Source organism: Lasioglossum baleicum, chromosome 8 (assembly GCF_051020765.1).
Source record: "Lasioglossum baleicum chromosome 8, iyLasBale1, whole genome shotgun sequence".
Taxonomy (NCBI): Eukaryota; Metazoa; Arthropoda; class Insecta; order Hymenoptera; family Halictidae; genus Lasioglossum; species Lasioglossum baleicum.
In genome coordinates this window covers 11,370,975-11,504,596 of record NC_134936.1, presented here as the reverse complement: position 1 = coordinate 11,504,596, position 133,622 = coordinate 11,370,975, and the positions used below count along the sequence as shown (strand labels likewise).

General features: G+C 44.0%; 6 protein-coding genes, 1 long non-coding RNA gene and 1 other non-coding gene across 10 annotated transcripts; 3 read left to right on the top strand and 5 right to left on the bottom strand.

Moving 5' to 3' along the window:
* Positions 1-20,624: 20,624 nt before the first annotated feature.
* Positions 20,625-34,873, bottom strand: LOC143211334 (uncharacterized). The gene is made up of 2 exons (XR_013009436.1): positions 32,270-34,873; positions 20,625-20,817 (listed from the first exon to the last, which is right to left on the bottom strand). It is a non-coding gene; the product is annotated as an uncharacterized LOC143211334 (long non-coding RNA).
* Positions 34,874-42,300: 7,427 nt separating this feature from the next.
* Positions 42,301-44,147, top strand: Cych (cyclin H). 2 transcript variants are annotated; one of them, XM_076428865.1, is made up of 7 exons: positions 42,301-42,429; positions 42,520-42,648; positions 42,951-43,175; positions 43,242-43,415; positions 43,479-43,704; positions 43,781-43,892; positions 44,000-44,147. In XM_076428865.1, the coding sequence occupies exons 2-7, from the start codon at positions 42,526-42,528 to the stop codon at positions 44,139-44,141; spliced, it is 1,002 nt and encodes a 333-aa protein (XP_076284980.1). In that variant the 5' UTR covers positions 42,301-42,429; positions 42,520-42,525; the 3' UTR covers positions 44,142-44,147. The 2 variants fall into 2 exon arrangements, with proteins under 2 accessions (XP_076284980.1, XP_076284979.1); XM_076428864.1 differs by having other exon boundaries at positions 42,415-42,433.
* A 29-nt stretch (positions 44,148-44,176) lies between these two features.
* Positions 44,177-52,757, bottom strand: LOC143211330 (uncharacterized). Its single transcript, XM_076428866.1, has 5 exons — positions 52,098-52,757; positions 51,898-52,023; positions 47,380-47,606; positions 45,005-45,141; positions 44,177-44,933 (listed from the first exon to the last, which is right to left on the bottom strand). The coding sequence occupies exons 1-5, from the start codon at positions 52,300-52,302 to the stop codon at positions 44,720-44,722; spliced, it is 909 nt and encodes a 302-aa protein (XP_076284981.1). The 5' UTR covers positions 52,303-52,757; the 3' UTR covers positions 44,177-44,719.
* On the bottom strand, positions 45,725-45,797 carry Trnam-cau (transfer RNA methionine (anticodon CAU)). Its single transcript has one exon. It is a non-coding gene; the product is annotated as a tRNA-Met (tRNA).
* Positions 52,758-54,380: 1,623 nt separating the features above from the next.
* On the bottom strand, positions 54,381-57,285 carry LOC143211327 (UBX domain-containing protein 4). Its single transcript, XM_076428861.1, has 7 exons — positions 57,019-57,285; positions 56,709-56,843; positions 56,180-56,631; positions 55,874-56,107; positions 55,478-55,786; positions 55,170-55,399; positions 54,381-55,091 (listed from the first exon to the last, which is right to left on the bottom strand). The coding sequence occupies exons 1-7, from the start codon at positions 57,098-57,100 to the stop codon at positions 54,956-54,958; spliced, it is 1,578 nt and encodes a 525-aa protein (XP_076284976.1). The 5' UTR covers positions 57,101-57,285; the 3' UTR covers positions 54,381-54,955.
* Positions 57,286-57,514: 229 nt separating this feature from the next.
* LOC143211331 (large ribosomal subunit protein uL10m-like) lies at positions 57,515-63,122 on the top strand. Its single transcript, XM_076428867.1, has 3 exons — positions 57,515-57,674; positions 61,990-62,496; positions 62,844-63,122. The coding sequence occupies exons 1-3, from the start codon at positions 57,653-57,655 to the stop codon at positions 63,068-63,070; spliced, it is 756 nt and encodes a 251-aa protein (XP_076284982.1). The 5' UTR covers positions 57,515-57,652; the 3' UTR covers positions 63,071-63,122.
* LOC143211325 (partitioning defective 3 homolog) lies at positions 57,763-61,747 on the top strand. Its single transcript, XM_076428858.1, has 2 exons — positions 57,763-58,363; positions 58,423-61,747. Exon 2 carries the CDS (start codon positions 58,464-58,466, stop codon positions 61,371-61,373), a length of 2,910 nt encoding a protein of 969 aa, XP_076284973.1. The 5' UTR covers positions 57,763-58,363; positions 58,423-58,463; the 3' UTR covers positions 61,374-61,747.
* Positions 63,123-63,196: 74 nt separating the features above from the next.
* Positions 63,197-69,486, bottom strand: LOC143211324 (uncharacterized). Of its 2 annotated transcripts, none has more exons than XM_076428856.1 (9): positions 65,875-69,486; positions 65,492-65,733; positions 65,224-65,401; positions 64,974-65,116; positions 64,730-64,923; positions 64,539-64,650; positions 64,098-64,280; positions 63,758-64,000; positions 63,197-63,613 (listed from the first exon to the last, which is right to left on the bottom strand). In XM_076428856.1, the coding sequence occupies exons 1-9, from the start codon at positions 68,924-68,926 to the stop codon at positions 63,533-63,535; spliced, it is 4,428 nt and encodes a 1,475-aa protein (XP_076284971.1). In that variant the 5' UTR covers positions 68,927-69,486; the 3' UTR covers positions 63,197-63,532. The 2 variants fall into 2 exon arrangements, with proteins under 2 accessions (XP_076284971.1, XP_076284972.1); XM_076428857.1 differs by having other exon boundaries at positions 64,730-64,908; positions 65,875-69,477.
* Positions 69,487-133,622: the final 64,136 nt, after the last annotated feature.

The following is a 133,622-nucleotide window of genomic DNA, read 5'->3' as shown; positions in this document are numbered from 1 at the left end:
GCATTAAGCACTTCGCAACGACAATTTGCGATACATTTGCAACTGCGCGACTTCATATTCCATCCTCCGCTCCGCCCCGCCCGCGCCCGCGGAAAATCGCGCGGCGAAAGCCACCTGACTGCTCCCGGAACACCGTGAGAGTGTTATAGCCAGCCCCGACCATAAGTCCGACAACGGCTCACGATGTTTCCGATCGAACGATCCCGCACGCTTTTTGCTGCCTTCTGCGGATCCGACGCGTCATGGCTCTTTAATCGACCGACACACAGTGCGGTATTGGACCTGAAAAGCTGGCCAAAAATCAATATTGTAAATATTTATTTACATAGAATGTTGTAATTATGCCCCAATATAGATAAATAAACATGCCATTACGTGGTGCACTCCTTTTTTTTGTTTATCCGAACAGTCACCCGTGTCTCCAATTAAAACATAGCACTTGTTCGATACACACGCCTTTGATCGTAGCATTCCATTCATACGCATCTCTTTCTTGTTATAATTTTTATGTTGAAAGTGATTTTTGTGACGAAATTTGGAATAGATGTTGTTACAAGAAGGTATGTACATTATATTAAGCATATCTGTGTCAATGTTAAAATTTTTTTATACGTATTTTTACCGATTTCCAATCCCGGTTAAGAGCTCTTAGATTTTCATGACGGTTCTTTGCGTAAATTAGTGTTTTTAAACTTATGCAACTCATCGCAACGGCATAAAAGTTATGTGGTGTTAAACTACAGGATATCTAGAATTATTAGTTACCGCAAAAAAGTTTTCACATTAAAAAAAAAATTAAGCTCCAAATATAGCCCCTTTTTATTACCATGGTTTTAGTAACTCGCTTTCTTGTGTCTGTTCGGTACAAATTTTGCTATATTTTGTTATATACATAAAATGTATTTATGATTTTCAGATTTTAGAAAATCTTTCTTTCTTTTTATTTGAAGCTCTCTTCAGACCTTGAAGTAGGTCCATTTCGCTTCTTTTAGAAAATCTGATTCCAAATTAGGAACAATTATTAAATTAATAATAATAATAATTACTATTATTATTATTATTATTATTATTATTATTATTATTATTATTATTTAACAATTATTTTATTTTCTTAATAAATTTTCTTAAGCGAGTTACTAAAACCATGAACTACTAAAACAGACTGTTGACTTAACGGGGCTTTACAATATGCATAACTGGTTCAGAGAGTCCATTTCTTTTTTGCGTGAGTCGGGAGTACTGTATTCTGTAAATATGTGCCCAAAATTTTAAGAAATTGTTGGCCTGAACACGTCGATATATTATTTTCAATTTATTGAGATCGTTAAAGGAATTTTAATCTGTCTCACAATGTAATGGTGTCTCATACTAAAAAATGCTTCTGTTTCGAGGCGAACGTTCCCAGAAGTTCGACGAGGCGTGAAAAGTGTTGGCTCCTAGACAACCAGCGAAACAATTAATTTCTAATAAAGCGATTTTAAGTCGGTGTTATTAAGAAACTTTATCAGCGGTTGGATTACAGAACTCGTTTCCACAACGCCTAGCCGCGAGCCCACGAAAGCGGTAATTTAAGCAACGAAATGCGTCTGCGGATGGTTAATTAGGATCGTAACTTTCCAAGTAATCTGGAGTCGCATTTCACGGTGTACCGATGTGCCGCGCACGAAGTCGATTTATCAGCGGGGCCAACGGTTGTCATGGGGATGCGACCCGCCCCCTTAAACCAGCTCGCAACCCCCATGCAAACCGCGCGCATGGAGTCACGGGACTGGCTCGGCAGAAGTTAACAAAACGAGTATTGCCGAAAAAAGAAGCAGGATAACATAATTTCCCGCCAATTAGGCCGCTTCGAAACCGACCGAGGGGAAAAATGATTTTCTGCCTGTTCACGTTCACGTCGGTACGATGAATACACCGAGTCATTCTATTAAAAATCTCGAGAGAGCACTATGGAAACTCTTTCCGAAAGAACGACTTCTCACGAAAGTCAACAATTATCTGCCGTTGTGATCTGTGTTCGCACGAGGATTTCCCGAGATAAGGATCTGGGGCGGATCTATCGGTCTGAAAGTCCGAGCGAAGAGAAAAATAATCGACTTTCCCTCTTCTTGCTCAAGATTTTCATCTTATTAACTAACCCACACCTTCTGTGACCAATGCACTACGGATTCTATTTAAAGATTTAATTTAAAATCGTAAATTCGCAATTTAAAGTCGCATTATTTTCTTAACTTTCGTATCTTGCAATTGACCCTCAAAATTGTTAGTTCGCATAAGGATCCACAGTCCAGTAATCAATTTAGAGATATTCCTCAGTCGGAATGGGACGCCGTGGCTGAAGGGTTAAATTCCACAAACGCTATCACGCTCAAGGAACGTGTACGTGGAAGTGGTTGAGTAAAAGTCGATTAAAAAACGATTAAACGTGGAACTTCCGTTGAATTCGGAGCGAGGGGTTAATTCGTGGAGTGGCCGGTAAAGGATCAAGTTGATCAAGGGCTGCGGGGGTGGCGGCGGATGATTCGGATTTAATAACTCTTTCGCGAGAGCGATTCATCGAACTCCTCGAGGAACGTTCCCGTTCGGCTAACTGTCCATAATTGCGGCACAATGGCAGCCACGGGCCGAGACTAATTGCCGGCTCGGTCGGATATTCCCGCCATTTTTGGCACGTAGGATCCGTCGCCCACGCGAGGAAGTCCCATACGTCTCTCTGCACGGGTCCCCTTCTTTCCCCCCATGGCACACACCAGCAGCTCTCTCCCACGACTCCGTGAAAGGTATCCGCGCGCGGCACTCCTACTTAATTGTTGTTTATATCAAGCAATTTTTTTCAAGCCTCGGCGGCCCCGGGAGAGCAGGGTGCATACGTGTGTGTGCACTGCACATTAAAGGAGGAGTCCCTCGGAGTTGCATTTTTCTGGATGCTTTTGTCGTGGTACGCCGCATTTTTAACCTCTGAACCGGCCGCTGACGGTCGCCGCCTCTCTTTGCGTCTCTGCGTTTGCAAACGGCACTTCTGTAATTTCACAGAAGCGAATGGAGTGTGTTTTCCTTTCCCCGCGACGCGACGCGACGATCCTCTCGCCCTTTGTACGCCTTTCTCTTTCTGCCTTTCTCGTTGTGTTCCGCGGCTCTTACGCATTCGGCTCCTCGAACGAACGTTTATTATGTCCCTTTTAAACCGTGCTCACGGACACGATCTGGTGGGGGATAAAGAGCGCGACGGATCGGGGAAATTTGTTCTTCATAATGCGAGCAGATCCAGTTTCTTGGATTCCGCATCGCCACCGTAAAATTACGCGGCCAGGCCGGACGAGGCTTTTTCTGACTCCGCTCGCTGTGGATTTTGGAATTTTTGCTGCACCGGTGGAACTGGGCAAAGTGAATTTCTCTTCATTAGCACGGCATTACGACTGTTCAAAATGTTTTCGCATTCTTTCACACTTTCGAAGCGTCACAATGTGCTTAATAGTGAAACGTCAAACACAATTTGATAATCGTGTGATCGATGTATGCAGTTCTAATTGGACACAGAATTTTATAATTCTCCAGTTTCAGTGAATACATATCTCGACGATCGAAGAATTATTTGCGGTGGCTGTGCACCGTGACCAGCAATTTGTCGTTCGAAAATGAAAAGCAAATAAGGTAATTGAAAATTAACGTCTTTATTGATCTTCGACAACTAATGATACGAAGGCAATAATAATTTTCTACAAGTAAATCTAGTAATTTCCCCCCGAGATTTTGTCATATTTAATAACTGCCCGCGGAACAGATAATTGCGGGAGATAAAGAATAAAAACAAGTAATCCTGCAACCGGTCTTTCGCGTTTCAACATTAAAGTCCGAGAAATCTCACGAGTCTTTCGAATATTTATTAATACAATAAATCTCCTGCCATAACATTTTCGTCTCCGATCAATTTAAATCTACTGTTTCACCCTTCAGCTATTCATTTTTGCCATGACTATTTTAGTTGCAGTTTCAGATTTTGTGTGCACTACTGTTAATCCACTAAAATGATTAAAGAGAGGAAGTAACTCCTGTATCTCGCAGATGCAGAAAATTTTTATCTCGTATGCAGATCTGCAGTCCATTGATGATAGTCCCTACAAAAATGTGATTCAACGCTTCAAGCGCATCTCCGACTAATAAATACGTCAGATATCAAGTTTCAGGACTCGAAATCACACAAACAGAAGCGTGTTTCTCTTGAGAAGCTGGTGCCACCGAACACAGGTGAGAAGAACCCCCTGCTGTGTGTTGTCGGCTACCCGACTACCTACCATTCCTCTGGTGAGGTCCGCCTAAGGCCTCGCATTCATCATCGAGGACCACCTCCGGTGACACTCGTCGCCTCGACATTAACACTAGATTCAACGTTTCAGATCCATCCTCCTGAATACCAAAGAGCCATAAAAGAACAATGACCGACGGTGCTCTCGATACCCGTACACAATACACTCCTGTAAAAACTTTCCTTCTAATTAGCGCGACGAATAGCGTTTAATAACTTGCTCGGACCCTGATAATTGATCCACAGACGCGACATTAATCCAAGATCAGCATCTTTTCATTTTCTTGTCAATTAAACCAATAATCCGTATCTTTATTCAAACCTGAAATATAAGTTGACAGGTTCCACATTAAACAACTTCGCTCACTTAAAAATTTTTACATGATCGACAGCATTTACTAAAATTAAAATTGACTGTTTAATAACCGTAGAGTGTATATTAAACCGTTCTAACATGCATAAAAAAATATGAATCATCAAGCACACTTATCAATATCCTGAGCGCGTGAGCATAATATTCTAAAGGATTAAAATGAATTCGTCTTTAATAAGCGAGACTAATCGTACAATGACCCTGTCAATCGCTAGAAAAAGTCTGCCGGAGGTGTCGGATCGAATCCGTGTCGTCGTCATCTCTTTCACGCTAAATCGCAATTAACGATCGATTATCGACCAGTTTGGGCATTCAGGCGGAATACGGGACCCCAGTCGAGGAACGTTTCTTTAATCAGCGTGTCGAATGGCGTTCAATAACACCGTCGCGTCGATTCGGCTAAAAAAACCGGTCGGCGACATCGCGCGTTGCCGCAGAGGCAGAGATTGATGCCGGACAACGTTGTTAATTCTTTGTTTTGCCCGCGGTGTCGTGTACCGTCCCGTGTACGAACATATACGCGTAATTTCTAATATGCATAAATAAGATTGATGGGCACCACGTGCACGCCGGAATTTCGATGGGACTTCCGCACATGGGAATCGACCAGCGCGCGCCTCCTTTGCTCAGTGTGCCCCAACAGGAGCTCCTACAGCGACGCCGGGAGGTGGAAATTAATCCTTCTTCCAGGATTTTTCATTGTCGACACCGACCGTCTCGCTCGCGAACCTAATAATTACGATCTACCGATCGCCTCGACCTCGCCTGGCGAAACGACAGCCGATCTCGACTATTTCTTCGTTTTCACCGACGGTTCGTGTCCCGCAAGGATACTCGCGCAGCATAATGGCGCAGGATGCTGTAATTTTTGACGACTTTCCCTCCGGTGGACGTCCGTTTTCTTCAGGCTAATTAAATACGCTGTAAATCGTCGAGACCGGCGGTCCTTCGTGATGGATTATTTCTCTGAGGTCTCAATTATTCGCCGCGGCCGCTCGCCTTTATCGGATTTTAAAAGATGTTCGTAAAACCACGAATCAACAATTCAAAAATTCTTGATAAATATTGTTCAAAAGCTACGGCAATTTCTCATTTAATAATATCTACTGAAATTATTCTTTAAAATTCTCTGCAGTCCCCTGCAAATGCCCATTCGATTCCCTATAATCATCTAAAAAGAACAACAATTTAGCCACAAAAGGAGGACGTCCTAAGTACAATCGAGGTAACAAGAACGCTGGAATGGTTTCGGCGGCGCAGGAATTCGACAGTGGCCACATTAATCGTGTCCGGCAACAACGCAGCGCGAATTTATTAGCCACTTTGATCTTCCAGTGGCATGGCGGGAGCAGCCATTTCCTGTAGCTCGGGGCGCAATTCCGATCGCAAAACGCGCAGATTGAAAACAGGCCGTGCCGGTAATAAGCGCAATTACAAATTTAACGCGTCCAGCCGACGGCCGTGGAATCGGGGGGTCCCTTTCCGTGCGGAATCCCCCGAGAGAGAGAGATCTATACGCAAATCAACTGGGACGAATCGCGGAAGAATCGAGCCTCCCGTCGCGGTATCGCTCGTGGAAAAAATGCTTAGAAAAGATAAAAACGTAGGGACGAAGAGAGAGAGAGAGAGAACACAGTGGACGAGGGAACGGATGAAGATGAGAGAGAGAGAATGAGAGAGAACAGAAGGTAGACACCCGTAGGTAGCCCAGGTTGCTCGAGGAACAAAAGGACCACGGCTTAGTTCCGCATGGACCTTTCACGAGTGCACGGTGACGCTCGTTCTTCATCTCGTTCTTCGTCTCGTCTCTCTTTTCCTGTTCGTGATTCTCTCTCTCCTTCTTTGCTTCGAACTCTCCTCGACTTCCGCCGCGAGCCATACGCTCTCTGCCCGCAAAGAGATACGCCGATGACGATGATTAATCGACGCGCCTTTGTCTCGCGATAATGAGATTTTCGTTTGCGCAATGCGTCCACCTGTGAGACCCTTTCAGCGGGAATCATCTCCGCATCATCTCTTTCCTCTGAATCCGCGGGTCCGCCATTTGCCACCGCGCCGCCACGCATTCCGCTCGAGAAAGACTACGCAGGATGCACGCTGATGAATCGGCTGCGATCTGATGCATTAGACTAATACGTTCTACTGTCACGTTGCACGCCACTGTTTGCGGATTCAGCTATGTTTAGTGGGCTGCTCGATTCGTCGCGCCGCGGTATCAAACCTCTGCCACTTTGTTGTCGGTGAGTGATGGAGCTGTTCTTTTTTATTTGAGGAGGAACCCTCGCGCGAGCTTCAGCAATTCTTACCGCAAATTATCCTGGTGTGATATTTTAACCATCTGTTTAGTTCGACATATTTTTTGCATGTTTCAAATGGCCACAGCTACATCGAATACACTATGGAGGGTTAGTACATCAAGAAAATGAGTCGATAAACATTGGATCGTCACCGTCGCAATATACTATTCTCTAAAAATATACAGATCGACGTCAAAAGGCCGCGAACAAGAAAGACGTCGCGGTCGAAAAAAAGCTAATCGGGAATCAGCGACGAGGTGGTCCGAGATCGGGAAGATTATTGCAAAATAGTCCTCGCGGGAAAGATTCTAATTTCCAATGGGACCGTGTCGGACGTTGGTTGGCCGAGGGCCGGTTCTCTTCTTCTATTTGCATTTAAACGGCTCGACACGGTTGACAAATGAGGCCGATATTATCGGACAATCGATCGGCCGGCTTAAGGAATCGCTTTGCTCGCGCCGGCGAATCTCTTAACTTCGCGAGCCCCGTTTCAGGAAAGGGCCGGGAAAGAAGAGAACAATCGGGCCTGCGACATGCCTCTACAAGCGGACTCCGTGTTCTTCGTGTCCTCCCTGTTCCCTCCCGTGTTTTTCGATCTCTTTCTTCGTTCCCTTCGCTCTCTTTCCTCTTTTTTCTCCTTTTCTTCTTCTTCTTCTGCTGCTCCTCCGACTACTACTCGATGCTCTCTCCCCGGTTTCGTGCGATTCGACCCGTGTCTATGGGAACGAATGAAACGCACGCTTTTGTGAGAAACCGGGAGAAGTGTGTCTCGTGGAATTATTCCTCAAGCTTTTATTATAGCAATCGGCGGTGACTGCTGCTCCTAGTGACACCCCTGATCAGGTTGTAAGAAAATTTCTCATCTGAAGAATTTATCCTCGACGTAAGATGTGAAATACATGCAAAATAAAATGAAGAAGAAAGATTGAGAAAGGGAGGAATTAATTGAGCAAATATCGAGGAGGCGAACAATTAAATGGAGGGATGATGAGGTCAATAAGGGGAAGGGCACGAATGTCATTATCGGTCAAGGGCAGGAGGTTTCTGAACCCCTTGGGAATCGGATCGAGTAATGTTTGGGTGGCGTATGTCGCAGAGGAAACTCCGCACGGGCAATTACAATATTTCCTACGTTGTGAAAGAGGATGGGCTTGGCTTGGCTGACACTCTGACAGCCCGTAGTCAAATGTTCCACGCTCCCTTGCGTTCTCATCTATGTCGCCATTGTATCTGTATACGCGCGTTTGCTGGCCCAACAGTGTCTTCTCCTTTTCGAGGTACACGTGTCACGGTTTAGGATCCTTTCACTTGATCCGTGGGCTCGGAGCTCCCCGTTCTTTCATTCCATTTTTAACGAACGTTAATCCTATGATTAATCGACGCTCAGGAAATGTTTAAGTGAAATCCAATCGACTACGGATTCTCGTTTAATTCCAATTTATTTGAATACTCGTTAAACAACCATAAAGCAAACTGGATCTTCTTCTTTTTTGGGGAATGTTCCGTTTTCAGATGAAATGTTTTTTTCTTGAACGAATGCAATTAGGTTCGTCGAAACCTTTGTGCCCTCAATCATCCACATTAAATGACCAGGAAATATTGGACGCAGGAAGAGACGCAGCCATTGATGAATATAGCTCCCTATAAAAATAATAAATTATCGCCTCCAGAGGGGGTCCATTCTTCAAAGCGATGCCGACATTGTGCTCCTCGTGCACACGGCTACTGTTAATTACGTTGTGCCGGTACTGTGAGTACCGCTGCGTGGAATATCATGATTATTATACTACGGTTCGAACATTCAACTCAATTATTCTTCCAGCTACAGATCACGTAATTCGCTCTGGCGAATATATTAACACCTAGCCAGCCCATTTGGACGCTATCTCTGTGAAATTTCATTTTGCTCATTTCTAAATCTCAAACACCGTAAAATTAACTCTAATTCTAAGAAATTACAGCCAGACCTCGCGAGTTCCATTAGACAAACGACGCAAGTAAAGGCACTCCTTGCTCACTCCAATTTTTCCACGGAAAAATTCCAATCTTAAGAAATCGCTTCTCATAAATATTCGCAATAAATTGTTTTCGGTCGATGTCGGCCTTTTGCACATGACATTTGATTTCCATAAGAACAACGAATGAGTAACTAACTTGATCACAACAAAATAGAATTCATTAATTATTTTTGTACGTACACTAAGGAACATAACTGATTCCACACACTTTAAATCAGAACAACTTTTTAATGAATGGACCAAACGACTTCAATTTCTCTGTAAGGCTAGAAGAATTAGTTTACTAAATGATGTGTAAAAAATATGTTGAAAAAATGCATTTGGACGGAATTGTGAAAAACAATAGTAAAAATTGATTTTCACAACTTTTTTAGCTGGGTCAGTAACGAACATTCAAAAGATGTGTCTGGTCAACTGGTATAAATTATATACACTCTGTACATTTCATTGATATTAGTTAATTGGTTTGCGAATTATTAACAATCAAAGTGGATAAAAATTGAAATTTTTCCAGATTTTCGGCCAGTTTTGATCGTTTATAGTTCGTAAACCAATTAACCAATTTCAATGAAATTTTCAGAGCGTATATAATTTATACCAGTTGACAAAACATATTTTTTAAATTTTCGTTATTGCGCCAGCTAAAAAAGTTGTAAAAATCAATTTTTAGAATTGTTTTTCACAATTCCGACCAAATGCATTTTTTCAACTCATTTATTATAGACGTTACTTACTAAACTAATCCTTCTAGCCTTACAAAGAAATTGAAGTCGTTTGGTCCATTCATATAAAAGTTATTCTGATTTAAAGTGTGTGGAATCAGTTATGCTCCTTACTGTATCATTTTGAATAGCTAAGATGGGCGAACATTGCCTTCAGTAAATCAGTCCAGTAACTCTCCGGACTCTAACCTGAAAGAACTTCCAGTAATCGCAGTACGAAGCCAGAGACTAGTGTTCCCAGTAAAACTGTGAATTTTTCCAGAAACAGTGGTTCAGCACAAAGCCGGTCATAAACAGTATCTCCAGCGATCTGGACTATTCTAGACGTTAGCTAATCCCGATTTTCGAAAGAAGCAGGAGCGGTTCGCGGGGAAGAAGGTGACCTCGAGGCAACCGGTCGTGTCAGCCGAGAAAACGTAACGATAATCCGATTCCAGAAATAGGAAAAGTCGAAAGCGTGACACCAGATCCTGTCGCCCGTCGTTTGTCTCCGCCACTTGCCTCCCCGAGCCATTGTCTTCCTCTATGCAAAACTTCGAGAACCATGGAGGGTCGATGGCTATGCAGATTTTGACCTGCGAGCGTTGCGAATCTCTGTTTCCATGGTACAGACCTGTCGCACCCTCATTGTCGCTGTTCTCATTCCTGAAACCGTAAAAAAACAAATCTCGCAGTAGGCTGGTTGTTTACGAAAAAGCTTTTTTCACCGAAAAACAGGCCGATCCTCGCGCCCATAGGATCTCCTCAAGGCCGCAGTTTTTTTCTCACCGGTTTACGCCACGCACCAGAAGAAATCAAGAAACCTTGCGTAACTGTCTTCATACGTGGCACGCACGCGGTTCTCTTTTACGCGCGCGCGCGAGCGAGCTGCAAAACAACGCCACGGGTTCCGCGCTAAAAACTCGAAAGACAGGGTTCGAGGATGGGCTATGCCTTTCGGGGGATCGGATGGTACGAGTTCTGGTTAAACGGCACCGTGTCCTTCCCATAATGAAATTATTCAACCGGCGATACGTGCAGAATATATTGCCAGTGAGGTCTGCATTAGTGCCGGCTGGCTAGAAGACGATTTCTCCCAGCGATCCTGGATTAAGGTAAATTGTTGTATTATTTCCATCTGATTAAAATGATTTAAAAAAATAATAATTGGCCTCCTGTATCTTGGACTGAGCAGAGACAATTTTTATTCTGCATAAAAATCTGCAGTCTAATGATCAGCTTCATAAAACAGATATATTCTACTCGTATAACATAAAAAATCGATTTGATTGAGCCATCGATGTGCGGAGGCATCGGACACGTTAACAACAAGATGCTGAAAAGTTATGGTAATGCGGTGTACATCGATTACTTCGAAATCTTGCTAACACTCCATTTGTTCGGGGAATCAGGGTCTGAACGAGGCCTCGACCGTGAATAAATAAATAATTTTCGGAGAACGACTGTGGAGAAGCTATAGGTTTTGCGTGTGTCGGGTGTAGTGTACACAACGGTGGTGTAGTATAGTCGGTGGAAAAGATGAAGTTGACGGGAAGAAGGGGATAGGGAGAAGGAATAGGAACTGGCAACGGCGGCGGCTCGATTGATTGCGGTGCAAGAAGTCAGGCCTTGCCTTCCCACCGATGGTACGGGTGGACAGATGGACGCTTGGTTACGTGCTACAGGTGCTGGGTACAGCTCGTCCTCTTCCCTGATCCCGCAGGAACGCGAGCTCCGCGATATCCTCGTGCTGCTCCTATCGGTACCGCCAAAGCAGGGGAAAGGGACGTCACCGCTTTTTCTACGTCCCACATTCCGGCCACGTCGGGCATCGCCGAGGATTTTGCTTTCCGTCACTCTTTCGTGGTTTGATCGACATGTCGATACGCGCTCGTATCGCTTCTTCGCGTCCAAAACACATCTCCATCGAGATACATCGGCCGCATCGATTCCGATTTCCGAAAGAAATCTTTCGTTTCCATTCTGGTGGTGTCTCTATAAGGTTCTTGCGGCGGTGGACACTTTATTTTCGGATGCCTCGGGATGCATTGTCCTTCGTCTGATATAATTGTCACAGGACTGTGTTTTAGGATGGCTCTGGGAAATACTGCTCCGCATCTGTTTTAATTGTTCGATGACTTTATTTTCAGATGCCTGAGAAATGTTGCCCTTTAGTTTAATTTCTAGGGGACGTTATTTTAGGATGCTTTCTTCATCTGTTTTAATTCATTGCAGGGCGCCTTGAGAAATATTGTACTTCAAATCACACCTGACCGTGGAAAGGACGCGAAGCCTAAAACTCAACCACGCCAAAACCTTATTCTCCATCCCGAGTCCCTCAGCTAGCGCTTCCCAGAAGGGTCCGCCGATCAAGGGTTAAATACCGAATCCTCCGCAACACAGAGAGGACCTGGACCATGATGAGTTTCGTCAGGGGGTGAAGTTCAGGACATCCGCGAGCCATCCGAGATGAATTGCGGAACGGCGCATCGCGATCGTGTTGCAGCTACAAAGTAGGAGAGGACCCGAAAGAGGACGAGGCTGCGCGGCGGGACAACGGGAAAGAAAGAAGAAGGCGAGCAGCAGAGCGAGATATAAAGGTATTCAGGGTGGCGAAGGTAGCGGCGGCGGCGGCGGCCACATCAAAGCGTCCACCGACTGCCGGGCTTTGGCTTCGACTTTCCGCGCGTGTTCCCGCGTGCGTGTGCGTGCACTCATGCACGCGCTCGGCGTCTCTCCTTTTCTCTCTTCCTCTCCTCCCTTCTCGTTCTATTTCGCGAGAGATCCAAGGGCTTCGACGGAGCTTCGATTCCGGTCGAACCGGTGCGCTCGGTAGCCGCGTGCGTGCGATTCCACGCATCTGTGTCTGTGCGTATGTCCCCAACAGGCCGTGCATCCTCCCGTGTGTGTCCCCGTTGCCCGCTACATGGAAAGGATAATGTCGCAGCATCCTTCCGAACACCGTGGAACGACCGTGTCGCCGCGTCTCCACGCCACCGTACCCGGGGAACGTCCCCTTTTTTCCCTCGGTGCTCGTAGACCAGAAAGAAGAAGACCGGGGAGAGCATGAACCGACTTAGGCCGTGGTCACACCAGCAAGGAGGATGCAGTTTTCGATGGACGACAGGCTACCTGGAACAATTTGTTCGTCGCCGGAAACTATGAAGAAGTGACACATTTGATAGAAAAGTCTTCAGGGACGAATTCCGTTTGCCGAGTTCGGGAAAGCCATTTTCTTTTGGTTCAACCCTTTCCGGTCCCATGTACAGCCAGACATTAACTGTTGTGTCAACAGTTACTTATTTTACTGATTTACATCACGTTCAATGGTACATATGGTAATGCAAATGAGTTATACAAGGTTTATAGCTATGAAATTTCAGTGGGGACGTAGCTTTGCTCTCACAAAAATTTCTATCAATTTGAAAGAGATGAAAACAATAATTACATTGGATGCTCGATGTTCGAGCGTTCTGACGCAACGCAAATTCATCCGACGGTCAAAAGCGAATTAAAGGGAGACAACATACGGTTAGAGAACGTGCTGTTTTTACAGACTCTTGACGAAGCTTCTCGGTAGACCTTGTGGCAACGGGGACAGTCTCAACGCTCGTGTGACCACGGCCTTATCCCCGGCCGGATGTCCAGGAAGGAAGGTTTCCAGGTGAAACAGGATAAATCCGGTGAAAATATTCCTGGTATTTCGGCCGACCGTTCCGCGGTCCCCTTATCATCGAAAAATCGTTGAAATTACGCGCAATCGCGGCTATTCCCGTCGGCCGAATATCGAGCATCGACAGGTCGAAAAATCACCGCTCGTTTCGGACTCGAAAATATTTTTCCGGGCCGATTGCTCGGTCGTCTACGCTGATCAGGAACTACGCCGACTATGGCTGAGCGTCGAACCACGTCTAATTTGAATTTCACCAGAATTGAAAGGCTCGCCGTTCTGGCGTCCCGCGCTACGTGTCAAAAAGATTACGGTAAAGCGGGCTGGGAAGTCGTAACAATAGTAATTCACCGTAATAACTCATCCGCGTATAGAAACACTTCGAATAATGCTAACCGTGGCCGCGCCGGTTGCCGGGAATCCTAGAATTTCCGTGGCACTTAGAACGGCCGCGGTGTTAGGCGGCCATTCCACGCAGTAGTGACGATTAATGACGGGGTAAGTGCACGAGATTGCCTTCGCTCCTTCATTTGCAAGACAAATCTTAACCGTTCCGCTACCATTTCGCGAAAATAGTCGGTGGAAATAGAAATTTAACTGATCGGGGCCCGAGGTCGGCTGTTAACCCCAACTCGCTAACTGGATGATATCACACCGACTCATCCTGTCGAACCTCGAACTGATTGCTGAGATTTAACGCCGATTCGATAGGAAACAGCGGGCATCATTTTCTGGGAATTTTTTTCGTTACGACATCTGATGACTTCATTAACTAGTAAGTGGACTTGATCAAACATTTTACAACTTCTTCAAACAAGAAATAAGGTGATCGTCGCTTGGGGGGCCGTATGAGGGTCCAAATAAATATAATCTGAGCATCAACAGTTTCATGTTTCAAGTGTGCAACTTATAGAAAATCCCCATAACTCTGTCGACGCATCTGAAACCGCATGGACACATACATTCGCACGAAGATAGGCTGTCTTGCCTCCCGCAGCAGCAGCAGAAGAAGGCGAGTTTATAAATTCAGTCAGGCAACAACACACTGGGTCGCGCGCCTATCGTTAATTTACCGAAACGAGGAGAAAGGATGGCGAAGGATGGAAGAGGAAAAAAGGATTCGGGGGGTGCGGGGAGAGGTAAGCGGATAGAGATTGACGAAGAGGACGAGGAGGACGCGATCCTGACCACCACGCTGGTTGGGTTACTCCCGATCGTAAAGTAACCGAGGCGCAGAAACCCGACGAAACGTGCAATTGAAGCGTCGAGCGAGCGTGATTACCGTCATCAGCGAAGTTCAAATACCGGTGTAAACGCTTCGCACTTTCGACTCGCTTGGATATGCGATTGTGCGAGATCGTGAGCGGCTCTACACTTTGATCGGGGGGGGACCCGTATTACGAGGAATCGTTCGCGGCCCCGTGTCAGGGGGGTTAAAAGAAGAGAAATTGAAATCGCTCCGAGTTGTAAAATCATTTGCCGCGCTCGCTCGCGGACCGATAACACCCGGGGAACATCGATTGGACAGACACGTACCCCGTGCGCATAACGCGCTCGAAAACCCGACGGAACATCCCCGTAACACACATACCGAAACGAATGCAATAGTCCGACTTGTTCCCTCCTCTCAGCTTCAGAATTTTATACAAAGTTCAGAATTTTAATCAACTATGCTCAGGTGGCTCTAACCTACTTAGAACAGTTAAGACATGGCAGGAATTCATGAAAATGTTGATGACTATCGATATACTAAAGAACTGCAGCAATAAGGATCGAAAAGGGTCAGTGTATTGCACTTAGAATTTCACGTATACTAAATTATCTTTATTATAAAACGATTTGACATGAAAAAGGTTTGCGAAGGTCAGTGTTATCAGTGCTACAACATTGCAAGTTACAGTCTCAAGTTGTAGTACAAAGAGTGGCAGGTACTGCACGTCTTTCCATGGGACCCTAATCGATGGGAACTGGTATCGTTGTCCTCGCTATGAAAATTCGAAAATCCGCGATCGCATGCCGCACCCCGAACACGCGTTCTCGGTCTGTAACGTGTTACTTTAACAAGGATAACGTAATGGATCCGTTAAGAGCGTGGCGATCAACTTAAATGCCGCGCGAAATTACTCGAGTTAATTTTTCAGTTACTCGGCCAGTAATAGCGGCACGATAAGTAATAACGGTAGACGCGCGAAAGAACCGTTCATTTGCTAAATAGACGGCATTATTGTTTTTACCGCATTTTTCGCTTTCATCCCTTTTAATCAATATCCGTCGGCTAGCAATTTAATGTGTATACATATTTATTCACCGCTACGGCGGTCGTTCCAGCGGTTCGTTCACGCTCGAAGCGCTCGCGTTGGTCTGATTCTTTTTTGTTAATTATGACTCGAACATTTTATTGTTAAATTGGTGGCGATTAAGTTTTTCAGCGAGGGATCAGGAAGGAAATACCTGCTTGAGACACTACGTCTGCCATCTCGCGGTCCGGCGACTAACTTCGCGTGTGGACGTGGCATGTGGCGCACTCTGGGGGCTAGCATCCGAAACACTTTGTGCAGGACGATGGGGAAAATATTGACCAGGAAGGATCCTCGTTCTTTGGACTTTGGAACCCTTCGTTATATTTCTGTACGTTGAAATAGTATAAATTTCGACAGTCCACAAGTACATCTATACTGTATGCTTATGGTAAGGAATTTTTTAGTTGATAAATTGAAGTTGTTCCTCATCCTGGTTTTTATAATAAATTGCATAAACATCCGCAATAACATGACTCTACAACAAGTGCCTTACAGAATTGATAAAACAATTTTCAATTTTATAGTTGTGTAGAAGGTTCCCTAAAACGATGTTTACGATTGGTTTGAACTAATGTTCAGAGTGTCCCATCGGATTTTAACACCGACAGACCAGTTGTTGATCGCAAATTCGTAGCTCCGAGCGATCGTCTCAAATATCCACGTACGACTATCCGCTCCGATCTCGCCGAAGCGATTCACACGGGGCACGCAATTAACGTCCACGAGCTACTTAATAATATAACGGTCAATTTGTCACGATTAGCTACCGTAATGATAGCTCCCACGGATAATTTATTGTTAATTATTCCCCGTACCGCTGTCGGTGTATATTCCCGGGCACGTCCATCAGGCGCCGACAACTAAATTGACAATTAATGGAAATATTGCACGCGCCCGTAATCATTGGAAAAATGATCTCGGCGTCGCGGCACCGCTAAAGCCTCGGCTGTACTTAAACTCCCCCTTCTTCACCGGCACATCGTAACAACAACTCTGCCTGATATTATGTAGTAATTAGGTTATCTCCGCCGATCGTCGGTAGTAATTTGCTGGCGGGCGTTAATTGTAGTCAAATTCAGTAACTTTCGAATGGGAGAAAAAAGAAGAGTAGTGAACAAGAACCACACGGCTGTTAATCGGCGCAGCGGATTCCATCAACTTCCAAGCGACACCGGACAGTTTGTCGACTAGCGAAAACAGTTTAGCAACAAGATTAGCAACGATCGATCTAATCTCTTAACCAGCGCAGCGGCGTTAATCATTCAATCACCGAGCGTTACCGTTTCTGTCGCTCTGGCGTTCGTCGTAAATTATACAACCGGAGCGGTGTATAATGTGTTGAAATTGTAACACGGCGTTAAATGGATAAATACGTAATTTAAAAAAAAAACTGATAAAATATGCCAGCCAGTCCGCGAGAGAGTTGATTCTATTACGCCGATCTCCATCGTGGCGATGCAGTCTCCAGCACGGATTCTTTCTTTCCTGAGGAGGATTTTCAACGCGGCATGGCGGTTCACCTTGAGGGGCATCGTTCATGCGAATCTCTCGCGGTGCAGCATCCCCCGCTCGCTATGCCGCGCGTCACGACGTCCGAAAAAAGGGCCCAGGAACTGGCATTACACGAGGTGCGCATAAAGTTCCATGAATTATCGCGTGGCTCGCCGTGCCCCGGGAACGGCGCGCGGGACTTACGTGTTCGGGGAAGCAATGCTCCTGGTATGGCCGCAAGATGGGCTAGAGTTGCCGATCTAACCTATACTTACCGTCACTGAGATAATCTAGCGCTGGTCTAACCCACTGTAATCCGAGCGCCGGCACAGTCGTGTCGGGGACTCCGGTATCCTCTCTTCCTAGTCCTCGCTAACTGTGCTTCTAGCACGTTGCTAGTCGCAAAAATTTTCGTGACTCTCCGGCTGGCACGCCGGTTACCAAACCCTCCGCTTCGGCTTCCCGGTGCAAATCTTTCTTTAGAGATCTCCGGGACCAAGCTCGATCCGCTCGCTATAGCAGCACTTTGCTGGTTCGGACGCGGTTAGAGGACTTGGCTATTTGGATGGCTGAGTTTGGATAACGGAGATGTTACTCCTCTAGCTAACCTCGTCAAGGTTTCGATCTTCCTCTACAGTCTTATAAATTGTTATAATTAGACTGCAGATATAGTACGTATTTGTGAAAAAATTCACGAAATTTAAAACAGCGAAGAGATTACTTTCACAATCAGTTGATATTTATTTTGCATAAAAATCCGCAGTCTAGTTACAGTTATTAAAACATGGATTTGAGATCCTCAGGTGTAAACTCTATTATTCCGTGAACATTGTTCCAACATTTCCTAAGCTTTTACGCCGAACAGTGATAACCAGCCTTGATAAAGCTAGCAGCAACGCGTGCGAGTCGTCAGAGTAATTATACTAAAATGGCGTAGCTTATAGAATCATTTTTTACGGAATTACACAGCCCGCATTAGCGAGCTACGACAACAATGTCTGAATTGATAGTATATGTAGATGTCCAATTTCAACATCTGTTGGAATTGAGCAAAACCGACACGAACGAAGGTTGAATTCTGGCGAGATGGTAATGGGATTGGCGTGTGCACTTTTCGGACACCCTGTAGAGGTCTGACAGTGACCTGAACGGGGTCCGTGATCCGTGGGTGGTGTGGTATCTTATGGGTGAGGAGGGCTCAGCCAATGGGAACGGGACGTGGGTGGTTGTAGTGGCCTGAGTTTTCACAACCGGCTTACCTTTGCGTGGGTGTAGGTTGCACGGCTTGCAGGATGCACCATCTTTCAAAATGGTGGCCGTGCCCCCCCGAGTCTCCTTGTTTCTTTCCATTCGATATGGCCGTCGTTTCTCAAATCCTCAACGGTACAAAATACAAACGCAACATTCTTCTCCGCCGCGTAATGTATTATACCAACGAGAGTGTAACGTTCTGGGAACGGGAATCGCTTCCGAGAAGCAATATCGTATCAAGGTGCTTGTCTCGCGTTGGCCAACGAGGCCTGTCCGCGAACGATAAAAATAAAAAACGGAATCCGTCCGTAAACGCAGCCGAACACAGGCAAACCGATATCGTTTCAAGGAAACAGCGTTATTACACCGGCATCGATTATTGATTTTTCTACCGGGGAAGTGAAAATTACAACTGCGACGCGAGCCCGTCGCGTATGGTAATGGGATTGGCATGTAACAACAGTTACGAGCCGCGTAGAGTGCACACGATCGATCATATTGTTCCCATCTGCGCCTCGGAAAACGTGTGCGCGCTTCAACGACGAGGGGAAAACACTGATCTTGTCTCTATAAAAACAAACCGACCGTATCTACGAGGCAATACCGCCAGGCTCAAGTTGATCAAAAAATTACATTACCGCCGCGACAATTTACATACTCATTCCCGTCTACAACTATTTTTTCCTGCTGCTGTATACTACAATATGTAATACTGTAGCCGTTCGATGCTTCTTATCTCCGTTTAATTTGCGTCCCGATGCTAACGAGCGCAAATAAATTAAACCCGCTACACCCGGTTTCGTACGAGATCTATTATAAATATTAGGCGTGCCAGGCCGTCGCAAATTTGTTGTTTATGTAAGGACAATTGGAGCAGCGCGAGGCAATGTTATCTACCTCGTTAAAACAAGCTGTCTTTTTAGCTTGACGTGATGCCCCGTGTTTATAGACGACTTTTATTCAATGTAAAAATTTCCTGCATTAATTACAAGGTACAGGAGCTACGTAGCCATTCACTGATTTCTGTATTTTACCGAATTGCAAATGATACAGTTTTTCATTCGCAATCTACTCATTTTCTATATTAGTTATTAAATGGAATATGCAACTACTTTTATTTTTTTTTAAATGGAATCTTGCGTGCTACGAATTATTTATCGCATTATGTCACTACGCATTTATTTTTATTATTTTTGATATTTTTGAGGAGACCTGTAGCAAATACCGCGTTCATTAAATGTCACAATGCGTACACTTATTTCGATGGGTTTTGGTATGGAATAATTGTAATTGGATAGCGATACATCGTGGGTGCGTTTTCTGTAACAGGGCACCCCAATCGATTATCCTGAACGCCTGGAAAAACGGATAAATCATCGAGCAGGGGGATGGCGATTCAAGTGAATAACTAGACCGCGGTAATTAAATGAGATCATCGTGGACGAGCGTCGTTGCGTGGCCACCCCGCAGCAAAATACTCCGCTACGGTTCGGAACTGGTTTCCAGGAATTTTTTTCGGTTATTAATTGTACCTTATACGTATCACAGGTAGGCAAAGAAATGGGGCTCGGAATAGATAGATAGATTCGCTATCTAGTGCGATCATGATGTAATAGGTACGCGGTGCAGTGTGTAATGGGCGTGCCAAGATTAAAACCGGATCGCCGCCATGCTAGCTTTTGCGGCCTAAATTTTTTGCCGTGTGTGTTCATCGCGTTTTCCGTAACTGCACCGTTATAATACTACCCGGAAGGATACCGAGAAAAATATCGCAATCCGGTAGAAATAATACTTCGAGCCATGTTTGTAATCGGCTTAAGAAAACAATCAACGTAATCGAGCCGAAACAGGACAAAACATAATCTGATTAATACAAGATTCGTGACCGGTAAATTGTAATCGATGCTGGATAGAACCATTTGCATTCGAACCAATTTTCTTGTCAGGTTCGATACCCGATGTAATTGAAACTATCAAGAGACAAATGAGCGTGCCTCAATCGTGTTTATAATAACATGATAGAAAGGTTTGTTGATTTTTAGACTACTTAGCATTTTTGTGGAAGAGATAATATAAATTATGTATTCCATAGGTTCCATTAATTTGTGCAGCTTCTAAAGTAATTCGAAGTCGGTATAATGTATGTAGTGGAGTTGGATTTAGGACACTTCGGCAATGATTGGCACTGGTCTTCGATCGATGAAGACGCAGAATGGGGGATAGAAACAATTTATTGTCACAATATAAAACAGTGCTATTAATGTAACACGTGAATCATAAAAATTTTCGATCATCGAACCACCTTGCTTGAACGCACTGTGCCGCATTCCGGGCTGCAGAGATTAGGCCAAGGCGTTGTTGATCGTGTATTCCCAGGGCCGCGAACGAACGAGGAGTTGATGGCTCGTAGCCCCTAAAACAGAACGAGCAGCGTCAATAAATTTCTAACGGTGTAATTCCGGCGGGCATAACCACAGAGGCCGAGCATGATCTCGGCGTGCGCTGAATGGCCACAGGAGAGTGGCAGCGCGTGCACGCGATTTTCACGCGTACACACGGACGAAAAATGGAGCCGCTTCTAATTTTCAATTCCATATTTTACCGTTGGATTATCAGGCCTCTGCACGAGGAATTATAATTTATCTAATCTCGATCTCGAGCGGGACACGCTTGCAGCACGGCTTTTGCACCGTCGAGAGAACACGTTCCCGCGCCATTTCTATGTTAGGCGAGTTGGAAACCAAACTCGCGGGGCTCCTCCGCGATTAGGATCGCTCGAGGTGGTCGTGACTGACGGCACTATCGATGGAACGTCCTGTAGAAGGCTGCCGACACTTCGGCTGTTCCCAGGCAAGGTCCTCGCCATGTCGGTTCCTTGGAAACAATTACGCCTGCTGGCTTATAATAACGAGCCGTTCTTCTGGAATCGTAGGTACATTCGTATACGTGTTTATACACCAATACACCGAACGGCTTTCCTCGCGAGCATGTGCACCGGACCAAGCGCGCTACGAAGATGGATAGGCTCGTAAATCTATTGGCAGAGCGCATTCCCTCGTTTTCGCATCCTACTTTTTCCTTTTTGCCCTCTCCGGCCGACCCTTCGGGCCCTACCCCCCACCCTATCGTTTCGAGATTTATCGCCTAACGCCAAAATGCCGGGGGCACGTCTAACATGGCCCCGAATGAAGTTGGTTTACCTCCTTCGATGACTCCCGGGACATTCCGATCGCTATCCTCCATGATTCGATCGGGAGAAATCGATCAGCATCCGTGCGATCTATCTTCCTAGATTAGAAATATCCATTCGGCTATTTACGGCTTCTTGCTGATTAACCCCACTGAAAAATGGTATCGCTTGACGCTCAACCCATATCGTAACCTTGTCCCTTGAGGAACGAACCTGTTCAATTTTTTACAAATATTCCTCGCTTTTCTACTTCGCGAATGGAGACATTTGGAAGATAAATAATGTCAGTGCAGAAGTAGTATTTTGTGCTTTTACGTACATATGGAAAGACTTTTGTCTGGAATAACTCGAATAACCAATACGATATCGAAGACCAGGTCCTGGACTGGCGCGACGGCACAAGGCAAACAACTATAGCGTACATACAATTACGGTAATGGTGGATGTGCATTCCAGTTGTTTAAGAACGAAAGAATTATTAGATTCGAGCCGTTTCAATGGCGAGTCCCTCTGCCGTCGTACGCGGACTGTCACTCAAGCGCCAATTTACGTATCCCAACCGTTTTTCGTAAAATATTGGCTGTCACTCTTCCTGGGAGAGACCCTGTCTATGGTTGTTTTGAAAACGTTTACGCGATCAATACTATCAAATTCGCCGTGTGCGAAGAAGGCGATTTTCAACGTTTCTGGCGATATTCTGTACGTTAGATGGAGGTTCAAGACTTTATTGCTCTTATCAGAAAGACATAATGGTCTTAAATTAGGAGAGTTTAAGGATTAGAATCAATGTAGACGATCAATCTAAATAACCTTTAATTTTTATACAACGATCTACATACGTACAATCTGCACTGAGAAAAAAATCCTGTCGAAACAAAAAAGATATACGTTGATTCAATAAGATGTACTATTGAATAGTGCCAATATCATATGAACTTATTTTAATATTTAATACTATTGAATTTCAATAGCAAAACTCATTTCCGTCAATCATATAAGCGAATAGCTTGACCATCAATGTTTTCAAAAAAATAAGATATGGCCTCAAACCAATTCCAGTATAAATCAATACATTTCTCAAATTTTTTAACAATATATCTGATTGAAGGAAAAAAATAAATATTACGAATAATAATGTACGGTATTGAATCGAATAATATTTTCAATCATTTCATGATAGACAATTCAAATACATCACGATTTGCTTCTAAATTTCATACTATTGAAAAGAATACATTGATATTCATCGAAGTAAAAAAATGACAATAACACGCGTGTTATTGAAGTAACTACTTTTTTTCACAGTGTGCATATACGTACCAGTCACATTTTAGCTTCTAATTAATTAATTTAATTCCTTTTTTCTTAAGAGATTAAAAATAAATCCTAATGCAAGGGACCGAGGCATGTTGCCCACCCTGTATGTTAAGAGCCGTTCGGCTAGAACACCTAAAAAGACGTCGAAGAGGATGGCGCGACGCCATGTTGGTCAGAGATATCGTCCGCTGCGAAAGAAATCCATACAGCACGCGGCTCGAAATTTTCTTACGCAGGATCCGTAATAACCCAATAAATCAGGGTAGCCAGGCGGTGCAATTACGTCCCGCGGTTGAAGCTCGCAGGAACCCAACCCTTCTCGTAAATATTGCCCTGCGCGACGGCGCAGCATCTTTTCTGGTCTGCTGTTTCTTTTCTGCCCGCCTTTTTTCTCGCTGGTCTCACGACCCCGAGAGCGCAACCAAAGAGGATCGTCTCTCCTTGTAGCTCGTGTACCCCGTGTGCCCCCATGGTGCATCGGGGTTGTCGATGATGTCTGTCTGCAACGTCTCCTCTCCCCCACAAGCCCCTCCAGCCTCGATTTCCGAATCGGTGCCCCGAATCTTTCTTTCGTTTCTTATTTTTCGCTGTTCGCCAGCCGTTGTCGAGGGAGGGGGGGGGGCGCATAGTGCAACCATGGGAACCATCGGGCGAGAGTTAGACTTTGGGGGGTTTAATTGCCACCGAGCGATCTGTTAATTCCTAAGTGTCAGCTCGAGGAAGCGGCCGAGCTGAAAAAAACGCACGAAGGTATGCAACAAAAGGGAACGTCTCTCCGGCGAGAAGTTGTTTCTTCTGCGTGTTCGAGCACGTCGCGAGAGAACGTTGCCCGATGAATCGCGAAAATTTACGATCCGGTGCCTAGATAGAGCTCCATCGTCTCCTTTCCCGCGCGGAAAATGCAATAAATATCGCGGTGTTATCTGCCGCAACCTGTTACCGCGCAAGTAAATGAAGATCGACAACGTAGCATGTGCACTCGCGCGCGCGAACGTCTCTACGGCCGACGCTATAGCGTCCGCTAAGTGACCAAAATTACAGAGTCATTACATTGCATTGTGACATTTATTGCCTACGGATAATACCGTGTCATTTAACTGCCAATACCGCCGTGTGTCTTCTTTAGCATCTTAATACGTTGGCTAATGATTTATCGCAAGCAAACGGACGCCGACCAGCGGAAACGGTGGTCACCGGAGACGACATTGTCGAACAGCACAGTAGCAAACCCCCTTTGACTGTGACAGACAAACGTCTGTACAAACACACCCTTAGAGGGTTGTTAATATACACGATAAACATGTACGTACACTGTATACGTTCAAAAAATTTGGATTAGCACCCACATTAATTCTTTTATCAAATTACAGTGACTGAGCTCTAGGTAAATCATTTATAATGTGATTCTTACTTTCACTGTGACAATAATTTAATTGTAAATTATTTTAGCACTACGATTGCATAGCTGCTTCCAGCTAAAATGAATACAGTATGGCTTCAAGGGGTTAAGTATCCGCTTCGAGGAAGAAGAATCAGCAATCGATGTGTATGAAAAATTTACAGTTAAATCCTCCAATCGTCCCCGTTCCATCCATCATCGACGAGAGATTGGTTCGCCTGATCATTTTTCAAGTTTTTGCGTTTTCTCGACCGAGGCCCGTTTCCTTCCGATGTTTACTCGGGTAAAGTCCTCGCGACTTGTCGTTCAATCAAACGCGATCGCTAAAAGCACGTACCACGGCCGATCAAGCTAGCCTGGAACCGCGGTCTGCGTACGGCTGTTGCCGTTGCACGCAGCAAATAAAACGAGCGGCAGTCGACATCGAAATTATACGTATAGATGGCATTGATGTATGGCCGAGCGGGTTTTGATAGACCGGACGGCCCTCGCAGCCGAGTATAATCGCGCCGCAGCGCATCGTTTTCTCGCCGTCCGCGTCCCTCCATTTTGAGTCTGGGCCTTGGTAACCTCGCCGTCACGGCCGCAAAGGTAGCTGATTATTGCCGCTCCACTATATTCTATCAGGCCCGTGCAGAAATTCCAGCCCTTCTTCGATGGCGTTGCTTTCATCCCTCGGAATTCCTACCAGCCCCTATATTGGACCATCCACTCAAACAAGATAAAAGGTCCACTTCGAATCCAAGAACATGAAGATTCTAACAATGTAGGATTCTAGGAAAGAGAGATTCTTAGCTGATCAACTCCTGACATTAGCCACTTTTTGAAATATTTTTAAGTATTCATGAAAATATCAAATCGTGATAGTTTTCGCATACAGGATACATCAGCCCAAAAGGGTCAACCCGAAGAGTTCCGATCACAGTGTAAAGTGAAATCTCAGCAGTGAAAAATTGCGAAAATGCGTGGATCTGTTCAGCAGGGAATTTTCAGTTTTCCGAGATTGAAGACCGTAGATTAAGGGTTTTTGCTGTAGCAAACTCGAAATCAGCAACAAGGTAGGCACACGTTCATGTGGCGTGCCTATCGCAGGTAACGCTGCAACGGGCAAGTCTGTGGACGGAACCTCGGCCCCGGGATATAAATCTTCCGCCGACAGATGCGCCGCCCTCAACGTTCGCCATCGACCAACCAACCGACCAGAATTTCCGAGGGTAACGCCCTGAAAAACCAGACTCGCCTTGGATGCCAGCTGCATTTGCATGTCATTTCGTAAGCGATTACACCCACCCCAAATACCGCGGCGCATTCGAGAAACGCGAGAATCCCATTCACTTGCGTAGATCTTGCGACGCCTATCTCTTGATACCCCAGAGGACTAGGAACGCCGAAACTTCAATCGAGAACCTGTTGTACTAGGACTATCAAAAAATTGAAATGACCCATTCAAGATCTCTTCTGTACCTAATTCGGCACTGTAACTAACTAGGTGAATTTCAATAAAATCTTGATTTCTCAGAGCTTCCAATATCAAAATGAATCACCCGAATGGAGGCCTTTGGTATAGATTCGAGAACTCGAGGTAGAATTTTCCCAACTGCGGTAACAAGTCCGAGAGTTGGCATTTCGGTATCTTGATCTCGGGGAATGATCGCGGATTCCATAGCGTTCTGCGGCTCGATGGTGGATAGAGGCTCGTGGAAGTCATGGAACTCCTCAAGCCGCGGAATCGCGTGTGAGCGACGCATTCATAAGTCCACAGGGAAGGAAAAGTTCGCCGTGTATACATACAGAACATACATATGTATAATAGAATGGCGTGCGTATTGCACGGGGGGTACTCTCGCGCATAACGCGGGCAGACATCTCTCCCGATAATATTTTTTTCTGCCGGTGGAATACACACACGCGTTCCCGGAGCTGTCACGAATGCGAATGCAGCGAAGGCTGAGCCCAACCTTAGGGGATTCGCGAATCACGCAACGCGACTTCTCGTTCCGACGTTAATCTCCTCTCGCGCCTGAGATAATTTCATTAGTCTCATTACGAGGGACATACACGCGGTATAAATTTCATTCGGACTCGCGAAAGGAAACGAGAGAGATTCCCCCTTGCACAGTTGCAACGGGATCCTCTTCCTTTCGATCCTCTTCTTCCGCTCTCTTTCCCTCTCTCTCTCTCTCTCTCTCTCTCCTCGCAGATCTGATTATCATCCAGTTGTATTGTATATCTGCGCATCGAATATCCTCCCACGTGACCGACGAGTCGTGTCAATATCAGCGATCATTTTATTCGATAATGGCAGACCTGTTTTCTCGGCCAGATGCCTTCAATCCTGCCATTGTGCGACGGCGCGACCCTCCATGAATATTCAAGAGGCGAACGAGTCCGATCGCTGTTTCTCGGGAACGCTTTATAACTTATGTTCACTGTCGGATTTTTCATTATACCCGGCTGACCGAGATAAAACGCGGGCGTGCGGCTTCCTCGCATCTTCGAAGTCATAACTCTCCTCTCTCCCGGACCGGTGACGGTTACTTTGATGCTGATTTATTCGCGCTGCTACATTTTTATCATCACGAAACTCGGTTTTTTTTCATTTGTTATTCGTGCTGCTTGTCACCTGTTCGGTTAGCCTCCGATCAGGAGCGTCGGGTCTGCTCTGACTCGGAGATCAAGCGTTGGTGGTCGCTCGACAATGTCTAAAACGGTGCATAGAGAATTTGCTTATAAATTATATGAAATTGAAGGATTAATCATCGTGACAGTGTTCTATGAGATCGACAGTATCGACCGCAAGGATCTGTCTTTTGGAAACTGTCTTTCAGCAATATTATAGAACTTTGCAACGTTAGAAACATTGTTAGAAATAATTATTCTGAAGATTCGACGCTGTAGAATTTGATAACACTAGAAATTTTAAGTGGGATAGTTGCAAGAATGACAAATAATGCATCCGTACAGACCCCTCTTCGATTTTTGCAGTCTTGAATATTAGGGTTGCTCTGATGACAGGATCTGCAATTCCTTTGCAATTCCGAGGCTCTGGTAGTATAAACGGTGAATGCTGCGTAGCCGAATTTTTGCAAAGGCGATTTACGTTTTCCATGGCCGCGGCACGAGGTGCGTAGGGTGTCGGATCGCATTCGGTTGCGGAATTTTCGTGCGGCGCGCGATCGTTCGGCGGGAGCTTGAGGTCCAGCGTCGGGCTTGGAGGTCGTGCATCACAAGAGTCTGGCAGGATAATAGCTCCCTCCTTCGAGGAGTCTTATTGCCGGACCATGCGCCAAGTGATTGATAGGCACCGAACTATAGAGCGGGGCAACGTGATATTTCGAAAGCCTACACACGCGGCTTGGGAAGCAAAGCTGGGACCTCGCAACGCATAGAGTCGCTGCAACTGCATGCGGACATTCACATGAGAAATCAACCAGGTTTCAGCTCGAGAGCAATTTTCTTAGGGTCTTTTAGTTACTTAAACCTTAATGGAAAAACGTGTCACGAAAACCTTTTGTCTCCAGAGAAACAAACGGGCTCGAGTCCATAAGAAAACTACTCTCTCCGGTTCTTCAAACTGACCAGTTTCGCGACTTCCTCGTGAAGTAACGAGGTCCGTCGTACGTGAAAAATGAAAAGTTAATGGCAATGTATGTAGGATCGAAAGAATGCGTACGGGGAGGGCTCGTTACCGTGAAATCGAAGAGTACGAGTCCGAACACGCATAATATCGTAAGGTGAACGTCGATTGGACAGCTGCCGGCTTATTTCGTTCGGCGCGCCAGGTGGAGCCACGGAACAGACTGCGTGTGCACGGTGTCCACCGCGCATATCATTATGAAAATTGTATTCAAGAGGTGTAACCCGCGAAAGCAATGACGAATTACGTATGTGCGAATCGAACACGCGACGGCCTCACGCGTGATTCAATGACGAAGAGTCAGTGTTTGAGACTGCCTCCACCTGAGACCACAGCGGAGGACTGCCATTCTTCCACGCTATTGAAAGCAGGCAGAGAAACGAAACCAGTTGCAAATTATATTCTAGTGTTACATTTTTTCCAAGTGTCCTAATCTTGCCCATTTTGAAGGGATGAAGCGTCCCATTCGCGACGGACGAAGCCGAATGTTGATGTTCGGGAGGTTCCGAAGCGTGTCTGTGTCGGCTAGACATCGCTGTTGGTCTGGCACGCGTATCGACCAGGTAGGTGTAGGCTCTAAGGCTAGAAGCTGCCGCCGGAAACCATTCTTCCAGCAACCGCCCTCTCGGTATCCTTTCCGGTGCGGAGACTGTAAATCTTTTCCAGCACGCCAACCGACACACGAGGTCCGCCCGAGTCCTCGAAACTGCCCTATTTTCATCGCGCTATCGTTCCTTTCGCCCTTCCTTCCCCGGGCCGTTTCTAGATCGCACTCGACGATCAGTGAAAGGTTAGCATATACGGCGAAGAACTACGCCCTTCGAAGGAAAGCGGGGGTGTATTCGTCGGTGCACGGTAAACTATACCGTGGTTAGATTGTTTCAGCCGGCCGGTTATGAATATATTATTCGGTTTCGCTTTCGCTTCGATGGATCAGCTAATATTAGGTATCGCGTACCACGAAGGGTGTTTTCTAATTGCACATGACACCCGGCCGCAACGTTTCCTTTAAGTCGATCACGGAAGAACGCCGCTCTGATTAGCTAGCTCACACGTAACGCCTGGGAACTCGGGGTATGGCCTAATTATTTCTTTCATGGTGACAAAACGCATTGTATGCATTATCAATTTGAACAGGATCCATAGAATGTGCTTGGTCCATTGATATATGCTGAGCTGAGAACCTCATACGTTCTAACAGGTAGAATAATATAGAGGCGGAATAACATTGATAGAATTTTGCCACTTTTACTGTCAGCAACGCGTAGATGAAGATTTATTTGATCAATATACTATAAAACCAGTCCGCGAAATTATACATCATACACATGTCGTGCGTGGGATGCGACGATAACCGAACTGGTTCTAATCTCAGGCAATACACGACCGACAAATACGACATCGTCGCATTGCACGCGTTGCCAATTTAGATATACAACCATTTGCATGTTCCGAAACATTTCTAACAAATACTATTCTGTAGAAATATTTTATCTACACATGTTCTATGCATGTGACAATCGAGGGTTACAGACTAGTAAGTGCAGCAAGTAGACAGCGGAATCTTTATGTAAAATAAATAAAAATTGTTTGCATCGTGTATGAGACAAAGGAACGACATAGCTGCGGAAATTGCTTTGTTCTTGTCGTGTTTATCTAGGTCAGTGTGGTACATCTAATCAAAGCACAGTCCAAGCCGCAACACGATTTAACCGTGACACGTTCTTGTTCGCGATGTGGGCTAAGGCTGTGTACAGTTCGCTCGCGAAAATTCGTCCCTAACGGTTTTCCCTTGGATCTTGTTGCGGGTCGACCTGTTTCGAGCGTGATTGCATCAGGTCCGATCTGCGGTCACGGGAATAGCATCAACCCTTCACGGTGTATTAGTCGCATGCCTTGCGGTCGTACGGGTCCCGCGAGAAAGCACACAGGCGGAGAAAACCCGAAACGTGCTCTCGGATCGATCCGTTTCTGACGCCAGACGCCACATAATAGAGCCCTGTCTCTCTCGCCTATGCGGAAAGATACACGTTCCTCTCGGAGAGAAGAGGAGAGAGTTGCCCGACGCCCTTTGTCTCCCGTTTCTTTCGGGTTTTACGTGGACGTTTCGGTCGCGGTGCCTCGCGGTGGCTCTCGCGCGTCTCTGGCCCGGAGGGCCCCCGAAAACCTAACCTCAAAACGCACGCGGATAATTGGGGATAATGTCGGGGTTGCCGGGGCCCCGTAATTGCACGAGGCCAGGCCCTTTCGAGGCTTCCCTTCCTTCTCCCCCTTGAAAGCCCCATCGTCCCCCTTTCGCCCGTTCTTCTCCCTTCGCCGCCGCAGCCGCGCAGTTCCTCGTTCTTCTTCGGCACGCTGTTTGGGCCCTCGCGCTAGCTGTCTGTCCGTCCATCCGTCCAGCTCTCTACGTCCGTCTGTCGACCGCTTTCGCAGAACCCGATAGTACCTAATTCGTCGGTTTGTTTCGTGCTGCCGTGTTATTACGCGGTCCTGGCCCCGTGTAGCCGGCTTATGCGATCCGATGCCTCCTCGGCCACGTTCCACCGCGAAACACAGCCGGCTGTGACCTCGAAACTGGACCTCTGAGACACGTTTCGGTGATCCAACCTCCAGAACCTATATCCTTGCTACTACCCAATACTCTATCTTCACTGTAACCGAGCTACATGTCCGATCAACTCATCTAATGGAGTCTTGTTCTATAAAGACCTACGCAAGAACTACGTATCTTTGATATTCCCAAGAATCCTATCTTAATTGTAACATGCTGGGCTATGGCGATCATGATTCAGAGGCTACATATCCAATGAACTAGTCGAAAGGATTGTTCTTCTACATATAAGGTTCCTCGATGAGGACTATGTATCTCTGCCCTACCCAAGAACTCTATCTTTGTTGTAACACCCTGAGGTATAATAGAAATCATCTAATATCGCTGTTGGAAGACCTCTGTAATCTTAGAAAGCTAGAATTCACATAAAGACAATGATAAACCGATATCTTTGCTACTACTAATTGTAAGCACCCATTGCACATTGTAATACAGTGTCTAATGAATCACTCAGAGCCAATAAGAGGTCTTACTTCGTAAAAATGCACATTGTCTATAAATTTTTCAATCAGATAAACTTGTGTAGCAACGAGAACAAAGTTAATTCAGATTGTAAGATTGATAGTTACCAGTCTACCTGACCCGAATAACACAGTCGTTACATTGAAATGTTACACGACTGCGAGGTGCAGATCTATCCGCAGTTTTGTCGCGATTAGAGCACCGTGGCAAGATTACACTCAACAACCTCGAATTACGTTGTCCCCATCATGATCAAGTTTAATACAATTATCCAATCCACGGACAAGACCAGGGTAAACATTAACCCTCTGTGCTCTCACGCGGACCTATTACCTACACGTCCATAACGCGCTCTGATAGCCAGTGAAAAGTTCTACTGTTTGCACCGCTTATTATACTGACCGAGAAAAGAGTTTGGAAAAGCAAACGTCGGAAGCACGGAAGTGTCACGTAAAGAAAAAAGGACGAATCGAATGGTGAAAGCTAACGTCCGTGAAAATGCGAGATTCGCGGCAGTTCCAAAGACGAGACAGAAGGAATGTGGTGTGAAGAGTCGTTGAAAAAAGAATTAGAAAAAGGAAACATGGGAGATGTGAGAGTAAAAAATCAGGAGAAAAGGTAAAATGAAATTGCGAAGTTAAACGACCGTGGAAAAGCGAGATCTGTAGCAGTTTCGAGTTCGGAGGAAAGAGATCCCCGTGCCAGTAGCCGTCGCTCCGGCGATCCTCGACGTTTCCTAAGCAGGCAATGTTACAAATTAGCAGATAATCAATTAGTCCGAAACTTCTGGCGTGCTTGAGCAAACAAATGACAGAACTGGACGCGCGGCTCGTAAAATATTTGGTAATTAAAGGCCGCTGCGAACGCGAGGGCGGGGTCAGGACCTGCTCTAGCGTCGGATCGTCCCGTGAACAGAGACAGTTGTAAGTACCGCCGGTAAAAAGCCCGTGAAGATTCGTTTCAACGAGACAAACAAAGCGTGCCGCAAATCTGCATATAGATAGAATCCTCGGTGTAATAGAGATGTTGGAACGAATTTTGTTAGAATCTCTAGAATGCTGTAGGCGCACCCGGCAAGACGGAGCCACATGGTTATTCACCGGTTCAATCGTTTCGGATATTGAGCAATAGGCATTGTGATCGATGAGATCGGGATCGTTGTTGAAGCGGGACACATCGGCACATTCGGGCTATCATTATCCGCATCTGCCGCGGCTGTCTCGCAAGATACAGAAGAAGCTGTAATTACCGTCTGAAACGGTGTGTATTCCTCCATTCTTGCGACCCGGTCTTTGTTTCCGCGGCTCGGGGGTCATCGTATTGTCGTTAGTGGCTCTTGCCGGCCGGTCTAACTCGAAGGTAGCCATTTAGATGTCTGGAGGCGACTTTTGTCCGTAGGAACTCGTGTGTTTCCTCCAAAATTATTTAGCGTTCCGTCTGATTTCGAGGAAGCGCATCAACGGTCTCTCTAGCGGAGCCCTTTCCCCGTCAGTGTTCGACATCGACATCCAGAATACACAAAAACAACCAGCCCCAACTTGGTGTCCTTCTTCTACGCGTCGTAAAAATCGAGATGCACGGCGATCGGATGGAAGATGCCTACCGTCGGACAGCGGACGTTTCGCAATGGCGGAGTTTCGAGGCACTTCGAAGAAAAGCCGACGCGGGTCAGGCAATTTTATAAAAGAAGCGTCCTTGTGGATGGCCAAGGCCACATTTCAAAGGCACAATGAAATCAAAAGGTGGAAGGAACGGCTCTCGCCTGCGGGAACATCGAAACCCGTGGACGGGTTCTGGTACATCGATCGTGAACGGGAGTCCGTTCGATAACTAGGAGGATCTTATCTCCGGGGCTCCCAGTTTCGACGGTCCTCGTACCTCGAACTCTTAAAAGGTGTACCCTCGAGGGACGATCGTGCTTTGAGGGCGCCGCATCGCGCCAACCACGCCTCCTCCACCGTTATTTACCTCCGTCCTTTTCGCCCTTGCGGTTTTATTGCCTCCGTCTCCCCCTTTTTCAGCGTTGGTCCAGCAAGCCCGGGAGCGATAGATATCCCCGGCATCAATAAGGATCCGACGGCTCCGACAATTCCGTTCCCTAAGCGAGAAACCGCGGAAACCTAACTTATTCCTCCAGTTTCTCGACTCGCGAAACCTCGGTGTTGCGGTTTTGGTTCCATCAGTTCTCGAACCGGTCGCATTCCCTGTGTCCTCAAAAGCAAACAGAGTTCTTCTTTTGGCGAAGACGAGACTTTTGTCCGGCGGGAAATAAAGAAACAAGTATTTTCAAGCACCGAAGTGAACAGCGTGCTACGCCCGCGCAAGCATGTTGTTTCCAAGAGGTATAAATCTCCCGTGACAGTGATGTCCGTGCCCGAGGCACCGCGGAGGTGCAGAAGAATTTGTCTGCGGCATAAAACGGCCCGGGGAAGAAGGTAGTGGCGTAGTAATTAGATGGTAGGAAATAGATAAATGGAGCAGCACCACCGGATTTTACGAAAGCTCGCGATTCGACTGACACCAGGCTACAGGTAGCATCATAGTTACCGGATGGACCATCACCGCAGTCTCACAACGTAGGACAAGAAAGACGAGAAGGCAATGATTCACATTGAGGAATTGCTTCACTCCGAACATCACGGTACGCGGTCACCAAAATGGCGGCTGTTGTGCACGCGTTTCTTCAAGGACGATCACATACAGCCGGACAACTGACAATAACTACGAAGACACTCAGTCGAAGACACATCGGGAGGGAACACACGGACGGCCGCACAGGTGCACACCGATCGTTATGTCACTTGTCTTTCGAGAGAAGGGTGAGAGATCCAAGATATCTATAGACTTCGGGGAAACCGTGGGCCCAAGGTCGGCAAAATGGCGACCAGATAAATGCGCGCGGGTTGATCGATCCGGTGACGAACCGGCACGCGTCTCTCTCACCTTCGAATTCGACGGGGTAACACTTTGAGCATGGCGGGCGAGGTGACAAAACGGAACGAACCACTCAATGCCGATTTCAAAGTCAACCGGAGGAGCGGAGAGCACACGAGAGACAGGCAGGTGTAACGCGCAGCGGCAGTAGACACCAACTGATCTCACATAACAACGGCCGATAAAATTGTTGCGTTTCCACCAAAAATTATCCTCTTTTTTTCCCTCGCGGTATAAAAAGTACAAAATTGTGGTAATTTAGCCCCCACCGCGCTGCCGCATGGCTGCGGCGGCGATGCTCTCCGCTCGCTGCCCACGGGGAGGAGAGAGGCAAAACGAGCGCACAAGAACAAAAGAGAGAGAGAGAGAGAAAGGCGAGGAGAGACGAGAGAGACCGGGGGCCGGACGAGGATAGAAAATGTTAGAGGGGCGGAAAGAGGAGAGGAAAGCGAAACGGGGGCCTTTTGCCCGTGAATACGCCGCACTAACAACACGGGACAATTACGGTTCAATATAGCTGACGTTAATAGCGATAGCAGGGGCGGCTTCACACGCTCGGCCGTGTTCATCTTTTCCCCTTATTCGCAGAAGAAGTGTATACTCTCTGCTGGAATTATTCTGGCCGAGTTTGTACCGTGAACCGTGGCCAGGATACACCGCATATGCCGGACGAAAACGTGTTACGTGCGAGCGTTTTGACGTGCGCGAACCGGTAGCATCCATTCGGCCGGAGAGTAATTGGCCGTGCGGCACGTATGTGTAATTGCAACGAACGGCGAACGATGACACTGTTATCGCGTGCACGTCGTGGCCCGATGCCCGAAGAAACTATTCAGCCAGCCTGAATGGACACCGGCTACTTCTTGACAGTATCGCCTGTTCCACAGACGACGGACGGTAACTTCGAAAGAGACACGGAATCGCGAATTTCGCCGGCGTTCGAGAGGCATCGAACAGGGCCGCGTTCGATTTCGCAAGTACGGATACTCGAGAGTCGGGCAGCGTGCTGCTGGCCGACTCGTGTGAACTCGCCCAGTGCATAAAGCCACTGAGAAGGGGCATACTATGAAATTAGTATAATCACGATCAAAATTACTCGCACCGGGCTATACTGGAACCACCAACCGCCGCTCAAATCGCCCGCCCCGCCATCGCCAATCAGCGATCAGCGGGTCCGCGGCCATCTTGCGCGATGCAGCCTGCGCGTCGGAAGCCACGAATTACCACAAAAGTGGATAATCCCTGTTCGCGAGGTGTACACCAGACTGGCGAGCACTTTTCCCCGAACTCAGCGCCCTTCGCTCCAAGCGACGGGGATGAAGATGTCTCGCTGGTACCATTTCCTGACAAGGGGGTCAAGATCAGTTATTCACAATAGAAATAATCTCCGTATATGTTGTTTTAATCTGAGGAGTCCTGATCCCACGTAAATGATAATCCGTTGCATTCAGTTCCCTTTGTGTCGCTCGTACTTACGTGTTCACCGGAAGGGACACAGATGAAGATGTCCCACTGGAACGACTTCCTGACAACGATACGCGTCCCAGCGCGGTTCTCTAACGCCGTGAATCGAAAGACAAGCTTGCTCGGGTCAAGATCAGATTTACCATTCACAATAGGAGCGATTTCTTTCCTTGTAAATGATAATCATCCCTTTGTGCCCTCGTACTTAGCATTAGGGAACGCCGCGTTGTTCTGTCGCGTTCAGGGAACGCTTTCCTTTCCGTGTTCAGCGTACGGGAAAAAAAAAGAAACGGCACGCAAGGGGAGACCGCGAAACGTAATCGCGCTTCGAAGTCTCTCACGCAGGCTGGTACAAGGTTGTCGTCTTCCATTTACGGTACAGCCGTGCACTGTGTAATTATAAGAACAAAATATTTAGACTGTTCTAACTCGCCGTTCCAAGGCTGCGTGCACGGCCCCGCGGTAATGACAATGTTCGCATGGATCCGTCCCGGAGCGCTAAACAAACCTCGTTGGCCATCTCCCCTGCCGCCGATTCTTCTCCCTCAAATTAGTTAATGACTCTAATGACTCTAATGCGCCTGTAATTTACCGGGAGCCGTTAGCAGAACCGCGGAAGGGGGGGGCTGATAATCAGATAGTTTAAATAGTGTCTCGCATTTTCCCTGATTGCCTCATCATAAACTAATTAGCAGCATCTGATAAGCTGCAGCATTTTTCTCGCTGTCGTTGGCGTTCGCGCACACGGACACCCGACAATGTAGGCATTCGCGCTCGTCTCCCGGTGCACACGCCTCAACCACTTGGGGTTTCCGTAGCGCCGCTGTTACGTTTCGTTAAGTTGCGTCACGTGGACTGGTCCCCTGATCATAGTCGTTAATTATATCGGGGCTTGGAGAGGTGACGGCTGCGCCTCTCGCATTAAAACCGTGGAGATAGAGGCATAACGGGCCGCACTCGTCGCATCATATACCGTCGGAGAAATATCACTCTACACGGTCGTTGCCGCCGACACGAAATAGGAAGCTATCTCGGATCCTGGAAACGGATATTGCCCACCGGATATCAACAAATCATCGGCATCGAGAGCAGTTTTAAATTTCTAATCGACCGCGATACGATGCGAAAACGATCCCGCCGAGAGTCCCGTCGGAATCACAGAACACGCGAATTACCGTTGACCGATCGAGATTTGCATTGCTAAAACGAGATAAGAAGAAAGCGGCGGATAGGGAGGAGGGCGTAGCATAGGAGATCCCTGCCAGTCCTTCCGCCGTTTTCGAGGCATATACTATCTGTTACACCCGGGGCACGAATACGAATTAGGACCGAGTCGCAACAGGATCGAGTCCGACCGATTTCGAGTATGCTGGCGCCTTGGGCAACGATAAGTTGCTGTAGCGGGTCTAGCCACTGCTCTGCCCTCTGTAATTATACCGTATACAACCGAGAGCGCTGGCTCCGCTGGCTTGCTCTTTCTTTCTGCGTTACTTTCTCCTTCGTTTTCCACCGTTCCTCTTCTTCAACGATGCTTCTTATTGTTCAACGTGTGTTTCGCCGACCATGGTCCCGCCGGGGGCGAAGGTTGCGCTCAGGCAGCCGTCTTACAAACTCCCTCTTCAGCCTCCTGCCTGTTCCGTTTGCTTTATCCAACTCGCCGCATTCCTTCATTATTTAACGCTTCTTCTTCAAGTTCGTCATGGTTTCAATGAAAACAGCAACATAATACTCCGGGCATACAACACAGTCCGTAATTGCGGCCACATCGACATAAACCCTAAATGGCTTGATGAAACTTCTTGAAACCCTTACATAGTTGATGTACATTAAAATGTGAAAAGAATGTTGTTACTTTATGATCTTCTCCTGCGGTATTATTGCTATCTCAATGGTCTTCCCCATTGATATTTGATCCGTGTTGATCGACACTTGCACAATGTGGACACATTTTGCTACCCTTCTTTCACAATCCGGAACTGTTTGGCAACACAGGCTGCGTATAACCAGTCCGCATAATTGATGACTTCTGGCGCGTACCATCGACACGCGTATTGTCGATCGGGCACTGTCACTGCACCCGTCGCAAGACAACCGTGTTATTTGCATCTCGGACGCCCAGGGCCAGAGATATCCCGTTGTGGATATTCGAAACGAGGATAATTGGTTCCAGATCGGCGCGACGCTTCGGTTCGCGCGATCGCCTCGATGCGTATCTGCCGATACGCATCTGGAACGGCGTTCCGTAATTTCGCGTCGCGGTTTAATATTCAGGAAAAAACCAGGCTGCCGGTGCGGCGGTCACTCGCCGACGGAGGAGCGGTTTCTGCGACAAGTTTCCATCCGCATATTTATCTTATGAATTACGACCAGTGCCTCCTTCTTCTGTCGCTAGAAGAGTCGTCGGGTTCAATCCTCGACCACAAAAGCAAATATCGAAGGTGGTAAACAACTTCTGCTGCTTTCACCGAATAAAACACTGTTCGCCCGATTCCTTTTGCCGCAGCCTCGATAAATTGTAGTGGTCGTAGTTACGCGTCGTGACTCATGCCGACGGGACATCACCCAGGGAAACACGAGCCACGGACACGTTTGTTACGGACAATGTTTACGCGCGTAGCTCGACGAGCACGAGCTCATTTATACATATGAATACAGGATGCACAGGATACATGCCTCGCATCCACACGTGCACACGAGCCCATCCAATCGCAACGAACCCGTACACCTCTATTTTCCGGCTACGCACGCTCGCTGACTGCGAGATTTATGATTTGTTACGTAACGACGTCTCTGGCAAAAGCTGCACCATACGCGATCCGTATAATCATTTCGCAGACCAGTGAACGCACGCTGCCCCAAAACATCCGATACTGGATAATGGAGGTCGCTGAAAACAGTGATGTAGTGCTCGGACGCACGAATCTAGAAATACGCTCGATAATAATTAATTAGGGTGAAATTTATTTACACTGTGGAGTAGTGTAATTGTTACTGCTGTTTCTTGGACGTAGACAAGTTCGCATAAAAATCCGCAGTCTACTAATGACCATGTCGTCGTTAAGAGAGGAAGGTATCGATAAAAGGGTCACGAATTAATTCATGTACAATATAATCATCTTCACGAGTCATGTTCACGAAATTCAGCGGTGTTCCATGAAAAATGTGCATGCGCGTGTAGCGAATCGCCATTGTCGGCTAATAACGTGTCATATTCCTCTGCGTTTATGTGTTTCTTAAGCGGATGCGTCCAGCTGCTTTTAGGAGATTCGCATTGCGATTTGTACAATGCGGCATTGTCGGGCCCGCTTTCAGCGGAAGAAGGAAAGGTTGTGACCACCAACTCCATATAATATGCAAACAGTACGTCCATCATGAGGAACAACACACGAGAATGCTTCGATCGCCGAAGGCTTGCGTGTCGGACAGCCGGCCGATCAGACCTGGAGTGTTAGGAGCAGGCGTGATACCGCTTTTTGCGGGTTAACCGACGACGATACCACGGCATGTTAACGGTCATGCGATACAGTAGGTCACGCATGCAAAAAAACAATGTACGCGTGCGTGTGTGCGCGCTGTATTTTTGCATTCGGGCGTGCCAGAATAGAGAAAATACCAAACGAAATGACTTAAAAATTCTGACTGCGACGAACGTCCTTCTGAGCTAACAACTCACACGACTTACAATGTCAGCTTTTAGAAACGAGTAAACTCTCTCTACGCGTCTGTGCACCATCCTTAATATTTGGGACCAAAGGCCCATCTCCCCATCCGAATCAATTCGCGATTCGTTGGAAAGTTCAGGTTGATTGCGGTGAACCATCGTCGAGGCGGAAGGGTGCTAAAGTAATCCACTTTGGCCGTCACACCTCTTGCTAGACATTGATTTCGCATTATCCTGAGCAGCAACGACGACCGATTGGTTCTCTCGGTGTCCATGTTCGAGACCCTTCCCCGTAAACGTGCTTCTGTAGACGCGCGTGTCCACAAAACCGACGTGTCGGCGTTTGTGTTTGTACGAGGGGGGCCAAGCAGCACGCAAAGTCGAGGGCGGCGGCAACCGCAATATTAGATTAATGGCGGATGTACTTCACTTTCAGGTGCAATATCGCCTTTCGACCCGGACTTCGCCGTAAATCCTACTTTTCCGTGCGGCGCCGACCACTTTGTCGCGCAAATATCTCTTCGACCAGTATCACGTAACAATAATTAGCCGAAGCGTGGTACATAATTTGCAACCGTTTAGGAATTCGATTCAAGGAAAACTTTTGAAAGTGGTCTCTCTCTTTATCTGCGATCGAAGATCCTGATACGCGCAGATGCTCCGCGAAATTTTAAGAGATCCAATGTGTAGCGAGCTGCGACGCGACGTATCGTCGCGTACCATAAAGAATCATAAATCAGCGTGCAAAAAGTAGAAAGTTATAGCCACCGAGACGTCGAGGCAACGTCTTTGCTTGAACAAGCGGCAGCACCGGGATGGCCTCGAGGGCTGAACGAGGTAGAGGAGCAGAATGGGAGATCCCGAGCCTTGATCGTGATAAGATGCAGCGGCGTCGTCGGTTGACAAAGGGTCGTAGGAACGCCCCTTCAGATCCGACGTGCAACCGCTTGCGGGGGCGTACATATTAAAATTGGACCCCCACCTCTGACCCTCTATCAACCATTCGCCGAACTTGTTTATTACTGGCACGTACAATCACGTTACCAGAAAATATGGTCCCTTTTACTGAAATCCTCGTCTGTTTACACTCGTGTCTTGCATTCTTGTGCACCTATACTATATCCCTGAAACACACCACACTCGTAAGATAATTGGCAGCGGGCTCTAGAGCCTGCTAAGTATAATTAAATTTGATCTTATGTTTGGGAACCTTTCCTGCTTCTTGTATTTTACTGTATGCTGAATCTTTATTTACTATACTTCACGAGACACTATTTTACTACATACATATACCTAGTATTCCTGAATCACCATCTATTTACTATATATTTTATGTCTTTGAATAGCAACCTATTTATATATTTTGGATCCTTGTACAAATTGAATTCTTACCATGATTTGCATCCTTGTACAAAATGCTCATTTACTATACTTTGTATCCTTGAGCAGCAACCTACCTAGTACATTTTGCATCCTTGAACAAAATACTTTCACTTACTTCACTATGAATCCTTGAACAAAAGCATACATATACTTACCGTTTTGCATTCTTACACAGTAATTATTGATTACTGTGCAAAGAAGTTGAATAGTTAACTTCTTGGAACCTCTTCTGTTTCCACTATGTTATGTTCTTCTATTGCAACACTCATTAACACACGAGATACACACGCACTCACTTAAAATAAACAATTGACTCTGTTTTCTCAGTAAATATTCTGAATAGCTTCATTCATAATTGCATACTCTCATGCATTAACAATGCATTGAATGCTAAGACTGCACAACTGCAGTTAATTTGTACAAATTGTACCATAATTTCTTCTACTTGTTTACCGACATTACAATAGTTATTCATACTTGCAAAATAGTTGTCTATGTTCCGAACTAAAATATTTCTCATAGTGTTATGTAAACAAATATTAAGGAATATTATTTGCAACAATGGGCATTATAATCTCCACAATTTGCGTAATTACACCCTGCGCAATTATATTATGTTAACACGTTATATAATTAAGTGCAGACTAATTTATGTTGTATTAATACATGACAATTATTTTCTCTACACGAGCGTCTCTTCAGAGCACTCTATACTTCAAGAAAATAAGAATAGCTGCCGGAAGACTTTCCTCAAGCCCAGCCCAATGATACGTCAGTATTTCATCCATTAAGTAGAAGAAAAGATAAAAAATCTTCTCGAGAATCATTAACAAACACGGACACCACAAAACATGACAATTACCCATAGACATATAGAGATAGACTGCGCCGTCTTATGGGCGAGTTGAAGCCCACAATGGCGGCGCGCGGTACAAAGAGTGAGAGAGAGAGCATTAGCCGGGGTCCATAGCGCTCTCTTTCTATATGATGTGTCGACACATCAATTAGAAAGAGAGCGCTATGGACCCCGGCTAATGCTCTCTTTCTCTCGCACGCCGCCATTGTGGACTTCAGCGCTTCGTTCAGGCCGCGCAGTCTATCTCTATATGTCTATGCAATTACCAGTCATTTCAATTGTTCTTTACGTATCCTATAATTATGATACGAGCTATCGCGTGTTCTAGCAATCGTTACATTGTTGAATTACATAGTCACTAATAAATGAAGAAAAATACAACGTATAAAATGATTTTCATACTAAATAGTAAAACCGTGCATTCATGTTTCATTTAGGCCTCTTGGAAACGAAGAAGGGTCCATATTCTTTGGGGATTTCTTCTTCTGCAGGATCAAAACTTTCCCTGTTCAGCAGTCCTTCTTCATGGCGGCAGTTCGCAACTATACCGACTTCAAATTGCATCGAAACTGCATCTGCTGCTGCCCTCTGCATCCTCTTCTCCCAAACACTGCAATCGAACTGTCCAGTTCCCAAGTTCCCACGCACTTAGCATTTCTTTATCGTCCCACCCGACGGAAGATTACAAAAATACACAATTACAAAATACAAAACAAAGCCCGAATATATTTATGTACTCTTTCTGATACACATTTGACAGTGCTCTACTTTCGACCACTTTACAAATGCATAGCAAGAAGAGCCTAATTGCAAGCCTACCCGTCCGAATTTCTAATCTTCTATTACTATAGTATAGAAGCGGCAGTCTTATCAGGGTGCAGTGCGGCAATTAATTTATCGCAACACTTTGAAGGATTCTTACTCTGTTCCAAAAAAAATTTTTTGAAAATCTTTATCTTGAAAAATTGACTTTTGGCCACGAAAAACGGGTTTCCAGACCATAGTGAGGCCGCCACAATTCCCCACAAACTTCGGACATAGATACGGTCCTGACGAAACTCGTGCATGCGCGAAAAAAGCGCCTTACCTACCATCACTGTCATTGTCTCCCGTAAGTAAGTCTGGCAGTCATCTCTAACAGTATATTTGATCGATGGTGATTTCAAATCAAATTTGAATAATTTTGATCATACTTCTCAAGAATCCGATGGAAATGTTCCCGCAAAGCTCCCAGAAAAGGTACTGGATGTTCTGCGACGAAAATGACATAACAACACTACGTGAGAGGACAAACGCTGAGTTTATTGAAAGGCATGGGGCGAACATGACGGTAAGTTGATCCCTCATTTTTGTCAAGCTGCAATGTTTATTTTGCACATGTCATTCCAGTATTGTTTACTGTTTTCTATTATATATCCGACATTTGGCTGCTATCTCGTTTCGTTACTGTACAATATTATAGGTTATATGCTTTTCTTGTTCCGATACAGTGCAACTATCAATACACTCGTATACAGCCATAATATTGCTTTATGTTTATTTAATCAATGAGTCTCCAGCGATTTATTATGATTAGTTCTCTGCTAATGCTAATTGGTTCTTTCATTATAACATAAACAATGTATTTACAAGGCAGAGGAAAGGGAAGAACATTTTCTATCATCCACAGAGGAACGTACTCTGCTGCGCTTTTATGAGTTGCAATTAAGGGATTTCTGTCGCCGGTTCAGTCCACCTATGCCAAGGGCTACTATATCAACCGCACTACACTATTTCAAAAGATTCTACCTCAGAAATAGTGTCATGGACTATCATCCGAAAGAAATATTGGTCACATGCGTCTACTTGGCTTGTAAAGTAATTATCAATTAATTTCTACCAACGCATGCGTATGAACTCGTGTATTTAAAGGGTATATTTTAGGTAGAGGAATTCAATGTTTCCATATATCAGTTTGTCGCTAATATTAAGGGTGACCGGGAAAAGGCATCTGATATCATACTTAATAATGAACTGCTTCTAATGCAACAGTTGAATTATAACTTAACAGTACACAATCCGTTCAGACCTGTAGAGGGGTTGATGATCGATATCAAGGTACATAGTTGAAGATGTTCAAACTCATCTGGCTATTGAGTGATTCAACTTGCACACTTTTAGACAAGGTACACATCCTTGGAGAATCCAGAAAGGCTCAGGCCATATATAGATGAATTTCTGGAAAGGGTATTTTTGACCGATAGCGTGTTGCTCTATGCTCCAAGCCAAGTTGCATTGGCAGCCACGCTGCATGCAGCATCCAGGGCATCTGCAAACCTGGATAATTATGTGACCGACATATTATTCTCCAAGGAGCACTTGGGTTGTATAATTGAAGCAGTAAGAAGTAAATATACACATAGATATTATAAGTACCTAGAAATAGTACTAGATTAAATTGCAACATGACATGAATATTCTAGAAATAAGGTCTATGGCTAAATGCGTAGAACCTCCTTCAAGGGATATAGTAAGGGCTTTGGAAAAAAAATTGGAAAAATGTCGAAATCAGGAAAATAATCCCGACAGTGATATGTAAGTACAGATCTAGAGTAATTTGTGCTTTAATACAGTATCCTAAAGGAGGTAAGAGATTTTTAGAGGTAAATAAAATAATTTGGCTATATATGGTACAATTATAGCTATAAACAAAGAATGCAAGAAATGCTGGATGAGGAGGATCTACAGGACAATGAAAAGTATGCTAAAATAATGCAGGATCAAGCTGCCCACGATGAAAAGATCTTAGGAGTTAGCAAAGTCTTGTCTCCTCCAGCTCAGTAATAAATACGCACCCTATTTCATACAAGAAAATATCGTAACAAACTTTATTATTATCATTTCTCTACCCAATTTCGATGTACATATTTAATAAATAATTTATTAGTTTGTTTTCTATAGTAGTATACAAGAAAGAGGGGGGGATATGATATTATTTATTAATATTATTTGGAGATAAAGATGCGTTTGTTCAGTTTTTCCTGTACAAACGGAGAGACTGCGATAGAAAGAATGAATTATATACTGTGTATATTGTGCCTCCTTACAATAAATGCGAGTACAAAATAATTTCCTAAATAACTAACATTACCGACGCAAATTCGATCCCTACGAGTTTCGTTTTTCGAGCGTGATATGTACGAACGGCGCCACAACTGGCGCGATTTTCGAATCGTTTCAATCCCATCGCTTGTCCACATAGCAGAAAGTATTAAAAATTTTCAATTTTTGAAAACGCTACCATAAATTACAATACATTGCGCTACAATCTAAAGTGTTTAGCAGTAACTATCACACGCGATTCCAGTTTTTAGTGACTCAGTCGCACACTATAATCGAGAATGGCCACAAACACTTTTGATTTACGTGTCCGGATGCCGAAAGTCTAATCTCTGACTCAAATGATACGGTGGATTATTTGTGGGGATGGTTTGAAAAATTGAAGACTGCTGTCCCATTGACAAATTGCTTGGTAGTGGTTGAACTATTGGTAATGCGGGTGGCAGAGGGACTGTCGCCAAATGTTGAGGAAAAATTGGTGTGCCCGGTTGTGGCTGTCCCGGATAGTTGAAAAACCTGTCGAAAATTTCAAGTGATAAGTAGAAGTGGTAGAAGCACGTGGAAAAGAGGATGAATGTTATAGTTACCATAAACGGTCCCCGACAAAAATTGGTCGAGGCGCTGGAATCCCTAAACTGGAGTAATACTGTTGAGCGAGCAACTCCACGTCGTTTGTGTACTTCCTTTTCCACTTTGTGCGTCTGTTTTGGAACCATATCTTAATCTGCGAATGAAACAAATTGCTTGATGAGCGTGAGAGAAAGCCATTGTTGTTGCAAAACTGTCCTATGAGGATATAATCAATAATCTATGTGAAATGGTAGAAAAAGGAGCTGTCCAGAAACTGTTGTATTAATTGCATTAATTATATGTTCTAGGACGTACACAGAGAATATTTTAGCTTGGAGGTTGTATGGATATACATATAACTAATTTTGCATGAAAGTTTCAAGAGAAAAGTCTAGCGTGCGCTTCCACAACTTCATATCTAAATTGTACAATGCATAGATGAATAATTGAGTTCTACAACAGTTACAATTGGATCAAAACGACCTGCATTTAACATGCAATGGTTAGTTGTAGTGGACATTAATTGGGGAAAGCGAACGAGAATGATAGAGCATGTCAGATAGGAATGAGATAGTATAAATGTTCCAGATAAACACGATATCAAAAAAAAAAAATACAACGATTAACATCGTATGTACAGAATTCGTTGAATATTAAGTAGCAAAAGATAAGGATCAGATAAGGTAGGTCGCGTATAACATTGATTTCGAATCTGACATTTAGACATCAAAAATATTTGCCCCGGGTGAGGATCGAACTCACGACCTTAAGATTATGAGACTTACGCGCTGCCTACTGCGCTACCGAGGCACTTGCAAAGCTCTGTGCTAAAGTTTCTGAACCCTCTTGCGAAATCAGTGCTTTCATGTTATAAAAGCCTTGCAACACCGAAATTACTCCGAAATTTTTCATCTGACACTAGATACTCCAAAAAATCTGCCGAGTGATTTAGATTGGAGTGTTTCGTGTGACAGTGTACCGAGTCAAAAAAAAAAGTGAACACATGATGGGGCGCGGGAAAAAATGATCTTCGAATTTTCGGAGGACAGACCGGATCCGTGGTAATATATCCTAATTAAAAAATCGACGCCTCTTCGGTCCGACGCCTCGCCGCATCCGTCGTCCGGGACGTTTGGTTCTTGTGGCATGCTGGAAGATCGGAGAAACACCAAGAAGAAGGGGACTCCCGGAGCTGGCTCGTTAACTACGAGAAATATTGTGACAGTTATGTCTGCGGGACGACACGTCTCCTTCTTCCCTCTGATCCGTCGTCTGATCGTCCTCCCTTTCGCCGTGATCGCGAAGATAATTATCTGCCTCGTTCGCGGTGCCGCACGATATTTCTACGGTTCTGGCAATTATTGCGACTCGCAACACTGCTAGCCGGCCGATCGCAACCATGCTCAACGGGAAAATATCCAGTCCGTTATCGTAAATTAATTAGTTTAGAGCCCGGACTACCCCCCTAGCCAGTGCTCTACAAAGTGAACGGGGAAACTTATGTAACTGGCTCAATCTACCTGACAACTTTGTGTAGTTAACACGAGATTACTTAAACCTACCCACTGAACCTGCCATGTCCTCGACTTGGTGTAATATTAGAAACCGCCGAGAGCCGCTCAAAACTGGGAAAACCTGAACTGGGCTCATGTATCTGTCTATTATACTTTGCTAATCGCGAACGGGACCTTTAAAAATTTTTGTGACCGTAGCTTGCAAAAAGACTTAATTGTAACCTATATCGCGACGTGAAAATTTTCGGAGTAAATCCACTTGTATGGAAATAGTCCGCGGAGCGCCGGCAAAAACGCGTTTCCAAGCAGAACGCGATCCTCGCGAGCGAAGATTAATTAAACATTTCTACGAAAGGAAGACGCGAGCGTTTTGCTCTCTTATCTCGGGGCACTGCGCGAGAAGAAAGGGCGTAGAAGTGCTAATTGGTCCTAAAGGGCGATCTTCCCCCATGGCGCCATGACCCGGCGCCTGCACATATGGTGGCCTTCGTTCTCATAACTAACTCAGGGGTCGGTTGATTCGACGGAACTTGGTCTAGGGACAGGGGACTTAAACTATTTCAGGTGGCGAGGCCTGCGGAAGTCTCAGCGAGCGGACGTTATCGCGATTTATTGTACACAGTGCGGCTCGTTCGACTTCCGCGGGGAACGTGTTTCCTTTTAATCATCGTAAGATCTCGCCTAGTCTATGTTCCCTCTATTAAGACGCGCACAGGATGTCGAGTGAATCATGACACGTTTGATTAACTTGTATCGCACACGACACCCGTTCGCGACAACAGCTATTTTTCTCTCCGGACTGACAGCGTAGTACTCGTCAGCTTTCAACGGCGTGTTCCTACGATGAATAACGATCGCGCGAATTATGCAATGTATACCTGAGTTTCGGTGAGCTTCAAGCTCTTGCTGAGCTGCAATCTCTTCGCCACGCTCAGGTATTTGTTCCTCTCGAATTCCGCCTCCAACGACTTAATCTGCGCGGCCGTGAACGCCGTGCGGGGCCTCTTCTTTCTTTCGTCATCGCTAATCACGCTGCCACTTTTTTCCTGACCATCTCTATCCGCACCTGTCGTGGAGTTGGCACCGCTGCTGCTGGTACATGCTTCTGCAATGCGCGAAAGATGAGTCCTCAGACGCGTCGAACTATTAACCAACGCCTCTTCATCGTGTGAACCAATTAACCCTCTCAAGGTGGACTCTTTTGACAATTTCATTGAACAAAATATACTTGATGATTTAAACTGAGAAAATAAAAATGTCGTAACTCTTAACCATGTTGTAGGAGGATGGATTGTGTACGAGATGAGTGGAAACATTTCCCCGATCCTTCAAAAGGCTAAATTGACGGAGGGCATTTAAAGCGGGGCAAGATGCGCGGCTTTACGACGCGGATGGCATCGCTGTGTCGCAAGTATCTTCCCTTTTTTTGGTCACCGAAGTAGCAGACATATATCCAGCGGCGTGGTGCCACGGTTTTTCGTCGGATGACGAATGGGCAGATAATTAGAAGATGATCCCCGCTGCTTAGAGCGCGGTCCTGTTACCAGTCGACTAAAAGAGACCCCGAAGACATTCCTCATGGGCGAGGCGCGACGTCTTGTACGACCGGCTTGTACACCCCGGGATAAATATAAATATAAACAACTTCGACGGGCAAAAAGTCCCGAGATTGATGAGGAGGAAAATTTCGTGGGGGTAATTGGGCCTCGCGCGGCTCTAAAGGAGTCGCTGTTGTCGCCGGCACCCCGCTCGATCTCGTTTAAAAGCAATTAAAACGAAAACAGCCCCCCCCCCAGTCAAGGTGTATGAAACACCGCTCGCAATTAATGGTGGCTTTTCGTCAGCGCCTTGGTACAGCTCCATTTATTTCCGATCGAAGCTATGTTCCTGTTATCCGGGTTATCGGGACTCATTGTCTTCGTTATCAACAACTAGAAGATGGAACAACTGTACAGAATGAAATCGAACCTGTCTGTTCGGATAATTTCAATCAAACCCGAAGGCAATCGGTTATTTTAGCACCGATCGTTCGTCGCCTAAAGCTTCCTTGTTCCCGGGTAGAATGGATCTCGGCGAGCGACCCTCACAGTTGGAAGGGCAATAAATATCCCGATAAAAGTATTTGCGGCGCGGTTACAGGGGCCGCGGAGTGTCGTTTACCGGCTACTAATTGTCAGATGGCGACGTAATTGTCGCGTTTCTCGCGCGTTTTTCGTGACTTCCCTTCGGCCCGTACAACCGAGTCGTCGGCTAAAACCGTACCGCCTCTAATTCACTCGGCGTGCACGCTTGTGTACGTGGAAAGTCAGGAAAGATTCCAACTCGGAAGCCTAAATATCAGTACACACACGCGGATAATAATATCAAATTGTTCTACAAATTGCCACTGTCCACGTCCCGTCGGCAGTAAAGCGATCAGGGAGCATATAAATTATAGGAGCGAATTATGGATGAAAAATCCATTCCCATTGATCCCAACGAAAAACTCCGTGGAATTTCGAATAGACATCCATCTAAGAAGTGTTTTGGTTTTGGAGAATTTTAAAAAAGTTTTAAATTTCGAAGGAACTCGAATGGATAGTCCATTTCAGGACTACAAGACTGCGTGAACCAGAAGGGAAAAGTAATGTTGGAGGATCCACGACGCATTCTTTACCGGAAGCGGCCGGAAGAGGAAAATATTTTCAGAGGGCGACCGTTCTTCTCTCGCGGCTCATTTGTCGTCGACTTTCTGACTCGGTTGCATTGACGAACGAGCTCCGCGAAGAAGGAAGAAAGGGTTAGGCGAAACGCAGAGCAAAAAGAGGATTCGACAGCGCGACGGGGCGCGGACGGGACGGGGCACCGTGGAGCAAAGCCGAAATAGAACACCACGCCCTCTAGTTTACCTAATTGCCGCGAGCCACGGTGAACTTGTCTCCTAATTATTCGGTGATGAATGGCGTGAGCACGAGTAGAAATGCGCGATAAAGCGTGGCTAATTTTCAGTCGTTCGCCGGTGCACGGGCTCTCACGCTGGCCAGCCAACCGGCGGTATAATTAATTCGTGCGCGAGCCGCCTCGATTGGTCAAACGGTGCCCGAGCTGAGATAAATGGCCGGGCCTTTTGTTATCATCTAGGGTACTGGTTCCCCGGAATCGACAATCGAGAGGAGACTTCAACGGAACAGTCCCGTGAAGCGGTTTTTGATCTTGACGCATTAGCTGAGATTATTTTTTTGATTTCAAGCCTACATCTGGTATGGTTGATGGCTTCAGCAGAAACTTCAATCATAAACCAACACCCTCAATAACGTAATCCAATCATTTCGTTTGGGATTATTGTGTAAAAGAAGATCTTTTGAAAAGCCGAAGAATGAAGGGTACCGGTTCCCCGAAATCGACGATTCGGTGGAGACTTCAACGAAACAGGAGAAGCTGATTTCGATCTGAATAGGATTTTAAAGAAGCGACGCGGATGGATGTGCGAATTTGTATTAGACGCGATCAACGCGATCATGCAGGCAACATACGGCCCATTAGATATAAGAAAGACGAACCTGTTCGAAAGGGGAGCAACTTTCGGACGATTTTACTCGTCCGCGAGGCTGCTCTCACGAAGATTTACGCATCGCGTTGACGGCTTTGTAGTTGGACGCGACGTCCCACATATCTCAGACTCAGCCCGGGCACGCAGCGCAAACGAAAATTGTCCTTTCCTTAGATCTCGGATTTATCGCGGCGACCATTATGCTGTGTAAATCACGCGTGCCGTGGGTCCTTGGTAGAAATTAGTCGTCGAGAAACTTAAATCCTTCTGGCGAAACGGGATTAAGTTGCCCCCGCGGTCTTCGATACTAACTCATAAGTCGCGCAATGCACTCGCGTTTACAAATCAGGGACTTTGGGGCACTTTGTTGCTAATTTAATCACTGGACAAGCGTACTTTATCGTCCGTCTAACTTACAACACGGAAAGTAAAAGACTGTTTATCTAAATAAAGCTTTTCGTGTAACAGAATTCTCAAATTCTTCGAATGTCTCCACAGTTTGTTTCATTTTCACCATCAATTTCACCAATCCGCAGTCTGAACATTCCGCAGTTAACTAAGAATTGTTTCGAATTATAGTATAGCAATTTTTATTGGCGTCTCAGTTAATAATACAAGAAAAGACAGTTTATCATAGCAATGATTTTGGAAACATTTTCACAGCTCGTAGACTAATCTTTGGTTCACTTAATAGGGTGTAGTAAAAATTGATTTTCAAGTTTGGCAACAAAATTGTGTCGGTCTTACAACGACCAACATGGACCTCAAAGTGTTAAATCAAATGTACAATGTACAAAATTTAGTAGACGTTGCTGACTGACTCGATATTGTAGTGTAAGAGAAGAAAGGATTGTTCGCCAGTAAAGATCAGCGATCGAAGACCAAGATCGACTGCGTCGAAGTGCAAGATGTCACCGAATGGGCATGGTCGAGGTTGTCTTTTTTCATTCTGTTCTAGGTACCGAGGGAAGGCACATTTTGCTGCATTTCCATGGCAGAATTAGCAGGAGACAGATAAATAGTGGACGAGAAGCAGGAACACTGAGTGGGCGTGGACCCTGCAGGAAGTAATGGATCAAACTCACGGGCAACGGTCCTCCGCGCAAACTTACGAATTCGTTACCACACGAGGGAGCCGGTTGGATTCTGTAACAATTACTCCCTTTCACGCTAGTAACAATATCCGAATTAAGTGGGAACAATTACTCTTTATTACACACTATGTAATAATCACGGGTTTCGCGGACTCAAAGCGATCTCGAGCTCCCTGTTGGCGCATTTGTCTCGAGATAAGCATCGTTTCCGGTTCTGCGATGCGTTATAATCATGCTTTTAAATAGTAATAAATTCTCGTGATTGTGTGTTGGTCTTGATTGTTCATTCGTTTAAAACGCGATGAAAGAATCTGTGAAGGCTTTAAAAGGCCGAGCAGACGTTTCGACGGTGCTGGATTGAGATACTTTCATTAATTAAATGATTTTGCGAAATGTAAATATAAAAGAGATACGCTACAATTCGACGCTTAATGGCTGTGTTTGTTTCTTTATAAATAACTTCAATATTTGGTTTAATGGAGCCGAAAAGTGTGCCCTTGTCTTTATCCTCGAGTTTCAGCCTATGCACCTTTGTTAGCGAAATAATTTGATAAAACAAACACAGGTGTCGAACACTTGTATAATTCAAGTCCTGTCTTCTGTATCATAATTAACGCAAAATTGAACACTCTCGCTCCGATATGTTGAAACTTTCACGGAGTTACCTTCTGCGCCGGTAGCAAAAGCTTTTCGCACGCACCGAACAAAATCTCTTTAATGAATATCTATACCATTTCTGAATGGATTTGCTGGAAAATCTCATTTCCACTTACCGTAGCACATTTCGGGCTCGGGAGACGTGGAGCAGACCAAATCGGAATCATCGAATTCGATATCCTCGACCATAATCATGGACGAATCCGGCGCCACCAGCTTCCGACCATCCGAATCGTTCGTTACTTGAAACAATCAACGCAACTTTCAACTAATTTATACTTGGCAATTAAAAACATACTCTCTCTAATCTACTTACACTCATGACCATGCAAATACAATTCGGTTTGCATGGGTACACGCTTTTCATCTTCCGTGATCTTCTTGGTTGGCGCTAAAAGGCTTTCGATACTGAACGAGCACACTTTCGGGTTTTCCGTTAACTCTGTCGAGTCCCTGACGGATTCTGGAGCTTTTACACGTTCCTCCGACATCCTAGATGATCCTTTTCTATCGTGTATCATCCACCAATCTTCTAATTACTGTACTTGAAAAGTTCTTCGTGATAGAAGCGCGCAATCATTAGGAACGTCGCATCGACGTTCTAATGATAGTTCCCTCGGTTCTTTACACACTACACAGTTCGTACACTATGATCATCACCATGGGAGCCACAAGCACACGAACAGTTTCTTCTACAAAAAATCGGTGACACGTCCGAGTGCCGTCATTGGGAACCTAATGATCTCCGATTGAACCGATACAAGGCATTCATAGACACCCTGCGGACCGTTCGCGGGATTAGAGTTGAAACCAGCGACTGTTTGTCGGGGTTGCTCGCGATGTCCAACAATATTTTTTTTTGGCAGCCAAGTCAAATTCTTCGTTCTTCGAGGCGGTGTCGAAAAGCCACGTGCTCCCAACGTCATCCGCTGCTCGGCCAATCGGCGACCGTGCGGGGCGGTTCTTGGCAAGCACGTGCGTTTCTGGAAGGAGCCCCTAATGATCTCGTACAGCGCGACGGTAGCAGTCACTAAACGGTGGTAATGAGGTATCCATAAATTTCTGTCACCGCCATGAAACGCTATTTAATAATTGTCTTGACAGAAGGCGGGCGCGGATTCGAAATCAATTTTCAATCTGTTGCACGTGAGTCGTATAAAACTCGTCGACTTCCGGGGCGTCCTGTTACCCGAATCATGGCGTACGATCAACCGAACGTGTAACATTCTCGATAATCGTCTGAATTCGTTACCCGTATGTAGATGTTTGAACGAATACGTGCAAGATTATGTTGCAAAGGATTCACGGATATCGGCGGATATTTCGGACATTCGTCTAGAACAAGACGAGCAAGATGAAAAACTGAATAGCCCGGATGTATTATTAGATCTTAGCCAACGGTTCGCGTCGTTTGGATTCCTATGGATTCATATAAAACGGTGAAGCGCGACAAGTTTGTCAGGCCGAACGCGGCCGGGCCCGGCAATCAGCCGTAAGTTTAATGAGATTATTAGGCGCACAATCGCCTGTATTAACGCGACGATGATGGGGATGACAGAGTGATACAAGAACTGTTGACAGATGTGGAACTTGGCTACGATTATGCGAACCAGCGGGAATACACTGCAGAAATTTGTATCAAACAAACGGCGGCCAAGTCGCGATTCTTCCGTATAAATCAGACCCGGGTAACGTTCGCCCGGTGACAATTCCTCGCCGGACAGAATCTAATTAAAATTGATTTACGCGCGTCTCGGTTGATTCATAGGAATCCCTCCGTTTTTAACCGAATCGTAAATATGAGCTGTCGAAGGAATCGTTGTGAAACGACGTTCGATCCTGCACTCTTCGGTGCAACGTGCAACGAACAGAGTTGTCGAAAGGACTCGAAGTAGGTGTGTCCCTGGGATCACGTTACCCAGACGACACTCCTATCGCAGGTTCTGCGATATGTTATATTGCCAGAAAGCCGAGACCCTTGGTGGTACAAGTCGGCCAAAATGTTTGTCAATTTCACGCTTAATTGGTGCAGCGATCGACAGATCTCTCTTCCCTTGTAAATTATCGGTTCCTCTGGACGTGTCAACCGCAAAACAAGCCGATGCAGACGCATTTCCCCTTGGCGGTGGTTCCCCCTCGCCTTGAACATATTTTTGGAGTCGCGTTTCGTCAGACGAAAAATCTCGAACCGCGATTCGGTGTTTGCGCCGTTGTAATAATTCGTCCCGTGTCATCTTACTTCGGTAGCGTGACTTCGGCCGGAAGATCTAATTTAACATGTACTTACCAATTCGAGCTTCATGTTGAAAGTCTATATAGATGCTCAAAAGTAACAGGGTTTCAATAAGTATTTTTATACTTATTATTATACTGTGCTTTTCAGTAGCTTGATGTTAAACAAAGTTGAACATTGTGCAAATCATGCGATTAAAAAAAAAGGAGTTAATATTTCAAAATGAGCACACTTGTAAAAATAAATTTAGTAGGGTTTGAGTTTATTTAAAAGCGTTGTTCTTTTTCTTCAAAGTACTCGTTACTTGTAGTGCGCTCGCTTCCATTTCTGCAGGGTGACGAAAGAGAAACGACAGATTATACAGAGTTTGTCTTTTGTATGTCTTTATTTATATATTAACAGAATAAAGGCCCTCTAATTAGTGCATCTTGCCTTTGATCATACAATAAAACGTAATATAGTTGCTATGTTTAACGCGTATTCGTGTTACCATCCGAAAATGCGTAGTTGCGTTATTTGTTAGAAGAGAACAATGAAAGAATTTTCTCGAAGAAAATCTTCAAACGTTAATCAAAAAGTCCTGAAATATTGTGACACTCATATTATCTTTATAAGGATATATGCGTAGCAATTGCAACGCAGCTGGACAGCTCCGTCTGGTCTGTCTATCGTTTGCGATTAAGAATAAATAATCTAAATAGAACTGCATTATTGGGGGTGGAGCACCAAATGTCAAGAGAATACTTCACGTGTAAATAAAACATTATTTTTTTCGGCTTTACCGTGATCATATCGTGGTAATATTCGATTTATGGTGCAAAGAATCGGGGGAGAAAGTGTAAAAGATTAACAAAATAAATTTTTTTAATTAAACCTGTTGGGCATTCTAGTTAATGAGCCAACTGAACCCACTGGGATCTTGGAAAGCTCGATGATAGAAGCTACATTTGTTGCGTCGAATTACCGTTCCATGTGTTATTCTCATCATTATCATCCCCACCTGAATGAAGTCTATGTATATTCCCCTCCGTTTTGATGGTTGTCCCCCCTTGATCACCCAAATATCTTCTGACCAAACTAAATACCACAAATAACATTGAAATGAGTCGTGCGTTCGACTGTTAAAGAAACTCCTTCGTAAATGTGAAGACCTACCCGGACGAGTTGGCAACGTTTTGAAGGTTCGGTATTATGGTTCCATCGGAACTATTCGCCGTGTCATTGTTGTCGGGGTTGCGTGGTCTCGGTGTATTTCGACGATTACCTCCCGAGAAATAACCCATCACATAATTATAAACACCCAGAATAGGTGCGAAAAAGGTCCACATAATCCGTGACAAAAATCCAACATCCTGGGACGATGACACGGTCGCTGTGACGTCGGACTGAAACCATAAAACCAAATGAATAAATGTTCAAAGGAGAGTCAAAATCAAAATATTTCTTCGAATTGTTACAATTACATTTTTCATCGGCAGGATCAAAATAACAGCTGTGGGGACCAATTCCAGTTCTAACAGTGTTTTATCGTCTTCCTCAGCGGTTAGGTCTCTTCTGGGGAATGAGATCGACATCGAGAACTGATGGAAAGGCAAATCAATGTTCTGGACAATATAGTTACGTAAATCACGCAAAGAATTCGACGATTCGAATTGGCCCATATGAGGATTACCCGATGGCAGTCTGAACTGAATTCGAGTCACGGTTGCATTGCTTACAACCGACGCGACTGGTTTCGACGGTTCTTGGTCCGGTTGTTTCTGCATCTGTTGCTGCATTTAATAAACATATATCTTGTCCAAAGACGGAAATGCGAATTTAGTATTTCGGAAGAAAGTGAAAATAAGGGGTGCACCAACCTGCATGTCTCGTGCTTTTTGTTTTCTTTCTAATTTGTCCTGGGCGATTTGTTGTCTAACTTTCTCCCTGGCCGCCGCATCCACTGCTTTCTCTCTTAACCTTTCCTCACGAGCCTGTTTCATTTCTAGGTCCTTGCGACGCTCTAATTCCCGCAGTTTTTCCTTTCTTTCTTCATCTTTAAGTAGGTTTTTGTGTTGAAGTTCCATCACCCGTTGTACTTTCTTCGTAGTATCCTAAAAATACGATATATTTTAATGATTTTTTCACAACATTGCATGACCTTGAAAATAAAGAGGACTCTATACCTCTCCTGTTAACTTTTGGGGACATGTTTCCTGTGGCTCGCTGCTCGCTGACGGAACATTGTTTGGTTTGTCAACAGGAGACGGTTCTACCTTTATATTTTCTACCGGTACACTATTACTCTCATTTTCTACTGTTGTAGTTGTCTCTACAGCGGGTTCTGCTTCTACTGTTGTTTGCTTCAAGGACACATCCGCATTTGAATTTATTGTGCTATCACTTTCAATAGGTTTAGAACTTGTACTAAGATTACTAATAACGCTGCCACTGGCAGTAGCTTTTTTCTCTGCATCTATCAAGCTAGACGACAAAGAAGTTTTATTTTTCCCTGATTTTGTTAAAACTGAATCAATCTTTGTTAGTAAATCATTGGCTGTTGTTGTGCCAGCAACAATCTCCAATGGTGCCCCATTTGTGCCAATAAAGAATATAGATGGTACAGGTACCAATTGATCTTACAAAAATTATTCAGGAAAATCATTCAGCGATAAATTTCAGTAATTATATGAAACAATTATAAACAAAGGATACAAATCTGAGCAAAAAGCCTGTAGGTTTCGGACCCACTCTCCAAACGAATCGCTACAAAGTCGTCCTGTTCCAATCTAGTAGAAACTTCTGCGGCATTGATTGCTGCAGCAACTTCCACTGATGTGTCATCCTTGCCTAAAACACAAGTACGTTGCAATATGTCTTGCGAAAGGAACAAATGTCGAGATTTGATGCAATATGAAACGGGATTGCATAAAGATCATCTTGGTCGACGCCAAAAGTTGGTTTTTATTAGAAACATACATTGCCAGGCTGAATAATAGCCTAACCTAACATTATAAATACACACCTTCCACAAAAACGACGAAAATCGCTTTCCTGGATTTCGATGTTGCCACAGCCTCGTTGATGCTTCCTTCGAACCACTTCATTTTTTCCTCGAAAAACTTACGAATATTTATATTCTCTTCTAATATCAATTGTGTGTGATAATGACGTAATGAAAAAGCAGTTTAATCACTAGAAATTTTCTGTGGAACTTGACGTTTCAAAATCTGCTCAAGGTTCGGATAGGTAACATTTGGACTGTATCGGTGAGACGGGTCAAGGAACTGAACAGTATTTACAGTTTATTTTCATTTTGTTCGTTCAGCGTACAAAAAAAAGTGTGTGCAGTAGACGTTATCGTTTACGGTTCTACCTAAAAACGTGAGTTTAATTAATACAAAAGCCAGATCAGAATTATGCGTATATATCATATATTTATTTTAAACCAATAGCGTTATACTTCGTTGTTAAATCGATGATGCTCGGGCGCATTGTAAGTCTGCCTTTACGTTCTAAGGCCAAACAAGGATCAACGGAAATGAACCATTTTAGCGAGGTTAGTGTGTAAATAAGTACTGCGAGTGAGGAGTGGAAGTTGGTTAAAATACGGCTTGAAATAATTATTGCCCGTTGCTGAATAATAGCGTGGCTAAACAATGGCACAGTTAGTACAAAAAGGTAAGCGTTCTTTATACAATTCATCATTTATTATAGTGAAATAGCATTCGTAAGACGAGGTCGGTGCATCAAGCCGTTCCGTTGGCCACACTGTTTGTATCGCCATGTTCATCGTTTTCCCTTGGACTGACCAACAGAAACGAACCATTTTAGTGAGGTTAGAGTGCGATGTACGAATTCAAATTATACAGTGTGAATCGATTGTTGCTTATCGCCAAAAAGTAGTGTTGACAAACGATGGCACAGTTAGTACAGAAAGGTAAGCATCGTTTATGTAATATATTGGATATTAAAATTCAATTCCAATCGAGAGAACTGTATTCTGTTGGTCAGCCTGTCTGTGTTCCTCGTTCCCGCTGTCCTGACATAAGGAACAGTGGAACGAAATGTGGTAATGGCGAGTGCGTCTGTTCCGCATATTTGATGTTGTGATAAAGTTGGGCGTACGCGTCCGTCTTATCAGTTGTGACAAAGTATATTGCTTTGATTATGTTCACTCGATTCTCTCTGGCGCGCTTAGTTTCTAAGCGAGGATAGTCGACGCTAACGAGATTACAGTGTCCAGTGCACCATGTCGGTGATTCATTATCGGAATATGGAAGAACGGGACTGATAATAGAAGATAATCGTATTATACGAGAAAAATTCCAGTGCTCGTACGCTTTGCAGTACCTGCGTTCTATTCCGCAGTAAGTTGCCACCAGCTACTTCGAAAACATTTCCGTAACCTGTTATTAATCAATACTAGTAGGTAAACGAGTGACGCGATAATATGAAATCGGAGCGAGCATGAAGGTAACTGTGTGCTTCGACAACGTTAGAGTGGTGGTTCCATGCGGGGATGGATCCCTACTGGTCAGAGACTTGATGCATGAGGCTATCCTGAGGTATAAAAAGGCCACGGGGAAAAATGATAATGGACTAACAATCAACAGCCTGTCCTCCCTAACAGGAGGTGGCCTGCTCGATCCAGACGATAGGTTATGTGATGTAGCCGATGACAGAGAGCAGATCGTTGCACACTTTGTGAGTACAGACACAACGCATGCTGGCGGTGATGGGGCAAGTTCTGTCGGGACCAACAGCCCAGATTTCTTCCATTCGGATGGCAAAGAGTTAGCATATGCAATAGACACACATTCCTCTATACCTAGCAGTAGTATTAAAAGAGAGAGCACTAAAAGATTGTCGATGCACGCACTGTCGACTAGAGAACCTTGTTTAGCCACGTATTCTGCTCAATCCCTTCCCAGAGAGTCTCGCCGCAGAGAACCACTGGGACAAGATGCCAAAGCGTTGTTCGACTATGCGAATGCCAACATAGATTTTGTTGATCAAAGCGAGATCCGAGAGATCGTGATAAAAAATGAGGCAGGTCCACTGGGACTTCACGTGGTGCCATGTTACGACCTTTTGGGCAACGATCAGGGGCTCCGGGTGGAAGGTATCGAGCCCAATGGCAGAATTGCTAGAGATGGACAGATCGACTTGCACGACAAAATCATTAAAATAAATGGCCACAATTTATTGCACATACCGTTCTCGAAAGTGCAAGAAATTTTCCGGACTTGCATGACCGAGCCTTGTCTTAAAATATCTGTGGTGAAGCACAAACAGCCACGCAACCATGATAAACCGCTGCACAAGAGTCATGGCAATACGAGTGGCGGCTCGGAAAAAACGGAAACGGACGAGAACGTGAAGAAAATTCAATGCAGCAACTATAATCTGTTACAGACCGCGAATACGCGAAAGATCGGGCGCATGATCGAGATCGAATTAACGAAAGGCAGCAACGGGCTGGGGTTCAGCGTGACGACGCGCGATAATCCTGCAGGGGGCCATTGTCCTATATACATTAAAAATATCCTACCAAAAGGTGCTGCGGTGGAAGATGGTAGGTTGCGGCCCGGCGACAGGTTGCTGGAAGTAAATAAGAAAGAAATGACGGGGAAAAGCCAGGCGGAAGTGGTCTCGGTCCTTAGAAGCATTTCGCCAGGTGGTAAGGTGAGAATGGTGGTCTCTCGTCAGGAAGAAATTTCCTCCAACGCTCCTGAAACTCATTCGACCGCGACGTCAACCAGCCAAACGACCGAGACCACCACGGACAATGCGAAATATTGGAGCAGCTTGAACATATCGCCAATAAAAAAGAACACGGAGGTGCACGAGAGCAAAGTCAGCAGCCGCAGCTACGACAAGTGTTCGTTCAAGCCCGTGAAATCCTCTGAGGACGTCGTACTATCACCTCGCAAGAATCGCATGATTCTGACCTTGGACATCCCGGTGCACGATTCGGAGAAAGCAGGTCTGGGCGTGAGCGTGAAAGGGAAAACGACCAACACGGACGAGAACACGAACATGGATCTAGGAATCTTTATAAAAAGCGTGCTTCATGGGGGCGCAGCCTCTCGAGACGGTCGATTAAGAACCAACGACCAGTTGCTCAATGTGAATGGTGTGTCCTTGCTGGGCTTATCGAATTCCGACGCGATGGAGACCCTCCGAAGGGCAATGCTCAATACAAATAGTTCTGTAACAGGTGTAATTACTCTGACCATAGCGAGGAGGATATCCTCCTACGACGCAAACGAGAAAAATCTTCCGGAAAACCTGTCTTACCATTGTAAAATAGAATCCGCGAACAGCGTATATATATCGGACAACACGAAGGCGAACGAGGGTAGGGTGAAGGAGAAGAACAATCTGAACACGCAGTCAGACATTTTGGACAATGGGGGGCTGTTGTCCTGTGTGACCGCGTCCCCGTGGAACCCGGTCATAGACAGACTAACGGAACAATATAATAAGAACAGTCTGAGAAACGAGAGCTACTGCATTGCGACGAATAAAACGTGGATAGAGCCCATCAGCAACGTGAAGAAGATCACCGTGGGAGGACGCGAGGACCGTGCGGAACCAGTATTGTTGGAGGACTCCAACGACGCCCAGTGCAATGATCCGAAGAGGAACGCCGACGATAAGGACAGCCAGTACTCTGGGGACCCAACTTACGATAGTCAGCTGTCGTTGGAGGAGTGCAGCTCGTCCTCTAACAAATTCTCCAGGGATGCTCTTGGCAGGCAGAGCATGTCCGAGAAACGGCATGCTGCTTTAGACGCCAAGAACACGGATACTTACAAAAGAAATAAGAAATTGCGCGAGGGCCGCGAGAATATGAATCCAGATCAGGCGAATCAAAAGTCATCGAACCAATCGGCCGAGTCCGAGGACGAGGCGAGGCGCTCCAGCAAGGACAGCTTCGAGAGAAACAAAAGCAAAGGCATCAGCGAAGGAAGCACCAGTGACAGCAATCTGAAACGATACGAAAAGTCCGTGGACCCGGCCAAATCCGTGGACCCGGCCCAGTCCGAGTACGTTTACACCATCCCCGGGTGTAACAATAAGTTCACTTCCCCGAGGAAACATTGGTTGGTCGACGACGTTCAGGGCGAGATCACCAGTAGCAATAACTATAAGGACGATCGCGAGGGTTTCCCTAATAGTCGGGGGGACGTGAAACAGGCTTCACTCAATTCAGCTTTAGATGATCGATACAAGCGCTCTAGAAAAAAAGGTGGCATCCGGTCGATGCTCCGGTTAGGGAAGAATAGGAAATCGCTCAATTTCGGTGACAGTATAGACGCTCGGCACGAATCCAGTAACTATTGCAGCGGAACAATCAATTATATCGCATAATAATTAAGGACACGGTGAGAAAGAGAAGAGAAAGAAAAAAAGAGAGAAGGGTATTTATAACGTAGACGCGGAACACCGACGGTTATACATAAAAAAAAACGTACTTGTACATCTAGAAACACGTATCATACACGAACCACACACACTGACACACAAACAAAAAACACACACAAACATGTTTTAAATACACATCGCACGCTGCGTACTTATAGTATATACACGTATGATTTGTTCCAAAGTGCCTTATATTGTTGAAGAAAGCAAAAGTAATCGATTCTGTATATAATATACATATACAATTTTTGTACTCGTCCTCAATTCGTACCGATCATGTATCTATTTCGAAAATAAATCGAGAACGTGCACTCAATGAACTCCAGTGTGTTAAATGAATCCGGAAATGGGGGATATTTCGCTCGATTTTCGAAACAAGGTATTTATGCCGCCCTTGATCAGCTTCCACGTTCATAATTCGATACTGCGATTAAAATGAGCGACATCCGATGCAAACAGTGTGGAAATCGGCCCGAAAATATATCACAGTAGGTATCTTTGTTAGGTGAACGAGGCGTGAATGTTGCGAGGCGATAAATCTAATCAGTCTTCGCTGTTTCAGCATTTCAGTTAACACCAAATCAGCTGCTGTACCAGCAGAAACGTTTCAGAGGCAAAATCAATTTGAAGAAACCGAAAATATTTTATAAGAAGAGGATCATGAATGAGCTTCTCACGCCGTTTTTCCAAAATCCCAGGCCAAATAAGACCATTGAGAGCTTGTGCGCCAAAGCGATTGCTCCGCAGACCTTCGCGCTTGGACCGTACGAGAAAATTTTAGCCAGGGAGGCCCGCAATTGGTTCGACAAATCGAGAATGGTCGCCTGCGTGCATGCGAACAGCATCAGCATGCTTGATCTGTTCGAGGTACAGGTTCCTCTAAGGAGAGCTAACATGTATTACAAAGGTTACTCGCCTAAACTCATTCGCGCTGCGCTGGAGGGCACGAGTTACGAAGACAAGCTCGCTCCACTAATCTGCCTCCAAACTAAGTACATATTCTGCCCTGAAATAAACGTGGTTGCTTTGGAGAAAATACTAAAAAGATGCCCGCAAATCTGCACGATCGGTAAGTGGCTCCGAAAAATGGTTAAGGTATAATACGCTATAAAAGTCAATTTTGTTTATTTGATTGAAATTGTATAGGATTTCTGCAAAAATTATAGACATTCGAAAATTTAAAAAGGCAGGTAATTTCTATCTTCTAAGATGAATGTTAGAGATGATAGAGAATAGACAAGATTAATGTCCTATCTCTCACATTCAGAAATTGAAAAATAGTAATAATAACGAATTGTATAAAATTTATGTATATACTTGTAAACGATCAGGCTGCGAATGATTAGGAATCCTGTATATTATTTTGCGGGACTTGATAGTTGAAAGAATGAGTTGGAACCTGATTGCTTATTTCAGGGGGAATATTAGAGGGCGAGGTTCTGAGTTATCACGACTTCCTGAAGTACGGGAAAATGGACATAGCAACCGCACAGTTGGGTTTGGTTCAAGTATTACAGAACGCGGGCGGCGTTCACCTGAATCAGCAGCTCACACATCATCAGACAACACTGGTATCACGACTGAAACAGATCGGTACAAACGGGTCAGCTACGAACGAGGACGAACAATCGGTGCCTGTATAATTGCAGAACTATCTGTATCAATAATTTATTATACATTTGTCATTCACACGAAGCTTTAAGTAAAATACAATTTATTTACCCGAGTCCTTAAGCTAGGAACGGTCGAGTAATTGAATTCGTTATAAATTCGAGGTATCCACATCGGTTTATTTTTTATTCAATTTTGTAACTTTTTCGAATTACTTCATCGATTCCAGGAAGGACGGTTCCGCGATAAGGTTGAGCAAAGCGGCGTGTAACGCATACGTGTAACTTATCGGTATCAAGTTCTTTTTTTATCGGTTATCGAACTCGTCATTAAACAGCCGTCAAAGGCTTCCGCGGCGCTTTGATCGACGATTTCATTCGAATACGTGAGCACTTCGTTAGGGGAGTATACAAAAATTTTCGTCGACGTTTCTTCGGATCGTGTACATTGTTATTGTGCGTCGCCGCGGTAACTGTATCTTTTGATGGTGCCCCTCAGTGACAGTAATTGCAACGAGGATGACACTTGACTCCATTTTCTCCGCATCTACAGCCTCCGGATGTGTCCCCTTTTCCCTGCGAATGCGAGAAAAGCGATCAATAAAGAAATGAGACAATCAACTACATGCCAGTGCACTTTCTTCGTTTTTAAGGGACCTTGCAAATGAATGGTTTGTTTTCACATTTCTGTATATCGTTTTAACGAATTAATAGACTTACTCCTGGTCCCCAACGAGGACCTCTCGTTACCCAGCATATCTCAGTTTTGCACATTGAGCAACGTAGCCAGTCGCATCCCCATTTTTTCATTAACACAACCGCACATGTCGGACAAGCGAGTGCTTCGCCCCTGTCCACCATTTCCTCGAGCATCGCAGCGGTTCTTCTTGATTCCTGATCGGTTTCTTTGGACAGTCTTAACTCCAGCTGGTACTGCTTGCAATTCTTACCAGCGTGTATTACCTACGAGGTGAGAATTAATTAACGATTGTCATCTCAGAGCGCAGATAAGAATCACGGTATCGCGAACGAAACGGGTATTCGTGCTCTCCTTTCTGACCTGACAGGTGAGACAATTGTTTGCGCCACACACAGGACAAAGGAAGTTATTCACGTCGTCGTCGTAGATGCACCAACCAGGACAATCAGGCGTTTTACAGTGGAACGCGTTGTTCCCAGCATTGTTCTCCGCTTGGGCAATCGACTTCGCCAGATGCTGTTGGTAAACCTCTTGTTCAACAAGCTAAACAGACGTATGAATTGTGAATCAGGGGCTGTTCCCATTCTTTGCTTAGTCATCGCCAATTTTCTCCACTAATTGCAAAAGCCTCGAGTCAAATCTAAATTTGTATCATCCCTTAGCATATGTAGGATTGAAAGTACTTTAAAGACATGCTATTGGAGCCATAAATTCTATAGATTTAATAATCGTAACTGTGAACGATTGACTTCTAGTTCTGGTGTTAATAATATTAAATAGTAGTTTTAATAATAAACTCACAGCTTTGATTTCACGTTCCTGAAGAGTTGACTCGCAAGTGTATTCCGAATCTCTGTAAGGACATTTCACTTCTGCTTCTTCGCAGTATCTAATCGTATTGACAATACATGACCTAGGCAAAAATACACAAGGTTCAAACTCCGTTCTACTAGTTTTTACTTTCTCAAACAATTTCTTTAATACTTGAATACCTGCAAAACATGTGTAAGCAGTCTCTCAATATCACGCCCTCGCGTGGACCGTATGTAACGAAGCATACGGGACATTCGATTGGCTCTGAATTCGGTATAACGTCGCAGTTCTCTAATGAGATCAATTCTTCGTATCGTTCCATCTTCACCTCCTCTGGCGTATTCCTTTCCTCTGTCACCTGCACACAATTAGTCTGTTACAATAAATGCTTCGTACAAAGAGATTATTTAACAATATTGGTACCTGAGGTTCTTCGACTACTTCGTGATCTTCTTCCACAGCCTCCAGCACTTCTGTAGACGACGTTTCTTCTTCGTTTGTTACATTTGTCACCCTCTCTGCGTCGTCAGGTTTCTCTACGGGCGTCAGCTTCTCGGGTTTCAGCTCTGCAACACCATGAAAAATAGCAGACACCATTACGACCCAATAATTCTGTGAAGTACCATTTACGGCAAGCACAATTTAAGAGGATATAACGAGCGAGGATGTTTACCTGGCGCTACGAGGTACAAAAATACAGGGGACCCATCAACAGCCTGCAGCTCATTAAGCGTGGCAGCATCACGGTCGGCCAGGTTCTTGCCGATGATCCATCGCTGTACGTTCGTCGGTATCTCGAATTCGGCGTGCACCTTTGCCTTCAGCTCGGCCACCGTCATCCGGCTGGGCAACTGTTATCATTTCTCGGTTTAGCAAAGCATCTAATATCGTCTTATGGATGGCAAGCGGGCGCCTTGATTTGAGTAGCTATCGCTATTTACCTGAAGGGGTATGGGTCCCTGGTGAGCGAGTTTGTCCTCAATGTACATATTGACTTTAATCAACTGATCTTTGAGACGGGCTGATCGTTGCCGAATCACGGAACAGTGAATCTTGAGCCTGGCCAATTCCTTCGCCAGGCCAGCCGCCTGCTGATGGTGTCCGGACGCGATCGCCGCCTCCAACTTCCTGAGTAATCGGTTTATAGCGAGCGTGTTCATGTTTTTCTCCGCTGAATTGTCCTCTGTAACAAACGGCCGAGCGTGAGCATGGTTAATAGGGAAAAACGAGGGACAAAGAGAGAGAGACTCGCAAGACATAAATTTAGTCAGATGATTCAGCCACGGTACAGTCACACCATCCCCTAATCACAATCTCGAGTTACCTTCCTCGCCAACCGCGAGCTTGTCCTCGTTCGCGTTTAATTTTCTTCCAGCCAGCGGAGACGCGATTGCCGTTCCGTGAACATTATCGGCCTTTCTCACTTCATTGATCCTCGGGGAGCTGGTGCGCTGCCTCGGGGACACCGGGACATGAGCATTCGCGTAAATCGACTGCTCTATCACGTTCGCGTAAGTGTTCTCGTTGCTCGCGGTCCTAGTAGTCTTGGTGGCCTCGATCTCAGCGAAATCGCGCGGCCGTATCAACTGGAAGGTGTTCTTTGTCAGCCCGGAACCGCCCAGGTTTCGACCGGATGTTTTATAAACGACGTTCTCCTGCTTCCAGCCGGAGGTAGACGGCTGATCCGTAGATGTAGACCGTTGCTCCGCAGACATAGACGGCTGGTTCAACCGGCGCACGTTGCCGCTGGTCTGCACCGAGCACGAGACCTTTTGTTTCTCCATCTCGTAATCGTTCTGCAGCGCGATGTTTTCGACCTTCGTAACCGCGGATACAAAGTAGGTGGTCTTGTCTGGTGCTGCAGGTGTTTCTCTCTCTTTCAGCCTCTCGAGTCCGTCATTCTTTCGCGCTACCATTCTCGTCGGCTTCGGCCGTTTCGGTAACGAGTGTTTCATTTCCTTCAACATCTCCTTCAGGTCTACCGTAATTGGATTCTCTATGGTGTTCAGTATCGGGGACCTGGTCTTCCCCGATTTCGGGGAAATCTTCAGATCTGTCGATCGGGCGACGTCGTTCTCCAACGGAATCGATTTTTCTTGCACTGCTGTCTTCGTCTTGGCATCTTTTTCCGCCTCCACCAGAATGTCGAGCACTTTGGACACCTTGCTAGATATCCCAGCTTCTTCCACATGATCTTTGTTCCTCTGGTTAACGGCAGACGCGTTCTCGCGAGCCAGTCGACGGTCCATGAACTTCAACTCCTTCATACGCAGCTGCTTGTCGATCTCGTCGAAAATGTCCGAGAACTCTTTCTGTACCCCATCGAACTGACGCCTGTCCATCCTGCGCGGTTCCTCGAAAATGCTCGTCGGGTTCGCCTTTCCCCGGTCGCGGGAAAACAACCCTCCACCCACGTCTTCTACCGTTGGCTTTGTCTCCTTCGTTTCGCCGGCGACTTCCTGCCTTGATCGAATTTTTCCCTCCATTACTGCCGCTGCGCTATCCTTCTGTGGAACCGCCGGTTCGTTTATTCGATTTGCGGCGAGTTGGCTTTGCAGAAACGATATTCTGTTGGAGGTCTCCGTGGCCAGTCGATCGTTCTGGTCCTTGGCCGAGGAGTATCCTTTGCTACCCGGAATCCTCGCGGCTGCGTCCTCAAATTTACTCTTACCGGCTTTCTGCTGTTGGGGGAAGTACCTGGAAATATCTTTCTCGAACTGGCTACCTTGTACTTGTGGCGTGAACCTGGGGTGCTCCCTCCAATCCGTCGCTTCGTCAACGCGTCTCGCGTTTCTCACCACCTCCCTCTCGATCTTAGCACCCTGATCTTTGGCACCCTTTGCAAAGAAGTTTGCATTCACAGTCACCTTGGTGATGTTGCTGATAGCATTGAACTTCGAAATGAGCGCCCTGGTGCCTCTTCTAGGCGACGAATTCTCCATAGCAGACGTCACGATGTCTTGAACAATCTCTTCGTTCACATCCCTCTTTTCGAACGCGTCTGCGAACCTCGACGACTTCAGCAGCATCGAAGCCCTAGCTCTAGCTTGCTCCTCCTGCACTATTGCAGCAGCTTCTTTGTCCAGCTCGCTGATGTTCGTCAGGATCGACAGACCGGACTTCCGTTTAGCGTCTCTCTTCCTGTCGTCCGACTGTCCTCGATGGAAGAAGCTCAGTCTTGACAAAGAAGCATCCATGGAGTAACTCGCAGAGGATCCCATGCTCGACGATGCAGAGTCCTCTTTTATTTCGATCGCGGAGGCCGCCGGCCCCCGAAGAACGTCTCCTCTGCGGGACGGCCCGGAATCCCGGGAATGCTCGAAGACGCTGCGTTTGTACCAAGGTCGTGGCATGGCTGCGTTCAGAGTGCCGAAGGCAGGGACAACGACCGGGGTGTCCTGAAGAATGCCAGTCTCTTGCGTGCCCGCGTCTTTCTTCTCTTTCGGGCTGTGCCCGACGTCTCTCTTCGACAACAGCACGCCTCCCTGAAGAACCAGCGTGTCGTTGCTGATGGCTTGCCCGTCCTCGGCGTCCCCTCGCGCCTCTATGTCCATTCCTCCATCAGTAACCTGGGTCTCTCTCTTCCCTCCAACTAGATCACTATCCAAAATCCTTTCTGGCGGTTTCGGCGCTCGTCTCTTCCTTCTGTTGCTACTCCTAGGTGCATCCACCTCTGCAACCTTGACCGCTGGAGGGTTCGGCGCTCTTCTCTTGCCCTTCACATGCACCCTTCTTCTCGTAGAACTAGCACTAGAACTGGCCCTCCTGTCATCCAACCTTCTCAACGAACCGAGTAGCTTTTTTTCAGGATAAGGAAGATTCCCACAAGAAGTGAAGGTGGCGGAGGGTTGCAGAGAGTACCTGGCAGTGATGTCTCTCCTATGGGAGTGCGCGTTCGTTGGCAAAGTGCACGCAACGTCCGCTACGTCGTTCTCTTTGTTTCCAACGGTGACCTTGGAAGCTCCAGCTGCGAACGGGCCAACTTCTGCAGCCTGACCCAAGATGTCTAGCGATAAACCATCGCACCTGCCCAATGTGCCCGTGTGGAAGGCGAAGCTGCGCACTGTGGTGGTGCTGTAGAAGGTGTCTACGCTCTCCACGCTCGACGAGACGCTGTGTTGTTGCCCGTTGTCATTGTCTCGGCACTTGTCGGTCGTCTTGCGCCGTTTCTCGACGGTGTTATCCCGGTTGCTGGATCGCTTGAACCACTTGAACAGGGAGAACCTCGCGGTGCCACGGTCTTCCACCGGGCGCAATACGTGGTTTATGGTCGCTTCCGGCGCGACGACGTCCGCGACTCTTCCGTCCCGGTCGCTGATCCGTACGCCATTGGGGAATGTGTTCGCCTCGATGCTGCATGCGGCTCGCTGTACCATTCTTACTCACCGCATATCCCCTTCGCGGCTCCGCCCCACCTCTCATCCGTGGCTCTGCATAGTTCTTTATTTAGATTCGGTCGAACGCGGCTTTTAACTTCCTTCCAGCTACTCTCTCTCGCGGCTATAGGTGAACTCGAACTCGTGGAACCTTCGAGGAATCTTGTAGCATTCACGCGGTGCGAGCATCCGGTTCGCTTGCACCTAGTTTCACTACGGTTTCCTTCGTTCCTGTCTTCACCCTCCAACGCCTCCGCAATTGTTCTCTCTGTCTCGTTTAGGCTTCAGATGTCTCGCTATGTTCCCTTGCTCTGTCCACCTGTCCACGGTTCTAGTTTCACGTTTAGCCGCCTCCGCTGCCACCGTCTTCTTCGTGTCAGTCGATTCAATTCATGATGACTGCCAGACACCCAGCTAAACTTCTCCGTCGCTACCTCCCTTCCGATTCGATGGTGTAGCTGGTATCCGCCGCAACGGCGACGATGCCGTTGTTCCCCGCGCTCGCGGAGAATGTATCGCGGAACCGTAAATCGACTGACGAATTTCGCTGCGAAACCGACCGCGGGGACGCTCCGACGAAACCCACGACAAAGATACTCTCCGGCGCACTATTATTAGACGGGCCTTCTCCTGCCGTCGGTTATTTTCAAGTCCACTCTCGCTGTCTGCGCCGCGCTGTCCGAAATCAAAACAGAGGAGCACGGGATACGCGCGCGACTTTCGATCGAGGGACACTCGGCCTCGAGAATATTAACCCATCGCACTCTTACGTCTAGCATTTAAACTGTGTATTTTGTCTATCTCGTAAATTCAATAACCCGGTCGTATTGGAAAGGACATTGATATTTATTAATGGGATTGCGTAATGAAATGGCATCGTATTAGCATAATTTCTTGAATTATTAAATTTAATTTATTGTTATTCACGAATCGAAAGCACAATATTGTCGATTTATATTTTAGTGAACATGAATACTATATTATTACTAGACTGCGGATCTTCATGCAAAATAAAAATGTTTATTAAAGAATTAAAGGCAACATTACAATGCATAAAGATCCACATTCTAATTGTTACCGACATATTTTTATAACAATATAATTAACAAAAATAATGCTCTTTGTGTGTACTCATTTATTATAGATTTTCTTACAAACGTGTTTTTCGTTTGGCCATTGCGTCTGCCTTGGAGTAACATCATCTCTGTCTGAAATATCTTGAATCAGATTCCCTATTATGGAAAGAATTTTCATCTTGCTTGAAGATACTGCTTCTAGGTCGACTCGTTCATAACGATTCGTTGTGTCCCCCTTTCATAAAAGTAAGTAACTTGAAAATGTCTAACTAGTAATTAGAATAATATTAAAGGAAAAAGATAACGAACAGTTTATTGTTCTACAAGATGTGCTTGTTCAGATACAGTAAAAAGAGATCTCTGATAACAATAGTTTGGGAAACATTTCGAGAGAACTTATCAAGAATTCTACTTCTACTAGATGCAAATGCTAGTGCACGAAAGAAAGCGATCTTACTAACTAGCTCTCCCATCTTCGAGATATTTACGACGCCCCTTTCACGCCACCTCTTCCCTACACCGAATCCGCGATACCGTACCGCAAGTAATGTCTAACGCGAATATTTAATAGACTGGCCCGCGGATTTACGGGTCCGAATAGCTTAAACCGTCCGATTTACATCGTTGCGGAGATTTGTACTACAGTATGTGCAAACGTTGCCCGCCCACGGTATTATTTTGGGATTTGACTAATCCCGTGAGAGGGCATGGACCAGCGAAGTGATGACCAGAGTCTCGTTTCGGGGGCTAGGCGACGCGCCACTGCACTGTCGACACTTATTTACGAGCGGCTCGATCTCGTTTCGAAAAATATCGTGATCGGCTGTCACTCGGTATTCGGACGCCATACTGCCAGGGTATACCACCGCACAGTGCTCTCTCGCTCCCCTAAGCGAACCGATTTCACTCTCAATTCGTCGGGGCTAGGCGTGTCGACATTTTCTGAAAATAACGCGCACTCTGCACCATCCAGCGATATTTTCCATCACAATCACTAAAAATAAACGAAACATCGGATGCGACGCTCGCGGCTCCGAGCGGTTCCGTCGCTTTAAATAAAACATTCGACACGTTCGCCCGACCTTTGCACTTCAACTGACCCCCCGGAACTGCACCTGCAATTGCACCCGGACCGCCGTAATCCGCCGTTTCCTTTTTTACCGACGATTCGCCATCCCGTAGACCCCATTAAAGAGGTATTTTGTACACCTATGAAAATCTTGTTATTTTGCATTCTTTTAAAAAATACTCTTTCAAAAATATATGACATAAATGAAATTAACCTTTCACACCTCCAGTTCGTGTCTACAAATTTGTTAGATTAAGAATAATACGAGAAATACCTTCATAAATATATATTTGAAAAGATAGTTAAAAAATATATATAAAAAAAACTTTTTAAAAACCACGCTTATATTAAAATGCACTAAAAAGGAGAAAATAATGAAAATAATAACTCCGAGAGACGACGTCTCTTGATGGAGTCCGAAATCGTACAAATGGAACTGATTGAACGGAACACCACACTGACAATGAGCTCCTTCGGTGCGAAGTGGATCAGTGGAGTGGGGAGAGCTGACGCGCGGAGTGGGGATCGCTGAACGCGATAACGTACTACCTTTTTTAAAATTAAAAGTTTTTTTTTATATTTATTTTTTAATATTGCATTGTCATCCAGTTCTGAGCTGTGTTTAAAGTTTCAGGTCTCTAGCTCATCGGGAAGTGATTTAAAATTCGATTACGAAGATTTGACGCATACAACAACGACAGCGACAACATCGACAGTTCGGCACGCTAATATAAGTGTGGTAAAAGGGAGTAGTCCTAAGCATCGTCAATCGTATGATTGTGGAAAATGTCGGTCGTCCGAGAGTTACAGTTAGAGCTTGTTACAAACAGTTACGGATTAATCGGATCACAACCCGAAGGCCAATAGATAGTATGTAATATTTCTGTGGACGTCCATACATATAACAGATGGGCACCATGTGTTATTTCGCAGTAACGTAATTCGAAGTAATGGTCAGCCATTACCATCAGTAGCGAAGCACTCTCGTTCTAACAACTTCGGAAACCTCCGAGCTCTATCAAATATTCAAATTCGGCCGTAAAGCTTTGGGAATACGGTTTTCAAGACACAAGGGTCTCCCGTGAAACTAGCAGAGCTCGTAACCCTTAGCAATCCCTCCTCTCGCCTCGAACCTCCCCTGTCGTGTACTCGCCATTAACAGAAATTTTTTGGTGATAACGCAAGGGTTTTAGGCGTGGTCCGCGGCTGTGTGGAAATTAACCGAGCGAGTATTTTTAATTACATTTAGCCGGCGGAAGAAAGCCGGCGAGAGGGAGCCAACTCCTGCAGACTTTCAACTACACCACTAAGTACGAGGCCTCGGTCCAAGAGTGCCTACGAAAGCTGAAGCGCGGCTTCTGTGAACGCAACAAGGAACACGCGCGTTTACGAGCCCCGATCATCCACAATGCCGTCTAAATCACTCCTAAAGGGATCTCTCTGCGCGAGGCGGCGGGAGTTTGAAGAGAAGAAGCACAGAGTTCCGTGTGTCTCCGTGTTTCATTTAATTAAGGGGTATCATTCAGCGCTGCAACGGTGTGCTGCACCCGCTCGTCGAGTCTTCAGACCCCGATGTTCTGCGCGCGTTTTTTTCATCGCGCTACGAATTGCACCCGCGCGACCCTGCATTATACCCGCGTGCACCCGTCGACCGTCCTCGCGACCCTTCATAACGCTTTTTCGCCCTTTTATACGGCTTTATTTTGGAGGGCTGAATAATACACGAGGAAGAGCATGATATTGAATCCTCCGACGTTCCTCGTGTCAATTTGACACGTTTTTAATTGATTCTGAGTACGTTGTAGTTTTTATTGGCTGTGAACACTGTGTGTATACTCTTGTTTCATGGACTACATTTTTAATGGTTTGTATAATCTACAAAAATAAAATGATTTTATATAGTTCGTTCTGAGATTGAACTGTTGGAAAATGTTGTGGGAACATAGAAAATTTACTGTACGATTGAGCATAGTATTTGTCGATTTTGTATCGAGCCGATAATGCGTTCAAATGTTGTATTTACAAATCGTATTTACAATTCATTATCTCTTAATAAATTAAATCAAATTATACTGAATCAATGGTTCCATGTATTTATTCCGCGTATTTATTGAATATGCCAATGACTTTAGTAATTAATTTTCACAGATACACTAAATAGATGGCTATTCGAATAATAAGAAAGAATTTTAGGTTTGCAGTTTCATTCATTGGGAATAGTATATACAAAGCATTCACAGCACAAATCAATAAAGAAAGAAAATGCAATGATCCTTTGCACCCAGCCATGCAGAAACTCGAACTCTTTACTGAAAAATATTGGAATCGTTGTAACAAATGTTTCTTGAAATTCCGTAACACAAGGAGCCCCGTCGATGTGGAAACCAGTTCTATTCTCGCGCATAGTTGTTCACATCTCCGCGGCGCTTTCGAATTAGATCGCGAATGATCTTCCACGTTCTACATAGTTTTCCTATCGTCATTGTAATTATCCACAAATTCAAATGATATCAGTGATGACATAGGCGAATGGAAGTGCATACAGTAAAAGAAAAAATAATTATCAGAATCATAAATTAAATTTGTGGACTCGTAAGATCTCTTGGTGACAAGAAGACGAAAGTAAATATTCTAAAATGGAGCTTACCACATATTATATAATTATAATTAATTCTCTCTCAAGTAACATGATTCCCTTAACGCCAACAGGGCCATAAAAATGATCATCCGTTCTCGATTTCGTTCGATTATACCGAGCAACGAGACGGCCAGGAGGTATCTCCGTCGCCAAATAAACTCTGTATAAGTGCATCTTCGAGTGTTAGTCTACAGAGCGGTGCCGAGGGTGTACGTTCATGTCCGAACGACGCCGCGAAGCTGGGTCTGCGTGGTCTTAGCTCACTTTTATTGTCGGAAGCCGAACTGGAGCGCAAGAGTCTACGGCGTGGCCTGTTCTCTGACCGTCTCTTTCTCTTCGGTTGGCCATCCCCTCGCTCTGGAGTTTATTTCGCGAATCCACCCACCGCCCTGCCTTGGCTCGAGCGCCATATCGCGTCCTGAATACAAATCGGGATGTTTCCTTTCGCGAGTTTCCGAAGACTTTTAGGACGCGATCATTACCATTAATGAAGAAGTCAACGTTGCGGCCGTCGCTTTCCCCCAGGCTTCTTCTCCCTATCTCCTTTCACCGCATGGTTTTCATCGCGTACTTCGGTTGATGGTCTCCCCTGCCCGTTTCCAATAGCACGAATTCCGAGGGCTCTTTACGCGCCGCAGAATCTCTTCTTTCGCGTGTAACTCAGTCGGGAGGGAAGTTTCGAGGCCGATCGTAATGCACGATTATTCCCTCCGGTGCCGGGCCACCGGCACATCCGCGATTTACAATTTTTATGCCGGACTCCCAACGGAGCGCTACAAGTCGCAGCAACCCCGTTGCACAGCCAACGGGTCCGAGTGTCGTTGAACTTTCGCGGAAAGGTCGTGGGGGTTGCTGCTGCTACTGCTATTGCTGGTACTGGTTCTGCCGGTACTGGTGCGGCGCCGTGCCATTGCTTAAAATTTAGTTACTCCGTTGGATCCGGCCCGATGTTTTATTCAGCTACCTGCAGGCCCGCCGCGCCGCCCACGGACAGAGATATAAATTAATCGGGATTCGGGACAATTTTTGCCCAGGCCGCGGCAAAAAGTTTTCCGGTATGTAAAGCGAGATGTCGATCGCGACGGGACGACGACGTCGCTTCATTTAAACCCGTCTCGACCCCCTCGCGACCGTCTTAAATTAAAATTGAAGCCGCGAGCCGACGGATCACCGACCCCCCAGGCTACTAGGGCTGTTTGTAAATGTGTTTGCGTTAATGGTTATTAGATGGGTTTAATTGCTTCGCTTCGACTTTGTTTACTTGCTTCGCTTTGACTCAACTGATTTCCGGTTAATATTTGGGACAACCCTTTCGAGGTACCCCAATATCCCTGGTTATACAAACATCGTATATTTATGTTAAATATACTAATTATGTATATAATAATTTATGTTAAAATTACAGGAATTTGAGAATGTGAACAAAGAATTTCATATATTCGGATGTTTTACCATCGATGACCAATATTTTTATTTTTTTCTCGAAAAATTTGTTGAGAAACGTAAATCAGAAATGGAATTAGATTACTTTCCCGCAAAGAGAGGACTTTGCTTAAAAGAATGGATAAGTTGTACGAAGATGACGCGATCCATTCGTGGGCCATTGAAAATGGCCGAAGCCAGGGCGAGGCTCGCCGGATTCGCGAAATAATCGGTGATACGCGCGTGCCAAATTACATTCGCCGGTAAATTCGTTTCGCAGCGACGAAATAAATTATGAAGCGGGGCCCTCTCGTTCGTTTGTTCGACGGGGAATTCGATTTCTGCCGTCGTTCGCCGTTGTCACATCCGGTCGCGCGGCGGTCATCGCGAAACCGAAGCGGATTTAACCGGACCGGTTGCTACCGGTCCCGGTTGACGCACGGCAAACTCTTGCCGAAGTCTGTTTAATATTATTGAGAAAATTTAATGGACCTCGTTGAAACCAACCTCATTTATTCAGCAGATTTATTTTAACGTTAGAAACGGTGTAATATCTGGATTCGCGCGGAGATCCGGCTCTCGTGAAACTTTCATCGGAGAGCGTCTTTTGCAAGTTTCTAGTAGCCTTTAATAAATTACCGACTCTATTGCGTTTAGAATTACCCGAGCGCAACTCCGAGGGCTGGTTCTTAATTTGAAATGAAAAAAATTCGTTTAAATAATATAATACTAAGTCACTGAATATAAAAATGGTTTTTAATGTGATCCAATGATACCTATAAAATATGGAAAAGTGGAATCGGGTCGTCAGCTTAAAATTTAATTTCGAATATTTTTGTTCTGCAATATTATAAATGCAGGAACAAGGGCAGTTTTTGAAAAATTAATGTAAATTGGTTGCATGTCAGCATCGGGGAGATTAATAATAAAATACAACCCATTAAATTCCATGAAATATTCGGTTTCACTGAACTGTAATCTTTTATGTATTTAAAATGATAAATGAATATTTCATGGAATTTTTATATTAAAATATAATGTCTTTATTTAATATCCGGCCGAGGGAATTTGTTCTTGGTATTGAAACTGGCTACTGAATTAACATCTGCAGTCTATTCGTTGCAAATTGCTGTGTGCGTTTCATCCATCAGACACAGTCCTCTTGAACTTCTCGAAGATACCGATACCAGAGAGCAATAGGTAGCATAACTCACACGTGTTGCTTTTACAGCAAACTAACACTCGAGCACACCTACGGAAACTCTGATTCTTGGAGTTAATATCTTTAAACGTGCTGCAGTGATAAAGTTTAAGCGTCCGTCTGCTTCATGTAATTGAGTGTTCGAACTGAACTACGAATAGTAAATTGTTCTATTTGATAATCCATCTTATTATTAAACTAAAATTCATTCAACGTTGTTCTGCTTTCTAGTTTTCTTAAAAAGAGAGGACAGTACATCTGGAAGAGTCAGTTTCTCTGACAATGTTTAAAATACGGAGGTATTTTAAAGAGAACGAAGGGATGTTATTTTTCTGATGATAGTAAATGGTAAGGTACTTTGAAGGGACCGAAGGGATGTTATTTTCCTGACGATATTAAATGGTAAGGTACATTGAAGGCAGCGGAATTAATTTTTTGGTAAGTAAATAGTAAGCTCCTTTGCGGAGAGACCACGTGTACTTAGTTAGCAGCGGATATTGCAGAAGCGGGCTCGCAGGTTGCCGTACGTATGGACACGGGTACTAAGCCGGCGAATAATCTCGCGTGCAACGGATAACTTCGGGGAAGACAATCTAACTATCTTGCTCACGTACGGAACAACGGTGTAACTAAGGAGATAGCCAAAGGGTTCGAGGCCCAGCAAGCGAGCTAGTCCGTCTGCGGTGTACTTTCCCTCACGTATCGCGGCCGCTCCTTCTGCTCCACCACAGAGATGAACAGATCGTACTGGTTACACGGCTTCCCTTTCCGCTGCTTTTCAACTATACTCCCAAGGGAAACCCTACTGTTAGGCGTAATGCTGGTTAGAGGCGTCGATTGAATCTTAACGTTTTACCTAGTCGAGCTTATTTAACCGGACCTCAAAGGTCCAGGCTGATTTTTGCCCGAGCTTGTTTTCCGCTTCTCGGTTTCGCTCGAGCGTGAATGGAATCGCGATGCTTCGGGGCTCCACTTTGTAATTGCACCTTTACGAAAATATACTGTTCATATTATTTATTTTATACTCTCGTAAAGATTTTGATAAGCTACTTTATGGTCCGCATGCACCGTGGATTAGTGTGGTTTTTCCAAATTGAATGGAGTATCTTTATGTGCACTAAGTTTCTTTGAGAATGTTTTTAATCTTTTCTGGCAGAGAGGGAACAGATTTGTCGTTTCTCTTTGAAAAATATATGCTGTATCAAAGGAGGTGGACAGCTTTCGGCGCACTACAAGAGAGCCTACAACTAACAAGGAGACTTAGGAGGGTTTAACCGTAAACCATGCGCAGTACACCGAGCCAAAAGCTTATTCGGGTCAGCTTCAATTTCGCTTTTAGGAGAATCAGTAGAATTATGGTCGAAAGCCTTGACTAGTCGAGTTTCATAAGCACACGTGCACGCTTAATGAAGTCCGTGAGTGTTCGAGTGAAAAGTCAAGGCCACTCTAACTCTATTCCCGCAGTAACGGAGAACTTACAGCTAGGATATTCATTCTCGATGACGAATTAGAACAGAGAATCCTATTTCACAAGCGTCGCAAGTTCTTCAGGAAGGCAGAAAAAGTACTTATTATAACCACAATCATTAGGCTGTCTCAAAAGTTTGTTTCGTTTTCGATTAATGATACACACGATGCAAATTCAACCAAGTTTTTAAAGAAAACAGATCGCGCGGCAACGTAAAAGGTATAAAACGTTAACGACCGGATGATCGCGTTATTTAGCAACATTAAACATACACATCGCGCAAGAAACTGCTGGAACAAAAAAGTATTTGCACACGGTTTTCCTGTTTGTCGGCGGACAGCAGGGGGAGTGAAACAAATTCGCCGGCGATACGAATAATTCACAGTAATTCGAGAAATTTCGCAAGTCCAGACGGGGAGCGCAGTAAATTTCGGGCTCGCGAGGCATCGAATCAGTTTCCTGCTAATTCGGTGCCCGTTTCGGATCCCTTCCCCATCGAATCGGACGGTCCGATCGGGCATGAAATTGATATCCAGTAAATCTTCCTCTTCAATTTCAAAACACGCTTTAATGCGCTTTGCGTTCCGCACCGGGGATCGGCTGGGGGTCCGATCTTCAGGACGCATTAACTGAAACGTGGCGCGGCCGGCCCGACAGAAGGGTGGATGGTCATTTATCAGGAACAATAGCAAAACGATTCTGATAATCGCCGGGAGATACCGCGAGGAGGATGGTGCGCGCGGCGGGTTTAACACCGAGAACGGAGGCCGGGCTGAGGGCAAACGTAATCGCGCTTATCGTTGCTGTTTGTTCTATTTATTGACGAAACCGTCCGTCTATTATTCCATCGTTCTCTCCACGGCCCGATAACGATACTCGACACGTCACGGATAATAATCGGAACCGAAAAGCGCGCCACACCCTATTTACGCCGGCACGCCCGGCATTCCGCGTCTGTTCGATTCGCGAATATTCGTCTGTCCTCGAATTAATTGTTGCCCCGGATGCTTGTTAAAATCCAGCCCCTTCCTCCCCTCTCCTGCCGTCTCCTCGCCACCGCGCCAGCCTCGTGAATCTGTAATGAAACGAATTTAGTATCGAGCCCAGTCGTTTTTCGCGATCGCTCGAATACCGACCGTACGAGGTCGGCTGAGCGTTTATTAATAAAACGCGGGATTCATTTATCATCCATTAATTAGCGTAAATGTTAAATGAACGCGCACTCCGACGCGCCGTTTTGCTCGAATGTTAACAATTCGAACAATTCTTGATCATTTTCGAGCCGCCCCTCCGCGCCGACCCCATGCCGAACCGCCCCCACGTTCATTTTCGGTTTTATCTTCGGACGTGCTTTCAATCGGACGATAATAAATTCGATGACAAGAGAGCTGCATATAGGATGCGCAAACAATCGGAATTTTAGCAGGTCGTGGTTGCCATGCGTGCTAGCACTTCCTACTGTGTGCCCTGTGAGCTTGACAGAAGAGGTGTGGCAGAACAGGCCGAAAATGTGATAAACGGCATTCATATATTTTTTATTATTTCTCACCTTTTTGAAATAAAATTCATTTTTCTGGATTACTGAAGGGACTACGTAAACGGGACTTAAAAAAGAACATACATAGTGGACATAGGTTATGAAGTCCTAAAGACAATTCCGATCCTCAAACATTATTCTTGTAGATTCTAAAATATTCTGGTATATTCATGATCGATCTCCAGCTTCAGACTAGATCTCTCTCTAAACCTCGCATAATTAATTAACTCTCCAAGACATTTGGCGAAGGGATTTACAAAGCAGTCGCTCCGACAATTCTTCGTATTTATTCAAAGATTCCATTGTCCTGGCGCACGATAAATTATTCGACTAACGGGCCAATAAAATGTCCACGATCCGGTTTGTTCGTTCCGAGCGGAAGAGCTGGTAGAAAATTATGAAATTTATTATCCACGGATATACGGCCGTCACGTTTCAGCTGCGCCGAAGCATTCCCGACGAAAGAAAGGCCGGCAATCGCATTAGACGCGCGCAAGCCACGAGCCTGGGGACACTAATACGCATAGTTAAACGCGAGCAAACGCACATGAGACCGGTGTTAAATAATACGCCCGCGCCGTGGGGAAAACCCCGCCGCGTCGCTGGAAAACCGGGAGAGAAACCCGGAAAAGAGCGTGAATGCGGACGGCGCGCGGGTCCGCGGGCGCGAATTTTTATACGTCGGATTTTATGTTTCGTTGAACGTTTGTTTGCACGGTCCCTCCGGCTCGCCGAGAAACATTTTATGGTCCGTGTATCCGCAATCCGGGTATTACGCAAGTATGGCGCCCGCTTAGTCGATCCCCGGCTGCGCTTTTCTTCGTTTCCCGGTTCTTCAGACCTCTGGGCTAACGGCGTACTGCGGTCCACGTTCTTACGCCCCATCGTATATATTATCGGTCTACCGCGGACGCACCTGATTTTAGTCGAACACTATGGGAAATTAATTGTCACGGCGTACACTGATCCTAGTGCCAGCGAATTTCCCGTTCGCTTTGTCCTGGTCACGTAGTGAGATAGTACAATTTCATCTACCTCCACAAACAGTTATATATACATTATGAATACATTAAATAATTATTAGCGTAAATTTGTGGGTCCAATTAAACTTCACACTGCATTGATTATTTCACTTTGTCCTGTCTTTCAACCCTTGGAAACTTTGTACACTGTGAAAATGATTAGTATACCATACAAATGTTTCCTTTATTTTTAATTTCACAAAAAAAATATTTCTGGCATAATTAAAAATTTTTTTAAATCACACTTATATCAAAATGCACTAAAAAGGAGAAAATAATTTTTTTCCTAGTTCTCCATAAAATATCGAATGCAGTTAAATGATTAATAATATTTTTCCCCAAAATTTTAAGAAATCAGTTCAAAAATTCTTCTGTTATAAAATTAGTGTCGGAGAATAGATAGAAAAATTTAAATAAAATCATGACATTAGTGACTATAAATAAAAGCGTGGAGCGCCCACGAAGATTACGTCAATATAGTTTAACCCCACGCTTTTATTTTTATAGTCACTAATGTCATGATTTTATTTAACTTAATTTATATTAAATTTTTCTATCTATTCCGACACTAATTTTATAACAGAAGAAATTTTGTACAAATTACTTAAAATTTTGGGGAAAAATATTATTAATCATTAACTAGATTCGGTATTTTATGGAGAACCAGGAAAAAGATTATTTTCTCCATTTTAGTACATTTTAGTATAAGCGTGGATTTTAAAAAGTTCTTTTATATATTTTATTTTCTACTTTTATTGTCATTGGAAGCAAGTGTGCATACAAAATGTCAGCAACATTGGACTATGGGAATGGGTTTAAAATTCGATTACAAGATTTGACGCATGCAACAACAACACGTCAAGTTAATATAAGCGTGGATAAACAAAGTTGGATGTATTCAACGGTCTGAGTATTTTTATCTACGGTAGTAGAACCGTGCAGCTGTTGATACACGTGTAAGCTCCAATTCCGAGGGTGTTTGTATGTCTGCCTATAGACCCGGACGTAACCAACACCTAACCCAAAGCTACCTAAGACTTAACCAGTATCTAACCGATACCTAACCCAAGTCCAACAAAGATCTGACCAAAACCAGAACAAGCCTAACCAATGGTTTAATCTCTCATGGGATTGTTGGTTTCCGATCGACCTCTAGACACTCAGCGTTTTCTGTTTCCGCGAGAAGCGAATCAGCTTCTATCGTGTTATGGTTTCGGATTGCTTAGTATCTCTACCTGCAGCCCCAACGTGTACTTTCTATCCTGTAATGCATGATATTCGGAATTTCTGAGCTTGACACAAAGGAAAAGACGATGGTAAGACAGTAATTTTGATAAAGAGTAAGCAAATTATGTGCATGATCATTTTCTTGTATCACTTCAAATTTGAGAAGTTCGTAAAAGCAAATTCTGATAGAGACACTCAAACAATTTATACCCTTGCTGCTCAAAGCTCACTGAAGCTACGAACTGCAAAGCACTACTTTCTAAAACTATCCCAAACGAGAGGAACATTTAATAATTTTTCTGGTGGTATGAAACACTTTTTTAAAAATACTTTAGAAAAAGAAAATAATACATTCCAAATATTTTAGTCGATTTGCGGAGTCACCCTATTCCCTAATCTCCGTTATCTGCCATAACGCAAGCTTATCTGAAAGTGTCAAGGGTACGAGTCCCGGAATTAGGGTGTCCGTATCCCAGAAACCCAACATTTACCCCAAAATCCTCGAGGGCAACTCTGCAAAATCAGATCCGGAATGCTCCGAAGATGTGGAAAATTCCAACAAAACCCACCGTTGATCTGTCACGTCGCATATACAGATTAATGTTCGCAATATCGCTAAAATATTGACGGAAGCCTGGAAAGTGTCAAGCGACTCGAGCAGTGGCTCACACGAAGCGACACCTAAGAATGAAGGGATCTGTCGTAAGCGATACCCAGAAATTTTTCCCCGTTTCTGATGGGTCCCCATAGCGGCGACCTTGAGCCTCGAGCTAAGTCCTCCTCCCCTCTTCGTAGCGTCGCGGTGCGGTATCGCAAGAGAGCCGGCGAAGTACGTCATACTTCTCCGGCGGATCGGTTATATAGCGTCGTTGTCTTTACGCAGACAGTAAGTTATCGTAGAAGCTTATGGCAACGGTGTATCGGTCGCGGAGGAACGGTTCCGAGAAAAATTCGCGTTGTTACGCGCCGCGGCGCCTCGAGGTGGCTGGAACGACGCGAGGCGTCCTGACGGATATCTCGGCTGGCATTAAAGTATCCCGGGTGAAATACGAACGGCGTGTCTCCCTTCTGTCCCGTCGCAAACGACACGGTATAACGACGGGAATAAATTGCCGTTCCCGTAATCGAAGTATCCTCCAATATTAATAGGAACAAAATCCGAAAGCCGCCGATAAATTATTGCGAACGGATCGCCCGCCCGCGAGATACGATAAACTCGTTCGACTATTATATTAACCCATCAGTTATTTATCAGCTGTACATATTTGGGGGGTTTTCCGATTAAGAACTTCGCAAAAATCGACTTTTGTTTCGCTAATTTTTAGACTTTTCGCGGGAATGTAATGAGTAGGATGAGGAGAACAAATTTTTTACCTTTATTGTTATTTTCCTTTTTTAATATAAGGTGAAGTGGGGTAAGTGCAGACTGGTTTTTGTAAAGTTGGATTTTAAACTCATGTATTTTCAGTTTAGTATGTAAATACTTAACATTCTTGGTATCAAACGCTTTGCACAGTTATTACTGGAGAATTAATATTACGTAGGATTATAATTTTTCTTGAAAATTTTAATTTTGATAGGATATTGTACGAAATGTCAACTGCTCTGCACTTTTCCTCGAAAATGGGGCAAGAGCGTAAGTTAAAATGCTTTCAAACCTTGTTTCATGTGCAAGAGGCAAGAGCAGAATGATTAACAAGCCTGCTATAAAATGCTTTTTATTGCATTAAATTATATTGTTTATTTTCACAGTTATCCATTTTTAAACAAACAAGTACTTTTTGCTGAAATATTATTTGATTGTTTAACACCGGTTGATTTAAGCGAGGAAAACACCTTTATTCTTGGGCGACATCTATGTCGAACAGTTCATATTAACTTATAGTACATTAATAAATACAAGCTAGAGAAATTTCGCTCATATTATAACAAAAATAACCAGCATATGCACTTGCCCCGTTTACGAACTTATCCCACCTTACCTTATGTGTAATAGGTTGAAAATTATACAAGAGTATTTTTAAATTCATCTAATGTTTTTACTGTTTCAAATTACACCTACTCATTTTCTAGTAACGAGAGAAATGAAGAATCTGTTTACAGGTCTTTACCACATAGACTTTGAAGTGTATAAAATATTTTTTCCGTAATAACCTCATTTGAAAGATGTGAAACATGTTTCCCAATTTAGAATTGTACAAATAGTACAAATTCACGATGAAAGGAAATCCTGCAGTTCGGGTATTATACAAGTAGGGCAATGTCGTCTCGTGAAAGACGTGCTTTTAAAATTTACGAATGATTGATTGCGACGAATTGATTTCTATATTTAATACAATCGATGGTCCACAGACGACGGTCACGGTTGTCTGTTAGAGGGGATCTCGGGATCCATATCATTACCGCGATAGTATATTTCGTGGATATCTAAATTTGCCGGGATACATCGATTAAACTCTTGACCGGAAAGCTTAACGTTGTCGGGGAATGGCGAGCCAGGGAGCTTGTAAATTACGCGGTCTCGCGGCGATGGTTAAAACGTTGCCGAAATAACGGCGCCCCGTCATTAACCGGAATATAGTAAAATGTGGTACATCCACGTTGTCGGCCGAGGTATTAGAGTAATCGATGCGATCTGCGGGGGATCAGGAAAAATAAAAAATGGAAAATTCGAATGTACCAGAACAACAGCCAATTTTGGACCTAGCTGACGTCATTAAAATCCAATAAATCTGAAACACTTATTTCAGTCGAATTAATAGATACCTAGTCAATCACTATTGTCCAATTCCAAATAATCCATTAATAAAATAATCACTCAACCAGCGTCTCTTCGACATTATTGTTAATTCCTCGACAAACGTTTCAAGTACTATAGTGAGTAAATTGAAGATGAAAAACGTGTTCGAGCATCGCCGCGTGATTGAAGTATAAATAATGTAACGATAAATCAATATTCGCTCTTTGAACAGTATTTAAATAATTATTTTCCTTTCTTTTAATTTGACCGTCAACGAACCCGTGCGTGTACATGCGTGCGTGCACACACGGCCGTTAAAAAATATTTGATTACTTGTTTCACCGGCGTTTGCCTTTTTTCCGCGAAAAATGGGGAACGGTTATTTGAGTTTTCATATTGGTAGAATTAATAAATCTGATCGATGCGGAATAGTAGAGGCAACTTTGTCGAGCCAATGGCAAACCCCGCGAGTGATTACATTATTATTGAATGGGATTGAGCACCGTGCATCGTTTACTCTTCCAACTTTTTGCAAATTCGAACAGCCGTACGATCAATTGTTAAACACAATTCTCTCCGCAACTTTGTTCGAACGATAATGTTTCTTGTTTCAGATTATCCTGCTGTCGTCTGGTGGGACACAGTGTAGAGTAAAAGAAGCCCGGCGTCGTTGTAGAAGGAGTTAGTCGGATGCAAGGAAACGCAACGAAGGTTTACGAGGATGCAGAAAGCGGACAAGTCGCAATTACCGATCGCAAAAACCAATAAAGAGATAAATATACAGATACCGGGGAAACGAGCAATTGTAATGGAACCGCAGAAAAAGAGTTGAACTTCTCTTTCTCCCCTCCTCTCTCTCTCTCTCTCTCTCTCTCTCTCTCTCTTCCTCTCTCTTCCTCTCTAGGGAGAAGAACAAACGACGCAAGGGCTTAATTGAATCCGCCACGTCCACTCAGTTGATTAATTCAGTTCGATCACCGGAACTCGATACAATTATTTCATGTCGAGGCGCTGGAAGGGACAGCGTGCACGTATGGGATGACCGCTTCTAATAATCATTCGCGATCCGACGTGGCATCTCGCATGCAAAACGATCGGTTTCGCGTGCAGGATGCCCGCGGATACACGCGGATTTACGCCGGCCTTGTCAACTTGCGTGTGGTCGCGCTCGCTACCCGATCTAGATGCAGTTCATATTATCCTTGTGCCTCAGCTATTATTCCCATAGTGCTCGCCAGTTTCCATTACCGCCATTCTTTTCGCCTCGGAGCAGGCCCTGAACTATTACAGGATTCTATTCGTGTACCAGTCTCTTTGAACAATTTTATTTGAGTAATTATTTAGACAAGGATCCTTATCACCGATTTTGGTCACCTCGAAATATCTTGTCAAGGACGGACAGCGAATACCGCCATTTTAAACGAGAGAATGTTAGTTAAGAAGGGTCTCCATCCCTCCCCCGCCCAAAACACGTCTTCCGTCATTTTAAAAGGGCAAAATTCGCTGTAGTGTGTGTCTGTAGTTTTTTTGTGAATATCTCGAAAACGAAGACTTGTAATTAATTGTATAAATTCGTGATTTAGGTAGATTATCTGAAGGTATATAGAGTAGATCGCTCGAGCGATCGCTTCGCCCGAAAAATCAGCGTCGAGCAGCCGTTGTGGAAGCTCGCGGTTCTCCAGAAAGACAAATAGAAAGCGTTCGTTCCTCTTCATCATCTCGAAACTGATCCGCCGCGTATCGACCGGCTGGTGAGACCGTCTCGGGACGGATCCTTGCATAATCCGATCCGTGAAGCGTTCCCATTTGTTTATTCCCTCTCTGGATGGCATGGCGGATCGAACGAGATAGATGGACTTACGAGTGTTTGGCTTCGAGATTGAGGTCGGCCGAGGCAGCCGCTGAAAAAAGCTCCGGGAACGAAAGACAGAAATACAGAAAGGGAAAGGATTGCTGCCAGGAGCAGAAAATGGTCCGAGGGGGATAGGGGGTAGGACGAGAAGGAGAATCTGGAAAGAGAAGAAGATGCGGGGGTGGGCTAGAAACGCGCCTTTTTGTCCACCTAGAGCGGCGGCCGTTCGGCCACCTTCCAATAACGCAATCGGCGGGGATCGATTTTCAATCCAATCATCAGAGAATGCAACGTGTAAACCGTGGTGGAAAGTGCAATATACTTTCATGAGTGCCCACCTATGATCAGCCGGGAGGGGGAAGCAATGCGGATAGTATGTTGGTTATGCGGGAGGGTTGGAACGCTTGAAAATCGAATACTCGAACAAACCCTTGTACCGGCTGCGGGAACCCAGCATAAACTCATAATCCCACATTTTTTCCCCTCCCTCCTCTCGTCTATCCCGTTGTCCCCTTTTGTTTGTTCCGGTTCCTCCTCCCTGTCTTTCTTTACTTTCCAGTTTCATAAGCTCGGTCTAAATATCTGAGCGTTCTTCATGAGCCGCTTACTGTCTTATTTAACTCGGCTCCGGCGAATTCTTTCCGCCGTTTCGTTGCATATGTCGCCTGAATTATTCTGTACTGTTTGCTTGGTCGTCGAGGGTGCCTGGATCTGCTGGAGTCTGACGCTGGTCTGCGTATTCAATGGCGCAGTCTTCCAGTTCTGGCGAATTTATTTTTCATCGCGACGGTGCCTAATTTTTCGGAGAAACTCCTCGATGATCCTGGAATTAAGGAAGAATATTACAGTTGTGTTTTTCTTCTTCTCAAATTAGGGGTTGTAGACTCAAGCGAACAGACCGATGTTCTTTATAAGACCGTGCAAATAGAAATTAAAATTTTTCTAAGGTTCAGATTTTGGAATACTGCAATTGAACGTAATTTCTTTCGTAGAATAAAATCAATAAATAAGAGTGCTTCTCGTTCCCTCCGTGAAATCGTTTCCATTTTCGAGAGTGATGCGCGGAAGCTTGCCGAGATCGAGGGATCGATACGATTTGACGCGCGCCGGTAATAGAACGACTTTGGGGGTCATATTCCCCTCGCGTGAACGTTCTTCGTGGATGTGGGAATTGTGGAAGTTTGTGCGTGCGACGCGGAGATCTCGGTTACGCGTTTCCCGTCGCGTCTCGTCCTCAGAATCGTGGGTAAAAGTTGCCTGCACGCTGGTAACGCGATACCGAAACGATCCTCCATCCCGGAGATTTTCCTTCTTTCCAGGATCGCGGGAATCATTCCCTCGGAATCGGTGAATCGACGGGGAACCGCCCGGGGCTCGAACGGGTCGAGGCAGATTTATTTCATGAAATCTTTCTCGCTGCGGCGCGCGGGTTCAAAAGGATCTCGTTCGGTTCAAAAGGTGGAAATCGCTCGTACCAGTCATTCGGTCTCTCCCTGCTGGATCCCGAAATTACGCCGCGATGTCTGGCCCTGTACGCACAGCACGGCGAGCCTGTCTGCGTGTTAGACTGCATTAGGTTTCGCCTCTCTCAGCGCGCCTCGTTCCACGGTTTATTTTTTTTTCGCTTTTGTTGCTGTCGCTCGCCGGAAGTGTTTGACAATTAGGGTTTATCGCGGGAGTTCCAGCCCCGCGTTGAATGATTGATGATGAAGAAATGCTTTCGCCGGAATTGAACTCTGCACGGCTAATTCGGGCTTTCGTTTATCGAACTGCTCCGCCTGGAAAATGTTCACTACCCGAAAATACCCGATTCTCGAAAATTGCCTCATTGGAACTGTGATAATTTCGTAAACAATGATCGTACGAGTATCAACTTACACCTGTTCTAAAATTAGAAACCTCTAGTTTTATAATCCACTGTTCATTTTATTTCATGATTTTTTACCGAAGACGCAGTCTTTCTCGAAAATGGTTTAGGGTAAAGTGCCCAAATATGGTATAGTTGTCTATTATGGCACTAGTGAGAAATATTATGGCAATAGTGAGAAATCCTCAAACAATAGTTTACCATGTTTACTCAACAGTGTGTAGTGCAATCGCATCATATCTATAGATTTTAGTATCGATCTTCCGCCAGTTCTGTCTCCACGTGTTGAATATTTTTGTGGTTAAATTTTCGATTGTATCTTTTTCGAGGAAGCTAAGTGATTTTGAAATGTTTGAACATATCTGTGGTTTCAGTTTATTTATATTAATGTTTGCCAACTGTTGGTTTGGGCTGAAATTAATTGTCTCTTTGTTAGTAGCTAGTATTATCAGTCCACGCGAAGTTCCTAATATGGCACTACCAAGGGTTCCTTAATATGGGTATAATTATTGACATTACTGGTGTGGGTGCCGAATATGGCACTAGGTGTCATATTAGGCATTCAAGGTGTACCATATTAAGACCCCCTTTCGCTGGAACCTACAAATGACACTCCACAAAAAAAGATATTTTTCCCAAGCTGTATTAATTTTTGAACAAACTTGACCACAGAATCTTATAGGAATGAAATGCATCTACTGGTAATTTTTTGGTCGGAAAAGAGTATAATAGTAAAATAATTAAAAAATGACATCAACAAAAAGTGGTTTATATTTGAGCACTTTACCCTATATTCGAACGTCTGTGAAAACTTTGCAAAACTTTTTTGGGATTGCAACTACCACAGATTGAAAGATTGAAGCTTCCTCTTCACAAACACACCTCAAAAGTGGATGTACGATTTTTTTTAGTCGTTTTATCGAGCTTTGAATGAGTGGTGGCGCTGATAAAAATTGCCAGTAGAAAAGGACAACCATGGTCAGACCAGTCTAGTCACACTTGATCACGTTCGTGCCCACCGCATCGAAACCTTTGAGAATCGTCTGCTGATCATCTAAACTCGAAATTGGTATTATACAGGAGAGGTGTGACAAAGGGGGGTGTCGCCACTTCATCAGAATTCTATTCCGCAGATCGTGTGGAAAAAAGCTCGAGGCTGAAGTCGACTCGGAGCATTAGGTATGCGACGAAAAGCCCAGTTGGTCGATGGTGGGTGGTCGGGGGTCGTCTTTAGAGTGGGTACACACGCCACCCGTCGAAATTCCCTGGGATAATGAAAGAGAGGGTCGCGGAGACAGCCGGAGCGAGAATAAAGTATGGATTGCTTTTAACGGGTTCACGAAGAATGGAGGCGATAGATAGAATAGAGCCAAGCCGAGATAGTGGCCTACGGAGCGGGGGTATAGGTTCCTCGAATAGGTAGAATGGTAACACAAGGAAGAGGAGCAGCCACGTACGGCCACAAACATCGAAAGATACCGGCCACGGATTGTTACACACAGACATCAGCCCCTTTGCACAAAGAGCGAGAGAGAGAGAGAGAGAGAAAGGTTGCATTGGTGCCGGGGGTAGTGGTTCACCAACTGCTGGCTGCAGTCTCGATAAAACATTCAGTTCGAAAAATGCTGTTCCATAAAAATTCCATTCACTATTATGCCTCGCAATCTTCGGTTGGATATCGGTTATTGCTACCAGCAGCCATATCGCGGCCAGATTTACGTACGGATGCTTATAATGCCGGCGTCTCGCGCTGATTTGCTACTTGAACTTTTCGAACCGTTTCACGCGCTCGAGCCGCACCATTTCACGACGTATCCGCCCCGTGCACGCCACTTCCGCCACCCGAATGCACCGAAATACCTTCGATCAACATCATATACACACGTTCCTATTTTAAATAACGAGCGTATGTCGCGGTGCACATTTATTAATAATTTAATATCGCTGCGTCGACCCGATATCGGTCTTTACACCCGAATACCAGGGAATTACAGAAAAATCGCGGTGACCTCCCGATGTCGTAATGAGCGGCGGCATCAAAGGCTCTCCAAATTACGGGTTAGCCGGGTCGCGATTAAATGCACAGCCCAATAGTCTCCGAGCTCTCGTATTTATGGGTTAATTGCTGTTATTGGTTCCGCCCGCTCAACTACTAACGATGCGCGTGTGTCGACGCCGCTTTGACTAAAAGCTTTAACTCTTGTGCGGCGCCTGACGTTGCTGTCGGTGTTGAAATCGTATCGCTATGGAGTTCTATATTTTGAGTCGGGTGGTTCAATCTCAAAATATATTTTTGTTCTATGTTTCCAATTTTCTTCAGAACGTCCGATTTGAAATCTTATAATCGGAACGAATGCGTTGACGTTGGCTTGGTGTCGTTCTAAGAGAGCGTAATAATAATTATAGGAGAACGAATGAATAAATTTGAACTCCACAAAAATGTTGATTCCGTCGAATGAATGAAATTAGATTCCGCATTAGTTCCGATGGCCAGGGCCGGAGAGCATTGCAATCGCAAAGCCGGTCTGAAAGAAACTCGCGGCGCACTATCGGAGCGCAAAATCCCGAAGTCGGGAAGGACACGGGGATTCCATTCCCGGGATTATGAACAAGATTTTCTGCATACATAAGTTCCCCAATCCCCAGTAGAAATCAACAATGCTCTCCCTTCTGGCGCATCCCCCGTCCAATCTTGAAGCGTATCGAGGAATCTCGATAATGGTTCTCGAATGGAAAGGAAAACATTTCGGTCGGCTGATGCGGCTTACAGACGCGGCCCCCTGTTGAGCCCGAGCCCTTCAATGTTTCTCCGTCGTTGTGTAAAGGTATCGGCCTGCGTGTTCCGCGATAGGCAGATGTCGAGGGATAGATATCGCGTTGCATGATCCGTCCAGAAGGAACGACGCCGTAAAAAGCACATAAAACCGCCGCAGCGAAGAATACGGCTTCCACGGGGAGCCAGCACCTTAAAGCTTTGCCTCCGGAGAGCTGGGAGGGACGTCAACGGTATCCTGCGGAACCCAGACGGCATCAGGAGCAAACATAATAGAGCCTCGCACGTACTGGAATTTTCATTTTTCCGGTCGACCTCGCGGAAGATCATAACCCGTCGCGCAACTGACGCATCCCCCAAAGAGGGAGAGCGAGCAAGCTGCGACGACGACGCACGTCTACGGCGTCACCGAAAATGCACGGCTGACCGACGCCGTTCCTCGTATATTACCGGCAACCTTTCCTATCGTTAAACGTTCGACCTCTTCCGTGAACCCAATGAAAGACTCGACCCGTGTATGTAATCTCTGCGAACAGGGCTGACGCGGTCCAAAGGAGTCATTGATGCGCGTCATCTTCGCGAGGTGTGAGGTAGCTGGTGTTTGAGCTCGAGCAAGTTTTGTGCGTTAGGATAAATAACGGATGAAGTGGTGTGGGGTTGTTCGGAAGTTATAAGTTACTATAGCACGTTGCCCGAGTTTAGGCGCGACGTTGGGACTGGTGGCGCCCTCATAGAGCTTCGTGTATTCAGAAATTTTGTTTAGCTGCTGGCAAAGGTGGGCATAATATTTTAGATTTTATTATGCTTCAAGAAAATGGTATTTTATTTGAAAAATCTGAACCTCGAAATAAAATGCTTCTATTTGAATTCTGTTCAAGGCTGAAGGCTGTTCCAAAAAAGTTCTGTACAGTCCTGGACAGAATGACATTAACGCAATGCCGAAAGCGCCACAGCGAAGAAATGAATTGATCTTACTGTTTGTGCAGCGGACCGTGCATTTCTAGCTTATTTGCGTCGCGATAATGACAAATTTCTGCATCACGTACCATAATCATCGATTACATTTCTTCGTGGCGTTGGCCGCGTCGCATGGACAACTCCGAAACTGATGCCCCAATCGTATCACAATTACCGAGCAGAATTCGGGCATATCAATTGACCGGAGTGCCAGCAGCTAAACGCGTATAAACAATTCATCGTCACGGCCGATCGAGCCAATTGACAGATCGTTTAATCCTTCCATTAATGGTCACCGGCCGATTCATTGGAGCCGCTCGTATTTTTGATTGCTGTATTTTCGATCGGAATCATGCGGATCGCCACAATGGTACTTTCGAAACAATCGGCGCGGTCGACCGTCTCTACAATTTGTTACGCATCAAAGGAGAACGCGGCACAACACTTTTTACCTCCCCCTCTCTGCAACCCCTCCGGCGCACCTTTGATTAATAACCCCACGGAAATTTGACGCTGCGACGGTAGCTACGACCCCCATTCACCCGATGCCTCGATGTCTTAAGTGTAATCAATTTCCCGTCGTCGGCCTGCGGAGGACGGCGTGTAATTTTTTACCAAACCGACGATCCACCCTCGACGATCACCTTTCCCTCCGTGACACCTGTGTCCGTCTCGCGATTACATTATGAAACCACCTCGAAAAAGAGATTAATCTCCGATCGGGATTTCCCTCCTCGTTCCCGGCTTTACGCGGCCCCACAATCCACCAAACACCGATTCCAGATCGTAAAAAGTCACACTCATTAGGGGCGGTTTCTTGTCGCACCCCTTCCATGTCTTCATTATTATAAAAACCAGGTGAGAGTATCAATTCTGAACATATAAAAATTATTAATAGAGGAAATAATTTTATATCTACCTCCTGTATGTTCCATAAAGCTCTTTAGGCTTTGCAAGATTAATTTCGAATCTGGTTGTGAGTGGTTCCCTTCGGGAAAGTTGTAACAAAAATTAGGAGATTTTCACGGTGATCCCGAAAATGACTTTCGTCCAACTAAATAGGTAATTCGCGAGAGTATGCACGGCAGTAGTGCGCGTTTCCGTCTCGATTTCCGGGCGTTCGGAAGAAAAGCTCGCCCGCTGGAAGACAGGTTCTAAAAACATTGAATTATCCTCGCAGCATGCGACGAACTTCTAAAAAGCGTGCGCTCCGGATAGGAAAAAAGCCGCTTCCGCCTCGTTAGAACACCGAGGAAAATAATGCTTTTCATCCGGCGGCGCGAGCATATGGCCGACGTCCTCGATCGTTTGTCCGCTCGTGCGTGCAAACCGGTCACGGAACGCCGGGAATGGAATTAAAGGCGAGGAGGCTGCGAATTGGAAACCAGACTGCCGACGGAGAGTCTGAAACTGGGGCTCCTGTTTAAGCGAAAGAACCGGAAATCCGGTCGAATGTCATTTTATTTTTATCCTCTCTCGCTCGCGGCCGCGTCCCGCCGTGCGATTCACTATTACAAATGAAATTTAATATCACACTTTCGGCCCTTCAGCTGCATATTAAAAGCGCAAAATGAACACCGCGAAAAATTTGTGCTCTCTTTATATTTCGTGTCGCTGTTAACTGCTACAAAGAACACCCCCGGCGCATTTACCTTCCTATTCTCCGGCGCACGGAATAGTTCACTCGCTGCGTAATTAGATGTGGAAATGGTCTTTCCAATTCTCCGGTCGGGTCAAAGTTTTATGAAAAATTCATGTCTAATCTTCCATTTCGAAAAGAACTTATAACAATTGATCCATACACGCGCTTATGAAATGCATAATGTTGTTGTGATCTGTAAATATACAGGGTGCCCCAAAAATGTCGACGGCTTTGTAAAGGACTTATGAAAGAAAAACACTGAGCGTAGTGTTGGCGTCGAGCCGCGGTGAAGTAGTGAACAAGAGAAGGAGCAGAAATTGATATAATATAATTAGAAGTCACTTATTCAGCCATAAATGCACTTGCTGCACCTTTAATTTATTATCCGAAGAAGCAGAAATATTAGCCGTGTAAACAGTAAAATGATTTGAATAATTGCAAACTGAAGAATTCGTGAATGTTTTCAAAAGTGATTGCAGATTGGAAATTGAAAATAATGGGCCGGGCCAGCGCGAGAACGGAAATTCGGTGCTTAAAATTCAATATTCTCTTGAATTTTCAATGAAACAGCGGACTACGGGGTTTAGTGTAAATATTCTTCGCCACGGATGTGGGCATTTATCTCGCATCGCAAATTACAGCGGGTTATTACGGGACCCGAGGTCACGGAGCCCGGAGTCCAGTGGAAAAAGCCGGTGCGTGGTCAGACGCGCAGTTTACGACACTTGCGCGGGACACTCGATTTCTGCCGCGTTTAAAGCGTTATTAATGTCGTTTCTGAGGACGGGAATTTATCTTTATAACTGTCCACCGACGGCAGGATTAGTAACCTTCACTTTTTCTTGGTTATTTTAGCTTTAAGTGGACCCTTCGCAAATACGTATTAATGGGAAAATTATACGGGAGTTATCTCGCTCAGTGACGCGACCGACCCCCGGCTTCTGATCCTGAGGGTTCAGAAGCTGAAATGGAAGCCTCTACTCTGCGATTATCGTTTTCTGAAAACGTAAAAACCATTCTACTCGAGCTAGGACAAATCCGGTACGAATGTGAAAAATTTTTCAAAAGTGCTTCATTCACACTGTTACATTCCCGTGAAAAAGAATCCTACAACAATAAATCTGAACTCGTTCCAAGGCTTAAAACTTCTACTTTTGTAACCCGTCAGTCATTTCTCCAATGTTTTTAGACACGTTTTAATTGAGAACATTTTCGAGACTGAAATGGGACTTCAGATTCCCTTTCGGGACATCGTACGAAAATATTTATGAAGATGAACGATGGTTTGCGAAAATAGAGACCGCAGGCTTTAAAACGAGTCCAGTTTTATTCTTGTAAGATTCTTTTTTTCACGGAATTATAATAATCTGAAAATAGAGATATTACTGAAACTGGGGGTTCTACAATTTTTCGATTGGTCGCGCGGACTAATTGACTAAGTGTCTGATGACAGTTCGCGAGTCGCGCGGGGTATTTATGCGACGGAGTATGAGCGGTGGAATCTCGACATCGTCGCCGAATGAAAAAGGTATTAGGTCTTGGCAGAAGGAGCGCGAGTCAGGCTTTTACCCGGGCAATTTCAACATCTATGCGCGACGAAAGTCGGTCGAGCAGTAAATCACAAAGATATGATTTTTTTTCCCCTCTACCGGCGGCGGAAGACGAGTATCCGACCGGAAGGGGCGAGAAAGGCCCTGCTTACTCAGCGACGGTGGCCGCGCGGCGCTAGGTGAGCGCGTTTCTCTAAAAACCGGAATAGCGTTTCACCGTGAAAATCGAGACAAAAGGTTTGTTTAATGGCTGAAGGAGGAAGTCACGTTTTTGAGGTCGAAAGAGATTGGGGTTTCCTCGAAAAACCTGATCGAGATATTTGGACCTCCGTTGCTCGCGCCTCGACCCATTTATTCAAAAAATATTGCTTTCACATTTCTGTAGAATATTCATTTATAGGGCAGAATGGTGATTTAGAACTTGTCAGCTATCTTCAAGCAAGCGGTTGCATGATTTCTGATTTTATTTTGATCCATAATTTGATCGAGATATTTGACTCCCAGTGGCTCGTGGACCTTGCCCCATTTATTCAAAAATTTATATCACCTTCACACTTTCGTACAATATTAATTTATAAGGCAGAAGGGTAACTTGGAATATTACTTCTCTCTGGAATCTTCAAGGTTTTGATCGGTTGTACCATTTTTGATTTTAATTTGATCCATAATTTGATCGAGATATTTGACTCCCAGTGGATCGTGGACCTTGCCCCATTTAGTCAAAAATTTATATCACCTTCACACTTTCGTACAATATTAGTTTATGAGGCAGAAGGATAACTTGGAATATTACTTCTCTCTGGAATCTTCAAGGTTTTGATCGGTTGTATCATTTCTGATTTTATTTTTATTCATACCTTGATCGAGATATTTGGAATCCCGTGGATCTCGTTCCGTTTCTTAAAAAATTGATGTTACCTTCTAATCTTTCTACAATACTAATTTACGAGGGATAAAGGTGACTTTGAATGTTAAGATTTTACTCGGCTATACCGTGAATACATAAATCTATAGATTTTGTGGGGTAGTGAAGATTATTACCGTCTGGGTAATTTACCGGTGGATTCTGATGAGAATGGACCTGAGGGCACTATAAATTATAGGAAACACATCATAAACCCACCACTAACCATTACACTGCAAGCAGATAACCGGAGTTATCGCGCGAGAAAGACTTTTATGAGCCACTGAAACTGCGTCATTCAATCCTAGGATAGCTTCGGGGTGTTTACAATACTTTTGAAATGAACGAGAAAAATTTCGAGTGCCGTGTCAATCGGATTCAGATACTGAGAATTGTTAAACAAAACGTAAACTAAAAACAGACATACAAGTGTCTTTCTTTTTTAAATGATTTTGAATACCATCAGGATGGTATACTGCTATTCCTAAATTCTTGTAATCATGTATAAAATACACAAATGTCTCTTTCCCAATTTTAACATAAAATGCAGCCTGAACATAGTCTTCTAGGTTGATTGAACTAGGATGCAGCTGAATTCATCAGCGATTCCCAAATTGACGAACGTGGTACAAGGTGTCGCCAGGTAGCCAGATGACAGCGATCGCAGTTAGGTGATTTCGGAGGCACGGGGTCGCATGTTGGTGGGTGTAGCCAGGCCCTCGGGGTAGCAAAACATTTCGCGAGTGTACGTAGCGGCGTGTGATCGTCGCTCGGAATGAATGACATTAAATTTAACGCTGCCAATTTGTCGGGGCGCGCACGCACCGTCGAATCCCGGCGTGTGCGCGCACGTGGTGCATTTCCGCATGCATCGGCGAACCGTGGCGCCGGAGCACACTAACGCAACGGTGACGCTCACATGGAAACGCGGAAACCTCAGATACGCTCGCGAACGCGAAGCACAGCCCCCCCCGTGCAAACACGTAGGTATCATTTGAGGGGGCATTCGATGTGCTGCATAATATATGGACTGCGGCATGACGCCGTCGTAATTGATTGTAGCGCCCTGCGGTTTGGCACCCGCTGGTCGGAAGCGTTCGCAATTACTACAATGGAATCGCGCAAAGTTAATGGTAAAATATTCATTTCCGGCCTAGCATAATTCCCCGGGTTCGGCGGGATCCTCCAACGCAGAATCCATTCCCGGCCGCTTGTTCTCGTGACCGGAGGACTTCCTCCGCGAAAATCCCGGGCCGGAAGTGAAACGTGCGCGCGCGTACCGACCATGTGCTTCCTTGAATTTTGATGGGTCGATTACCCATCGCATGCTATTATAACGTGACCCCGTGCCCCGGTAATTCCACCGTTCTCTACCTACGGCGATCTTTGCGAAATGAGAGGAAAAAATTTCTGCTAGATCCCTGGGGATCTACGACACTTTGCTGATGAACATGGAGATCGTTCGGAAAAAGGGTGAGAGGGAATTGTGCATATCAAGTAGGGTGGAAACGATGTTAATTATTAGGTCGCAGTCGTTTATGCAAGCATAGGTTTTATGCTTCAATTTATAGACGCTGGAAAGGATGAAAAATTACTTCACACTGCCAGAGGCTCATTCTGACGAATATGAAAATGTAATTGGACTTTTTTAAAAAGTGTTCACGTCGCCTTTGGTACCTAAAATAATTTTCTGGTGGGAAAGCGCTGGACATATTCAGGATAGAATGAAGCAGAATAGTAATGGTATTAAGAATTGGGTTACAGTTCTTCCATGTAGCCATAGATTTTCATGCTTCAATTTATGGACACTCGAGAAGAACAAAAATTTCTTCATTCTGCAAGAGGTTTCTTCCATTCTGCGGAATATGAAAATGTAGATGTACAGGGTGTACAAAAAGTAATGGTCATCTGTTCTTGGGGCGAATCCACACCTCTGGATCGGTGGACATTTGTTGTTAAAATTGTTTTTTCACATCAACACCTTCCACTCATGCAGGAAAGAAAAAGTTTTAAGGAAGCCACATGTTGCAAACAAATAGTTATTTGTACTGTACTTTTTTTTTAAGTGTTCAAGGCTCCTTTGGTACTCGATAGTATTGATAATTGGGTTACATGTAGACATCATGGAAATGAAGATGATTAGATACGATAAAAAGTTTGATCGAAATGCCCGAACGTTTGTCACACGCGTGTGTTAATGGCCGTCCATTTCACCGGCAGTGAAAGTTGAAATTTCACAGGACGAACTTGGAAATATTGTTAAACACGTTAATGCACCGTGCAGCTTGTTACGGGAGGTTTCAAAATGTTTTCACCTCGCGCGGAGTAGAGTGCATAGATGTTAAACAAAAATGTAATATCGAAAATTTCGAGATTGAGTTTAAATTTGCACTGCCGTCCCTCGAATATTTTCAATTAATTTCTGCTTCGCCGGTACAACGAAGGCACATCCACCACCTAGCTAAAACTATCTGAACACCGGATAGAAAATGAAAGATCTATGCTGCATATTCGTTCGGATAAAATCAAACATTGTTCCGCTCTCAATGAATAAACACTCGTCCAAATAATTGTTATCGCACGTTCGCACTCTTTCTGTACGTCGTTTATTATTTCGAATAAAATCGTGCCTGGCCCGACACGTGGGAGCATGATCATTAAACTAATATACGCAAAGTATACGCGACGCGTCATGTCACTTTGAAAAATGCTCCGATTTCGTGTCCTCGTCGCTAATAATTTTCACGCGTCTCTATTATCAGCGTGTCACAAAACATGATGCGCAACATTTGTCATTCTATTCGCCAGCCCTTTTTCGCCGGGGACAGAAATTGCTCGTAGATGGTAGATCGTAGATCATGATACTGCGTATATTCACCGCTGAAATGATTTTCGAATACCCTTATCGTTGGATATTTCACTCACTCTTTCTAATTCCTTGACAAATATTTCCTGAAAGCACCTCTAAAATTAGCCCCTCTAGAATCAACCCCTGGCCACCCTCTGAACGTTATTCTACAGTTTCTAGAAAATTAGGGATAATATTAGGTTGTTGCATATGAAATGTCCGATTTTTAGGAGTGACATTAAACAAACGCAATTTTGTACACCCAATGTAATCTATCTACAAATTTAAGTTTCTTGATTGTATTACTGTAAAAAGTAAGATATTATGGTCATTTATGTTATCCATTTACAAGATTGTTATCTTGATTTCGTAGTTCTTTTTTATCACCAGTTTTTTTAACCAAAAATCACATAATGCTATTGTCAATATGTTATTTTGCCGGATATAACAGGAACACACAACAGTCGCGTTGGTCGACGTTGAAATAAACTTTATCACAATAAATATAAAAGTATGAGAGTAACCGGCACGTGGTTGCATCTTTATAATTTCATTAATTGTGAAATAAAAAAATCTAGAACCGGTCATATGACCGGTTGTGGTACGTCTAGTGTTAAGGATTAACTTTGTCCCCCAAAGTTTTATATTTATAAACTGTAATAGCATTTCTTGATCAAAACATTCTAAAATCGGACACTTCATTTGCAACAACCTAATAAAAGACAAATGGTAGTGATTTTTGTATTTCACAACCACAGCGTAATTATTTCTTTACTTCTTGATTCTTCAGAATGAATCCCAGAACCTGGTTCTTCCGGAATTTCATTCGGGGAATAAATCCGAATTTCCAATTTCCCGGAGAAGGATTAATTTGTTGGCGGGTTTCTCAAACAATCGTGGGTCCGTGAAGGCCGACAGGAGTAATTGTTTGACAGGGCGTGCAACGGTAATCTTCGCGCAACTGTGAAATAAGGGTCGTTAATTTTGCGCTGCGTGATTGAGATTTAATAGCTGCGATCGGGCGTCGTGTGCCCGGGTGCCGGGCGGGTGTTAACGGCGAAATTAGGACGGTTGTAAATAACGAAATATCTGACGTCGTTACGGTAATAAATAAGAGAATATACCGGTGACTGTCGGCAAATAAAAAGAAATATTTGATAGAACGTCGCTGTTGCTGCCGCTGCGAACCGAACTATAATCCGCGTGCGCGCGTTCCTCGCATGATACACGGCGGGCCGGGGCATCATCGTAGCGCCGTTTCAAATTTTAAGCCGAGCCTCGATTCAGTGTCAACCAATTACCAGCGGCGAATTGACATTAATCCGTAGTTTAATGCGCGGATCAATTTTCGGGCCGGTGTGCAGCTGCGCGGATTCTTCGGGGACGCTGTGTTTCATTGATGTTTGCCGCGCGGAAAATAAATGTTCTTCGACGTGTGCAAATAGCCCCCAATTTATGCGAAAATGTTTGTCCGCGCTGAATTCCCGATCCTCCCGACCCTCTCGAAAAGAATCAGGATTTGATTAGAAAAAATCGACGCAATAAACTGATCTTTACCGGTCCCAATGACGACCGCGTCTACTTAATTAACACTTCGTTTAATCCCCTCGAATTGAGCTTCTCCTCGGCTATTTTGTTAAAAAATGCAGATACAATTTTATATGTTAGTTTTCTTCGTTAGATATTTCAGCTACTTTTGTGCGGGAATTTGAACGAATGCCTCGCGCCGCGACTACCAAAATTGTCTTGCCGAAGCACATTAGTGAAGACGCTTTGTGAATTTGCTACTGAAGAAGCGAAGTCTCGGAGATTCCATGGGAACTTTGAAAACAAATGATAATTTAATCAGGTTCGTTAGAAATAAAACTTTGACGGTGCCTGCTTACTTTAGCAGATAATCTGCATTGTCTTGAATGTTTGTTTTCAAAGAGAATGTTCACTCTGCCAGGACGAGAGACTGCGGTAATTAAAAGTTGAGACATTCTGATATCAACGTATCATATAAATTCTTAACTAACTACTATGTTCTTGCTAACAACATTACGAGATCATTAACTTAAAAATAGTTAATTAGAAACTCAATTACATGTTTACTTGTTCAGACGGTGTTGTAAATTGACTGAAACTTTCGAAATTCTGCAGTCAAAGAAGACATAGACAAAGAGTTCTATCGCGAAATCGAGAAGTCTCGTGGCAGTGGTATACTCCGGCACTGATCAGCCGCGCCAGTTAGGGCGCGAAACAACGCGACACGCCGGAAGCGGAGCCGCGGGGCTGACTTATTAGGACGAAACTTGAAAATCGCGAAGTAGCTAGGGCACGTCGCGGCGCAGCTTACGCGGAATGACTTTACGAGACGGCGACGACAACGTCGTCGGCGTTCAACGTTATGTAAAGTTGGCTGATTTATGCGCGACAGAGTTGGCCCACGAGGCAACACGAAGGATTCCGACGTAAGTTTAAACGCTTCTGTCGCGACGGCTCCCCGTCGAACGAATAGTTGCCGGTGAAGTTTCGAGCGGCGTTATGGCCGCGTGCACCTGCAGCCGTGCCGCGCGAGAGCGGGGATTTCGAATCTTGATTAATGCGCCCCTGAATCCCGCACCTCCAATCCCAGACCCGCAGAAAAATAGTCCCAATCCGGAACCAGTCCGATTCACTGGATCAATCGCGAATCCAATTCGCGAAATCTGCCCGACGATTGTTTGAAACGACGCGGTAGCTTCGGAATGAAATTTTGCGAGTCAAATGAAAAAAACTGAATGAAAGAATACACAAATATTAGTTGCCCAACATTTGTTTTTTAAATTTCCTGAAAGATTGTGAACTGCAAATTTAATTTGATTTGGGTTTGGTTAATACAGTGCTGTGAATAATTATAAACTCAACCATATTTTTATGTTTTTCATAGTATTGAAACAAAAATTGACGAAACCGTTTATGCATTTTTCTATTCGAATATAAAACAAAAGTTAGGAAACGAAAAATAATAGTTTTGTTCCTCAGAAATCTGGAAAAAATGGCGTGATATTACTTTGAATGAATATTTCGGCAAATTTTAGTCTAGCGTCAATATGACGCTTTTGCAATGGCGGTTTTCGCAAACATTTCTGATATTTCAACCTTCCAGAATGTGCAGCCCACTTTCTTACAAGACTGGAATCACAGTTCAAGTTAAATCGATTCATAATTTGAATGATTGACAAAACAAATTATGTTTTGAATACATAATTGTAGGTCTTCCGAATCGCTTGATATTCCCGCAATTGTCAATATCAAGTTTCAAGAAATTTTTAACTACACTTTGGGATCTATTAATTATACTCGCGATTTGTCGTTGGCTTTTCCCACAGCTCTTCAAATCGATTATTCGTTGTTTTCCCACATCACTTAATTGCGTGCCACGCGGCATAGTGTACAGTACAGAATTGTTTCAACGATCCTTCAAAAACGGCTTTTAGAGACTTGCTGTAGTACTATCACTAAGAAGATCTGACAAAACTTCAGAAACGTTCTGAATGAGTTTATAAATATTCACAGCTCAAATCTCCTTGTTTTGAAACATTCAGCTACTACATTGCACGAAGAAGAGATAGCAAGAAACTGTTAACATAGAAAAGGTAATACTACCTCATCATAAATGTAGTAAAACTTACTTAGTGGATTCTTGGAAATAATAAAGAAAAAATACAGGAAATAAGTGTGAGTTTATAATTATTCACAGCACTGTATGTGTACGTTTCATTTTACAATTAGCAGAAATGTAATTTGCATCCCGTAGAAATTTATTTTAAACGAGGCGTAGTTCTTTGATAAATGTAGCACAGTAATGTTAGCTTTACATGCGCAAAGGTCCACAATGTAATAGCCGTTTTCGCGTTAGTTAGGTTCGAAAATGTCCATCGCCGGTCAAACGCGGATCGAGTGAGTGTGGCTGGCCAAAGTTAAACAGCGATCGCGAGCAAAGGGGTAAAAACCGGGCGCTCGTTGCCTCGCCGCGAAATTTAATATCGCCTATCGCGCTATTACTAAACATCGTCTCTGGCCATGTTCAAAAATACCGTCCGCATCGTCGCTTTTCCGCGTGAAACGCGGCAGCGGCCTGAAAACAAGGTTCCCGGCGCGCGGCGCGGCGGATTAAACGCGTGTTTGATTTCGAAATTGTGGTCAAACGAGCAGCCGTTCCTCTGTAACTCGCCTCGGTTAATGGTGCCCGGTGCATTATTTAAGCATCGATAATTCAAACAAAATGACAGTATATTTGCGTGGCGTGGCGCTCATCAATCGGCCCGGAAAATTGATATCGTTAGCGAGAGAGATGCCGCGCCGATCCAATGGGAAACGAGCCCATAGATGAACTCTTCGGCAGCGTTAGCCTACCATATAATGCTGTGGGTACACAAATTCCCTGTGTCGAGTGCCGTACTCGAAACTGCACCGGAATTAGAGATCATCCATCCCCGAGGATTCTTGGTTATTCATCATCGGTTATTCTTCGTGGAAAATGTACGCGCAGTATCCTCGCAGAATCTAAAGTATGGTAGACCCTGTCTAGGAACATGCTCTCGCGGATATTATCTTGGAACGCGATGCTGGTCCCATTATTTTTATACTTGACAGGCTATCTTTTCAGTGACGATCGAACTTTGGAACGAATATTGCTTTCCTTCCTCAAACGTCATTTATAAATTTTCTAAGAATTTAGAGATCTTGTGTTTTAACTCTTTGATGTAGGATTTTCCACAGGGATTAATTTGATTTTAATAATTTCCTAGAAGAATTTATTTTTATTTTATTTAGTGCTAAAATACTGACAGCGATAGAACGGAATTCTATTTCGATTTGAAAGAAAGTCTATTTGGTCGAGGAATCTACTTCAGGTATTTAAAATTTGGGGATGACATTTTTCTAACAAAAAATATTAGATTTCTATAAGAAATATTGTTGGGTTTCCGCGCTGATCCCAAGAAAAATTTGCACTCCAACAGTTTATGATATCCGCTAATTATATCGAAATTCATCACCTCTAACTCGTGTAGGTAGGCGTTGTCAAAATCGAAATCCATTCAATTATCTAGACCATAGTCTCTCGGTGCGTAATCCGGCTTAATCTACATATTACGTGTATTCCAATCCGCGATTTATTTCAATCACTCTTAAACCTTGATGGGCGCGCCATTTAGGAAGGTAAATGATACTGTCGATGAACGCTCGACTCACCATCAAATAACAGAATGGAAAACATATTATTTTAAAACCTATCAGCTAATTGTTTGTTATCAATTTAATTTGTGAGTGATATTCAGTGTCCATACAATTTTATTCGAAACAATGAAATTTGCGGCAGATGGTACTTAATTCTGAAAATAGTGCAGCTTTTTGGGCTACAAAATATTTTATGCACTGGGATTTATTTACAAATCCTGTTAAAATGTATGCAAACCCTTTCAGTCGTAAAAACCAAATCTGAAAAATTGATATGGTAAAAAGAAGTTAATAATTCCTGTAATCACGAGCGTGCGTACATTAATTCCCTTTTTTTTTTTAAATAAAACATATGTCATGTCGATTTTCGAGTGCAAAAAAATATATTGTTCTCGTTGCATTTTGTCACGCGTACATTTGCTAAAGAACGATTTAAATGCAAAATTGATATTGTAAAAAGAAATTATTCCTGTAATCACGAGTGTGCGTACATTAATTTCCTTTTTTTAAATAAAACATATGTCAAGTCGATTTTCGAGTGCACAAAAATATATTGTTCGCGTTGCATTTTATCGCGCATACATTTGCCAAAGAACGATTTAAATGCACATATTTAGTAATCGCTTGAACGTGTCATATTTTGTAAAACGCGTGTTGAACGACGAACCGTGAGCTTTCCAAAAACAGTGTCGATCAATATTGTTATCGATTAATTCTGCTGTCAATAAAATCTGGTTTCGGTGAATTCTTGTCAAAATGGTGTCGAGCGATGGGCGTGCGTCGGTAATTTCAATGTAACCGGTCCATGGCCGTTCGGAATGAAGGGGGATAGGTTCCCTAGGCGTGCTGCGGCTATGACACATTATGCGTCCTGTGACATCAACAGGGCCGGCTTGTCAGAGTCTATTTTACGAGCGTGCTCTACCGTTTTCGTCGACTGTACACCGCTACGTTGAATTACTTGGGTCACCGGGCGACGTATGCGCTTCCTGTTTCCTGCCAAGCCAATCTCCAACCGAGTCTCGTCCCAGTTTTTTCTCCGTTTCTTCTTCTCCCTGGCATCCCGAAGGAAACCAGCCGATTCTCTCTCTCTATCCTCCACCGTATTCGGCTCCTTCTCCTTCCTCCAGGCCTCTCTGGTCCGTTGCCTGGTAATTGGATCTCTCGATAGACCGAACATTTCGGCTAATGAACTGTAATCGCATTTCAATTTGATCAACCCGCTGTTCCCTATCTCGTCGCCCACGGACACGGCATTCCACCTGATCGCCGAAACATTTCGATTATTCGATCGGATATGTGGGCTATTTTTCACTCGACGGGGACAGCGTTTCTCGGGATCGTCGGTTGTCTCGTTCCTGGACCAGCTCACCGCGATTCCGAACATCGTTAGGCGTTTAATCCGTCGAAATCGGTTCGGCGAAATTGGTGTGGACGTCTTTGGTACGACCTGTTTCACTGTGCTTTGTTTCGAAGCTTTTTACTACGCTTATGTTAGCTTGCCATGTCGATGTTGTCGTTGTTGGGAAGCCACACTAGAGCACGACAGATAAGTCTAATTTTGAAAATTTTTCACGAAGAGAAGGGGGACTTTAGGGAAGCTGTGGATCTCAGGAAGGGAAAGGATGAAGGGAAAAGTTCACCAGGCTCCGCTTCAACCGAAATGCTTCAACACCACGTTCGATAAACCAATGAATCAAATCAACCAATTCGGAACTCTACAAACAGAACAGTTTGCACCTGAGATTCTCCAGGGAAAATGATGAATTGTTTATGAATAAACATCCAGTAGCCGGCGTAACGATACGTGCTCTTTAATCCGACGATTAAACCCATCTCATCGCCAGAACCAGCCCGCTCGAGGGCCTGGGGTGGCGAATTTGGGGGTGAGAACGTTTTTCAGCGATGGTGGCGCGAACAAGCGTAAATAAAATATAATGAAAATAAACAAAACGAATTAGCCTGGGAATCACGGATGGCGAAAGGGGTGGTTGTCGAACAGTAGATGAGAAAAGCGCCATACACCCAGCCGGATGACGCGAAACACAAAAATGCAGCTCGGTCAATATTGTTTTCCGCGGCAGAATTTTAACGCATCACGAAATCCTCGTTACCGTTGACAGGATTCTGCCGGTGGGTTGCGCTCTTTGTAACGCGATGTAACGGAGACCGATGCCCATCGCTACCATCGGAGCTAGTCGACATCGAGGGTTGAGGTGCAACCATCCCCTTGAACCCTGTCGACCGGTACGACCACCCCCGAAACCACCCACCCTTTGTGCTTGGGCATTCAACGGTGCTCGCCAGCCAGAGCTCGCTGTTATTCGAATGAAAATTTGTTTGAACACAGTCGCGAATCAATTTTTCGGCTAATCTTCGAATAAAGAGCTAGTGCGCACCCGCGAGCGAATAACCGGCGTCCGTGACAATTAAAATTCGCTCGTTTCACCAGCGGAGCTGCCAGACATTATGCTTCGTACACTTGTGCAGCTTGCTTACTAATTTTTATAGGTGTACGCCAAAATTAGCGGACTCTTTGTGTTCGCATAATATTTTATTAGAGTGGTCTGACCACTGTTGTCCTTTTCTACTGACCATTTTCATTAGCGACAGCCCTCATTCAAAGCTCAACAAAACGACATAAAAAAATCGTACATCAATTTTCAGGATGTCGTTGTAAAGAGGAATCTTCCTTAAATCCATAGTTGTTTCGGCCGTAGCATTTTCCTGATAAAACGTGTCTTTAGTTTTCCACCTGCAACTCCAGCTCAAAAGTCACGGAAATAAAAGAGAACTTTTTAAAAACCACGCTTATATTAAAATGCACTAAAAAGGAGAAAATAATTTTTTTAGACATTAGTGACTATAAATAAAAGCGTGGAGCGCTAAACTATATTGACGTAATCTTCGTGGGCGCTCCACGCTTTTATTTATAGTCACTAATGTCTAAAAAAATTATTTTCTCCTTTTTGGTGCATTTTAACATAAGCGTGGTTTTTAAAAAGTTTTTTTTATATATTTTTTAATTTTCTACTGTTTAGTCATTTTTTAATGGAACGCAAGATATAGTAATACTGGTATGAAATAGTAAAATATGTGGAAATACACGCGAGATAGAATGAGGGGATGACTCCGAGAGACGACGTCTCTTGATGGAGTCCGAAATGGCACTCAATGAACGGAACACCACACTGACTAAGCTCCTTCGGTGCGAAATGGGTCAGTGGAGTGGGAACGCGTAGTGGAGTAGGGAGCGCTGGCGCCCGGAGTGGGGATCGCTGACCGCGATGACGTACTACCGAGCGTCGCGCGGCTAGGTGTGACAGTTAATATTAAAATTTTCTTTTCTCCTAGAAGCACAATTGTTTTTAAAAATTTGTATTTTAATAATGCATTGTTATCCAGTTCTGATCAGTTTCAAGTTTCAAGTCTCTAGCTCATCGGGAAGTGGTTTAATACAACAACGATAATTCGGCAAGCTAATATAAGCATGGTAAAATGAGGGGTAACGAAAGTAGAAGCTTCAAGCTTTCAAACGAGTACTGGTACATTGTCGTGTGACTTTTTTTTAGGGAATCGTAACAGTCCGAATATTGACAATTTTTCAAGAATCTAATCGGTACAGTTTGGAGCCATTGTGTTTCCTATCACGGGCAGTTCTATGGTATAAAAATTCCGCGAATATGGTACTCAGATTTTATTTGTCATTTGGCAGAAAGTTTTGCCGACTCAGTCGCCAAGCGGGATCCCACCCGTGTTCCTTGACGGCCGTCACAAACTCTCTCTCTCTCTCTCCCTTTCGTAGAGCGTTTGATAGCTCGGAGAGACCGGGAACAAGGGGCTTCCCAGTTTCGGTGGTGGACGTCCAGACGCCAGGACTTTGTTTAACGCTGCCTGGTAATCTCTGGGCTTCCTGTCGGCGCGTTCTGAAACGATGAAGTGCGAATTTCAGCGCGCAGCGCGGGGCCAGCCGATTCTATGGCGAATGACGGCGCCGAGGGACGCATGGTGGAATTTGTTCGGGTGTTTTTTAGCGGGCGGCCTCCGCCGAGGTGGAAAAAAGGGAGGCAGAAATTTTTGTAAAATGTACTTCGGTGATGAAACAATTCGCTCGAGGCTCCCTTTGCCATCAGGTGAACCGGCAAAATTGTACAATTCTGCGCTGCCGGTATTAATCGGTTCGGGCTGACAGCGAGCCGCACGACGGATTGTTGGTCGCCAAACGGAGTTTCAAGTTTTTTTTTTATTAATAGCTCGCCGGATTTTTAGTGGCGACGGTAAAGCGCTTTTCGAAAAAAATTTCTTCCGAAAATCTGAGGGATATTTCTAGCTTAACGATCGCGAGGCAATTTGGTGATTTGTTAAAGGGAAGCTATCGAATATTATGATTTGAAATTTCGCACGTTTGTTAACTAGCATTCGAGGAATGTGGTAAAATATATTTAAACAGCAATAATCGTTTTATTATAGAAAATGTCAAATGTTTCGTAACCTATGTGAATGGGTCTTATAAACTGAAACAAATATAAAATATATTTAGCACTAAAAAAGAAAATAACACCAATCAAAAAGAATGATTCATTTCTATGTGAAAAATCTGTTATTTCCCGTGTTGCTGAATGCAAATTTAGCGAACAATGCGTTTATTGTAGTTCATGGAATAATTGGAGGTGTACTGAATATGTCAGTCAAGTTTCAAATTGTTTGGTTGATTGGTTTTTGAGATATTACGTTTGCCAGGATGGTAGTTTCATGTACTGTTTTAGAGGGTATAACAAGTAATTACGATTAATTGGATATTCCAGGACCATGAAGGTGATATATACTACGTGTATATAATATATCTAGAGAGGTGTCTATACCAGAAGGGTACTACGTGGCACATTGATGAAATACTCAGCCTCTACCATAAGCGCTGACTTTACCATAACATTGCAATTCAGCTGTCAAGCTTCGCGAATATATTTTTACGACATTAAAACCCCAGACAGTTTTCTGTATCTTATAGCTACGGAAATTATAAAGACATGAAATCAATTTCAACATTTCAACAGGTCTAAATAAATTTTTGCTATCACAAATGCTTTCATGAAAACCAGCTTTTAACAACTTACACATTTTTATCAGAAATGCATATAAAATCCCCAGTCTACTTTCTACTTCTCAAAAAAAGAAAAACAAGTCGTTTGACCGAACCTTAAAAAAAGCTGTTGTCTTTTTACGAGTGTCCAAATATAACTACGCGTCACCGGGAGAACCGATTAATAATATCCAGCTGGGAGTGCGCGTCGGCTCCGCATATAAAAATCACTGGCCACTAAAAAATACAAGGATCCATAAAGTCACTTAATCCGGGAGTCATAAAAGTTGGCCGCGTAAGTGTCGGTGGAGGGCTTAGCGGGTCTGCGCGTCTCTTTAGAACCTTCTCACCCCCGAAACAAGTGAAACATGGTTCTTTCAGCGAGTCAGCGGGGGGGTGGTTCGCAGCTTAATCCCGAATTCCGCGAAGTTCCGTGGAATCTTGATGCAACGGGGGCGTCCGGAGCAGCCACTTGCGTCGATCTAGCGGCGACAAATCGCCGGTAGAACGTTAAATAACCGATAAAGTTGGTGCGCCATGTGCCGGTCATAATTCACGGACAGTGTATCGGAGTTACCTCGACGCCTCGCGATTCGCCGGGTTGCGTCCGGGCTTGTACGGCAAATATTTGCGATTTTTCTCCGTGGTGCGATCTACGATTCGATCGGAGCGCAAAGACCATTAATGACCGGCAGCAGCCAAAATTGAAATAATGACCTGTCGGACTGTTTGCGTCGCCGAGTTTGTTGAACGAGCCGACGGGCTGTGTATCTATCAGTAGATACATGACGCGTTGTGTGTGTTACATACAATGGCTGTAAATCTCCTATTGCTTGTCCTGTGATTAACGAGTATGGTTACAGTAAAGGGTCTAAAAACTATCTACCCTTTATCGTGTTTATCCCTTAATAGTACTAGAGGGTGTCTCACTTAAGTGTGAGCCCCAGAATATCTTCTTCAATTTTGACAAAGAGAACAATTTTTTTATGTGTAATTTGAACGGTATCAATGGTAGTATCCGGCGGGGTTGTTTTTTGAAATGTTGTTTTTCTCATAGTTTTTAAGATCATCGATGTTCTTTTTCAAATAACGTAGCTATACAGGGTGTCTCAGCTGAAGGAGGCCACCTAAATATCTTCTTTATTTTTAATGTCACGAAAAAGATATTTATGGCATAATTTAAATGGTGTCGAAGAAGGAATATCATAGAAGAACAATTTTTTTGTCATAGTTTTTTTTAGGGTCATCGTTATTTTTTGTCAGAAAACTTCTTTTTTATTTTATTTGATCTTGTTAATGACTTAAGCATATGTATTCAAATGTATTTTTCAGCCGCTATAAGATGGAATAAAAAAAATAAGTTATCCCGGTAGAAAAAATAACGGTGACCTTGAAGAAACTATGAAAAAATAACCGAACAAAAGAGATTGTTCTTCTATGATATTCCTCCTTCGATACCATTTAAATTATGCCATAAATATTTTTTGTGCCATTAAAAGTAAAGGAGATATTTAGGTGGCCTCCTTCAGCTAAGACACCCTGTATATTTGGTTGGCAAGAAAGTAATGTCGGTATTTTAAGGCTAAATAAAACCGGATTTCTTTATTCAAACGATGAACTTTAGTCAATAAAATATTTTCTTATTCATACTTTTTTGCAAAAGATCGTCGAACAAAAGTGAAAAAATATCTTATTCATTAAAGTTCACCGCTCAAATAAAAAATTGGGCTCTATTTAACCTTAAAATACCGAAATTACTTTCTTGCCAACCAGCGGAGCTCACGAAAAAATACATTCAAATACGTACTATGTAACCTTTCAAATGACCCTGAGCGTAAGAAATCACCGTGATGCCAAGTTCGTTGAGCCGGAAAGAACTAATGGCAAAGCGATGAATGCAGTGATTGATCCTGTGTTAGCCTTGTTTGTCGAGATCTCGCCTTCGAACTTCGCTTACCCTATAGATCGTGGTCCGATTTCCGTCTGGCTCGAGGAATGCCGGGTAAAAGGGGGCAGCCGTCGGCACTGGAGGGGGGGGGGCAACGGAATAAAAAAGAGAATATTACGGGAGCCAACGTGGAATCGAGCCGCGCCATAAAACCGCCGTTACTTCCATATAAGCCAAGCACGACCGGCTCCTAACGCGGATCGATGAATAGAAATCACCCACGTTTCGCGCACACGTACCGCTCGAGGACGATGTCGCGCGACACGCGTGCAGAATATGGGAACCCATAAGGCGGCGTCGCGCAACCGACCAGGACCTAACCGGGCTCTTTGTGCTTACACGCGTAGACGTTCCAGGATCGGATGATTTATCCGGGCATCCTCGTCCGTGTGACGGTTATGAAGCCAATTTCGTTAGGATAATACGACGCGAGTTTAGTTGCCACCGACGCGGCGTGCCGGAACGACTTTTCTCGTCATTTCGGCTCGCGAGCGTGGCTCGATGCGTTATGGGGTGACTCGGGATCAGGATGTTCCGGAGTCCCTTCTTTAAAATTAATAAACAGCGGATCCTCCTGCGAGCCCACATTTTCCTAAATCCTTCCATAAAAGACAGGGTAAGTGAAACATTTATTTCACCGGCAGAAGGACAGTGGCGACAGCTTGTGCGCAGAGTGTAATACTAACCGTGACATACTGACATAGAAGACCGAGAGAGTCAAGGATTCAGCTTACAGTAATCGCCTCTCGAATGTTAATGGCAGTAAGTAATTTTGCTCGGGATTCGACAGCAGTGTAATCAATGATGGCGCGGTGACACGGAGTGCAACGGAGTTTATCATTTCAGCTTACAGCGATCGGCTCTCGAGCGCTAATGGCAGTAAGTAAGTTTACTCGCGAGCGGGCGATCGATTAATGATACGGTGACCGCTGCCGTAATACACGATGCCATAAAACCCGCAAAGGTCAGTATTATAACTGGGAACTTCGTTTTCTGATGAAGTAATCCCGTGGCCGAAGCGCGGTTCCCGTCACTGGAGCAATAAGCTCTAAATATTATTGCGGGACGAGGAGGCGAAAGAAAAGAAAAAAAAATCCGCCATCTCTCCCGCGTTTTCTCCGGGCGACTTCTATCCACCCGTTTCCCGTTTATTTTCCCGGGAACTCGTTAGGTACAGTAAATTCTCTATAAACGCGAAAATCTTTCAACGATAAACGCGAAAAAAATATCCCCTCCAAACTAATACACTGACTCGGCTCGGTATATCGGTGTGAACCACTACAAACGCGACGCGGAGAGTCGCAGTCGTCGGCACAGTTCAAACGCGCCCGTGAGTCATCATAACGTTACACCACAGTCAAACTTCTTCATTTTCCATGATTCTGTTATGGGATTTTCACTACCTTATTTCTGGCATTTTTCTGATTAGAATGATACCAAACACGATATAATTTAAGCAGAATTTAGTGGTTTAATTGACGATGACAGTATCGAGCGCAAGGAAGGACAGCGTATGTGAAAGAAAGAGACGCAGAGTCGCAGCGCGCCGGCACAGTTCAAACGCCCGTGAGTCATCATAACATTACACCAACAGTCAAACTTCTTCATTTTCCATGATTCTGTTATGGGACTTTCACTACCTTATTTCTGGCATTTTTCTGATTAAAATGATACCAAACACTATATAATTTGAACAGAATTTAGTGGTTTAATTGACGGTATGTACATATGAAGTGACTTTAGAACATAAGAGTATGTATAGCGAGTGAAAAAGAAAGAGAAATCGCGATCTCGACGCTAGGCAAAGATTAAAAAACGAGAAAAATTACTTTATAAAATATGCTGAACTGTTTTATATTTTTATTATTTAACGTTCGGTTTCGCAAATATAAAGACGCGATGAACTATGACCGATCATGTCGCAAAACCGAACACCGTGTCAAGTCACGCGCGTCGCTCGCTCCATTACAATTTTTTGATAAGAAACAAAATTAAATAAATCTTAAATAAATCTTAAGTACATTACTTAAAACAGTTGAAAAACTACAAAAAGTGTGCCTTTTCCTGACGGATGCAAACGCTCCAATTCGATAGTTTTCCTTCGATGGTATTTAAACTGTAGAGGTTTAAGTGACGATGGACGTTTCGGGCGCAAGGAAGGATAGCGCGTGTAGAAAAGAAAGAGACGCAGAGAGTCGCAGTCGCCGGCACAGTTCAAAGGCCCGCGCGTGGTCTCGCTTTACACGCGCTGTCCTTCTCTACGTTCGGCTCGGCCTTTGAAGCTCGAAAAAAGTAGGACCACGATCGAAAAACGCGAAGAAATCCCCCCGATGCGTTCGCGTTTATAGAGAATTTACTGTATTAAGGCAGAGCCGACCGTTTCCCTTCCTTTATGCTCTGTTAAGGCATAAAAGAACTGCCGTAAAACGAGGTATCGTAAATACAATCGAGTAAGCAGCATCCAAGAGAGCGGGCCACCTTGCGTATCTGAGCATTGCCCGTGCGTTATGCCGGTTTTATGTGCGCGGACGATCCTGAGTCCCGCGTATCGGATACGCCGCAAGGATTTCTTCGGGAGATCTACGAGCAACCGCGCGATGCTTGCTATATCCAACTTCTCTCTCTCGTTCTCGATCTCTCGCTTCCTCTTGGATCTCGCGATACTTCCCGCAGCTTAATTGCCGTATACGTCTTCATGAAGCCGGCGTCGAGAAAGTGTACTTTATTGCCCGAGATGAGCAAACGGAGGGAAGTATCAATGAATCGGAATTTCCCACGGATCCTTCCTCGATCTTCCTTCCCGAACAAAGCTGCCCCGATTTCTTCCCGTACACGGTGTTCACTGATATAAACGACGGGGCTTCTGGTCTGACAATAACAGCTATTTTTGCGGTAAACGAATTACGACTAGGTTCTATTTGTTGAGGGAATCAAGTACACGCTCTTGGACCACGCCTCTGGTCGCTGGAATTCGGCGGGTTGAACACTGGCCACGCCTACGGTGGGCCCGGTTAGGCCATGCCCAAATTAGACCCAACGCCCTACAAGGTCTGTCCTGGACGCATATTCAGAACAGTATAGCTGATGAGTGGTGTCTCAAATTAGGTCTAAACTAGGCATATTCATTGTGGCACACTCATGTTAGGTACGAGACACTGACCACGCCCATGTTAGGTTCAAGTTAGTCTTAGGCCACGCCCAAGTTAGTGTCCAAGCCACGCCTGCATACTCCGCCCATTTTAACTTTAACATGAACATTGAGATTCGAACAGAATTTTTTCAGAAACCAATCTAAGGTGCTTCACAATATTTCTTTATGCAAGATATTATCATCTCACCCGTTACACCAAAGATCCGTAAGAATTCCACGTTCTTTTTGTAATTGTGCCTGCGATAAGTGGCCGGATACTTATGAACGGATGGATGTGGCTGGTGTAGCGACGGGCAAAGAACTCGGCTGCACTCGAAGTTGTTGAACTTTTCTGACCGTGGCTGTGTCGTGCTGGCACGGTTAGGAAACTCTCGAAGTCTGGAGTCTCGTTTCTCGTCGCCGCGTGGTGGGGATGCCGTTGAACCTGCATCGGGGTAACATGAAACTGCAGTATCTCACGCGAGATAAAACAAAAGGAGCGCGGAAAGTATCAATGAATCGGTATTTCTTTGGTAGCTCTTCGATCTTTCCACGTGATCGAAGGGTATTCGATTGGTTGCCGCGGCAGCCGCTCCCTCTCTCTCTCGCTCTCTCTATCTCTTTTCCTCTCTCGTCCCACACCGAAACCGGCTGTGTACCGTCTGTTATTGAGTATGCGGCTGTGGTCGTGTGTCTTTTTGCGGCGGCATCGTACGTCCGTATGCCGGCAATAAAAAGGGAACCGGAAGACGTGGATGGAGTGTAGAAGTGGTGAACGACAATACTTCCTTGCGGTCGCCTTGCTCCCACCTGAACACCCGAGCAGTCTCGATGTCTGATACCACGGCGAACGGAGTCATAGAAAAACTTTTTTACCCTCGGTGGCCCGGGGATCGCTCGATCGCGACGACGACGATCCAAGTAACAACGCACGAAACTTACTTATTTCCTGGCTCTCCTCGAGACCTCGGTAAATAACTCCGGCTCCTATCAAAAACATATCGGCGGCGTTTCCGCCGAGGATCGAGCCCCCTCTCCTTCGCAAAAACCCCGAAAAACAATATCACGGAAAAAGGAAATTTATCGGAGGCCCTCGCTGTACCATTCGCAACACCGCGTCGGAAAATATTTGATCGGCCGCTTGATCGAGAATAAACTTGGCACTGTTGCCCGGCGAAATGCGAATTGATGCTGCACCATCTATACACTCGATGTTATTTCGTTTAAGAGCTGCTCTAGTGTGTGCCTTTCGAAAATCCTTTTTTTTCTGTTCTCCTGAAGAACGCAGTTTTGAAATAAAAGCTTCCTGCGCCAATTGTAAAAAAAAAACAGAACCTAAATATAACATCTCGCCATTGTTCTCTCGAGGTGTAACGCATCGTCCACCGGAAAGCAGTGATGCAAACGCAGTGGTAAATGGTAACCTACATCGTGTTCTATTTTTTCTCTTCCTCGAACCGAGTATAGTCACGTCACAAAGTGCAATCACTGGCCAGGATCATAAAGAAGATGTCTCTACACTGAAAAACCAATCGATAATGTAAAATAACTTTTTCCCACGGCGACGCGTCGTTTTCGCGATAATCCAGTTATGTAGTTTATGGGGCACGCTTTCGAACGTACAGCACGTCTGACCGATACTGGATATATCGCTGCTTACAATAAATTTTAATCGAGCTGTAATATAATCCGTTTTTCATTGACCTTTCTACTCTACATCACACCAATTTGGAATCATTGCGGAGCACGAATAATGCCTGCCAGGTTTGCGCGACTTATAAATATACCGGCGAATGTAATTAATAATAAAATACAACGCTTCCGAAAACAATACCCGCCGTTCGTTTCGCGAATTTACTAGAGCGCTAAAAAATTACACAATCGAGCCGGCCGTTTTCCCGCGTTGCAATTTTCACGCGCATCTAACACTGCAAATCAAAATGCATATTTAACTAATAACCGTGTCTCCGTCGGCGATTAATTCGCTGTTTTTACCACGCTTATATTAGCTCGAAGTCATTCCCTCATTCTATCTCGCGTATTTCCATATCTTGCGTTTCTATATATATCTTACTATTTCATACCAGTATTACTATATCTTGCGTTCCATTTAAAAAAGACTAAAAAGTAGAAAATAAAAAAAATATATAAAAACCACGCTTATATTAAAATGCACTAAAAAGGAGAAAATAATTTTTTTCCCGGTTCTCCCGAAAATTTAATATAGATTTAAATAAAATCATGACATTAGTGACTATAAAAATAAAAGCGTGGAGCGCTAAACTATATTGACGTAATCTTCGTGGGCGATCCACGCTTTTATTTTTATAGTCACTAATGTCATGATTTTATTTGAATTTATATTAAATTTTTGGGAGAAACAGGAAAAAAATTATTTTCTCCATTTTAGTACATTTTAATATAAGCGTGGTTTTTGAAAAGTTTTTTTTTATATATTTTTATATGTGGGACAGTGTCGCGACGGACTGATTACCCCTCGAAACTTTTCTTCCCTCGTCGCTGAGGATGATGCGGTTTGTTTTCCGGATAATAAAATATTAACGAAAGTCCGTGCAGGTCTTGAGCGATGATCGCGTCCGTGCAATGACCGTCACGTGCCGGCGACAACAGCCCCTTCTCGGGCCGCGAGCTAAATGCAAATCTTATCGCGGCTTTCCAAAGGGGAATGAGGCGGGGGTGCGGCTGATACGCGGCCGGAAGTTACGTTTGATATCTGCGCCCGACGAACCGGCCTGTCCGACTCATCCCCGCTCTGGGTTTTATCTTGGCGAGAGGATACCGGATGCGCCGCGATAAATACCCACTCGATATAATGGATGGTGAACGCGTCCACCAATAGGCACAGAGGAATATAAATCCTATTTGTTCCGTGAGTGGCTCCCATACGCCTACTCGCGAATTCGTCTCGTTGAAATATATATTATTCGTTAATCTTGGCTCAAGCAATCCTGAAGCTTTTGAACAGCTGAAATGACCATCAACGTCGTGCCGCGTACACTGGTTCCATGAGAGAGCGAGTACTATCACGATGAACATTTTAAATAATAGCGCTACAGTAGATACTGTCGGTAGTAGTCGGACATTCGTTGCAATAGAGTAACTTTTGTAAAATTGAATCCAACAACTTGAAGTGTTTTGAACTATTCGAGAGATTAGCCAAGCAACAGTCTCGCTAATTACTAGACTGCGGATTTTATGCATTTATAGAAAAAAATGAGAGGGTGAAATCTCAAACAATGAGGACGTAGACACATTATTTTCAACTGTATGCAATGTTTAAAGGAAGGAAGATATTTCTGTCTGGTTCCTGTTTCGTACAATCGACGAAGAAAATTTTAATTTTTCATAAAAATCCGCAATCTATTAATCAACTCAGATTAAGAGCTGAAACTAAAAAAAAAATTGATTAGTAAATGGATACGAAACCCGGTGGCAAAAGCTTTACAAAACGCGGGCAGGTTTTAACCAGTGGTATTTATTCGTCGTTCCCATTACGTTTATTTATTCTTCTGATTACAGCGAACGGTATCGCGAGAGCCACCCTGGCGCCTCGTATTTTCGTTAATAAAATAACCAGGGTAGATAAGCGACCAACGATGACGCAGCAAATATGTTAACGTCCCGACGGCCGATTAATCGCGATACCGGTAACAAACGCGCCGGTACCACCCCCGCGGACCACCTGGTCGGGGCAGCCTTCAATTATTTCGAATTAATCCAGATCGATCGGATAAAAATGTAACCGGATCCGGTTCCAGTAAATTTCGAATCAATCCTCGGCTCCGTGTTTGCAGCCGTTCTCGGTTACACGGCCGAATACCACGGGCCATTGAGTTTTCCATACGATCCCTCGACAGGGGCTGCTACCCCTCGCGAAATCCTTTCGAAATCGTGCGGTAAGTGATCCCCTGATCCACCCGTCGCGCACCAGACCTATAACTCTGCCAGCACGACTTGGCCGGCTTCCATTCGCGGAAACCACCCCCCGCTACCTACCACCACCATAGAACATACGGGGGGACGGGGGGTTGTGAACTTCGGCTGGTTAGTGTTATGTTTTGACTAGACGCCACGGCTTATGGTCCCGGCCCCCACCCCCGCCGCTCACACTTCGGCTTCCGTTACGGGCCATTTACTATGAATTGTGTAATTAGACCTGTACACCCCCTCGTGGAATAACGGCCACGCGAAACTTTTGCGGAACATCCTTCTTTTTCTACTGAAAATATAAAAATATACAGGGTGAGTTGGGGTGGGCGGTACGGGCAGGCGTTCTATTTAGAGAAACAAGTAAAGAAAGTTCATTACATTTCCTTGTTTGACGCTTCGTTTTTGAAAAAATTGAATTCGAGTTGGGAAGTAGTAGAATTGGTTGATCGTGATCAGACGCGTCATACTGTCAAGATAATATTAACATAATACAGTATTTTATCGATATTTGTCCCCAACACGGGTCTGCCCAGGGACAATTATGGGGAAGTTATAGGGAAGTGTAAACATAATTAATCCGAAACAAAACTTCTTCAGTTTTCATTATTTATTGATGGGACTTTGACCAACATATTCGTGGCATTTTTCTAATGAAAATGATACCAAATATGATATAATTCCGATTATATTTACTTGTGTAATGAACGATGAAAGTTTTCGACGCAAAGAAGGACAGCGTATGGGAAAGAAAGTGACGCGGAGAGTCGCAGCGTGTCGGCACAGTTCAAAGAACTTCCAATACCTTCAATATCATCGGAATTATATCATATTTGGTATTATTTTACCACGTTTTCATTAGCTCGCTTTCTTGTCTATCTGTCCGTCTGTTTGTTTGTTTGTTTGTTTGTTCGGTACAAATTTTTCAGTTGATTTTAAACTACATTCCCGATGCGCTAGAGACTTGAAGTAGGGATACTTATCGGCCAGACATTTGGGACATTTATCGGTAAAATACTGTATTGGTAACATGGTTACAACAATGTATAGGTACGATTGCAACATCCGGAGATCTACATATTTTTGCTCCAACGTCAGTACCAAAAAAGAAATGGCAATATAAAAAATTTCGAAAATGTCCATTTAAATTCAAACTTCGAATATCGTTATGTCAGTTTGATATAAATGTCTTGTCTGTTTCCTCTCGTTTCTGTCGCGACATGAACCTCAAGACGCTATTAACATCGTCAGAATTGGTAACACGGTTACAAAAGTTATGTAATAGACACCACTATGACGTTTGGAAATCTACTTTCGCTCCGTTCATAGCCATAGTTGGCTGCTGTGACGAGTTGATAGCGATAGCGGTTAATGTATAACGAGCGGCGAAACGCAATTACAACCGAGACAATATTGCAAACATTTTTCAGTGGGTATTTGCGAACCATTGACGTCAGAGGGGCTTGCTTTGATCTTCAAACTATTTTGAACGGTATGCACTCAAATAAAATGCAATTAGCAGCGAAATTTCATTTGCACGAGGTTGTAAACGTTCGGAACGTAATTCGCATATCAGTGCAATTTGATTATACAATTAAATGAGAGGAAGAAGAATATGTGTGTGATATAATCGGGTTAAGATCTCTGTCATATTACCCTTGCAAACTATTTTAATCACAATATTTTCATTATTCCTGGAAGATCGCTGCAATTCCCGAGGTAGTTTGCGATTATTATTGTTAAACCTCTTAGGGAGCTTAAGAAGAATGACTGACAATTTCCGTGGCTGAGAATGTATTTTTCGTCGGCAATATGAAAATTCTACTGCTCCGTGTATTTTCATTGTACATTTATCCACTGCATGAATTCTCCTAAAATAAGAAGTCAGATGTATTTCTGTCACCATTGGATCGCGATTCATATACCTAGGTCGGAAGTGGTCGCATATCAATTTCGAACTCTCATAAAATCAATTCTGACGGCGCACAAGACTATTGCTCAATATCGAAATATGAAGTTGACTGAAATATTCTTCGTAAAGTCAGTTATTGCAAGAAAGGATTCTCAGATTCACCATTGCATATTCGTTACTTTTCTTTGTCACATCTTCACAGTATAGTTTTGATATTTCCTTGAATAAATTTTTCATGAATGTGCTGTGTAGTGAATTAAGAAGAAAAGCTTGCACAGGATAATAAAAATTCAGTCATTTAGATGTGTTTACCAATGAGGTATCATAAAATTAAGTAGAAACGGAACGTTGTATCCAGCCCGATATTTTCTCCATAATTTTCCGAGTTGTTCGCGTGAGCTTTCTGCGTACACGTCAGATTTGAGAGAGAGCTTTTCAATTTTCTAGAACACGAGACGAGGGATGAAACAACGCCCAGTCCCATGAAGTTTATACCAACTATAATGCACACTCGGCGACGATATTACGTCTTGGCTAGACGGCTCGCTTATGATTCCAGACAGCCGTGTCTTGCGTGACGTTAGGTCTGTTCCACTGCTGCCCCATTAAACCTGCTAGCATTACGATTTTTTAATCGATTCGTGGAAACGGAGACGCGGAATAGATTGTAACGGTTTCTATAATATGCATGGCTCCCGTGCACAGTCACGCCCCATAATTTTCGCATTTCGTTGTTAACGATCAATCGCGTAACGCTTAGTAGCTCGTTCTCAGCTTTGTTCGCTACTCCTTTGAGGTCTGAAAGTAATAATTCTCCGCTCGCATCCCAGAATCGAGACATTTTCTTTATAATTCGATTTCTGCCGTTTACCTCTGTGCGTTCCGCCAGAATAATAGGGACTTGCTAAGTCGTATTATGAATAAGGAGGATTTAACGGCACAAAGGACTAAACATTGTCTCTTGCGAGATCGCTAAATTGAACAGTTTTATTCCTGTCGGATCTCGTAAAAGATCTCGTTTAGCAATAAAACAGAACGTTCAATATTTAAGTACACTTTCGGGGGCTATTTTCGATTTTCCGTCGTTATTTCCCATGGAAATAAAATCTAGTACTGCTCCCTCTAAAAATTTATTTATAAAAATAACGCTCCACTCAATTTCCTCGCTAACGTTACTTGGTAGAGGAAAATTCAATTTAAACTTCTTCAAAAGAAAAAATAAAGGAGTTCTAATTATTGCTTAAAGGAAATCTTACGGGGGTCAATGTTTTATAACCGTGTTCTCGTTTTCTTGGGAAACGGTTACCGTTTGGAACAAGATATTTCTGCTTTCTCTGTGGCCCAGATTTAAAATGTTAACGCGTCAGAGATTCTTGTTCAATTTCGGCAGCGTATAAACTTGAGCCCGGCCATTGTTTTCCGCGAGAGAGCGGCGTGCAATAAGAATTGATTTTGGCAGAGCTTGCAGCACGACGCGCGCCGCTCGGTGCTAAATTATCCTGTACACAGAGCGTATCGGCGATCACGCATTCATAGAAATACGATACACGCCGTTGCGGGGCTGTGCGTAATACACGTTGCGTCAAGTTACCCCTCCCGACAAATTAACTCCGCGCACGCTATGAAATTACCGATTTTAACATTAATTATCTGATGATCTAATCCACCTAGTTGTGAACAATCTAGTCGTAATTACCGAACGGGATTTCAATTAACTCGTCCGTGTCAAAGCGTTGTTGCGAATCGTCCCTCCTCAGAAACGTGACCCGTTGCACTTTACCACATCGGAAAATCGGTTCTGTTCAGCTTGAATTGTGCGATCGATTTCGTTAGTGGCTCGTGAAAAAATAACGAGTGTCAACTGATGCAACAGATCGAACACAACTGACCTGCTCGCTGAGTTTCTTATCGATTTGCTTTAGCGTTAAATAAATTCTCTCGGTATTACTAGTCTTGTCGAACAAGTCAATTCTGAAACGTTCTAGATTTCATTCTTTTCGTCGAAGAAAACCGTCCGGCGGAGACTTGATTGAATTTTAATGAAGTTTTATCATGAATTCAATCCTTCTACAAGCGATAGTAACATTGTACATCTGCATAGGGATGAGGATCGAGATCTACGTCCATGCAGCATTTCTCCTTTATCGATTTCTAAGCAATTTTTATGCAAATCTGTTCTGGGAAGACTAGCAGATGCTGCGAATAATTTTTGCCCTGGAAGTGTGTATATCAGGGGAAAAAGTATTGTAATATCTTACAATTAAATTTTGCCAAAAACCACAGGTGTTGAAAGATGCAAGAATCCTTAGATTTATTTCAGTTGTCAATAGGGGCAGTGCCGTAACGAGGGTGTGGCGAAAGAGGCGCCCGCCACCGGCGCAACTGGGTTTGGGGCGCAAAGCAAAGAATACCGCTGTTTTATGTTTTTATTATATTATAATATTATAACATATACCTACACAGTGACTCCAATTAATATTCGGACACTTTATTCGATACGATTCAAACTTTTTTTCGGAAGCTAGAGCACTTAGTTCACTACAGCATGTGAAAAGAAATTTTTTCGGAAATTGCAATTGGTCGGAATTGTAAAGAAAATACTAAAAGATCCATTTTACAACTTGTTTATGTGGGCTTATATTTAAAATTAAAAAAATACGTTTTGTAGATCTGTTTTAATTACAACATATCCTGAAAATTTCGTCAAAATCGGTCGACGTTGCAATGCGTTTAAAGATGGTAAAAATGGCAGATTTTCACGATTTTCGGCCTATAACAGCAGTAAATCTAAGAATTCTTACATCTTTCAATGACTGTCATTTTTCCCCGTATCAACCGATTTTGATGAAACTTTCACAATGCATATAACCCACACAGATCTACAAAACATATTTCTCAAAATTTCAATATAGGCCCGCATGAAAAAGTTGTAAAATGCAATATTTAGTATTTCCTCTACAATTCCGGTGAAATGCAATTTTTGAAAAAATTTCTTCTCACATCCTGTAGTAAACTAGTTGCTCTAGCTTTCCAAAAAAGTTCAAATCGCATAGTCCAATATTTGAAAAGTTACGGTGTTGTTAAGAGTGTCCGAATATTAGTGGGAGTCACTGTATGGTTTGTGTATTTCTTTTATCTTGTCGTAATTGAATATGAATAAAAATTTGTTCGTATTTAGGTTGTAGATTATTTATTCATACAAATACCTTGACAAATACGTTATTGTATATACAGGCAACTCATTTTGAAGAGGTTAATAGTGTTTAATATATTGCATTTAGTAAAATTTAACTTATTACATTAAAATTTTTTTTTTTGTCATTATTGGGTTATGAGGAGGCGCAAGTTGGCCACTTGCCACAGGCGCTTCATACCCTCGTTACGGCACTGAATAGGGGTGTGCGAGTACCCGAAATTTCGGGTTCGGGTCGGGTCGGGATCGCGCGTGGCCCGTTATCAAAAGAATGATCGACCTTTCAAAAGTGTCCGAATATTACCGTGATTCACAGTACATGCTTGCTGCCAGTTGAAATCGTATCGTAATCTTTTTCCCAGATGGTTTTATACGGCTTTAAAACCTGATTCTCGGTTCGGTTGTCGAAACTTAAGGTTAATCGAGACATGGTTGGCGCGAAAGTACGTTCTCCAACAATTTTATTATCGTCACTGTCTGCAGCCAGTACGGCGCGAGCACGTACACGGGTCTAATTTGAATCGTGGCCGAAATGGTGGGTGGATTTTACGAGGAAGGTAGGTTCGTCTGGCTGTCGTCTTGGCCGTTCGTTCATCCACCATGTTACAGTTTATGGTATCGCCTTTACGACGCTAGCATCTGGCCTACGTGACACCTTCGACGTTCTCTAACCGTTAAATCAACGGCTCGTAGACCGTGTTCAGGTATTCCTCTGGAAGACGCTGGCCAAGATTCACGAGACCAAAATTTTCCCCACGTCTCAAAACACTGACAAATAAATTCTGCCCGACCGGGTGCATGCTGGACTCCTCGGAGCTCCTTCGTTGCAATGTATCATAGCATACTAGCGTATAAGTCAAAATGAAAAATTCGTTTCCGGATCGCTTCGTCATAATCTCTTTATTAAATAAATATGGAGCGTACGAGAATAAAAATTGCAAGACGTTGCATATGCAGGGAATATTTAAAATTTACAAATAAATTCTCTTCGATCAATGTTCTGAAATGCTTCGAGCAAGCTATAAAAATTGAAAAGAAAAATGTGTTCTTAATATACGACGTCATTTTAACCTATTTGTTAAAAGGTTCGCAAGCACGCAAAAATAAATACAGCGAACTAAAAACAAAATGTGGAAGTTTTAGATGAGTAAACTCTATCCGATCGATTGCATACTGGTCGTGTCGGTATTGTTGAGTGCATCAAGCACACTGATATATAAAAATGAAAAGAACTTCAGCTAAATCTCTTTATTAAACAGTTTTGCAGTTACTACGAGCCGGGTTGGAAGCAATATTGATTCAAAGATTATTGGAAATTAACAAATTCTATGTGACCGATTGCATACTGGTCGACTCAGTATTTCGAATTGGATCATATACACCACCACAAAAATTAAAGAATGAACTTGTTCTCAATACAACTTCATTTTATTCTGTTTTTTAAACCGATTTATAACAGGCAAAAATGAATGTAACGTTCCACAGCAAAAGAATTGAGGTTTAATATTTAAAGGTTATTTAAAATTAACAAATTCCATCCGATCGATTGCACATCGGCCGACTCGGAGTATTTCGGACTGCATCGAACACATTGACAAAAATGAAAATGAAAAATTTATTCAATGCTACCTCGTGTAAATCTCTCTATTGAAACAATTTTTAGCATGCACAAATAAATACGGCAAACTGGAAACAAGACGTTGAGGTTCAATTCAAAGAATATTGTTAGCACGAAAGAACCGTGCTAGCGGAATTAACAGAGTGGATGCAAATGAATCGTACTCAAATTTCCCTTCACAAACCAATGGTCTACGGCCTTTTACTTTAATTTAAACACTACGTGTGTTAAACGCACTACAAATATGATGTACAACTTCTTTAATCACTGCGGAAGCTCTCGGCCACGTAGCTTATACCGAGAGGTACAACGATCTTCTTTGAAAAACACGCCAATCTCTAAAACTCTGTGTTCTCGAGTAATCGAATCACGACTGACGACAATTGCCGATCCGGACGACCGGATTGACAGGCATCGGTGGGTCGCATCCCCACCTTTTACGATAGGGAGCCCGGGTTACACAAAATCTCGCGTGAGCGAAAGATAACAATGCATACGTGTTAAACAAATATTTTTGCAAATTTTACCTGATGGATTGCATATTATATAAACATTAGATGACTTTCATTATCACGATATCATAAATTGATTCCTCCTGTGGTTTATCAAAAATTCATAACGGGAGATATGGCTAAATATAATAAACTCGCTCTCGGGGTACAATTTAGAAGATAAACCGACATTTATTTGATCAATTTTAACGGGACATCAACTATGATTATTACATATCAATCTATATATAGCCTCGACAAACCGTTATTAATTCGCCATTTCGAAATTTCAATTTCTCTCGAAGTTAACAGTGACCAGTTCCATTATACTTAATGATTTCACGATAACTCGCTAATCCATTAAATTAACGTTCGTACTAGCAAAATTGCTAGAACACGGTCCTCTTATATTACATTCGGTCAGGCGAAATTAATCAACTCTCGAGCAAAGTGCATTCGACCGCATCAGATTAAATTTGATTTAAGTGTAACATGTGACGTTCCACGTATCAAAATAAATTCCAAATTCCGACATAATTGAACTACGAGAAAGTTAAGAGAACTACAAGAAGGTTCTAATCATTGTAAGAGGTTAAAGTTAGTTATAAATGAGAAATGAGGCAAGAGTTTTGCTGCGAATTTTCAAGCAAAATTAGAATCCTACATAAAACTAATTAATCAGTGATAACTGTGGCAAGAGTTTGGTACCAAGAACATTAATTTACATACCAGACTGAAAATACATCAATTTGAAGTCCAACTTTGTAAAAACTAGGGCGGACTTACCTCACTCCACCTTATTTTTATTTTATCTGAATTTTGTGAGCATTGGTGCTGAAAAATAACGCGACAAAAATACTGAAAAACAAACTAAAGATATAGGGTAACTGCACCAGTGAATAAACGGGCACCAGTAAATGAACGCTTTTGTATATTTCAACAAATTTTAAGCCGCACGGTATACTAGCGATAATGACTCTTGGGCCAATGGAATATATGACTCTTTTTCGTAGCTGTATTCCTATTGGTTTATATTGGTCAATTGACCATTAGTTTCTAAGATGACCTATTTTCACCAAGTGCGTTGAGTGTGTGGAACAGAGCTAAGACTAGTAAGGTATGTATACACGACCTTTTCTTTTACACATGAGTTTTTATACTTTTCTTTTACACATGATATGATTACTAACAATATAGATGTACGAGGGTTTAAATATTGAATATAAATCACAAAAATAGCTATAAAATGAATATTCCTTTAAAAATTCGTTGTGTCTATTTACTGGTCCACGATATTACTCATAGCCCAGTAAATGAACAGAGTGTTCATGAAGTGGCAACAATGGTAGAATGTGAAAAAGGAAAGGTATGGAAATGGCCAAAGATTCCAGATACGGTTTGGTACAAGAGACAGGATGTTCTAGGATAATTCTAGGGGATTTTTTGTGATTAAAATGTTAAATAAATAGGAGAATATTGTTTAGTAATTTTGTTCATTCATTGGACCATCATTGTTCAATTACTAGAATGTAGTGTTCATTGGCTGGTATTTTCTATATTTTTTATTTAACGTTTAAGAAAGACAAATAATAATAATTTCATTTTATTTGTGTTCATTTATTTTTGACAAATGAAGTATAGGGAGCCATTTGGCATATATGAGATTCCTTTAATTCTTAATATTTCCCTGAACAATTTCTTAAATGTTCATTCACTGGTGCAGTTACCCTACACGACTTGCAGCCCGATATATAATAGTATACTCCAGTGTCTAACTTCGCGTCTACTTGCCGGGTATCTCGCAGCCCGAAGCGGCCCGCAAAATCCGACTGTCCGCCGTCATCCCTCGGCGTCCGAGGCTCATAATTCTTTCTTGTATTCCTCGGCGGGGCTGTGGTAAAGCTAAGTCCGGCGCACGCATGAATTCATGTGAAAATGCGCGATAAGAATCGCCTGGTTTCTCCTAGCTTTCGTTTTGGTCCGTCGGCGAACAGACGTGATTTTTCACGCGAGCGGAACGGCCGCAGTAGTAAAAGCGTTCCTTGGTCAGACGTCGGTGGTTAGTTTTATGGAGAGATATCGTTAGGTGTGTTCGACGGGGTTCACGTTTCTCTTTTTTGCGAGGCAAGTATGACGGTCGCGATTGCTATCGTTTCCACGATGGAAATTGTGCCAGCGAGATAGGTTGAGCGGTGTTTCATTAATACGATTGGACCGCGGATGTTACGCGATTGTTCAACACGCTCTGTAGAATATGTATTTGTAGAACACGCGCTGTAATAAACGATTACATGGTCTCTTAGTGCTCCGAATTCAGTGCGAACATTAACGGAGACAATAAGCTGCTGTTTCGCACACGTTTATGAATATCTCATTATAGCAATGCGCGCTCGCGTAAATGTTGTTGGTCCAATTATTTCGCACGTGGTTTAATGTCCCATGGTAAAAGTCGGAAGGGTAATATACGTTTAAATCTAATGTTAACGGTGGTTGCAAATAACTGTGTGTCGGTTAATTATGTACAAATCGGCGGGAATGATTTGTGAATATTTTTCGGACAGTTTAACCAGAGACCGGTTTCAAAAACTCGTACCGAAAAGGGCTCCTTTGAGGGTCACGCAGCTCCAGATCCTTTCACCATTCTTCGTCCCTATTCCATTCTCTGTTCGGCTCTGCCCTCTTCAATTGCTGTTCCCCATCTCTTCACATTCCTTCGAGCATCATCGTTCAAAGATCCGGGATTCGTGTATAGAAAATTCCGAAGCTTCTGTGGACCGCTAAAGGGTTCCTCTGGAAAGCATGCTTCTCAGTCAGAATAGTATTTACGTGCAAATAGTATCTGATAATTTTTCGAAGCAACCGGGCCCGAAGAGAAACGTCTTTGTCGAATGAAAATGCTGGCGAATACGTTACTGTTTACTTGTTTATTCAGAATAAGAATGTTCTGCAATGATTGCGGAAGCAGGAGTAAAATAAAAATTGATTTCATCCCTTACCGATTTTGTTGCATTAAAAAAACAACATTACAATATTCGTAAATTTTTCTCATATTTTTCAGTTTTATATTATTCACCCAGTTAATTTCTCCATAAATGCACAAAAATCCGCAGCAGAGCTGGGGAAAATAGCATTTTAAATAGTAAATAATAATTAATCCCATTTATTTTAGTGTCTGTACAACTTCGAAAATAAAATATTTTATATGATGCAGTAATTTTTGAAAATAGTATTTGAAAATAGTATTATATTTTAAGAATATTGAAAATATTTGGACTTTGTCTTTATTTTCAATTTCAATTTTAAATATTATTGCTCAAAATAATGGTTCGCATTCAATAGATTTCTGAGTATAAATAGTTTCCTGGTGATAAGATACACTGTTCGTTTATCAACAAACCTCAGTAGGCACATGCTGTGAACTGAAGTGGATATACGCAGTAATAGCAGCAATCAAACAGAAGAATAAAACGAAAATGTGGTAAATGATATAGTTTCTTATATCAAGTACCATTTCTTCTCTAAATGAATTGCTAAAATAAGAAATATTAAATATATATTAATAACGATGCAAAAAATATAAAATGTTCTATTTTGTGTTTCAGATTATTCAAATAGAAATATTTTACTTTGTGTTTCAGATTATTAAAATAGGAATATTTTATTTTGTGGATGAAAAATTGTTAAAATAGAAATATTTTACTTTGTGTTGTTTCAGATTATTAAAATAGAAATATTTTATTTTGAGGTTCAGATTGTTCAAATAAAATACTATTTTCTTTAAGCAAAATAAAATCTAAAATATTAAACAGTATTACAAATATTTTTTTCGCCAAATAATGCCCACCTCAGATCCGCAGTCTGTTAATAAAATACAAATATCGACTCTCTGAATTGTTTGTCAACTAGTCGTGACTAATCGAGCCAGTTCTCCCAATCAAGCGGAACCTCTTTAACATTTAATATCACGTTGCGCCTGGCTCAGCACTCGGTCGGCAGCGGCGCAGCTGCGTGTACAATGCTGCACTAATTCGCTTAAATTTACACGCGGCCGCTTTATCAATGACCCTGTAATTATACTAATAACCGATCCGAGCCAAATTAATATTGCTCCTATCAGATTTACAAAGCGCAACCCGTGGGCCTCGAATCCTCTGCAGTGAATCATAATGATCCGTGTGGCTCCCGTTGATTCGCTGTTCTCGAGCTTCTGCTTATCAAACGGGATTGATCACCGGCGTGGTGATCGGCGATCAATCGATCCCGAGATACATTTCTCCGTGGTACCCTTATCCTTGAAATATTTGTCACGCATGCATCGTTAAACCCGGAGACATCGTGCGCGCGGCTGTTGAATAATTTGTCGCCGTACGAGTCACTACGGCTGTGGCCGCTTCCTGCCACGATCGATCGATCCTTCCGCGTCGGAGAAAAGGGATCCACGGGTACACGCGTCACCGGCGGATAAAGGGCATGCCTCGAGTCAAGTGACCACGTCCGGAATTCGCCATTGTTTCTTTGTCCCGGGCTCTTAACGCGTTTACTGCTCGCCAGAGGAACACCGGACCCTCTCCCTCCCCGCTTCTTTGTTTTGCTTATAAGGGAATTTAGCGAATGAAGTCTGCGAGAGAGAGGAGAGAGAGAGCTGTTCATTTACTTTGAGCCAATGCCTTCGCTCTGCTCGCACGGTCCATTTAAGTTATAATGCATTACACCCTGAATTGGCAAGATTAAATGTTAATAACGCCGCTGTTTAGACGCAAGAGCTGCTGGAACGCGGGGGTAGCAGAGTGAGCGAGGGGCGAATAGATTAAGTTAATTTATTGGGTACTGCAAAGTTACTCCGAATTGCGTTAAGGTTGCAGCAGTAAGGCTGTTCAAGGGACTCGGAAAAGTGCAAAGTGGGTGCAATACCTTGGAAACCATTGATCGATTCTCCTCACTTGCTAACTCTTTTCTTCGTATTTCAATACAGTTGAATCGAGTCATTGCAAATCATTACAGACTTACAGTGGGTGTACATAGTATTCGTACACCTCTTAAAAAATTTATTTTATATAACTTTATTACTTTATATATAAAATTTAGTTTATATAACTTTATTACTTTATAAAATTTACTTCACATAAAATATTACTTCATATAATTTTATAACCGATCCTAACCTAACCGATTTCGTTGAAATTTTCAGCATGTGTGTAACCAGCGTTGGGCAAATTTTATTTTGAATAATAGATAATTAAATAATAAATAAATGTGTGATTTTAATTGCAAATAATAACTAAACTTTTTATTTAAATAATTCCAAAAAAGATCTATTTATAATTTCGTATTTGCAAATAAGAGATAATCTGCGCCTGCAAATCGCGCGGGTTATTTTCGTTTCGGAATTTATCGGCCGGGGGCGATAACATAAAAATATGAAACGATAATATAAAAAGTTATTAGTTCTTAAAAGGTGTATGAATGCTTTGTACGCCCCCTGCATAGAAATTTAGTAAATAGTACATTCTATACAACCGAAGAGCAATAAAAATTAGTTGTATTTTAAAAACGAAAGTGGCTTTTATACAATTATAGTATTGTAACTGAAAAGGAAAATATTTATATGTCTGCAGAAAATGTGCAAAGCAGTGTCAGTTAACATTTTTGATGCAATAATAACGCAAAATGCCTTTCTGTTAATGTATACTGAATAAAAAAAGAACTGAACATGCAATCGCGTGGTATTAAGTCGCGAAGCTCGGTGGAAATGGACGTTTTTATAAATTACCGTGTAGAAATAAAACAGGATGAAAGTCCCCGCACAGTGGAGCTTCGTTCAGTAAAAATAAACACATTATCAGATTTGATGAAAGCATCCGGATTATTCTGGTCGGCACAACCGTGTGTACTATAAATGGATTGTGCGAGTCCGTATTCTGCTTATCACAAACTTGTCAGCGGCATCTGTGCTCTTCGCTCGACGCGTACGTCTCGCCTATTAAACATTCAAAACGACGCGATAATCCAATAAAGATGGAAATGACGAATAATACCTTCTAACCATTCGACAATACGGTTATTTTATAATACTATCCTTCCAAATTAGGTCACACAAGCATTTTGATACTCTAATTTAATTCCCAAAAGAACTGTAATGGCGCATTACTATCAGACAACATTTGTCCTAAGTAGAACAGATCAGCAATGGTCAGACACTCGGCTATGTTCACGTGGGAAATCAAGCAAATGACGCGACCGATTTTGACACGCTTTTAGTATGACATACAGCTCAATGAGACGTTCAATACACATGTTTCATACTCACGAATGCTGAATTGCAGAAGTGAGAATAATTTTTTCAACGGTTGAAAAGTTCGATCGAAGATTTCAGAAAACAGAAAAATTCTTTGAGTGTGATAATACGTCGGTGTCGGCAGTCGAAAAGCTCGGCAAGGCTTCGAATTCGTTGACGCAGAACCCCAGAGGAAGCAATTTTAATCAATTTTTTCCCCGTGACTGTTTGCGCGGGGCTTCGTCGGCGGGCGCGCGATAACGGGCGATCAGATACTTTCAAGCAACGATGTACATCGTTGTTCACCGAAATCCCGTTTAAGCTTAATTTTGTTTCACCAACCAGCGCACGATAATCCGTTCCAGATTTAGGGTATCCTTCTTGCAGCATCCAACTGGTCAACATTAATCCCTAACTACGCTATAATTTACAGCGGGGCCAACGAGTTTCTCGGGGCGAGCGCGAGGAGGCTTCGTTTAATCGGGGGTCGAGCGAAACGCGCGGAATGTAACGCCGCCCCCGGGGAAGATTTATAGAAAAGCCGCTGGCTCGATTTCTCAGCTTCGACAGACACATTCTGCTCGCCCTAAGAACCCGACCCCTCTTCCACGCCCCCCGCGCAAATCATTTGGCCCTGTCCTTCGACCTTGCCGAGGCCGTGTCCCGAGACATAAGTCAGATCGATGATGCTCATGATTCCGAGGACTCTCTCACTCTTCCTCGGAGGGACGAGCAGAGGACGGCAGTTCTTTCGAGCGTTTTGAAAAGAGCCGAGGCACTCGAACAGATCCCAGGATTTCTCTGCTGCTCTTCAGCCCCCCGCTGACACTCGAGCCCCACGTCTAACTGTCTATCAAGCCTTCTTTTTCGCCGCTCCCTATCTGTTTCTGTTCGCTTCTGCCGGCTCGCCCAGCGAGAATTGGGGATTTGCGGTTTACCAGCAGCGTCGCGCGAGTGCCAACGCAAAAAACAAATGAACGAGCCACGAACGGTGGGGGGGGGGGCAACGAGCGGGTGGAAAAAGGGGGCACAGGCCGCTGCCCGGATCTAGAAGCTCGTACCACCGTCTCACTTCTTTCTTTTCTCTGTCTTCCTCTCTCTCTCTCTCTCTCTCTCTCTCTCTCTCTCTCTCTCTCTCTCTCTCTCTCTCTCTCTCACTTTCTTTTCTTTTCTTTCCTTGTGGTTTTTTGTGCTTCTTTACCCCGGCTCGTTTCTTCCCCACTCACCCGAACTCGCCAGGTTCGCTGCCGCCGAGAAGAAACACCTTCCTTCTATTTCTGTTTCAACTTCGACTCGAACCCCCTCCGGGAGGCCCTCGCCGGCTGTGTTTCCGCGAGTTATCGCCCCCGGCCAATAAATTCCGAAACGAAAACAACCCGCGCGATTTGCAGGCGCAGATTATTTTCATTTTCTACCTGCCCACGGGTTACCCTAGGGTGGGGAGCGAAGTGTCCCCCGTCTCCTTTGACCGTAAATCGGGGCACATGGGAAGATGGACGGGGTATGTCAGTCTTAGTTTGAAGTGCGTCCGAGTGTGACGAGGTTCGTTTTCTCCTTGTCTGTGTGTCACATATTTGTTACAAGTTGTCCGAGTTTATGCAGTTTATCTGGAAGCCGTCTGCGCTGTGTTCGAGTCAGTAGATTGTACAAATACTGATCCTGTTGGTTGTTGTTTGAAAGATAAGAGTCAAATGAAAATTTGTTTCCTTATTTAATAATGTTCATCAGCTGCAACCAGTGTTGGGCAATAAATAAATTTATTTAAATAACAAGTTATTTGTTATTTGGATATTCAAATAAAACACAAAAATAATTATTTATCATTTGAGCAAGTCTAAATGAATTTATTTAAAATGATAAAGTTAATTGTCATTTACAAATACAATTTGCAATTGTTATTTGTATTAACAAATAATAAATTAAATTGTATTTACATTCATTAATTCGCCCTCCGGACGGGCTCAACCACTGGCGGTATACCTGAAAAGGTTGCTATAGCAGACAAAAAACACGCACGTATTCAGTGTATACATATATACAAAATATTTCCACCTCTCAATCCAAATAATAATCTCGTATTTGCAAATACGAAATAATAAACAGA

Bases quoted from the DNA above. Each gene is read 5' to 3' on its own strand.
- Cych (XM_076428865.1), top strand. From the start codon at position 42,526: ATGGAAATGTTCCCGCAAAGCTCCCAGAAAAGGTACTGGATGTTCTGC. The intron at 43,176-43,241 runs GTAATTATCAAT...GGTATATTTTAG, and splicing joins GCGTCTACTTGGCTTGTAAA to GTAGAGGAATTCAATGTTTC. The intron at 43,416-43,478 runs GTACATAGTTGA...GCACACTTTTAG, and splicing joins GGTTGATGATCGATATCAAG to ACAAGGTACACATCCTTGGA.
- LOC143211330 (XM_076428866.1), bottom strand. From the start codon at position 52,302: ATGATACACGATAGAAAAGGATCATCTAGGATGTCGGAGGAACGTGTA. The intron at 45,142-47,379 runs GTATACATTGCA...TTTCATTCGCAG, and splicing joins TGAAGCTCACCGAAACTCAG to ATTAAGATATGGTTCCAAAA. The intron at 44,934-45,004 runs GTAACTATAACA...AATTTTCGACAG, and splicing joins TTTGTCGGGGACCGTTTATG to GTTTTTCAACTATCCGGGAC.
- LOC143211327 (XM_076428861.1), bottom strand. From the start codon at position 57,100: ATGAAGTGGTTCGAAGGAAGCATCAACGAGGCTGTGGCAACATCGAAA. The intron at 56,632-56,708 runs GTATCCTTTGTT...AATTTTTGTAAG, and splicing joins CAGGCTTTTTGCTCAGATTT to ATCAATTGGTACCTGTACCA. The intron at 55,787-55,873 runs GTTGGTGCACCC...TATTAAATGCAG, and splicing joins AAAAAGCACGAGACATGCAG to CAACAGATGCAGAAACAACC.
- LOC143211331 (XM_076428867.1), top strand. From the start codon at position 57,653: ATGGCACAGTTAGTACAAAAAG. The intron at 57,675-61,989 runs GTAAGCGTTCTT...TCGCTGTTTCAG, and splicing joins GGCACAGTTAGTACAAAAAG to CATTTCAGTTAACACCAAAT. The intron at 62,497-62,843 runs GTAAGTGGCTCC...TGCTTATTTCAG, and splicing joins CCCGCAAATCTGCACGATCG to GGGGAATATTAGAGGGCGAG.
- LOC143211325 (XM_076428858.1), top strand. From the start codon at position 58,464: ATGAAGGTAACTGTGTGCTTCGACAACGTTAGAGTGGTGGTTCCATGC.
- LOC143211324 (XM_076428856.1), bottom strand. From the start codon at position 68,926: ATGGTACAGCGAGCCGCATGCAGCATCGAGGCGAACACATTCCCCAAT. The intron at 64,651-64,729 runs GTATTCAAGTAT...ATTTTTGCCTAG, and splicing joins TGCTTACACATGTTTTGCAG to GTCATGTATTGTCAATACGA. The intron at 64,001-64,097 runs GTCAGAAAGGAG...CTCACCTCGTAG, and splicing joins ACAATTGTCTCACCTGTCAG to GTAATACACGCTGGTAAGAA.